The sequence below is a fragment of the Bufo bufo genome, chromosome 8 (genome assembly GCF_905171765.1).
Source record: "Bufo bufo chromosome 8, aBufBuf1.1, whole genome shotgun sequence".
NCBI lineage: Eukaryota > Metazoa > Chordata > Amphibia > Anura > Bufonidae > Bufo > Bufo bufo.
This window is the reverse complement of record NC_053396.1, coordinates 1,832,962-1,948,519: the sequence shown is the minus strand read 5'-3', so window position 1 is coordinate 1,948,519 and position 115,558 is coordinate 1,832,962. Positions and strand designations below refer to the sequence as shown.

At 50.7% G+C, this 115,558-nt stretch overlaps 2 protein-coding genes, 1 long non-coding RNA gene and 1 other non-coding gene across 7 annotated transcripts; 2 read left to right on the top strand and 2 right to left on the bottom strand.

Moving 5' to 3' along the window:
- The first annotated feature begins 6,356 nt into the window (after positions 1–6,356).
- On the top strand, positions 6,357–23,207 carry INPP5E (inositol polyphosphate-5-phosphatase E). Of its 3 annotated transcripts, none has more exons than XM_040405500.1 (11): positions 6,357–6,518; positions 8,189–8,968; positions 9,513–9,636; positions 11,295–11,392; positions 11,759–11,883; positions 12,621–12,740; positions 13,095–13,202; positions 15,634–15,795; positions 21,356–21,471; positions 21,945–22,081; positions 22,842–23,207. In XM_040405500.1, exons 2-11 carry the CDS (start codon positions 8,319–8,321, stop codon positions 22,972–22,974), a joined length of 1,773 nt encoding a protein of 590 aa, XP_040261434.1. In that variant the 5' UTR covers positions 6,357–6,518; positions 8,189–8,318; the 3' UTR covers positions 22,975–23,207. The 3 variants fall into 3 exon arrangements, with proteins under 3 accessions (XP_040261434.1, XP_040261432.1, XP_040261433.1); XM_040405498.1 differs by having other exon boundaries at positions 6,357–6,568; XM_040405499.1 differs by having other exon boundaries at positions 6,357–6,599.
- Positions 23,208–24,404: 1,197 nt separating this feature from the next.
- On the bottom strand, positions 24,405–75,212 carry LOC120977459. Of its 2 annotated transcripts, none has more exons than XR_005773903.1 (3): positions 75,151–75,212; positions 24,905–25,045; positions 24,405–24,661 (listed from the first exon to the last, which is right to left on the bottom strand). It is a non-coding gene; the product is annotated as an uncharacterized LOC120977459 (long non-coding RNA). The 2 variants fall into 2 exon arrangements; XR_005773902.1 differs by lacking the exon at positions 75,151–75,212 and adding an exon at positions 49,164–49,317.
- Positions 75,213–75,488: 276 nt separating this feature from the next.
- LOC120978297 lies at positions 75,489–75,616 on the top strand. The gene has a single exon (XR_005774056.1). It is a non-coding gene; the product is annotated as a U6atac minor spliceosomal RNA (small nuclear RNA).
- Positions 75,617–89,666: 14,050 nt separating this feature from the next.
- Positions 89,667–101,359, bottom strand: WDR5 (WD repeat domain 5). The gene is made up of 14 exons (XM_040406035.1): positions 101,230–101,359; positions 99,422–99,564; positions 99,055–99,163; positions 98,253–98,326; positions 98,045–98,134; positions 97,466–97,555; positions 97,144–97,227; positions 94,936–94,991; positions 94,600–94,646; positions 94,371–94,446; positions 94,077–94,110; positions 92,912–92,986; positions 92,746–92,833; positions 89,667–91,135 (listed from the first exon to the last, which is right to left on the bottom strand). The coding sequence occupies exons 2-14, from the start codon at positions 99,500–99,502 to the stop codon at positions 91,035–91,037; spliced, it is 1,005 nt and encodes a 334-aa protein (XP_040261969.1). The 5' UTR covers positions 99,503–99,564; positions 101,230–101,359; the 3' UTR covers positions 89,667–91,034.
- Between the last annotated feature and the right edge of the window lie 14,199 nt (positions 101,360–115,558).

Below are 115,558 nucleotides of genomic sequence, written 5' to 3'. Positions count from 1 at the left end.
TGTTCTCTGAGATAACACTGACCTGTTCCCTTCATTCTCTGGGTCAGTACGATTACAGCACTTATACAATGGGTTTCTTCAGAGAAACTCAGGAGAATTAGAAACAACCAAGAGCCCCTCCAATCGCTGTGTGGTGCAGCCATTCTGGCCCTGGGAGTGCAGCACTCCTAGGGAAAGCCACCTCAGGGGCCAAAATTGTCCATGGCATTTTATGGATTAAATGTCTGCGATCAGTGTTATCGCCAATTGCGAACATTAGCCCTTATTGTTGCTGTGTAAAACAGCAGACACCTGGTGCCTATGGCCCCCATTCTGCTCTGGACCGAGCACCAACTGTAAAGACCCAACATCCACCGTACATGTACAGCAGATGTTGGTAAGGGGTTAAAGGGTTTGACAGCTTAAAAATGTTCAAAATGCTATAAAATATTAATTCATACAGAACTGTACAGATCCCCTGCTGCTCCTATTCCAATGTGGGACTTGTCATTTACTTGTTTAAATCCCTGTGCATTGTATACTAAGAAGACCAGTGCTCAGCTCCTCCTGCTCTATAACATGCTGCCTGCAGATTACATGGTGACAGGTTCTCTTTATATATAATCTGCTCAGCTCCTCCTGCTCTATAACACACTGCCTGCAGATTACATGGTGACAGGTTCTCTGTATATATAATCTGCTCAGCTCCTCCTGCTCTATAACACTGCCTGCAGATTACATGGTGACAGGTTCTCTGTATATATAATCTGCTCAGCTCCTCCTGCTCTATAACACTCTGCCTGCAGATTACATGGTGACAGGTTCTCTTTATATATAATCTGCTCAGCTCCTCCTGCTCTATAACACTCTGCCTGCAGATTACATGGTGACAGGTTCTCTTTATATATAATCTGCTCAGCTCCTCCTGCTCTATAACACTCTGCCTGCAGATTACATGGTGACAGGTTCTCTCTATATATAATCTGCTCAGCTCCTCCTGCTCTATAACACGCCTGCAGATTACATGGAGACAGGTTCTCTTTATATATAATCTGCTCAGCTCCTCCTGCTCTATAACACGCTGCCTGCAGATTACATGGAGACAGGTTCTCTTTATATATAATCTGCTCAGCTCCTCCTGCTCTATAACACGCTGCCTGCAGATTACATGGAGACAGGTTCTCTTTATATATAATCTGCTCAGCTCCTCCTGCTCTATAACACACTGCCTGCAATATACATGGTGACAGGTTCTCTTTATATATAATCTGCTCAGCTCCTCCTGCTCTATAACACGCTGCCTGCAGATTACATGGTGACAGGTTCTCTTTATATATAATCTGCTCAGCTCCTCCTGCTCTATAACACGCTGCCTGCAGATTACACGTTGACAGGTTCTCTTTATATATAATCTGCTCAGCTCCTCCTGCTCTATAACACGCTGCCTGCAGATTACATGGTGACAGGTTCTCTTTATATATAATCTGCTCAGCTCCTCCTGCTCTATAACACGCTGCCTGCAGATTACATGGTGACAGGTTCTCTTCATATATAATCTGCTCAGCTCCTCCTGCTCTATAACACGCTGCCTGCAGATTACACGGTGACAGGTTCTCTTTATATATAATCTGCTCAGCTCCTCCTGCTCTATAACATGCTGCCTGCAGATTACATGGTGACAGGTTCTCTTTATATATAATCTGCTCAGCTCCTCCTGCTCTATAACACGCTGCCTGCAGATTACATGGTGACAGGTCCTCTTTATATATAATCTGCTCAGCTCCTCCTGCTCTATAACACGCTGCCTGCAGATTACATGGTGACAGGTTCTCTTCATATATAATCTGCTCAGCTCCTCCTGCTCTATAACACGCTGCCTGCAGATTACACGGTGACAGGTTCTCTTTATATATAATCTGCTCAGCTCCTCCTGCTCTATAACATGCTGCCTGCAGATTACATGGTGACAGGTTCTCTTTATATATAATCTGCTCAGCTCCTCCTGCTCTATAACACGCTGCCTGCAGATTACATGGTGACAGGTCCTCTTTATATATAATCTGCTCAGCTCCTCCTGCTCTATAACAGGCTGCCTGCAGATTACATGGTGACAGGTTCTCTGTATATATAATCTGCTCAGCTCCTCCTGCTCTATAACACGCTGCCTGCAGATTACATGGTGATAGGTTCTCTTTATATATAATCTGCTCAGCTCCTCCTGCTCTATAACACGCTGCCTGCAGATTACATGGTGACAGGTTCTCTTTATATATAATCTTCTCAGCTCCTCCTGCTCTATAACACGCTGCCTGCAGATTACATGGTGATAGGTTCTCTTTATATATAATCTGCTCAGCTCCTCCTGCTCTATAACACGCTGCCTGCAGATTACATGGTGACAGGTTCTCTTTATATATAATCTGCTCAGCTCCTCCTGCTCTATAACACGCTGCCTGCAGATTACATGGTGACAGGTTATCTGTATATATAATCTGCTCAGCTCCTCCTGCTCTATAACACGCTGCCTGCAGATTACATGGTGACAGGTTCTCTGTATATATAATCTGCTCAGCTCCTCCTGCTCTATAACACACTGCCTGCAGATTACACGTTGACAGGTTCTCTTATATATAATCTGCTCAGCTCCTCCTGCTCTATATCACGCTGCCTGCAGATTACATGGTGACAGGTTCTCTCTATATATAATCTGCTCAGCTCCTCCTGCTCTATAACACACTGCCTGCAGATTACACGGTGACAGGTTCTCTTTATATATAATCTGCTCAGCTCCTCCTGCTCTATAACACACTGCCTGCAGATTACATGGTGACAGGTTCTCTGTATATATAATCTGCTCAGCTCCTCCTGCTCTATAACACACTGCCTGCAGATTACATGGTGACAGGTTCTCTTTATATATAATCTGCTCAGCTACTCCTGCTCTATAACACGCCGCCTGCAGATTACATGGTGACAGGTTCTCTCTATATATAATCTGCTCAGCTCCTCCTGCTCTATAACACACTGCCTGCAGATTACACGGTGACAGGTTCTCTGTATATATAATCTGCTCAGCTCCTCCTGCTCTATAACACGCTGCCTGCAGATTACATGGTGACAGGTTCTCTATATATAATCTGCTCAGCTCCTCCTGCTCTATAACACTCTGCCTGCAGATTACACGGTGACAGGTTCTCTGTATATATAATCTGCTCAGCTCCTCCTGCTCTATAACACGCTGCCTGCAGATTACATGGTGACAGGTTCTCTTTATATATAATCTGCTCAGCTCCTCCTGCTCTATAACACGCTGCCTGCAGATTACATGGTAACAGGTTCTCTGTATATATAATCTGCTCAGCTCCTCCTGCTCTATAACACGCTGCCTGCAGATTACATGGTGACTGGTTCTCTTTATATATAATCTGCTCAGCTCCTCCTGCTCTATAACACGCTGCCTGCAGATTACATGGTGACAGGTTCTCTGTATATATAATCTGCTCAGCTCCTCCTGCTCTATAACACTCTGCCTGCAGATTACACGGTGACAGGTTCTCTGTATATATAATCTGCTCAGCTCCTCCTGCTCTATAACACGCTGCCTGCAGATTACATGGTGACAGGTTCTCTTTATATATAATCTGCTCAGCTCCTCCTGCTCTATAACACGCTGCCTGCAGATTACATGGTAACAGGTTCTCTGTATATATAATCTGCTCAGCTCCTCCTGCTCTATAACACGCTGCCTGCAGATTACATGGTGACTGGTTCTCTTTATATATAATCTGCTCAGCTCCTCCTGCTCTATAACACGCTGCCTGCAGATTACATGGTGACAGGTTCTCTGTATATATAATCTGCTCAGCTCCTCCTGCTCTATAACACACTGCCTGCAGATTACATGGTGACTGGTTCTCTATATATATAATCTGCTCAGCTCCTCCTGCTCTATAACACGCTGCCTGCAGATTACATGGTGACAGGTTCTCCCGCTTGTAGATAAGGATTTTCTTGATCTTAAAGGGCTTCTGCCGTGATCTGCCTGAAGTAAAGAACAGGTAAGTACTTACCTCTCCGATCCCACTCCGCCGTCTTGCACTGTTTACTCGGTCTCAGCGGTTCACCCAACAAGGCCTGTGATTGGCTGCAGCGGCTTCCACTATCTGAGCGGGGACCCGTGTCTGGGTTGTAAGTACTTACCTGGTCTTTCTTTTAGGCAGCAGATCCTAGGGTTGTTCGGTTCCTTTCTGAATCTGGAGCACCCCTTTAATATATGATCCCACTAGCACTGTGATGACTCCAGCCCCGGGGGTCTTCCTACAACTCCACCATCTCTATGCGGAGACTTCCTGGGGTCCGATGTCCTCCATCCTGGGGATTTCTGAAAGATGGAAAGTTCTTGCTGAGAGGCCATCAGAGATGTTTTGTAGGGCCCCGATCTCAGGAGTGGCCCCCGGGAGAGGATGTAACTGTCCGCTCTTGTGATACATTGTTCCCAATTAGGCCCCTTGGAGACGAGCGTTCCTCCCGCGGCGAGTCCGCATCGCAGCTCCCGGCCTGGCGGGATTCACATAGCGCTATATGGATTTATGATGCTATGTAACCGCGTGAGGTGAACGCATTGCACCCGCACGGAATCCGGACCCATTCACTTCTATGGGGCTGTGCACACGAGCGGTGATTTTCACGCATCACTTGTGCGTTGCGTGAAAATCGCAGCATGCTCTATATTCTGCGTTTTTCACGCAACGCAGGCCCCATAGAAGTGAATGGGGCTGCGTGAAAATCTCAAGCAAGTGCGGATGTGATGCGATTTTCACGCACGGTTGCTAAGAAGACGCGGGATGTGTGACCCGGGACCCCATATACCGCGGTTAGAAGGGAAAATAATAGCATTCTGAATCCAGAATGCAACGAGGGTTAAAAAATAATAAAACATTCCTCGCCTCATCCACTTGATCGCGCGGCCGGGATCCTCCTCTTTGTTCTTCCTGACGGACCTTCGCGGACGTCGCTGCGCGATCAGGTGGATGAGGTGAGGAATGGTTTTATTTTTTAACCCCTCCAGCCCTACTGAAGAATGCTATTATTCTCCCTTCTAACCATGGAATAATGGACACTAATAAAATCTACACAACACCGAACCCAAACCTCGGTGAAGGGGTCCGGGTCCGGGTCTGGGTACCACATTCCGTTTTTTTCTCACACACGTGCAAAACGCATTGCACTCACGTGGAAAGCAATCGCAGCCAAAACTGACTGAAATTGCGTGCCTGCTCGCACGATTTTCCCTGAACGCACCTGTATCGCATCCGGCCCTCACCCGCGACGCCCGTGTGAAGGGGGCCTTACAGTTCCGGAATGTATTGGATAGCACTGCCAGCATTAGGCCAGTGTTATCCAATACATTCCAGAACTGTAAGGGTTACATAGCATCATAAATCAATATAATGCCATGGGACCCCGGCAGCGCTGGGAGGTCAGGCCGGGGGCTGCGCTGGGAGGTCAGGCCGGGGGCTGCGCTGGGAGGTCAGGCCGGGGGCTGCGCTGGGAGGTCAGGCCGGGGGCTGCGCTGCGGACTCGCTGCGGGAGGAACGCTCGTCCGCAAGAGGCCTTAGGCTGCTTTCACACTAGCGGCGCGGACCTCCTTCCATCGAGTGAACGGCCTGTCGGATCCGTCCTGCCGCTAGTGAACGCATGCCCCGGACTGCCGCTCCGTCCACATTGACTATAATGGCGGCGGAGGCACGGCAGCGCATGGCGAGAGGCTGCCGGAATAAATGTCGGACATGTCGCCGTGCGCTGCTGCGCCTCCACCGGAACTCCGCCCCCATTATAATCAATGTGGATGGAGCGGCAGACCGGGGGCACGCGCGGCGTACACTAGCGGCACTGCGGCAGGACGGATCCGTCAGGCTGTTCACCCGATGGAAGGAGGCGCCGCAGGTCAGTGCCGCTAGTGTGAAAGGGAAAGTAGCCGGAAAGCTACATTGTTACATTTCAGAGAGTCCAAAACAAAAAAAGAACGACCAGACCCTGTAGTGACCTGTTCCTGCCACTGGAGGCCGCTGTGTGGAGTCGGCGCAGTGCTCTCCTCTCGCCACTGGAGGCCGCTGTGTGGAGTCGGCGCAGTGTTCTACTCTCGCCACTGGAGGCCGCTGTGTGGGGCCGGCTCAGTGTCATCCTCCCGCCACTGGGGGCCGCTGTGTGGAGCCGGAGTAGTGTTCTCCTTTCGCCACTGGGGCCGCTGTGTGGAGCCGGAGTAGTGTTCTCCTCCGGCCACTGGGGGCCGCTGTGTGGAACCGGAGTAGTGTTCTCCTTTCGCCACTGGGGCCGCTGTGTGGAGACAGCGCAGTGTCCTCCTCCCGCCACTGGGGGCCGCTGTGTGGAGCCGGAGTAGTGTTCTCCTCCCGCCACTGGGGGCCGCTGTGTGAAATGTCGCTCTTTCTCTGGTCTCTAAGACGCTCATTGTCCTGGTTACTAGGAGCCGGGATGAGGCGCAGTCGCCGCCGGGTCTTGGTTACCGTAGGTGCCCGGCCGTGAGTGACATATAGAGAGATATATATAAGCAGCGGACACCGGGGAGGAGGTGAGGAGACTGCGGGAGACCCTGGGGAGATGTGAATGGGAACTAAAGGAATGTTTTTATCAGTGTCTATGACGTGCGCTCTATCTGCCCGTGCGGGGCGAGCCGTTACCCCCGGCGTCTGCCTCCGAGGGGCGAGCCGTTACCCCCGGCGTCTGCCTCTGAGGGGCGAGCCGTTACCCCCGGCCTCTGAGTGGCGAGCCGTTACCCCCGGCGTCTGAGGGGCGAGCCGTTACCCCCGGCGTCTGAGGGGCGAGCCGTTACCCCCGGCCTCTGAGGGGCGAGCCGTTACCCCCGGCCTCTGAGGGGCGAGCCGTTACCCCCGGTGTCTGCCTCTGAGGGGCGAGCCGTTACCCCCGGTGTCTGCCTCTGAGGGGCGAGCCGTTACCCCCGGCCTCTGAGGGGCGAGCCGTTACCCCCGGCCTCTGAGGGGCGAGCCGTTACCCCCGGCCTCTGAGGGGCGAGCCGTTACCCCCGGTGTCTGCCTCTGAGGGGCGAGCCGTTACCCCCGGTGTCTGCCTCTGAGGGGCGAGCCGTTACCCCCGGCGTCTGCCTCTGAGGGGCGAGCCGTTACCCCCGGTGTCTGCCTCTGAGGGGCGAGCCGTTACCCCCGGTGTCTGCCTCTGAGGGGCGAGCCGTTACCCCCGGTGTCTGCCTCTGAGGGGCGAGCCGTTACCCCCGGTGTCTGCCTCTGAGGGGCGAGCCGTTACCCCCGGTGTCTGCCTCTGAGGGGCGAGCCGTTACCCCGGCGTCGGCCTCTGAGGGGCGAGCCGTTACCCCCGGCCTCTGATGGGCGAGCCGTTACCCCCGGTGTCTGCCTCTGAGGGGCGAGCCGTTACCCCAGCGTCGGCCTCTGAGGGGCGAGCCGTTACCCCCGGCGTCGGCCTCTGAGGGGCGAGCCGTTACCCCCCGGCCTCTGATGGGCGAGCCGTTACCCCCGGCCTCTGAGGGGCGAGCCGTTACCCCCGGCCTCTGAGGGGCGAGCCGTTATCCCCGGCCTCTGAGGGGCGAGGCGTTACCCCCGGCCTCTGAGGGGCGAGCCGTTACCCCCGGCCTCTGAGGGGCGAGGCGTTACCCCCGGCCTCTGAGGGGCGAGGCGTTACCCCCGGCCTCTGAGGGGCGAGGCGTTACCCCCGGCCTCTGAGGGGCGAGCCGTTACCCCCGGTGTCTGCCTCTGAGGGGCGAGCCGTTACCCCCGGTGTCTGCCTCTGAGGGGCGAGCCGTTACCCCCGGTGTCTGCCTCTGAGGGGCGAGCCGTTACCCCCGGTGTCTGCCTCTGAGGGGCGAGCCGTTACCCCCGGTGTCTGCCTCTGAGGGGCGAGCCGTTACCCCCGGCGTCTGCCTCTGAGGGGCGAGCCGTTACCCCCGGCCTCTGCCTCTGAGGGGCGAGCCGTTACCCCCGGCCTCTGAGGGGCGAGCCGTTACCCCCGGCCTCTGAGGGGCGAGCCGTTACCCCCGACCTCTGAGGGGCGAGCTGTTACCCCCGGCCTCTGCGGGGCGAGCCGTTACCCCCGGTCTCTGCCTTGCTGAGCGCTCGCTGCTTCCTCCCCTCGGGCCCTGTGTGAGGAGGAGCTGGTATCTATAGGGACCGTCGTCGTCACCTGAATTGCTGTCTCTCTGCAGATCTGCTCTATGAAGTGACAGTCGCCTCCAGTCTCGCCCTCGTCAGGATGACGCCCGGACCGGTGCTACGTGGACGGTTTCTTCCTCTGCAGTGGTTGGGATCATCCAGCAGCCATAACCTGGACCCACCATGCCCGTAAGGATGGAGCAGAAGAATTCTCACCCCTCTCGGGAGGGTGGCGGGCTGGCGGGCGATTTTAAGATCCGGGACTGGATAGAGGCGCAGGAGGTTGGCACACAGCTGCCCGACACTGCACCCGGGAAGAATCCGACAAATCATGTGACACCCAGACCCCCCGGCAGAGCGAGGCTGCGGAGACTGGACAGAGCCTTCTCCCTGGACGAGCAGACCTGGCGCCGGAGGTTTAAGACGAGCCAGGAGAGCTTAACGGACCCCAACGAAAGCGGCTCATCCAGCGGGTCCCTGCAGGAAGCCCCCGCCATCGAGGAGCCAGTGGCTGCGTCCTCAGGAGCCGCTCACCTGCAGCCCCCCATGGCATCAAGATTTCCCGAAATCACTCACCCGTCCACCAACCACCGTAAACCGCGTCTGGCGCACACAAAGCCCCTGCAGCACCTCCCCCAGCTAGAGAGCAGCGCCAGCTCGAGGACACTGAGGACGGCTAATAGGATGGAGCAGGATTACACGGATTATAAGCAGCAGCCCCTCCGGCACAGCAGCAGCCTGAGCGACACCAGACTGAACGGTGCGCTGTGTGACTCCATGAGGAGCACCTACAGCCTGCTGACACCCCTCCGCTCTAAGGATGTCCGCAACAGGTAAGTAGACCCCCCAAACTGCCCTCACTGTGCATCGGGGATCACATCCGTGTAGGGTAACGGTACTGGGGTCCCAGGGGTGCAGAGATCTCAGGCTGAATGAGACATTGTGGGTGCCTGCTGTTAACCCTGTAAGGCCTGGTTCATGGGGATGCACTATAGGGATTGGAGGTAAGTGACTTCACTTCTGGAAAAATCAGATAGGCTATAACGGAAGCCAGCAGACCCCTGGCTGTCAGTGTCTGGTTAGTGCCCCCCGGACCTACCTGCCCCTGCTGCGGGGTTCCGGCTCCCTTGGTCCACTGCTGTCTTCACTGTACTTTTGGCATGTTCCCCAGCAGCAAGTGACGCCATCTGTGCTGGAAGTTTACATGTGGGGACCGAATAGGAGTGTAGACAGCAGTGGCCCCAGGGAGCCCGAACCGAGCAAAAGGGAGCAGGTAAGTACGCCTCACTTCACAGGTCCGGCAGGGAGGGGAATCCGGACCTGGACAAGCCCTTGTTCCTAAATAGATATACATACACCCCTTGTCTGTCTGCACAGGAGTTATTTGGAGGGGAGCCTCCTGGCCAGTGGGGCGCTGCTTGGAGCTGAGGAATTGGATCGATATTTCCCAGAGAGACTGCTGAGAGTTTTCATTGCGACCTGGAATATGCAAGGAAGGAAGGTGAGACGAAGAGCGCAGCGCGAGTGTGACATGTAATATAGCCCCCAAAAAACACCCCCCTTCCTCCTGTGGCTGTAGATGGAGGTGCGCTGCAGATCCCCCTCCTCCTGCGGCTGTAGATGGAGGTGCGCTGCAGATCCCCCTCCTCCTGTGGCTGTAGATGGAGGTGTGCTGCAGATCCCCCTCCTCCTGTGTCTGTAGATTGGGGTGCGCTGCAGATCCCCCTCCTCCTGCGGCTGTAGATGGAGGTGCGCTGCAGATCCCCCCCTCCTCCTGCGGCTGTAGATTGGGGTGCGCTGCAGATCCCCCTCCTCCTGCGGCTGTAGATGGAGGTGCGCTGCAGATCCCCCTCCTCCTGCGGCTGTAGATGGAGGTGCGCTGCAGATCCCCCTCCTCCTGCGGCTGTAGATGGAGGTGCGCTGCAGATCCCCCTCCTCCTGCGGCTGTAGATGGAGGTGCGCTGCAGATCCCCCTCCTCCTGCGGCTGTAGATGGAGGTGCGCTGCAGATCCCCCTCCTCCTGCGGCTGTAGATGGAGGTGCGCTGCAGATCCCCCTCCTGCGGCTGTAGATGGAGGTGCGCTGCAGATCCCCCTCCTCCTGCGGCTGTAGATGGAGGTGCGCTGCAGATCCCCCTCCTCCTGCGGCTGTAGATGGAGGTGCGCTGCAGATCCCCCTCCTCCTGCGGCTGTAGATGGAGGTGCGCTGCAGATCCCCCTCCTCCTGCGGCTGTAGATGGAGGTGCGCTGCAGATCCCCCTCCTCCTGCGGCTGTAGATGGAGGTGCGCTGCAGATCCCCCTCCTCCTGCGGCTGTAGATGGAGGTGCGCTGCAGATCCCCCTCCTCCTGCGGCTGTAGATGGAGGTGCGCTGCAGATCCCCCTCCTCCTGCGGCTGTAGATGGAGGTGCGCTGCAGATCCCCCTCCTCCTGCGGCTGTAGATGGAGGTGCGCTGCAGATCTTCCCTCCTTTTGATAATATACTTGAAGATTATTTATAAGAAGGTTTGTGAACATTACAGGGGGCTCCCGACTGCAGAACTGCCAATAACTTATTTCATGTCCTACTAGTTTATGCAGAGCCCCCCAGAACAGACTGCTGGTGTATCCGCTTCTCTGGGTCATGTGTGAAGGACTCTCTTCTGCAGCGATGCGGTCTCCGCTCCGGCAGAACACCGTTCCCATTGCTCGCCTCTATATTTACCTGCAGTCTCCTGGGAGGCTAAAAATACTTTCTTTCCTGTGCTGTCCCCGGGGTGTCAGGCTCTTTCCGAGTCCTCCTGCACCTCGCCGCAGGCTGCTAGTACTGATGCTCCCCCCTCACCCCGTACCCGTCATGGGTTAGGAGACATCCCCAGGGGCTGCATCGAGACCTCCGATTAGAGATCGATTATACAGTGAAATCCATCGTCCGATAATACAGCGCAATATAATGGAGGCTTTCATCCCTTCGGGCAGCAGTCAGGAGGGGGCCCTGAGGAGCGCATTACATTGTGGGATGATCTCTGCAGTGATGTCAGTGTGTACGCGCCCCGGGGGCCTTCACACCGGCAGGTAGTGCGCTGCGCGGCTCTCGCCTGTCTCCCCTGTACCTGCCCGTGTGAGAGCCCTGGAGGCTGAGGGCACACAGCATGTACCCTAATAAGTGTCTCCTTTGGGCAGGAGCTCCCGGACAGCCTCGATGACTTCCTGCTGCCTTCAGATGATGATTTTGCACAAGACATGTATGTCGTCGGAGTCCAGGAGGGAAGTCCAGACCGGTCAGTGTCCAGCATCTTCTCTCCATATCAAGTGATTAGATTCCTGAAACTGAGACTACAACTCCCAGCATGCTTTATTCACTTCAATGGGAGTTCTAAGACCTGTTGAGCAAGTGTGCATGCTGGGAGTTGTAGTTTTACAGCAGCTGGAGTGGCGCTGGTAATGGAAGAAAGCAGCCATGTTTGTCCAAGCACATCAGCTTCTTTAGTCAGCGGTGCTGCCGGCCCCATGACAACACTCCCTGTCTGTAACCCTGACCTAGTGAGATGACATGGCTGCATACCTGGAATAGGTGAGATCTTGGATAGATGGGAACGTTCCCCGCTTTATGATGGAGGTGTGACGGGGATCTTGTGCTCTTACAGGCGGGAGTGGGAGATCAGACTCCAGGAGACCCTCGGACCACATTACGTGTTGCTTCACTCCAGTGCGCATGGCGTCCTCTACCTCTCAGTCTTCATTCGACGGGACCTGATCTGGTTCTGCTCCGGTAAGACCCGTTTGCCGTCATTTCCATTACTTTTCCCTATTTTTGAGAATCTAGTGTTGGGTTTTTCCTGGACGTAGACGCTGATGACCTCTCCCCAGCATCACATCGGCAGGGGCCCGACATCCCGGACCCCCTCTATATAGTGGACTGAGCCGGGAGCAGAAGGCGCTGGTGCCGATCCGTGCTGGGTGTCGGACCCCCCGCCAATCCCGATAGTGATGACCTATCAAAATCAAAGTCCTGGAAAACCCCTTTGATTCCATCCTTTTATGTTTCCTTTCCAGTAAAAAAAAAAAAAAAGGTAAATTAGAAACAAATCAAACTGTTTTATTATTAAATGAAATAGAAATTGGGTGACCTTCCCGTTAAGTGCGCTGCGGGTCCGTGATCCGGCGTATTCCCCTGTACTCGCTGTAATAATCCTGTGCCGTTCCTGTCCTCAGTCCTTCCTATTCACCATCTGTGCCCAATGCTGTGACGTCCGTGCCAGGTCATGTGACCAGAGCGGCCAATCACTGCCATACTAGAGCGGCTGTCACATCATCGCGTTTAGATAGAAAAGCGTGAAGGTTGCAGGAGAATGTGCGATGTTCTGCAGCGTCAGTCCCTTTCCTATATGACATCATTGGAACGTGTCCTTAGAACGCTTGTCGGCAGATCCATCTATTTGTAAAGTATGAAATGGCGCTTTGCTCGCTGCAGGCGGTGACCCCACATTTGTACTTTTCATTCTGCAGAGGTGGAATACGCCACGGTGACCACGCGGATCGTCTCGCAGATCAAGACCAAAGGAGCCCTGGGCGCGGCCTTCACTTTTTTTGGAACCTCCTTCCTCTTCATCACATCCCATTTCACATGTAAGAACATTCCAGTCTCGTGTATGTGAAGAGTGAGCCTTGCCATTTCAACATCTCTGCTTCTTGTCAATGAATGGGAATACTCATTATTGATGCTGAAACCCTTTGCTGACCCTGCTCACTGGGTAATGCCCGGAGAGCAGGAGGATCGCCTGCCCTGATACATTGGAACGAATCTTCATCTCTAGGAGCAGGACTAGGAAAGGGTTTCAGCCTCGGGGCCTTTCCAAGATTCTTTCAATTCATTGTCAGCAAATAAAGATCTTGATGCTGTGAGGACGATGACTAAACCCGCGGGAGGTCCGAACCTGGACCCTGTGTGTTCTGATCCCAGGATTTATATTTATTTGGCAGCCGGAGATGGGAAAGTCAGTGATCGGATCCTCGACTACAAGAAGATTGTTGAGGGTTTGGCTCTACCTCGAAATATCCCTGACACCAACCCGTACCGCTCCAGCCCCTGTGAGTACGAGCCGCCACGCCGTCTACGTCAGCTGCTCTGTTCCCCGCCGCCATATTGCTGCCATGTCCCTTTATCCATGTCCCAGCAGAGGGGCAGACTACCAGAGTCGTGCTATCCGCAGGTCCCTATTCACTATAAGGGCATCCAGTGTAAATGCATGTGGCGGTATATCTCTGGCAGAAAGCTGGCATTTATGCTGGATCCCGTGGTAGTGATTAGGGTTAGCGGTGCCCGGCGGTAGTCTGTTCCAATGCACACTACTGGACTGGAGGCAGAACCTTTAGAATCTGATGTCCTGCAACAGGATATGGCGGCATCTTGGCACGAGGGGTGTAAGAATAGTGGAGGCCAGAAGGGAGTGAATGGCGCGGTGCGCCGGTGAATTCACACTCCGCAGAGCTGTGGCTCTAGAACAGGGATGCCCAACCTGCGGCACTCCAACTGTTGCAAAACTACAACTCCCAGCATGCTTGGACAGCACGTGGCTATTATGGAATTCTGGGAGTTGTAGTTTTGCAACAGCTGGAGAGCCGCAGGTTGAGCATCCCTGCTCTAGAGGTTTCTGTGATTCTCCGTATACACACAGAACAGAGAGGTCACCCGTATGTCCATCCCACAAATTATAGAACGGGTCCTGTTCTTGTCTGTTTTGCCGTTTTTATTAATGGGATTGAGAAAAATGTGGATTGTCCAGGAAAGTGTCCGTAATCTGCAGATCTGCGGTTTGTGGACGGCAAAATGGACATGTTGTTCAGATGAATTTGCAGCAAAACTGCCACATGTGACTGCACCCAGAGGGTTAACGCAGCAATGTCCTCGTGTTCGGTCTGTTACTTAGAAGCTGATCATTTTTGTAGCGGTTGAGGATCCGAATTGTCTTAAAGATTGACCAGAAGTGATCTCCAAGTCTCTCTCCTGTGTCTTCATCTTGTCGGGTTGTCCTTCTCCCTCAGCCTCACGTCTACTTGCCACACTTCCCCCTCGGCCTCGCACCTCGTCGGTGGTCCCTTGCCCTTATACCTGCTTGGCACCCTTCTCCCGGCGGTCCTCCATCCTCGTCGGGTTGTCCTTCTCCCTCAGCCTCACGTCTACTTGCTGCCCTTTCTTCTCCTCGTCCTCATCAGTGTTTCTTCTCCTCGTCCTCATCAGTGTTCCTTCTCCTCGCGCCTCATCAGTGTTCCTTCTCCTCGTCCTCGCGCCTCATCAGTGTTCCTTCTCCTCGTCCTCGCGCCTCATCAGTGTTCCTTCTCCTCGTCCTCGCGCCTCATCAGTGTTCCTTCTCCTCGTCCTCGCGCCTCATCAGTGTTCCTTCTCCTCGTCCTCGCGCCTCATCAGTGTTCCTTCTCCTCGTCCTCGCGCCTCATCAGTGTTCCTTCTCCTCGTCCTCGCGCCTCATCAGTGTTCCTTCTCCTCGTCCTCGCGCCTCATCAGTGTTCCTTCTCCTCGTCCTCGCACCTCATCAGTGTTTCTTCTCCTCGTCCTCGCGCCTCATCAGTGTTCCTTCTCGTCCCTCATCAGTGTTCCTTCTCCTCGTCCCTCATCAGTGTTCCTTCTCCTCGTCCCTCATCAGTGTTCCTTCTCCTCGTCCTCGCGCCTCATCAGTGTTCCTTCTCCTCGTCCTCGCGCCTCATCAGTGTTTCTTCTCTTCGTCCTCGCGCCTCATCAGTGTTCCTTCTCGTCCCTCATCAGTGTTCCTTCTCCTCGTCCCTCATCAGTGTTCCTTCTCCTCGTCCCTCATCAGTGTTCCTTCTCCTCGTCCCTCATCAGTGTTCCTTCTCCTCGTCCCTCATCAGTGTTCCTTCTCCTCGTCCTCGCGCCTCATCAGTGTTCCTTCTCCTCGTCCTCGCGCCTCATCAGTGTTCCTTCTCCTCGGCCTCGCGCCTCATCAGTGTTCCTTCTCCTCGGCCTCGCGCCTCATCAGTGTTCCTTCTCGTCCCTCATCAGTGTTCCTTCTCCTCGTCCCTCATCAGTGTTCCTTCTCCTCGTCCCTCATCAGTGTTCCTTCTCCTCGTCCTCGCGCCTCATCAGTGTTCCTTCTCCTCGTCCTCGCGCCTCATCAGTGTTCCTTCTCCTCGTCCTCGCGCCTCATCAGTGTTCCTTCTCGTCCCTCATCAGTGTTCCTTCTCCTCGTCCCTCATCAGTGTTCCTTCTCCTCGTCCCTCATCAGTGTTCCTTCTCCTCGTCCCTCATCAGTGTTTCTTCTCTTCGTCCTCGCGCCTCATCAGTGTTCCTTCTCCTCGTCCTCGCGCCTCATCAGTGTTCCTTCTCCTCGGCCTCGCGCCTCATCAGTGTTCCTTCTCCTCGGCCTCGCGCCTCATCAGTGTTCCTTCTCCTCGGCCTCGCGCCTCATCAGTGTTCCTTCTCCTCGGCCTCGCGCCTCATCAGTGTTCCTTCTCCTCGGCCTCACGCCTCCTCTCTTTGCCTTTTCAGTGGATGTTACGAGCCGCTTCGATGAAGTCTTCTGGTTCGGCGACTTTAACTTCCGGTTGAACAAGGATCGCCCAGGAGTGAATTCGTTACTACAGCGTAAACTGGAGAGGGACATGTCCCACCTGCTGCAGTACGACCAGCTGATCAAAGAGATGAGTGATGGTAAGGTGACGTCAGCATTCATCTCACATCCGCTGCTAACAACATCTGACATTTGGCTGTTTCTGCCCCTCCCCCGGCGCAGGCGGGCAGCGGATTCAGGGCGTCCGCTAGCTGCTTGGGGTGGATTAGGAACCGGTGAAAGGTTTGAGAAGCGTCAATTTTGACGTAAATTTGTTTTCCCTTAGTCCTAACAGCAGCACAAGTGGGGGGGTATTCGCCCCTGTGAAGCTGGTCAGGACAGGCGGAATTTTTGCTGAATAAAATTCTGCATCATAAGTAATTAATTAATTAACTCCCCCCTCCTTATATAGGCCGCCCTACACAGGGCTAGTTGCTTTTTTAACAAGTAATCATAACAGCATAGAGGGAGGGATATTTGTGTGCTGCTGTTAGGACTAAGGGAAAACAAATTTACGTCAAAATTGACGCTTCCCTTTCGTCCTAACCAGCAGCACAAGTGGGGAAGTAGCAAGGAACCTCGCACAAATTTTGGGAGGGCTAAAGGACTACTACTAAGTAGCTGGATTATCCCACAGGAGTTAGAGAGCTGACCTATGGACGAGCAGCATTTAACACGGACCGTCCAAAGGCTGTTCCCTGTAAACGCCTATTCTCCAGGCGGTAATGGGAAATAAAGGTGTTTTGCGTGCTCCACGAGGCAGCCGCACAAATTTGCTCTAAAGGGATTAGTTTCCTTTCCGCATATGACGTAGAAACTGCCCTTGTAGAATGGGCAGATAAGAAGGATGGCGGTGGTAAGTCTTGGGACGTAAACGCCAGCTTAATAGCCTCCTTAATCCATCTGCTCAAGGTGGGTTTGGAAACCTTGAGCCCTCTGTTGTTCCCCGAATAAGAGATCAGCAGATTTTCTGATCTCCTGAACTCTTCCGTTCTATTCAAATAAATTCTGAGGACTCTTGAGATGTCCAAGGAAAGTAATCTCTCCTCCTCAGGAGTGTTAGAGGTAGGAGAAAACACCGGCAGTGTTATCGTCTGGTTGGTGTTCACAAACGAAGGAACCTTTGGTAGAAAGGTAGGCAGAAATCTTAACAGGACCTTGTCCTGCAGAAAACTTAAGTATGGTTCCGCTGCCCCCAGAGCCTGGAGCTCCCCAACCCTCTTGGCTGAGGTTATGGCAGCTCCCACTCAGGGATTGGTCTCTGGATGCTGGGCCTAAGCCTCTGAGCACCTTTAAGGAACCTCTTAATTAGGGGGTCCTGAGAAATTGGCTTACCAAGGCATGCTGACAAGGCAGCAACGTGAGCTCTCAATGTAGATGGGCTTAGACCCTTGTCTAGACCATCTTGCAGGAATTGAAGAATCTCAGAGAGAGTAGGATCTGAGGAAACTACCTCTCTATCCGTGCACCATCGCATAAATATTTTGAATATGCGGGAATATTTTTGATTCGTAGAATCCGCTCTGGAGTGAGAGATTGTTCTCAGGACCTCCACCGAAAGCCCTCTAGCTTCTAGAAGGGACCGGTCAGTCTCCAGGCTGTCAGACTGAGCCTCCTCAGATCTAGACAGGGACCTGTGTTCTGGTACACTAGGTTCTGTATTAGGGGAAGTCTCCAATAATTGCCCTGACTCATCTGCATGAGCTGGGTGAACCAAGACCTCTTCGGCCAGAATGGGATGATGGCTATCACTGAGGTTTGGTCTTGCTTGATCTTCATCAATACCCTTGGTATCATGGAAATTGGAGGGAATACATAGGCCAGCCTGAACCTCCATGTTATGGACAGAGCATCTATCGCTACCGGATTGTCCTCCTTGTACAAGGAGCAGAATTTGCTTACTTTGGCGTTCAGACGAGTTGCCATCAAATCGATCTCGGGAGTCCCCCAGCGTTGGACTATCCTGGAGAAGATGTTGTCGTTCAGGGACCATTCTCCTGGTACCGGAAGGCCCTGACTTGGACGATCTGCTACTATATTGAGATCCCCTCTGATGTGGACTGCCACTAGATGAGATAGATTGTTCTCTGCCCAAGATAAAATCAATCCCGGGATCTCGTTCCTCCCTGTCTGTTTAGATAAGCAACCACAGTCGTGTTGTCGGTCCGTACTCTCACGGCTTGACCTTGGATGAGAGGTGAGAAGTGATTGAGGGCTAACCTCACCGCCCTTAGCTCCCTCAGATTGGATGACAGGAGTCTCTCCTGAGGATTCCAGGTATTCTGAACTGTATTGTGTCCCAGATGGGCTCCCCAGCCCAGAAGGGAGGCGTCCGTGGTCAGGATCACCCAAGTAGGTTGGGTTAGAGGCATTCCATCCACTAGGTTCTTCCACCACCTGAGGGAGGAACGGACTTCTGCAGACAGGGAGTGATTCCGATCTAGGTCTCTAGGTTTGCGATTCCAAACCGCTAAGACTTCCTCTTGTAGTGGCCGAAGATGCCACAAGGCCCAAGGTACTGCCTCTGCAGACGCTGACATGTGGCCTAACATCCTCATGAGAACCCGAATAGACACCCATCTGGGGGGTAGGAGAAACTCTGCAGCTTTTATTACTTTGTCTCTCCTCTGTGGAGACAGATATAGGGTCATTAGTTGTGAATCTATCACAAACCCCAGAAACCGCCTTGTGGTAGAGGGGACCAACTCTGATTTGTCCCAATTCACGAGCCACCCCAGGTTCTGCAGAGTGTGGAGAGCTTGTTGAAGCTGGGCTTGTAAGATGTCTGCGGACGCGGCTTTTAAAAGCCAGTAGTCTAAATAAGGGACGACTTCTAAGCCGAGGAGCCTTAAGTGGGCGACCACAGGAGCCACAACCTTTGTGAAGGTGTGTGGAGCAGAGGAGATGCCAAAAGGCAACACAGCAAACTGGTAGTGCTTTACTACCTCTTTTATGCAGACAGCAACTCTGAGATATTTCCTGTGGGCCGGACAGATAGGAACATGAAGGTAAGCGTCCTTCAGATCTATCGTCACCATCACGTCTGCCGGGTTCAGGATGTTTAGGACTGAGCGAATGGTTTCCATCCGGAAACGCTTCTTTCTGATGAACCGATTTAGGTAACGCAGATCGATAATCATGCGCCAGTCTCCTGACGGCTTTGGAACAAGAAAGATGGGAGAATACACTCCCTGACCGAGCTCTCGAGGAGGAACTTCCTCTAGGGCCCCTTTGACAATGTACTGGAGTACAGAGTCTTCCAGGATCAGTTGTCTGCTGGGTGTTAGACGTCCTGTAAGGACGAACCTCTCTTGAGGCTGGGAACTGAAATCGATCCTGTAACCGGTGCTGATGACCTGCAGCACCCAAGGATCTGGGATTATTTGCTCCCAAAAATCTCTGAACAAAAATAAACGACCTCCTACTGGAGGATTCAGGCAGGGAGATTCGTGTGGAAGTGTGGGGGGTGGGGATGGGGAGGTGGTGGGCTGCCGAGAGTCATTGATCAGCCCTGCGGTTCCCGCGACCGCGACCTCTACCTCTCCTGTTATTTTCGGAACGTCTCTGGTTCCTCTCTCTTCCCTGGAATCTTCCACCTCTGCCTCTCCCACGTCCTCGAAAGGATTGCTGAGGGAGTGATTTTCCCTTCTTGTCTGCAAGATTCTCCATGAGGAGGTCTAGCTCGGAGCCGAACAACCTGCCAGGCTCGTAAGGGAGGGAGCACAAATTAAATTTTGATATGTTATCCGCCACCCAGGGCTTCAGCCATAAAGGCCGTCTGCTGGCAGCAGACAAAGCCATTGACTTGGCAGCAAGTCTTAGCTGCTGCTGAGACGCATCCGCCATGAAATCTATGCCTAAAAGGAGGGTTTTAAATTGATCCAGGATGTCATCTCTGGCGACTCCCGAATCTATGTCTGCCTGGATCTTCAGCGTACGGGCGCGAATGAAATCAGAGACCTCGGTACCGGCTATGGCCACAGAGGCAGAGGCGGACGCCGCAGTATAGTTACGCCTGAGCGAACATTCTGCGCGTCTATCCAGGGGATCCTTCAGGTTACTCCCGTCATCGGAAGGCACCAAGGTTCTTCTGGAAAGTTTGGCTATTGCCATATCCACTTTAGGTGGTGGGACCCAATCCAGGGAGTCCCCCTCCTGTAGGGGGAACATCAGTTTGAACCTCTTGGTTAGAACTGGTCCTTTCTCAGGATGTTTCCATTCGGTCGCCATTAACTTTTTAAGCGACTCGTCCACTTTGAAGGCCCTTGGCCCCCTAGCGGTGGAGTGTGGAGCTTCCCCATGCTCAACATCCTGGTCCCTTGACCTGATGGAGCGCAGTAATCTCTGTGTCTTCTCTGCCGGAAAGGAAAAGACCGACTCCTCTTCCTCAGAGGAAGAATTCTCGCCAAGCGAGATCACGTCTTCCGACATTGGAACAGGCCCAGGCGAGGCCTGCCTGGGTCTCTTGTTGGAGACCGCCCCCTTGATCTCCGCGACGGAGGTGTCGAGGAACTCTTTCATCCAAGAAAACATCTCTACGACTGTCGGCTCAGGATTGGCTGGCCTAGGGCGGCAGCCTGGACAGCGATGAAATTCGTAGGCATCCGGTAACGGGGTGCCACAACTGGAACAAGCCAGGTGCTTCTGTTTGTGGGCAGCTTTTCCCTGAGAAGGTGACGTCATCACTTTAAGAATTCTGAGCAACCTTGAGCCTTCTGATCAGAGTAGGACACTGGATCAGCCAACTGTCAAGGTCAGCTGCACACAGAAACTGAGTGCAACACTGACCCAGCCAGCAACCTGGCCTTATATAGCAGGAAGGGGAGGGCGGGGGGAGGAGGAAGCAACAGCTCCTCCTCCAGCAATGTCCAGGCACCACACTGCGGGACTAACTTATAAACATAGAAGTTCCTTGCTGGAACTTACCCACATTCCCTCCTCCCCCTTGCTCTGCAAGCATAATACAGCAATCTGAGCTGTATTCTATAGCGGCGCCGATCTAAGTGTGGACCGGAAGTGACAGTGACGCACTTCCGGTTTCGCGTCCGACACACCGGAGCTGAGACGCGATCCCAGGGCCGGCTGCAGACTACAGAGGAGGTAGAAGGAGGGCGGAAGGAGCGGAGTGGAGAGGGGACAGGGGGAAGGGAGCTCCACAGCTCCGCTTGTGCGCACTTCCCTGTCTAACTTACCGGCTACTACAGCCAGGATATCCACATACTTACGCTCCCAGCAAGGCAGGAGACGGCCGTCCTCTGCCTGAACCTATAAAAGAAAGTTTATAACATAAGGCAACATAAACATGCAGAAATTTAGCAAATTTCTCCCCAAACTAGTAAGGGAGAGACTCTGAATAGAGTCATGCCTGTCAGACCACCACACAGGACAAAATAAAAGCAACTAGCCCTGTGTAGGGCGGCCTATATAAGGGGGGGGGAGTTAATTAATTAATTAATTACTAGGGATGCAGAATTTTATTCAGCAAAAATTCCGCCTGTCCTGACCAGCTTCACAGGGGCGAATACCCCCCCACTTGTGCTGCTGGTTAGGACGAAAGGGAAGTCTGAGCGGTAAAGCGGAGAAGGTCGCCATCTGTTGTAACGTGATTACTGGGAGACCCCTGCGCACGCTCATCATCTCATTACTTCTCTTTTCATCCAGGGTCCATATTTAGAGGCTTTGAAGAAGCCGCCATTCAGTTTCTTCCCACGTACAAGTTTGACATCGGCTGTGACCAATATGACACAACGTCCAAGCAGAGAACGCCGTCCTATACGGTAAGAGGCTCCACCCTATGGGACGCCCTGCACCCCAGAGAGAACCCCTACAGGTGTCCGATGAGGGAATCATTTCAAGGAATTTATTATGATTTGATTGTTTTCACATGTGGAGAAACCTGCACTTTATGTGAACAATATGGCAGCAGGAGGAGCGGCCACCATATTACGTTACACAGCGACATAGTATTACACCATATTATATTACACGGCCACCTCGCACTTGATGCGCGATTGCTGCTCCTGTAGTAGTAGCAGAGCCGCCTCGTATACTGCGGCGCAGGCGTGAATTGTCGAGGCCGGGCGATGGGTCTGTCCCTGTCATTCAAGCAGCGGGACCAGCCCCTCACTATACAGCTCACCCATCTCTGCCTATCAATGGCCACCCAGTGAATATTACATGGGACTGCAGGGGGGTTATCTGGAATCGGGGTCCTAGTGAGCACGCGGGTCTGATGGATATATCTCTGCAGGACCGGGTGGTGTACAAGAGCCGGAATAAGGGCGATATCCGCGTCCTGAGGTACGCCTCCTGCTCGCTGGTGAAGACCTCTGACCACAGACCAGTGTGCGGCTCATTTGAAGTGAGGATCAGGCCCGGCAGAGACAAGTAAGTCACAGGCTGCTCCAGCGGGGGGCAGTCTACCTGCTCTGTGGGGGTCCTACTCCTCGAGGCAGAAGGAAGTGATTGCTCCCCCGTGTCATGTGATCACTGACAACTCAGCTGATTGGTAGAAAGGGCTCAAAAAGGTCCTACCCCAGGGGTCGGCAACCTCCGGCACGCTAGCTGTTGTGAAACTACAACTCCCAGCATGCATACTTCCTCTGCTCTTCTCAGAACTCTCACAGAAATGAATGGAGCATGCTGGGAATTGTAGTTTCACAACGGCTGGCGTGCCGCAGGTTGCCGACCCCTGTCCAACCTCATCAGGGTTGTCCTATTATGTGACCCCCAACATGTGTTTCACAGTGAGCTGGCAATCGTCGAGTTGCCCCCCCCCAATCAGTGAATTACAAGTTTTACTGAATCCTTTCTTACCAGAAATGGCGCGGCTGACATCCCGCCCTGACAGAGTCCTGCTGATACACTGTAACAAACCATGCGCCTCTGTCAGCTGGATACCATCAGGGCTGGTTTTATCATCTAGAGATAATCAAGGTTTCCATTCAGTTACATGGTGAGGGGTCAATACATGAAGTAACTCTGTCCAGACCCCCAACAACTATGAGAATGGGGTCCCGTGTGGCGAGTTACTAGTCATAACTTAGTGGGGGAGGGGCGCAGCCCGGTACCAGACTGTAGCACTGTACCGCCATGTCACCGCAGTCACCTCTCTCTGTAACCTGCTCCTTATCTTCCTCTCTTTCAGCATCCCTTTGGCCGCTGGACTGTTTGACCGCGAGTTGTATCTTCTGGGCATCAAGAGGAGGATCTCGCGAGAACTACAGAAGCGACAGGCAATTAAAAACCAAAAAAACAGCAGTGTCTGCACAGTCTCCTGACACAAGGCTGCTGCCCGCTCCCCTGGGGGCGCTGAGCGAGAATCGCTGCAGTCTGCAAGGCCTGGCGAGGGCGCTCTGCCCACTGCCATCATTCCTGGGCCTTCTGCTATTTCATGATATTGTAATATATGTAAATATAGATATTTATCAGTAAGATCAGCGGCTCCTGCTTATTGCAGTCTTAAAGGGGTCTCCGGGATCTGGCAACTGATGACTTCTCCCCTAGGACAGGCCATGAGGGGTTGGCCCATCTCATACATTGCTGGCTTATCGCCGGAGAGCCCCTTTAGTCAGAGCAAAGCGTCTACGATGAAAGGTGAAGCAATGCAGAGCTATGTGTCTCCATGGTAACAGACAAACCGGCTCGGTGCAGTCCGACTTCCATGTATGTTAGGATTGGTGGAGAAACCTGAAAATGGCCTATCTGCCAGAAAACGGTTGCAGCTGCTTCAGTAATGTCACATTTTCAGGACGCTTGCTGTAAGCGCTCATGCACACACATATTTTTTGTCCGTGTCCGTTCTGATTATTTTGTGGCCCGTATTCAGAACCATTAACTTCAATGGGGCCGCAAAAAACGGAAATGGCCGCAAAAAACGGAAATGGCCACAAAAAACTAGAATGTCCTATTATTGTCTGCATTACAAACAAGGGTAATACTGTTCTATTAGGGGCCGGCCGTTCCGTACACACGCGGCCGGTATCCGTGTTTGGTGGATCCACACTTTGTGGACTGTAAAACAACAACAACAGTCACGTGCATGAGCCCTAAGGCTAGCTTCACACTATAGAATGCAGAGAATCGGACGGACTAAAACCGCGCACAGCTTGTCCGGCTTTTTATAGTCGGTGAGGCCGGCGGGCATTCATCTGATCTCTGAACCCAAGTGTGAAACTAGTTAAGTGAATGGAAACAAGTCCTGACCTCGTCCTGCCACAACGGCTGATTGGTTTGTTACAATGTATCAGCGTAGGTAAGAGCCGTCAGGCATTTGTTACGCTGCCGTTTTCTCAGGTGACGGCCTGCACTGTTACATTAAAACGAGCCCCTCACCTGTGTCTGCAGGACAGCTCCTCAGGCTTTGGCTATAAGTAAGAATGTTTCCATTCACTGACAGCCGATCTTGATGATGGAACTGAGAGAGTATTAGAACCTTCCACGATACTTTTCTGGTGTTTCCGATATTTCTAGCTCAGTCCGGAGGTTAGAGGGGGGGGGTCCAGCGAGTCGACGGCCGGACCATCTAGAGAAACGGCAGAGCGACAAAGTCATGGGAACTAGAACATTTATTTCTAGAAATCACAAACAGGGGGTTCATTTACTCCCAGTGATGCCCCATTACCTGACCTGGGGGGCATACCTTCCATGGGCAGAATGTAGACCTCAGATCCAGAGGGGGCAGTGTCCCAATAATGACCGATTACTGATCCACCGTCTCCTGATTTGGAGGAATAAGACAGAATTGATGCTGCCCCCCCGCATGATCTGAACGGTCCAGGGAACCAAGGATCTAGATAAAGAAGCAGATCATCCACAGGAGGCCGAGGAGGAGACTGACGCTGGAGGGATGTGTGGCTCTGTTGCATAGATCCGTGTCACAGCAGTGGATCCGCACCCCCGGCAGCTCCTGCTGCTGACAGTGACGGGACGTGGCGCATCCGCTGGTCAGAAGTTTCCCCAACACCACTAGATGGAAAAGTGAGCAGAAGGTTTACTGTTACTTTAAGAGAATCTCCATTATAACGTTCAAGGCCCTAAATTATCCTCAACGAGTCTGTACTGAGAGCGTTCAGCGCCTGCACAGAGCTATGTGTCTCCATGGTTACAGACTACAAACAAACCCTGCAGTCATACTCCCTTCTGCCCCCTAATGGGAAGAGGTTGTGACTGCAGCATGAGAGCACGCAGGGTCCTGCGAGGAGCACCCACCGCTTTCCGTCTTGATACAGAATCTCTGCTTGAATCCCTTGTGTGAGTGGGAGCAGGTGCTGACCTCCGGGCTCGTGCAGCCCTGGTCTATGTATCGGGCCCCGGAGATGATGTTGCAGCTGTAGCACTGTAAGCCGTAGGCTACAAGACAAAGACATGAAATGTTATTTTCCCTCCTTTCATATGAATGAAACACGTCTGACGTCAAAGTGAGCTAAAAGATTTCATGTGGAGCGGAAAAAAAACAACACATGCATTACTGTGCGGCAGGTATGCCCAACCTGCGGCCCTCCAGCTGTTGCAAAACTACAACTCCCAACATGTCTGGACAGCCTACAGAAGGGCATGGTGAGAGTTGTAGTTTTACAACAGCTGGAGGGCCGCAGGTTGGGCATCCCTGCTGTATGGCATCTCAATGATAGAAACATATGCAAAAGAAAAAGTACCAAATCTAGCCACAAGATGGCAGCACAGCTACAGAATAACATACAGGCTAGAAGGCTGGCACATCTGCCATCTGGTGGCCATGATTAGTACTGCAACAATGTATGCTTATAATAATGCAACCCTAACCATAGGACAGTATGAGAGATTCTTTCAATGTAATGTTCCATGTGCCCTGACAGGAGAGCAGAGTGTTATATACTGAATGAATTACATAAAAAAGGCCTCGACATTCTAATACATTTTGGGAACATGTTGCCATAATTTACGTGACTAAAGGGGTTATCCAAACCCTATAATGCCCCGGGCACTCACGCAGGTTGTACTTGCATTGCTCCTTGGCACCCACGTTTCTTCTAATGCCCGCTCAGCCGACGCTGCATCTCCCTGTCATACGAATCAAAGCAACGGGCAGGGGCAGCCAAGAGCAAGGCGCAACGGGGACGAGCCTCTCTAGCATCACTTGATTTTTTTCACGATTTTTAAAATAGAAATTAGAACCTAAATTATAGGAAGCCAAAGGTTTGTGCAGTACCAGCCATGGCCACAAGATGGCGATGAAATACACACCACATTCCCATAAGCTTTATCTGCAACATCTATAACTTGTTCACAAGTCTACTTCTCCAAAATATTAGTAACTAAAAAAGCAGAGGAAATTTTACTAAAAAAAAAAACAAAAGAATGAGCTTCTCTTTGCCACTTTACCAAATTTTATGTTGGAACAAGTGGCACATCATACAGCCACTACTAGAGGGAGCTCACTACATACAGACTATACAGCCTCCACTAGAGGGAGCTCACTACATACAGATTATACAGCCACCACTAGAGGGAGCTCACTACATACAGATTATACAGCCTCCACTAGAGGGAGCTCACTGCATACAGATTATACAGCCACCACTAGGGGGAGCTCACTACATACAGATTATACAGCCACCACTAGAGGGAGCACACTACATACAGATTATACAGCCTCCACTAGAGGAAGCTCACTGCATACAGATTATACAGCCACCACTAGAGGGAGCTCACTACATACAAATTATACAGCCACCACTAGAGGGAGCTCACTACATACAGACTATACAGTCACCACTAGAGGGAGCTCACTACATACAGATTATACATCCACCACTAGAGGGAGCTCACTACATACAGATTATACAGTCACCACTAGGGGGAGCTCACTACATACAGATTATACAGCCACCACTAGAGGGAGCTCACTACATACAGATTATACAGCCACCACTAGAGGGAGCTCTCTACATACAGATTATACAGTCACCGCTAGAGGGAGCTCATTACATACAGCCACCACTAGAAGGAGCTCACTACATACAGATTATACAGCCACCACTAGAGGGAGCTCACTACATACAGATTATACAGTCACCACTAGGAGGAGCTCATTACATACAGATTATACAGCCACCACTAGAGGGAGCTCATTACATACAGATTATACAGTCACCGCTAGAGGGAGCTCTCTACATACAGATTATACAGCCACCACTAGAGGGAGCTCATTACATACAGATTATACAGCCACCACTAGAGGGAGCTTACTACATACAGATTATACAGCCACCACTAGAAGGAGCTCACTACATACAGATTATACAGCCACCACTAGAGGGAGCTCACTACATACAGATTATACAGCCACCACTAGAGGGAGCTCTCTACATACAGATTATACAGCCACCACTAGAGGGAGCTCATTACATACAGCCACCACTAGAAGGAGCTCACTACATACAGATTATACAGCCACCACTAGAGGGAGCTCACTACATACAGATTATACAGTCACCACTAGGAGGAGCTCATTACATACAGATTATACAGCCACCACTAGAGGGAGCTCATTACATACAGATTATACAGTCACCGCTAGAGGGAGCTCTCTACATACAGATTATACAGCCACCACTAGAGGGAGCTCATTACATACAGATTATACAGCCACCACTAGAGGGAGCTTACTACATACAGATTATACAGCCACCACTAGAAGGAGCTCACTACATACAGATTATACAGCCACCACTAGAGGGAGCTCACTACATACAGATTATACAGCCACCACTAGAGGGAGCTCACTACATACAGATTATACAGCCACCACTAGAGGGAGCTCACTACATACAGATTATACAGCCACCACTAGAGGGAGCTCACTACATACAGATTATACAGCCACCACTAGAGGGAGCTCACTACATACAGATTATACAGTAACAACTAGAGGGAGCTCACTACATACAGATTATACAGCCACCACTAGAGGGAGCACACTACATACAGATTATACAGCCTCCACTAGAGGGAGCTCACTGCATACAGATTATACAGCCACCACTAGAGGGAGCTCACTACATACAAATTATACAGCCACCACTAGAGGGAGCTCACTACATACAGATTATACAGCCACCACTAGAGGGAGCTCACTACATACAGACTATACAGTCACCACTAGAGGGAGCTCACTACATACAGATTATACATCCACCACTAGAGGGAGCTCACTACATACAGATTATACAGTCACCACTAGGGGGAGCTCACTACATACAGATTATACAGCCACCACTAGAGGGAGCTCACTACATACAGATTATACAGCCACCACTAGAGGGAGCTCTCTACATACAGATTATACAGTCACCGCTAGAGGGAGCTCTCTACATACAGATTATACAGCCACCACTAGAGGGAGCTCATTACATACAGCCACCACTAGAAGGAGCTCACTACATACAGATTATACAGCCACCACTAGAGGGAGCTCACTACATACAGATTATACAGTCACCACTAGGAGGAGCTCATTACATACAGATTATACAGCCACCACTAGAGGGAGCTCATTACATACAGATTATACAGTCACCGCTAGAGGGAGCTCTCTACATACAGATTATACAGCCACCACTAGAGGGAGCTCATTACATACAGCCACCACTAGAAGGAGCTCACTACATACAGATTATACAGCCACCACTAGAGGGAGCTCACTACATACAGATTATACAGCCACCACTAGAGGGAGCTCACTACATACAGATTATACAGCCACCACTAGAGGGAGCTCACTACATACAGATTATACAGCCACCACTAGAGGGAGCTCACTACATACAGATTATACAGCCACCACTAGAGGGAGCTCACTACATACAGATTATACAGTCACCACTAGAGGGAGCTCACTACATACAGTTTATACAGCCACCTCTAGAGGGAGCTCACTACATACAGATTATACAGCCACCACTAGAGGGAGCTCACTACATACAGAGTATACAGCCACCACTAGATGGAGCTCACTGCACACAGATTATACAGCCACCACTAGAGGGAGCTCACTACATACAGATTATACAGCCACCACTAGAGGGAGCTCACTACATACAGATTATACAGCCACCACTAGAGGGAGCTCACTACATACAGATTATACAGCCACCACTAGAGGGAGCTCACTACATACAGATTATACAGACACCACTAGAGGGAGCTCACTACATACAGATTATACAGACACCACTAGAGGGAGCTCACTACATACAGATTATTTCCACGGTGTCCACAATGGAAAAGAGACAGCGACATATATTGTGTTATACGTGACCGCTCCCTATTCGTAACCAACCGCTTCCTATATATGTGAAATGTGACCGCTACCTATAGATGTGATACCTGACCGCTCCCTATACATGTGATACGTGACCGCTCCCTATACATCTATAGTATCACATCTATGTCACGTATCACATCTATAGGGAGCGGTCACATGTATAGGGAGCTGTCACGTATCACATCTATATGGAGCTGTCACGTATCACATGTATATGGAGCGGTCACGTATTACATCTATAGGGAGTGGTCACGTATCACATGTATAGGAAGCAGTCTCGTATCATATCTATAGGGAGAAGTCACATATCCCATCTATAGGGAGCGGTCATGTATCACATCTATATGGAGCGGTCACGTATCACATGTATAGGGAGCGGTCACGTATATCACATCTATATGGAGTGGTCATGTATCACATGTATAGGGAGTGATCACGTATCACATGTATAGGGAGTGGTCACGTATCACATGTATAGGGAGTGGTCATGTATCACATGTATAGGGAGTGGTCATGTATCACATGTATAGGGAGCGGTCACGTATCACATCTATATGGAGCGGTCACGTATCACATGTATAGGGAGTGATCACGTATCACATGTATAGGGAGTGATCACGTATCACATGTATAGGGAGTGGTCACGTATCACATGTATAGGGAGTGATCACGTATCACATGTATAGGGAGCGGTCACGTATCACATGTATAGGGAGTGATCACGTATCACATGTATATAGAGCGGTCACGTATCACATGTATAGGGAGTGATCACGTATCACATGTATAGGGAGCGGTCACGTATCACATGTATAGGGAGTGATCACGTATCACATCTATATGGAGTGGTCATGTATCACATGTATATGGAGCGGTCACGTATCACATGTATATGGAGCGGTCACGTATCACATGTATAGGGAGTGATCATGTATCCCATGTATAGGGAGTGGTCATGTATCACATGTATAGGGAGCGGTCATGTATCACATCTATATGGAGCGGTCACGTATCACATGTATAGGGAGCGGTCACGTATATCACATCTATATGGAGCGGTCATGTATCACATGTATAGGGAGTGATCACGTATCACATGTATAGGGAGTGGTCACGTATATCACATCTATATGGAGTGGTCATGTATCCCATGTATAGGGAGTGATCACGTATATCACATCTATATGGAGTGGTCATGTATCACATGTATAGGGAGTGATCACGTATCACATGTATAGGGAGTGGTCATGTATCACATGTATAGGGAGTGGTCATGTATCACATGTATAGGGAGCGGTCACGTATCACATCTATATGGAGCGGTCACGTATCACATGTATAGGGAGTGATCACGTATCACATGTATAGGGAGTGATCACGTATCACATGTATAGGGAGTGGTCACGTATCACATGTATAGGGAGTGGTCATGTATCACATGTATAGGGAGTGATCACGTATCACATGTATAGGGAGTGATCACGTATCACATGTATATGGAGTGGTCATGTATCACATGTATATGGAGCGGTCACGTATCACATCTATATGGAGTGGTCATGTATCACATGTATAGGGAGTGATCACGTATCACATGTATAGGGAGCGGTCACGTATCACATGTATAGGGAGTGATCACGTATCACATGTATATAGAGCGGTCACGTATCACATGTATAGGGAGTGATCACGTATCACATCTATATGGAGTGGTCATGTATCACATGTATATGGAGCGGTCACGTATCACATGTATAGGGAGTGATCATGTATCCCATGTATAGGGAGTGGTCATGTATCACATGTATAGGGAGCGGTCATGTATCACATCTATATGGAGCGGTCATGTATCACATGTATAGGGAGTGGTCATGTATCACATGTATAGGGAGTGATCACGTATCACATGTATAGGGAGCGGTCATGTATCACATCTATATGGAGCGGTCACGTATCACATGTATAGGGAGCGGTCATGTATCACATGTATAGGGAGTGATCACGTATCACATGTATAGGGAGCGGTCATGTATCACATGTATAGGGAGCGGTCACGTATCACATGTATAGGGAGTGATCACGTATCACATGTATATAGAGCGGTCACGTATCACATGTATAGGGAGTGATCACGTATCACATGTATATAGAGCGGTCATGTATCACATGTATATGGAGCGGTCACGTATCACATGTATAGGGAGTGATCATGTATCCCATGTATAGGGAGTGGTCATGTATCACATGTATAGGGAGCGGTCATGTATCACATCTATATGGAGCGGTCACGTATCACATGTATAGGGAGCGGTCACGTATATCACATCTATATGGAGTGGTCATGTATCCCATGTATAGGGAGTGATCACGTATATCACATCTATATGGAGTTATCATGTATCACATGTATAGGGAGTGGTCATGTATCACATGTATAGGGAGTGATCACTTATCACATGTATATGGAGCGGTCATGTATCACATGTATAGGGAGTGGTCATGTATCACATGTATAGGGAGTGATCACGTATCACATGTATAGGGAGTGGTCATGTATCACATGTATAGGGAGTGGTCATGTATCACATGTATAGGGAGCGGTCACGTATCACATCTATATGGAGCGGTCACGTATCACATGTATAGGGAGTGATCACGTATCACATGTATAGGGAGTGATCACGTATCACATGTATAGGGAGTGGTCACGTATCACATGTATAGGGAGTGATCACGTATCACATGTATAGGGAGTGGTCATGTATCACATGTATAGGGAGTGGTCACGTATATCACATCTATATGGAGTGGTCATGTATCACATGTATAGGGAGTGATCACGTATCACATGTATAGGGAGTGGTCATGTATCACATGTATAGGGAGTGGTCATGTATCACATGTATAGGGAGCGGTCACGTATCACATCTATATGGAGCGGTCACGTATCACATGTATAGGGAGTGATCACGTATCACATGTATAGGGAGTGATCACGTATCACATGTATAGGGAGTGGTCACGTATCACATGTATAGGGAGTGATCACGTATCACATGTATAGGGAGTGATCACGTATCACATGTATAGGGAGTGATCACGTATCACATGTATATGGAGTGGTCATGTATCACATGTATAGGGAGTGATCACGTATCACATGTATAGGGAGTGATCACGTATCACATGTATATGGAGTGGTCATGTATCACATGTATAGGGAGTTATCATGTATCACATGTATATGGAGCGGTCACGTATCACATCTATATGGAGTGGTCCTGTATCACATGTATAGGGAGTGATCACGTATCACATGTATAGGGAGCGGTCACGTATCACATGTATAGGGAGTGATCACGTATCACATGTATATAGAGCGGTCACGTATCACATGTATAGGGAGTGATCACGTATCACATCTATATGGAGTGGTCACGTATCACATGTATAGGGAGTGATCACGTATCACATGTATAGGGAGTGATCACGTATCACATGTATATGGAGTGGTCACGTATCACATCTATATGGAGTGGTCATGTATCACATGTATAGGGAGTGATCACGTATCACATCTATATGGAGTGGTCATGTATCACATGTATAGGGAGTGATCACGTATCACATGTATAGGGAGCGGTCACGTATCACATGTATAGGGAGTGATCACGTATCACATGTATATAGAGCGGTCACGTATCACATGTATAGGGAGTGATCACGTATCACATCTATATGGAGTGGTCATGTATCACATGTATATGGAGCGGTCACGTATCACATGTATAGGGAGTGATCATGTATCCCATGTATAGGGAGTGGTCATGTATCACATGTATAGGGAGCGGTCATGTATCACATCTATATGGAGCGGTCACGTATCACATGTATAGGGAGCGGTCATGTATCACATGTATAGGGAGTGATCACGTATCACATGTATAGGGAGCGGTCATGTATCACATGTATAGGGAGTGGTCATGTATCACATGTATAGGGAGTGGTCATGTATCACATGTATAGGGAGTGATCACGTATCACATGTATATGGAGCGGTCATGTATCACATGTATAGGGAGCGGTCACGTATCACATGTATAGGGAGTGATCACGTATCACATGTATAGGGAGTGGTCATGTATCACATGTATAGGGAGTGGTCATGTATCACATGTATAGGGAGTTATCATGGATCACATGTATAGGGAGTGATCACGTATCACATGTATAGGGAGTGGTCATGTATCACATGTATAGGGAGTGATCACGTATCACATGTATAGGGAGTGGTCATGTATCACATGTATAGGGAGTTATCATGTATCACATGTATAGGGAGTGATCACGTATCACATGTATATGGAGCGGTCACGTATCACATGTATATGGAGCGGTCACGTATCACATGTATAGGGAGCGGTCATGTATCACATGTATAGGGAGTTATCATGTATCACATGTATAGGGAGTGATCACGTATCACATCTATATGGAGTGGTCACGTATCACATGTATAGGGAGTGATCACGTATCACATGTATAGGGAGTGATCACGTATCACATGTATAGGGAGTGATCACGTATCACATGTATATGGAGTGGTCATGTATCACATGTATATGGAGCGGTCACGTATCACATGTATATAGAGCGGTCACGTATCACATGTATAGGGAGTGATCACGTATCACATCTATATGGAGTGGTCACGTATCACATGTATAGGGAGTGATCACGTATCACATCTATATGGAGCGGTCACGTATCACATGTATAGGGAGTGATCATGTATCCCATGTATAGGGAGTGGTCATGTATCACATGTATAGGGAGCGGTCATGTATCACATCTATATGGAGTGGTCACGTATCACATGTATAGGGAGCGGTCATGTATCACATGTATATGGAGCGGTCACGTATCACATGTATAGGGAGTGATCATGTATCCCATGTATAGGGAGTGGTCATGTATCACATGTATAGGGAGCGGTCATGTATCACATCTATATGGAGCGGTCACGTATCACATGTATAGGGAGCGGTCATGTATCACATGTATAGGGAGTGATCACGTATCACATGTATAGGGAGCGGTCATGTATCACATGTATAGGGAGTGGTCATGTATCACATGTATATGGAGCGGTCATGTATCACATGTATAGGGAGTTATCATGTATCACATGTATAGGGAGCGGTCACGTATCACATGTATAGGGAGTGATCACGTATCACATGTATAGGGAGTGGTCATGTATCACATGTATAGGGAGTGGTCATGTATCACATGTATAGGGAGTTATCATGTATCACATGTATAGGGAGCGGTCACGTATCACATGTATAGGGAGTGATCACGTATCACATGTATAGGGAGTGGTCATGTATCACATGTATAGGGAGTGGTCATGTATCACATGTATAGGGAGTTATCATGTATCACATGTATAGGGAGTGATCACGTATCACATGTATAGGGAGTGGTCATGTATCACATGTATAGGGAGTGGTCACGTATCACATGTATAGGGAGTGGTCATGTATCACATGTATAGGGAGTTATCATGTATCACATGTATAGGGAGTGATCACGTATCACATGTATATGGAGCGGTCATGTATCACATCTATATGGAGCGGTCACGTATCACATGTATAGGGAGCGGTCATGTATCACATGTATAGGGAGTTATCATGTATCACATCTATATGGAGCGGTCACGTATCACATGTATAGGGAGTGATCACGTATCACATGTATATGGAGTGGTCACGTATCACATCTATATGGAGTGGTCATGTATCACATGTATAGGGAGTGATCACGTATCACATGTATAGGGAGCGGTCACGTATCACATGTATAGGGAGTGATCACGTATCACATGTATATAGAGCGGTCACGTATTACATGTATAGGGAGCGGTCACGTATCACATGTATAGGGAGTGATCACGTATCACATCTATATGGAGCGGTCACGTATCACATGTATAGGGAGTGATCATGTATCCCATGTATAGGGAGTGGTCATGTATCACATGTATAGGGAGCGGTCATGTATCACATCTATATGGAGCGGTCACGTATCACATGTATAGGGAGCGGTCATGTATCACATGTATAGGGAGTGATCACGTATCACATGTATATGGAGCGGTCACGTATCACATGTATAGGGAGCGGTCATGTATCACATGTATAGGGAGTGATCACGTATCACATGTATAGGGAGCGGTCATGTATCACATGTATAGGGAGCGGTCACGTATCACATGTATAGGGAGTGGTCATGTATCACATGTATAGGGATCGGTCATGTATCACATGTATAGGGAGCGGTCACGTATCACATGTATAGGGAGTGGTCATGTATCACATGTATAGGGAGTGGTCATGTATCACATGTATAGGGAGTGATCACGTATCACATGTATATGGAGCGGTCATGTATCACATGTATAGGGAGTGGTCATGTATCACATGTATAGGGAGCGGTCACGTATCACATGTATAGGGAGCGGTCACGTATCACATGTATAGGGAGTGATCACGTATCACATGTATAGGGAGTGGTCATGTATCACATGTATAGGGAGTGGTCATGTATCACATGTATAGGGAGCGGTCACGTATCACATGTATAGGGAGCGGTCACGTATCACATGTATAGGGAGTGATCACGTATCACATGTATAGGGAGTGGTCATGTATCACATGTATAGGGAGTGATCACGTATCACATGTATATAGAGCGGTCACGTATCACATGTATAGGGAGTGATCACGTATCACATCTATATGGAGTGGTCACGTATCACATGTATAGGGAGTGATCACGTATCACATGTATAGGGAGTGATCACGTTTCACATGTATAGGGAGTGGTCATGTATCACATGTATATGGAGCGGTCACGTATCACATCTATATGGAGCGGTCACGTATCACATGTATAGGGAGTGGTTATGTATCACATGTATAGGGAGTGATCACGTATCACATCTATATGGAGCGGTCACGTATCACATGTATAGGGAGTGATCATGTATCCCATGTATAGGGAGTGGTCATGTATCACATGTATAGGGAGCGGTCATGTATCACATGTATAGGGAGTGATCACGTATCACATGTATAGGGAGCGGTCATGTATCACATGTATAGGGAGCGGTCACGTATCACATGTATAGGGAGCGATCACGTATCACATGTATAGGGAGTGGTCATGTATCACATGTATAGGGAGTGGTCATGTATCACATGTATAGGGAGTGGTCATGTATCACATGTATAGGGAGTGATCACGTATCACATGTATATGGAGCGGTCATGTATCACATGTATAGGGAGTGGTCATGTATCACATGTATAGGGAGCGGTCACGTATCACATGTATAGGGAGTGATCACGTATCACATGTATAGGGAGTGGTCATGTATCACATGTATAGGGAGTGATCACGTATCACATGTATATGGAGCGGTCATGTATCACATGTATAGGGAGTGGTCATGTATCACATGTATAGGGAGCGGTCACGTATCACATGTATAGGGAGTGATCACGTATCACATGTATAGGGAGTGGTCATGTATCACATGTATAGGGAGTGGTCATGTATCACATGTATAGGGAGTTATCATGTATCACATGTATAGGGAGTGATCACGTATCACATGTATAGGGAGTGGTCATGTATCACATGTATAGGGAGTGGTCACGTATCACATGTATAGGGAGTGGTCATGTATCACATGTATAGGGAGTTATCATGTATCACATGTATAGGGAGTGATCACGTATCACATGTATAGGGAGTGGTCATGTATCACATGTATAGGGAGTGATCACGTATCACATCTATATGGAGCGGTCACGTATCACATCTATATGGAGCGGTCATGTATCACATGTATAGGGAGCGGTCACGTATCACATGTATAGGGAGTGATCACGTATCACATCTATATGGAGCGGTCACGTATCACATCTATATGGAGCGGTCATGTATCACATGTATAGGGAGTGATCACGTATCACATGTATAGGGAGCGGTCACGTATCACATCTATATGGAGCGGTCATGTATCACATGTATAGGGAGCGGTCACGTATCACATGTATAGGGAGTGATCACGTATCACATGTATATGGAGCGGTCACATATCACATGTATAGGGAGTGATCACGTATCACATGTATAGGGAGCGGTCATGTATCACATGTATAGGGAGCGGTCACCTATATCACATGTATAGGGAGCGGTCATGTATCACATGTATAGGGAGCGGTCACCTATATCACATGTATAGGGAGTGGTCATGTATCACATGTATAGGGAGTTATCATGTATCACATGTATAGGGAGTGATCACGTATCACATGTATAGGGAGTGGTCATGTATCACATGTATAGGGAGTGATCACGTATCACATCTATATGGAGCGGTCACGTATCACATGTATAGGGAGCGGTCACGTATCACATGTATAGGGAGTGATCACGTATCACATGTATAGGGAGTGATCACGTATCACATGTATAGGGAGCGGTCACGTATCACATGTATAGGGAGTGATCACGTATCACATCTATATGGAGCGGTCACGTATCACATGTATATGGAGCGGTCACGTATCACATGTATAGGGAGTGATCACGTATCACATGTATAGGGAGTGGTCAAGTATCACATGTATAGGGAGTGATCACGTATCACATGTATAGGGAGTGATCACGTATCACATGTATAGGGAGTGATCACGTATCCCATGTATAGGGAGCGGTCACGTATCACATGTATAGGGAGTGATCACGTATCACATGTATATGGAGCGGTCACGTATCACATGTATAGGGAGCGGTCATGTATCACATGTATATGGAGCGGTCACGTATCACATGTATAGGGAGCGGTCACGTATCACATGTATAGGGAGTTATCATGTATCACATGTATAGGGAGTGGTCACGTATCACATGTATAGGGAGTGATCACGTATCACATGTATAGGGAGCGGTCACGTATGTCACATGTATAGGGAGCGGTCACATATCACATGTATATGGAGCGGTCACGTATCACATGTATATGGAGCGGTCACGTATCACATGTATATGGAGCGGTCACGTATCACATATATAGGGAGTGGTCACATATCACATGTATAGGGAGCGGTCACGTATGTCACATGTATAGGGAGCGGTCACATATCACATGTATATGGAGCGGTCACGTATCACATGTATATGGAGCGGTCACGTATCACATGTATAGGGAGTGGTCACATATCACATGTATAGGGAGCGGTCACGTATGTCACATGTATAGGGAGCGGTCACCTATATCACATTGTGGACACGGTGGAAAGTTTACATTTTCACCTATAGATGTAACTATCACTCAAGGTCGTCACTATGTAATCGACGGCATGCAGTCATGTGACATGGTCCGGTTTTGCAACATGGTGTGAACGGCGACTAGCAGCGATTTCCCTACAATTACAGGGATTTATTGTGGATGATCCTCCGATCTGAACGGCGCAGGGGACTGTACATCAGTTACCCCATTACTCACCCGCCGCGGAGCAGAGCAGGAGGAAGAGCAGCCGCCGCGGGGGTCCCATGGGCTGCGCCGTCGGCAAAGGCTTGTGTCCGCTCACTGCTCCCGATCCTCTCATTATAAACCTTCTTATAAGGACGCCTGGATTAGGTCGCAGCGAGGAATAATCTGCACAATATCCTCCTTTCCCTCCTGCTTTCTGCTGATTTGTGGACGTTTCCTCAGATTTCTGCAGCTGCTGAGACGCCGAATAACTGGAGAACAACTCCCATCAGGCAGTACCCCTTTCCAGGACTACTCCATACCCAGCGTACTCCCCACACGTGGCGTATGCCTCAAAACTCTGCAGACGAAACATCTAAGAATTCCTGCTTCCTGGAAATTTAGGTTCACAATGGTAACAGAACCAGGGCCAACGGAGGATCCTGTGGGATTCTGGTGGGTCAGTCCAAACCTGGTCATCCATGAAGATGCATCTGGAGAGCGGTGATGTCACCTCCTGTATAATATAACTGATATCTGGAGAGCGGTGATGTCACCTCCTGTATAATATCACTGATATCAGGAGAGCGGTGATGTCACCTCCTGTATAATATAACTGATATCAGGAGAGCGGTGATGTCACCTCCTGTATAATATAACTGATATCAGGAGAGTGGTGATGTCACCTCCTGTATAATATAACTGATATCTGGAGAGCGGTGATGTCACCTCCTGTATAATATAACTGATATCAGGAGAGTGGTGATGTCACCTCCTGTATAATATAACTGATATCAGGAGAGCGGTGATGTCACCTCCTGTATAATATAACTGATATCAGGAGAGCGGTGATGTCACCTTCTGTATAATATAACTGATATCTGGAGAGCAGTGATGTCACCTCCTGTATAATATAACTGATATCAGGAGAGCGGTGATGTCACCTCCTGTATAATATAACTGATATCAGGAGAGCGGTGATGTCACCTCCTGTATAATATAACTGATATCTGGAGAGCGGTGATGTCACCTCCTGTATAATATAACTGATATCTGGAGAGCGGTGATGTCACCTCCTGTATAATATAACTGATATCTGGAGAGCAGTGATGTCACCTCCTGTATAATATAACTGATATCAGGAGAGCGGTGATGTCACCTCCTGTATAATATAACTGATATCAGGAGAGCGGTGATGTCACCTCCTGTATAATATAACTGATATCAGGAGAGCGGTGATGTCACCTCCTGTATGATATAACTGATATCTGGAGAGCAGTGATGTCACCTCCTGTATAATATAACTGATATCAGGAGAGCGGTGATGTCACCTCCTGTATAATATAACTGATATCTGGAGAGCAGTGATGTCACCTCCTGTATAATATAACTGATATCTGGAGAGCGGTGATGTCACCTCCTGTATAATATAACTGATATCTGGAGAGCGGTGATGTCACCTCCTGTATAATATAACTGATATCAGGAGAGCGGTGATGTCACCTCCTGTATAATATAACTGATATCTGGAGAGCGGTGATGTCACCTCCTGTATAATATAACTGATATCTGGAGAGCGGTGATGTCACCTCCTGTATAATATAACTGATATCAGGAGAGCGGTGATGTCACCTCCTGTATAATATAACCGATATCCGGAGAGCGGTGATGTCACCTCCTGTATGATATAACTGATATCTGGAGAGCGGTGATGTCACCTCCTGTATAATATAACTGATATCCGGAGAGCGGTGATGTCACCTCCTGTATAATATAACTGATATCTGGAGAGCGGTGATGTCACCTCCTGTATAATATAAGTGATATCCGGAGAGCGGTGATGTCACCTCCTGTATAATATAACTGACATCTGGAGAGCAGTGATGTCACCTCCTGTATAATATAACTGATATCTGGAGAGCGGTGATGTCACCTCCTGTATAATATAACTGATATCTGGAGAGCGGTGATGTCACCTCCTGTATAATATAACTGATATCTGGAGAGCGGTGATGTCACCTCCTGTATAATATAACTGATATCTGGAGAGTGGTGATGTCACCTCCTGTATAATATAACTGATATCAGGAGAGCGGTGATGTCACCTCCTGTATAAAATAACTGATATCTGGAGAGCGGTGATGTCACCTCCTGTATAATATAACTGATATCTGGAGAGCGGTGATGTCACCTCCTGTATAATATAACTGATATCTGGAGAGCGGTGATGTCACCTCCTGTATAATATAACTGATATCAGGAGAGCGGTGATGTCACCTCCTGTATAATATAACTGATATCTGCAGAGCGGTGATGTCACCTCCTGTATAATATAACTGATATCTGGAGAGCGGTGATGTCACCTCCTGTATAATATAACTGATATCTGGAGAGCGGTGATGTCACCTCCTGTATAATATAACTGATATCTGGAGAGCGGTGATGTCACCTCCTGTATAATATAACTGATATCTGGAGAGCGGTGATGTCACCTCCTGTATAATATAACTGATATCTGGAAAGCGGTGATGTCACCTGCTGTATAATATAACTGATATCTGGAGAGCGGTGATGTCACCTCCTGTATAATATAACTGATATCTGGAGAGCGGTGATGTCACCTGCTGTATAATATAACTGATATCTGGAGAGCGGTGATGTCACCTCCTGTATAATATAACTGATATCTGGAGAGCGGTGATGTCACCTCCTGTATAATATAACTGATATCTGGAGAGCGGTGATGTCACTTCCTGTATAATATAACTGATATCTGGAGAGCGGTGATGTCACCTCCTGTATAATATCACTGATATCTGGAGAGCGGTGATGTCACCTCCTGTATAATATAATTGATATCTGGAGAGTGGTGATGTCACCTCCTGTATAATATAACTGATATCTGGAGAGCGGTGATGTCACCTCCTGTATAATATAACTGATATCTGGAGAGCGGTGATGTCACCTCCTGTATAATATAAGTGATATCTGGAGAGCGGTGATGTCACCTCCTGTATAATATAACTGATATCTGAAGAGCGGTGATGTCACCTCCTGTATAATATAAGTGATATCTGGAGAGCGGTGATGTCACCTCCTGTATAATATAACTGATATCTGGAGAGCGGTGATGTCACCTCCTGTATAATATAACTGATATCTGGAGAGCGGTGATGTCACCTCCTGTATAATATAACTGATATCTGGAGAGCGGTGATGTCACCTCCTGTATAATATACCTGATATCTGGAGAGCGGTGATGTCACCTCCTGTATAATATAAGTGATATCAGGAGAGCGGTGATGTCACCTCCTGTATAATATAAGTGATATCTGGAGAGCGGTGATGTCACCTCCTGTATAATATAACTGATATCTGGAGAGCGGTGATGTCACCTCCTGTATGATATAAGTGATATCTGGAGAGCGGTGATGTCACCTCCTGTATAATATAACTGATATCTGGAGAGCGGTGATGTCACCTCCTGTATGATATAACTGATATCTGGAGAGCGGTGATGTCACCTCCTGTATAATATAACTGATATCCGGAGAGCGGTGATGTCACCTCCTGTATAATATAACTGATACCTGGAGAGCGGTGATGTCACCTCCTGTATAATATAACTGATATCTGGAGAGTGGTGATGTCACCTCCTGTATAATATAAGTGATATCAGGAGAGCGGTGATGTCACCTCCTGTATAATATAACTGATATCTGGAGAGCGGTGATGTCACCTCCTGTATAATATAAGTGATATCTAGAGAGCGGTGATGTCACCTCCTGTATAATATAACTGATATCTGGAGAGCGGTGATGTCACCTCCTGTATAATATAACTGATATCTGGAGAGCGGTGATGTCACCTCCTGTATAATATAACTGATATCTGGAGGGCGGTGATGTCACCTCCTGTATAATATAACTGATATCTGGAGAGCGGTGATGTCACCTCCTGTATAATATAACTGATATCTGGAGGGCGGTGATGTCACCTCCTGTATAATATAACTGATATCTGGAGAGCGGTGATGTCACCTCCTGTATAATATAACTGATATCTGGAGAGCGGTGATATCACCTCCTGTATAATATAACTGATATCTGGAGAGCGGTGATGTCACCTCCTGTATAATATAACTGATATCTGGAGAGCGGTGATGTCACCTCCTGTATAATATAACTGATATCTGGAGGGCGGTGATGTCACCTCCTGTATAATATAACTGATATCCGGAGAGCGGTGTTGTCACCTCCTGTGTAATATAACTGATATCTGGAGAGCGGTGATGTCACCTCCTGTATAATATAACTGATATCTGGAGAGCGGTGATGTCACCTCCTGTATAATATAACTGATATCTGGAGAGCAGTGATGTCACCTCCTGTATAATATAACTGATATCCGGAGAGCGGTGATGTCACCTCCTGTATAATATAACTGATATCTGGAGAGCGGTGATGTCACCTCCTGTATAATATAACTGATATCTGGAGAGCGGTGATGTCACCTCCTGTATAATATAACTGATATCTGGAGAGCGGTGATGTCACCTCCTGTATAATATATAACTGATATCTGGAGGGCGGTGATGTCACCTCCTGTATAATATAAGTGATATCTGGAGAGCGGTGATGTCACCTCCTGTATAATATAACTGATATCTGGAGAGCGGTGATGTCACCTCCTGTATAATATAACCGATATCTGGAGAGCGGTGATGTCACCTCCTGTATAATATAACTGATATCTGGAGAGCGGTGATGTCACCTCCTGTATAATATAACTGATATCTGGAGAGCGGTGTTGTCACCTCCTGTATAATATAACTAATATCTGGAGAGCAGTGATATCACCTCCTTTATAATATAACTGATATCTGGAGAGCGGTGATGTCACCTCCTGTATAATATAACTGATATCTGGAGAGCGGTGATGTCACCTCCTGTATAATATAACTGATATCTGGAGAGCGGTGATGTTACCTCCTGTATAATATAAGTGATATCTGGAGAGCGGTGATGTCACCTCCTGTATAATATAACTGATATCTGGAGAGCGGTGATGTCACCTCCTGTGTAATATAACTGATATCTGGAGAGCGGTGATGTCACCTCCTTTATAATATAACTGATATCTGGAGAGCGGTGATGTCACCTCCTGTATAATATAACTGATATCTGGAGAGCGGTGATGTCACCTCCTGTATAATATAACTGATTTCCGGAGAGCAGTGATGTCACCTCCTGTATAATATAACTGACATCTGGAGAGCAGTGATGTCACCTCCCGTATAATATAACTAATATCTGGAGAGCGGTGATGTCACCTCCTTTATAATATAACTGATATCTGGAGAGCGGTGATGTCACCTTCTGTATAATATAACTGATATCAGGAGAGTGGTGATGTCACCTCCTGTATAATATAACTGATATCTGGAGAGCGGTGATGTCACCTCCTGTATAGTATAACTGATATCTGGAGAGCGGTGATGTCACCTCCTGTATAATATAACTGATATCTGGAGAGCGGTGATGTCACCTCCTGTATAATATAACTGATATCTGGAGAGCGGTGATGTCACCTCCTGTATAATATAACTGATATCAGGAGAGTGGTGATGTCACCTCCTGTATAATATAACTGATATCTGGAGAGCGGTGATGTCACCTCCTGTATAGTATAACTGATATCTGGAGAGCGGTGATGTCACCTCCTGTATAATATAACTGATATCTGGAGAGCGGTGATGTCACCTCCTGTATAATATAACTGATATCTGGAGAGCGGTGATGTCACCTCCTGTATAATATAACTGATATCTGGAGAGCGGTGATGTCACCTCCTGTATAATATAACTGATATCTGGAGAGCGGTGATGTCACCTCCTGTATAATATAACTGATATCTGGAGGGCAGTGATGTCACCTCTTGTATAATATAACTGATATCTGGAGAGCGGTGATGTCACCTCCTTTATAATATAACTGATATCTGGAGAGCGGTGATGTCACCTCCTGTATAATATAACTGATATCTGGAGAGCGGTGATGTCACCTCCTGTATGATATAACTGATATCTGGAGAGCGGTGATGTCACCTGCTGTATAATATAACTGATATCTGGAGAGCGGTGATGTCACCTCCTGTATAATATAACTGATATCTGGAGAGCGGTGATGTCACCTCCTGTATAATATAACTGATATCTGGAGAGCGGTGATGTCACCTCCTGTATAATATAACTGATATCTGGAGAGCGGTGATGTCACCTCCGGTTTTCAAAAGTTTTAACAAATTATAATCTAGAGAGTGCGGCGTGCATAAGTATTCAGCCCCCCTGAGTCAGTACTTTGAAGGACCACCTTTCTCTGCAATTCCAGCTGTGAGTCCTTTGGGGGATGTCTCTACCAGCTTCGCTCATCTAGAGGATGACATTTTTGCCCATTCTTCTGTGCAGAAGAGCTTGTGTTCAGTCAGATTGGATGGAGAGCGTCTGACCAGTAATTTCCAAGTCTAGCCCCTGATTCTCAATGGGATTTATGTCTGGACTTTGGGCCATTCTAACATATGAAGATGATTTGATCTAAACCCTTCCGTTTGTAGCTCTGGCTGGATGTTGAGGGTTGTTGTCCTGCTGGAAGATGAGCCTCCGCCCCAGTCTGAAGTCTTTTGCAGCCTCTACCAGGTTTTCCTCCAGGATTGCCCTGTATTTAGCTCCATCCATCTTCCCATCACCTCTGACCAGCTTCCCTGCTGAAGAAAAGCCTCCCCCAGGATGATGCTGCCACCGCCATGTGTCACGGTGGGGATGGTGGGTTCAGGGGGATGTTCAGGGTTTTCTGCCACACATTGCGTTTTGCGTTTAGGCCAGAAAGTTCCACTTTGGTCTCATCTGACAGAGCACCTTCTTCCACATGTTTGCTCTGTCCTCTACATGGCTTGTAGAAAACTGAAGACAGGACTTCTTACGGCTGCTTTCAGAAATGGCTTTCTTCTTGCCACTCTTCCATAAAGGCCAGATTTGTGGAGGACACAACTAATAGTTGTCCTGTGGACAGATTCTCCCACCTGAGCTGTGGCTCTCTGCTGCTCCTGCACAGTGACTACCTTGCTGTATCTCTAATTAGTGCTCTCCTTTCCTGGGCTGTCAGTCTAAGTGGACGGCCATGTCTTGGAACGTTTGCATTTGTGACATACTCCTTCCAATTTTGAATAATAGATTAAACAATGCTCCGTGGGATGTTGGGATCTTAGGATATTTTTTTAATAACCTAACCCTGCTTTACACTTCTCCACTTTATCCCTGACCTGTCTGGTGTGTTCCTTGGTTTTCATGATGCTGTACGATCACTAATGTTCTCTAACAAACCTCTGAGGCCTTCACAAAGCAATTGAGAAGACATGAAATACAGGAGGACTCTATGTACTAATGGGGTGACTTCTGAAGACGAAGGTCACACTGGATTATATTTAGGGGATCAGAGTACAGGGGGCTGAATCGAAATGCACCCCACACTATCCAGATTTTTATTTAAAAAAATATTAAAACCATAGATCGTTTTCTTTTCACTTCACACATTCTGGTCCTTTGTGTTGGTCTATGTTTATGTGTATGGGCATACAGTGGCTAGAAAAACATAAAGAAAGCGCACCATAGGGTAGTATGTTCCACTTAGATATAACTGGTTGATAGAACTTAAAAATGGAGGCTCACCTTACAGAGTTGTGCTATCAATAGGAACAACTCTACTGTGGGTTTAGTAAATTCCTGCGAACACGTGCGTCCACTTGTCAGTTAGTGCTGCCGTGGTATCCAAAGATTCCGGAGAGGATGCCCAATCTTCTCCAAGGACAATATAGTAGGAATAAATCAGGATACACTTAAGGCGCAAAATACACCAGCCAGGACACTCGCATGAAGAGTAGAAATCTTCTTCTTTATTGAAACAACGGGTTTCGGGGGTACGAAAGCCCCCTTCATCAGGTTAAAAAAGACTCAATGCTCTCCCCTAAAAACCCATTGTTTTGTTATTTTATTAACATAAAAAGAAAAAAACTCAATAAAGAAGAAGATTTCTACTCTTCATGCGAGTGTCCTGACTGGTGTATTTTGCGCCTTAAGTGTATCCTGATTTATTCCTACTTGTGTTGGTCTATGACATAGAATCCCAATAAAATACATTTAAATTTATGGATGTTAGGTGAAAAAATGTGGAAAAGTCCAAGGGGTATGAATAGGCACTGTATAACTGATGAGAAGGTATGTACAGGAAGTGACATCACTGCCCTCTAGAAATAAGTTATATTATACAGGAGGTGACATCACCGCTCTCCAGATATCAGTTATATTATACAGGAAGTGACATCACTGCCCTCTAGAAATAAGTTATATTATACAGGAGGTGACATCACCGCTCTCCAGATATCAGTTATATTATACAGGAGGTGACATCACCGCTCTCCAGATATCAGTTATATTATACAGGAGGTGACATCACCGCTCTCCAGATATCAGTGATATTATACAGGAGGTGACATCACCGCTCTCCAGATATCAGTTATATTATACAGGAGGTGACATCACCGCTCTCCAGATATCAGTTATATTATACAGGAGGTGACATCACCGCTCTCCAGATATCAGTTATATTATAAAGGAGGTGACATCACCGCTCTCCAGATATCAGTTATATTATACAGGAGGTGACATCACCGCTCTCCAGATATCAGTTATATTATACAGGAGGTGACATCACCGCTCTCCTGATATCAGTTATATTATACAGGAGGTGACATCACCGCTCTCCAGATATCAGTTATATTATACAGGAGGTGACATCACCGCTCTCCAGATATCAGTTATATTATACAGGAGGTGACATCACCGCTCTCCAGATATCAGTTATATTATACAGGAGGTGACATCACCGCTCTCCAGATATCAGTTATATTATACAGGAGGTGACATCACCGCTCTCCAGATATCAGTTATATTATACAGGAGGTGACATCACCGCTCTCCAGATATCAGTTATATCATACAGGAGGTGACATCACCGCTCTCCAGATATCAGTTATATCATACAGGAGGTGACATCACCGCTCTCCAGATATCAGTTATATTATACAGGAGGTGACATCACCGCTCTCCAGATATCAGTTATATTATACAGGAGGTGACATCACCGCTCTCCAGATATCAGTTATATTATACAGGAGGTGACATCACCGCTCTCCAGATATCAGTTATATTATACAGGAGGTGACATCACCGCTCTCCTGATATCAGTTATATTATACAGGAGGTGACATCACCGCTCTGCAGATATCAGTTATATTATACAGGAGGTGACATCACCGCTCTCCAGATATCAGTTATATCATACAGGAGGTGACATCACCGCTCTCCAGATATCAGTTATATTATACAGGAGGTGACATCACCGCTCTCCAGATATCAGTTATATTATACAGGAGGTGACATCACCGCTCTCCAGATATCAGTTATATCATACAGGAGGTGACATCACCGCTCTCCAGATATCAGTTATATCATACAGGAGGTGACATCACCGCTCTCCAGATATCAGTTATATCATACAGGAGGTGACATCACCGCTCTCCAGATATCAGTTATATTATACAGGAGGTGACATCACCGCTCTCCAGATATCAGTTATATTATACAGGAGGTGACATCACCGCTCTCCAGATATCAGTTATATCATACAGGAGGTGACATCACCGCTCTCCAGATATCAGTTATATTATACAGGAGGTGACATCACCGCTCTCCAGATATCAGTTATATTATACAGGAGGTGACATCACCGCTCTCCAGATATCAGTTATATTATACAGGAGGTGACATCACCGCTCTCCAGATATCAGTTATATTATACAGGAGGTGACATCACCGCTCTCTAGATATCAGTTATATTATACAGGAGGTGACATCACCGCTCTCTAGATATCAGTTACATTATACAGGAGGTGACATCACCGCTCTCCAGATATCAGTTATATTATACAGGAGGTGACATCACCGCTCTCCAGATATCAGTTATATTATACAGGAGGTGACATCACTGCTCTCCAAATATCAGTTATATTATACAGGAGGTGACATCACCGCTCTGCAGATATCAGTTATATTATACAGGAGGTGACATCACCGCTCTCCAGATATCAGTTATATTATACAGGAGGTGATATCACCGCTCTCCAGATATCAGTTATACTATACAGGAGGTGACATCACCGCTCTCCAGGTATCAGTTATATTATACAGGAAGTGACATCACCACTTTCCAGATATCGGTTACATTATACAGGAGGTGACATCACCGCTCTCCAGATATCAGTTATATTATACAGGAAGTGACATCACCACTTTCCAGGTATCAGTTATATTATACAGGAGGTGACATCACCGCTCTCCAGGTATCAGTTATATTATACAGGAAGTGACATCACCACTTTCCAGATATACGTTATATTCTGCCCATCCTGTGGTTTCTTCACCAGCTTTGCAGACATTTTTGCCCCAGGTGGGGGCAGCAGAGGATGAAGCCGCTCTGATCTCTCCAAATCCCTCTTACCGTTCTGTGCACAAGTCTCTGCTGCTCTAAGCCAATTTTTAATCTTCTTCTCTGCCCAGTTATCCCTGCAAAGATTTGTATGAGCCTCTAATTCGTCTGAACCCAGATACAGGGCGCGTCTAATCCGCAGACAGAGCGGTGTCAGTGCCCAGAGGATGAGCGGCGCCAGGCACCACCCATTAACCCCCTCACTGTCCTGAATTCATGAGAGCTGTGATGTCACTCAGCTCTGTACTGGTGACATCACATGTATAATGTGCAGCCAGCCACAGGGCTCAGACGTCCTCAGAGTGCAGCTTTACTGATGACTGAAGGAGGCGTCCAGTCACCCACCTGTAATGAAATGTCCTGCAATTGTGCTTCCAGTCTGCAGCAGTTCCAGGATCTCTGCTTGCTTATACTTAGAGGCTTATTGCTTCTCACATCTGAGGGTTTGTTACAATAGTATCCAGTCCAAACAGTCCTTTATGAGATAAACGAGTCAGCAGCACAAGTCCCTCTCCTGGCCTGATAGTTTGTTACAATGTATCGGCCTGTAGTCCAGGATGTCAGCTCAGAGTGCTGTCTATATTGGTTTCCAGCCTCTGGATATAAACAAGTATGCTTCTGTTCACTGACAGCAAGCAGAGGTTAGGCAGAAAAAAACATCTCATCAGAAATTTGCTAAACTTTTCACTACTAGAACGTCTGATGTACATTTCTTGGCGGAGCCTGGAGCTCGGGTTCGGGCGGACTTCATTTCAGGGGAGAGGATGACTGTAGGACAGGAGAATACAATCTATTGCCCCCTGTTATCAGCCATTTCAGTGGAGAAGATGACTGTAGGACAGGAGAATACAGTCTATTGCCCCCTGTTATCAGCCATTTCAGGGGAGGGGATGACTGTAGGACAGGAGAATACAGTCTATTGCCCCCTGTTATCAGCCATTTCAGGGGAGAGGATGACTGTAGGACAGGAGAATACAGTCTATTGCCCCTGTTATCAGCCATTTCAGGGGAGAGGATGACTGTAGGACAGGAGAATACAGTCTATTGCCCCCTGTTATCATCCATTTCAGGGGAGAGGATGACTGTAGGACAAGAGAATACAGTCTATTGCCCCCTGTTATCAGCCATTTCAGAGGAGAGGACGACTGTAGGACAGGAGAATACAGTCTATTGCCCCTGTTATCAGCCATTTCAGGGGAGAGGATGACTGTAGGACAGGAGAATACAGTCTATTGCCTCCTGTTATCAGCCATTTCAGGGGAGAGGATGACTGTAGGACAGGAGAATACAGTCTATTGCCCCCTGTTATCAGACATTTCAGGGGAGAGGATGACTGTAGGACAGGAGAATACAATCTATTGCTCCCTGTTATCAGCCATTTCAGGGGAGAGGATGACTGTAGGACAGGAGAATACAGTCTATTGCCCCCTGTTATCATCCATTTCAGGGGAGAGGATGACTGTAGGACAGGAGAATACAGTCTATTGCCCCCTGTTATCAGCCATTTCAGGGGAGAGGATGACTGTAGGACAGGAGAATACAATCTATTGCCTCCTGTTATCAGCCATTTCAGTGGAGAGGATGACTGTAGGACAGGAGAATACAGTCTATTGCCCCCTGTTATCATCCATTTCAGGGGAGAGGATGACTGTAGGACAGGAGAATACAGTCTATTGCCTCCTGTTATCAGCCATTTCAGATGAGAGGATGACTGTAGGACAGGAGAATACAATCTATTGCCTCCTGTTATCAGCCATTTCAGGGGAGAGGATGACTGTAGGACAGGAGAATACAGTCTATTGCCCCCTGTTATCAGCCATTTCAGGGGAGGGGATGACTGTAGGACAGGAGAATACAGTCTATTGCCCCCTGTTATCAGCCATTTCAGGGGAGAGGATGACTGTAGGACAGGAGAATACAGTCTATTGCTCCCTGTTATCAGCCATTTCAGGGGAGAGGATGACTGTAGGACAGGAGAATACAGTCTATTGCCCCCTGTTATCAGCCATTTCAGGGGAGAGGATGACTGTAGGACAGGAGAATACAGTCTATTGCCCCCTGTTATCAGCCATTTCAGGGGAGAGGATGACTGTAGGACAGGAGAATACAGTCTATTGCCCCCTGTTATCAGCCATTTCAGAGGAGAGGATGACTGTAGGACAGGAGAATACAGTCTATTGCTCCCTGTTATCAGACATTTCAGGGGAGAGGATGACTGTAGGACAGGAGAATACAGTCTATTGCCCCCTGTTATCAGCCATTTCAGGGGAGAGGATGACTGTAGGACAGGAGAATACAGTCTATTGCCCCCTGTTATCAGCCATTTCAGGGGAGAGGATGACTGTAGGACAGGAGAATACAGTCTATTGCCCCCTGTTATCAGCCATTTCAGAGGAGAGGATGACTGTAGGACAGGAGAATACAGTCTATTGCTCCCTGTTATCAGACATTTCAGGGGAGAGGATGACTGTAGGACAGGAGAATACAGTCTATTGCTCCCTGTTATCAGCCATTTCAGGGGAGAGGATGACTGTAGGACAGGAGAATACAGTCTATTGCTCCCTGTTATCAGCCATTTCAGGGGAGAGGATGACTGTAGGACAGGAGAATACAGTCTATTGCTCCCTGTTATCAGCCATTTCAGAGGAGAGGATGACTGTAGGACAGGAGAATACAGTCTATTGCTCCCTGTTATCAGCCATTTCAGGGGAGAGGATGACTGTACGACAGGAGAATACAGTCTATTGCTCCCTGTTATCAGCCATTTCAGGGGAGAGGATGACTGTAGGACAGGAGAATACAGTCTATTGCCCCCTGTTATCAGACATTTCAGGGGAGAGGATGACTGTAGGACAGGAGAATACAGTCTATTGTCCCCTGTTATCAGCCATTTCAGGGGAGAGGATGACTGTAGGACAGGAGAATACAGTCTATTGCCCCCTGTTATCAGCCATTTCAGGGGAGAGGATGACTGTAGGACAGGAGAATACAGTCTATTGCCCCCTGTTATCAGCCATTTCAGGGGAGAGGATGACTGTAGGACAGGAGAATACAATCTATTGCTCCCTGTTATCAGCCATTTCAGGGGGGAGGATGACTGTAGGACAGGAGAATACAGTCTATTGCCCCCTGTTATCAGCCATTTCAGGGGAGAGGATGACTGTAGGACAGGAGAATACAGTCTATTGTCCCCTGTTATCAGCCATTTCAGGGGAGAGGATGACTGTAGGACAGGAGAATACAGTCTATTGCCCCCTGTTATCAGCCATTTCAGGGGAGAGGATGACTGTAGGACAGGAGAATACAGTCTATTGCACCCTGTTATCAGCCATTTCAGGGGAGAGGATGACTGTAGGACAGGAGAATACAATCTATTGCTCCCTGTTATCAGCCATTTCAGGGGAGAGGATGACTGTAGGACAGGAGAATACAGTCTATTGCCCCTGTTATCGGCCATTTCAGGGGAGAGGATGACTGTAGGACAGGAGAATACAGTCTATTACCCCCTGTTATCAGCCATTTCAGGGGAGAGGATGACTGTAGGACGGGAGAATACAGTCTATTGCCCCCTGATATCAGCCATTTCAGGGGAGAGGATGACTGTAGGACAGGAGAATACAATCTATTGCCCCCTGTTATCAGCCATTTCAGGGGGGAGGATGACTGTAGGACAGGATAATACAGTCTATTGCTCCCTGTTATCAGCTATTTCAGGGGAGAGGATGACTGTAGGACAGGAGAAAACAGTCTATTGCCCCCTGTTATCAGCCATTTCAGGGGGGAGGATGACTGTAGGACAGGAGAATACAGTCTATTGCTCCCTGTTATCAGCCATTTCAGGGGAGAGGATGACTGTAGGACAGGAGAATACAGTCTATTGCCCCCTGTTATCAGCCATTTCAGGGGAGAGGATGACTGTAGGACAGGAGAATACAGTCTATTGCTCCCTGTTATCAGCCATTTCAGGGGAGAGGATGACTGTAGGACAGGAGAATACAGTCTATTGTCCCCTGTTATCAGCCATTTCAGGGGAGAGGATGACTGTAGGACAGGAGAATACAGTCTATTGCCCCCTGTTATCAGCCATTTCAGGGGAGAGGATGGCTGTAGGACAGGAGAATACAGTCTATTGCCCCTGTTATCGGCCATTTCAGGGGAGAGGATGACTGTAGGACAGGAGAATACAGTCTATTGTCCCCTGTTATCAGCCATTTCAGGGGAGAGGATGACTGTAGGACAGGAGAATACAGTCTATTGCTCCCTGTTATCACCCATTTCAGCGGAGAGGATGACTGTAGGACAGGAGAATACGGTCTATTGCCCCTGTTATCGGCCATTTCAGGGGAGAGGATGACTGTAGGACAGGAGAATACAGTCTATTGCCCCTGTTATCGGCCATTTCAGGGGAGAGGATGACTGTAGGACAGGAGAATACAGTCTATTGCCCCCTGTTATCAGCCATTTCAGGGGAGAGGATGACTGTAGGACAGGAGAATACAGTCTATTGCCCCCTGTTATCAGCCATTTCAGGGGAGAGGATGACTGTAGGACAGGAGAATACAGTCTATTGCCCCCTGTTATCAGCCATTTCAGGGGAGAGGATGACTGTAGGACAGGAGAATACAGTCTATTGCCCCCTGTTATCAGCCATTTCAGGGGAGAGGATGACTGTAGGACAGGAGAATACAGTCTATTGCCCCCTGTTATCAGCCATTTCAGGGGAGAGGATGACTGTAGGACAGGAGAATACAGTCTATTGCCCCCTGTTATCAGCCATTTCAGGGGAGAGGATGACTGTAGGACAGAAGAATACAGTCTATTGCCCCCTGTTATCAGCCATTTCAGGGGAGAGGATGACTGTAGGACAGGAGAATACAGTCTATTGCCCCCTGTTATCAGCCATTTCAGGGGAGAGGATGACTGTAGGACAGGAGAATACAGTCTATTGCCCCCTGTTATCAGCCATTTCAGGGGAGAGGATGACTGTAGGACAGGAGAATACAGTCTATTGCCCCCTGTTATCAGCCATTTCAGGGGAGAGGATGACTGTAGGACAGGAGAATACAGTCTATTGCCCCCTGTTATCGGCCATTTCAGGGGAGAGGATGACTGTAGGACAGGAGAATACAGTCTATTGCTTCCTGTTATCGGCCATTTCAGGGGAGAGGATGACTGTAGGACAGGAGAATACAGTCTATTGCTCCCTGTTATCAGCCATTTCAGGGGAGAGGATGACTGTAGGACAGGAGAATACAGTCTATTGCCCCCCTGTTATCAGCCATTTCAGGGGAGAGGATGACTGTAGGACAGGAGAATACAGTCTATTGCCCCCTGTTATCAGCCATTTCAGGGGAGAGGATGACTGTAGGACAGGAGAATACAGTCTATTGCCCCCTGTTATCAGTCATTTCAGGGGAGAGGATGACTGTAGGACAGGAGAATACAGTCTATTGCCCCCTGTTATCAGCCATTTCAGGGGAGAGGATGACTGTAGGACAGGAGAATACAGTCTATTGCCCCCTGTTATCAGCCATTTCAGGGGAGAGGATGACTGTAGGACAGGAGAATACAGTCTATTGCTCCCTGTTATCAGCCATTTCAGGGGAGAGGATGACTGTAGGACAGGAGAATACAGTCTATTGCCCCCTGTTATCAGTCATTTCAGGGGAGAGGATGACTGTAGGACAGGAGAATACAGTCTATTGCTCCCTGTTATCAGCCATTTCAGGGGGAGGATGACTGTAGGATAGGAGAATACAGTCTATTGCCTCCTGTTATCAGCCATTTCAGAGGAGAGGATGACTGTAGGACAGGAGAATACAGTCTATTGCCCCCTGTTATCAGCCATTTCAGGGGAGAGGATGACTGTAGGACAGGAGAATACAGTCTATTGTCCCTGTTATCAGCCATTTCAGGGGAGAGGATGACTGTAGGACAGGAGAATACAGTCTATTGCCCCCTGTTATCAGCCATTTCAGGGGAGAGGATGACTGTAGGACAGGAGAATACAGTCTATTGCCCCCTGTTATCAGACATTTCAGGGGGAGGATGACTGTAGGACAGGAGAATACAGTCTATTGCCCCCTGTTATCAGCCATTTCAGGGGAGAGGATGACTGTAGGACAGGAGAATACAGTCTATTGCCCCCTGTTATCAGCCATTTCAGGGGAGAGGATGACTGTAGGACAGGAGAATACAGTCTATTGCCCCCTGTTATCAGCCATTTCAGGGGAGAGGATGACTGTAGGACAGGAGAATACAGTCTATTGCCCCCTGTTATCAGCCATTTCAGGGGAGAGGATGACTGTAGGACAGGAGAATACAGTCTATTGCCCCCTGTTATCAGCCATTTCAGGGGAGAGGATGACTGTAGGACAGGAGAATACAGTCTATTGCCCCCTGTTATCAGCCATTTCAGGGGAGAGGATGACTGTAGGACAGGAGAATACAGTCTATTGCTCCCTGTTATCGGCCATTTCAGGGGAGAGGATGACTGTAGGACAGGAGAATACAGTCTATTGCTCCCTGTTATCGGCCATTTCAGGGGAGAGGATGACTGTAGGACAGGAGAATACAGTCTATTGCTCCCTGTTATCAGCCATTTCAGGGGAGAGGATGACTGTAGGACAGGAGAATACAGTCTATTGCCCCCTGTTATCAGACATTTCAGGGGAGAGGATGACTGTAGGACAGGAGAATACAATCTATTGCCCCCTGTTATCAGCCATTTCAGGGGAGAGGATGACTGTAGGACAGAAGAATACAATCTATTGCCCCCTGTTATCAGTCATTTCAGGGGAGAGGATGACTGTAGGACAGGAGAATACAGTCTATTGCCCCCTGTTATCAGCCATTTCAGGGGAGAGGATGACTGTAGGACAGGAGAATACAGTCTATTGCTCCCTGTTATCGGCCATTTCAGGGGAGAGGATGACTGTAGGACAGGAGAATACAGTCTATTGCTCCCTGTTATCGGCCATTTCAGGGGAGAGGATGACTGTAGGACAGGAGAATACAGTCTATTGCCCCCCTGTTATCAGCCATTTCAGGGGAGAGGATGACTGTAGGACAGGAGAATACAGTCTATTGCCCCCTGTTATCAGCCATTTCAGGGGAGAAGATGACTGTAGGACAGGAGAATACAATCTATTGCCCCCTGTTATCAGTCATTTCAGGGGAGAGGATGACTGTAGGACAGGAGAATACAGTCTATTGCTCCCTGTTATCAGTCATTTCAGGGGAGAGGATGACTGTAGGACAGGAGAATACAGTCTATTGCCCCCTGTTATCAGCCATTTCAGGGGAGAGGATGACTGTAGGACAGGAGAATACAGTCTATTGCCCCCTGTTATCAGCCATTTCAGGGGAGAGGATGACTGTAGGACAGGAGAATACAGTCTATTGCTCCCTGTTATCAGCCATTTCAGGGGAGAGGATGACTGTAGGACAGGAGAATACAGTCTATTGCCCCCTGTTATCAGTCATTTCAGGGGAGAGGATGACTGTAGGACAGGAGAATACAGTCTATTGCTCCCTGTTATCAGCCATTTCAGGGGGAGGATGACTGTAGGATAGGAGAATACAGTCTATTGCCTCCTGTTATCAGCCATTTCAGAGGAGAGGATGACTGTAGGACAGGAGAATACAGTCTATTGCCCCCTGTTATCAGCCATTTCAGGGGAGAGGATGACTGTAGGACAGGAGAATACAGTCTATTGCCCCTGTTATCGGCCATTTCAGGGGAGAGGATGACTGTAGGACAGGAGAATACAGTCTATTGTCCCCTGTTATCAGCCATTTCAGGGGAGAGGATGACTGTAGGACAGGAGAATACAGTCTATTGCCCCCTGTTATCAGCCATTTCAGGGGAGAGGATGACTGTAGGACAGGAGAATACAGTCTATTGCCCCCTGTTATCAGCCATTTCAGGGGAGAGGATGACTGTAGGACAGGAGAATACAGTCTATTGCTCCCTGTTATCACCCATTTCAGCGGAGAGGATGACTGTAGGACAGGAGAATACAGTCTATTGCCCCTGTTATCGGCCATTTCAGGGGAGAGGATGACTGTAGGACAGGAGAATACAGTCTATTGCCCCTGTTATCGGCCATTTCAGGGGAGAGGATGACTGTAGGACAGGAGAATACAGTCTATTGCCCCCTGTTATCAGCCATTTCAGGGGAGAGGATGACTGTAGGACAGGAGAATACAGTCTATTGCTCCCTGTTATCAGCCATTTCAGGGGAGAGGATGACTGTAGGACAGGAGAATACAGTCTATTGCTCCCTGTTATCACCCATTTCAGCGGAGAGGATGACTGTAGGACAGGAGAATACAGTCTATTGCCCCTGTTATCGGCCATTTCAGGGGAGAGGATGACTGTAGGACAGGAGAATACAGTCTATTGCCCCTGTTATCGGCCATTTCAGGGGAGAGGATGACTGTAGGACAGGAGAATACAGTCTATTGCCCCCTGTTATCAGCCATTTCAGGGGAGAGGATGACTGTAGGACAGGAGAATACAGTCTATTGCCCCCTGTTATCAGTCATTTCAGGGGAGAGGATGACTGTAGGACAGGAGAATACAGTCTATTGCTCCCTGTTATCAGCCATTTCAGGGGGAGGATGACTGTAGGATAGGAGAATACAGTCTATTGCCTCCTGTTATCAGCCATTTCAGAGGAGAGGATGACTGTAGGACAGGAGAATACAGTCTATTGCCCCCTGTTATCAGCCATTTCAGGGGAGAGGATGACTGTAGGACAGGAGAATACAGTCTATTGCCCCTGTTATCGGCCATTTCAGGGGAGAGGATGACTGTAGGACAGGAGAATACAGTCTATTGTCCCCTGTTATCAGCCATTTCAGGGGAGAGGATGACTGTAGGACAGGAGAATACAGTCTATTGCCCCCTGTTATCAGCCATTTCAGGGGAGAGGATGACTGTAGGACAGGAGAATACAGTCTATTGCCCCCTGTTATCAGCCATTTCAGGGGAGAGGATGACTGTAGGACAGGAGAATACAGTCTATTGCTCCCTGTTATCACCCATTTCAGCGGAGAGGATGACTGTAGGACAGGAGAATACAGTCTATTGCCCCTGTTATCGGCCATTTCAGGGGAGAGGATGACTGTAGGACAGGAGAATACAGTCTATTGCCCCTGTTATCGGCCATTTCAGGGGAGAGGATGACTGTAGGACAGGAGAATACAGTCTATTGTCCCCTGTTATCAGCCATTTCAGGGGAGAGGATGACTGTAGGACAGGAGAATACAGTCTATTGCTCCCTGTTATCAGCCATTTCAGGGGAGAGGATGACTGTAGGACAGGAGAATACAGTCTATTGCCCCCTGTTATCAGTCATTTCAGGGGAGAGGATGACTGTAGGACAGGAGAATACAGTCTATTGCTCCCTGTTATCAGCCATTTCAGGGGGAGGATGACTGTAGGATAGGAGAATACAGTCTATTGCCTCCTGTTATCAGCCATTTCAGAGGAGAGGATGACTGTAGGACAGGAGAATACAGTCTATTGCCCCCTGTTATCAGCCATTTCAGGGGAGAGGATGACTGTAGGACAGGAGAATACAGTCTATTGCCCCCTGTTATCAGCCATTTCAGGGGGGAGGATGACTGTAGGACAGGAGAATACAGTCTATTGCCCCCTGTTATCAGCCATTTCAGAGGAGAGGATGACTGTAGGACAGGAGAATACAGTCTATTGCCCCCTGTTATCAGCCATTTCAGGGGAGAGGATGACTGTAGGACAGGAGAATACAGTCTATTGCCCCCTGTTATCAGCCATTTCAGGGGAGAGGATGACTGTAGGACAGGAGAATACAGTCTATTGCCCCCTGTTATCAGCCATTTCAGGGGAGAGGATGACTGTAGGACAGGAGAATACAGTCTATTGCTCCCTGTTATCAGCTATTTCAGGGGGAGGATGACTGTAGGACAGGAGAATACAGTCTATTGCCCCCTGTTATCAGCCATATCAGGGGAGAGGATGACTGTAGGACAGGAGAATACAGTCTATTGCTCCCTGTTATCAGCCATTTCAGGGGAGAGGATGACTGTAGGACAGGAGAATACTGTCTATTGCCCCCTGTTATCAGCCATTTCAGGGTAGATGATGACTGTAGGACTGGAGAATACAGTCTATTGCCTCCTGTTATCAGCCCTTTCAGGGGAGAGGATGACTGTAGGACAGGAGAATACAGTCTATTGCCCCCTGTTATCAGCCATTTCAGGGGAGAGGATGACTGTAGGACAGGAGAATACAGTCTATTGCCCCCTGTTATCAGCCATTTCAGGGGAGAGGATGACTGTAGGACAGGAGAATACTGTCTATTGCCCCCTGTTATCAGCCATTTCAGGGGAGACGATGACTGTAGGACAGGAGAATACACTCTATTGCCCCCTGTTATCAGCCATTTCAGGGGAGAGGATGACTGTAGGACAGGAGAATACAGTCTATTGCCCCCTGTTATCAGCCATTTCAGGAGAGAGGATGACTGTAGGACAGGAGAATACAGTCTATTGCCCCCTGTTATCAGCCATTTCAGGGGAGAGGATGACTGTAGGACAGGAGAATACAGTATATTGCCCCCTGTTATCAGCCATTTCAGGGGGGAGGATGACTGTAGGACAGGAGAATACAGTCTATTGCCCCCTGTTATCAGCCATTTCAGAGGAGAGGATGACTGTAGGACAGGAGAATACAGTCTATTGCCCCCTGTTATCAGCCATTTCAGGGGAGAGGATGACTGTAGACAGGAGAATACAGTCTATTGCCCCCTGTTATCAGCCATTTCAGGGGAGAGGATGACTGTAGGACAGGAGAATACAGTCTATTGCCCCCTGTTATCAGCCATTTCAGGGGAGAGGATGACTGTAGGACAGGAGAATACAGTCTATTGCCCCCTGTTATCAGCCATTTCAGGGGAGAGGATGACTGTAGGACAGGAGAATACAGTCTATTGCTCCCTGTTATCAGCCATTTCAGAGGAGAGGATGACTGTAGGACAGGAGAATACAGTCTATTGCCCCCTGTTATCAGCCATTTCAGGGGAGAGGATGACTGTAGGACAGGAGAATACAGTCTATTGCCCCCTGTTATCAGTCATTTCAGGGGAGAGGATGACTGTAGGACAGGAGAATACAGTCTATTGCCCCCTGTTATCAGCCATTTCAGGGGAGAGGATGACTGTAGGACAGGAGAATCCAGTCTATTGCTCCCTGTTATCAGACATTTCAGGGGAGAGGATGACTGTAGGACAGGAGAATACAGTCTATTGCTCCCTGTTATCAGCCATTTCAGGGGAGAGGATGACTGTAGGACAGGAGAATACAGTCTATTGCCCCCTGTTATCAGCCATTTCAGGGGAGAGGATGACTGTAGGACAGGAGAATACAGTCTATTGCCCCCTGTTATCAGCCATTTCAGGGGAGACGATGACTGTAGGACAGGAGAATACAATCTATTGCCCCCTGTTATCAGCCATTTCAGGGGAGAGGATGACTGTAGGACAGGAGAATACAGTCTATTGCTCCCTGTTATCAGCCATTTCAGAGGAGAGGATGACTGTAGGACAGGAGAATACAATCTACTGCCCCCTGTTATCAGCCATTTCAGAGGAGAGGACGACTGTAGGACAGGAGAATACAGTCTATTGCCCCCTGTTATCAGCCATTTCAGGGGAGAGGATGACTGTAGGACAGGAGAATACAGTCTATTGCCCCCTGTTATCAGCCATTGCAGGGGAGAGGATGACTGTAGGACAGGAGAATACAGTCTATTGCCTCCTGTTATCAGCCATTTCAGGGGAGAGGATGACTGTAAGGCAGGAGAATACAGTCTATTGCCCCCTGTTATCAGCCATTTCAGGGGAGAGGATAACTGTAGGACAGGAGAATACAGTCTATTGCCCCCTGTTATCAGCCATTTCAGGGGAGAGGATGACTGTAGGACAGGAGAATACAGTCTATTGCCTCCTGTTATCAGCCATTTCAGGGGAGAGGATGACTGTAGGGCAGGAGAATACAGTCTATTGCCCCCTGTTATCAGCCATTTCAGGGGGGAGGATGACTGTAGGACAGGAGGATACAGTCTATTTCCCCTGTTATCAGCCATTTCAGGGGAGAGGATGACTGTAGGACAGGAGAATACAGTCTATTGCCCCCTGTTATCAGACATTTCAGGGGAGAGGATGACTGTAGTACAGGAGAATACAGTCTATTGCTCTCTGTTATCAGCCATTTCAGGGAAGAGGATGACTGTAGGACAGGAGAATACAGTCTATTGCCCCCTGTTATCAGCCATTTCAGGGGAGAGGATGACTGTAGGACAGGAGAATACTGTCTATTGCCCCCTGTTATCAGCCATTTCAGGGGAGACGATGACTGTAGGACAGGAGAATACAATCTATTGCCCCCTGTTATCAGCCATTTCAGGGGAGAGGATGACTGTAGGACAGGAGAATACAGTCTATTGCCCCCTGTTATCAGCCATTTCAGGGGGAGGATGACTGTAGGACAGGAGAATACAGTCTATTGCCTCCTGTTATCAGCCATTTCAGGGGAGAGGATGACTGTAGGACAGGAGAATACAGTCTATTGCCCCCTGTTATCAGCCATTTCAGGAGAGAGGATGACTGTAGGACAGGAGAATACAATCTATTGCCTTCTGTTATCAGCCATTTCAGGGGAGAGGATGACTGTAGGACAGGAGAATACAATCTATTGCCTCCTGTTATCAGCCATTTCAGGGGAGAGGATGACTGTAGGACAGGAGAATACAGTCTATTGCCCCCTGTTATCAGCCATTTCAGGAGAGAGGATGACTGTAGGACAGGACAATACAGTCTATTGCCCCCTGTTATCAGCCATTTCAGGGGAGAGGATGACTGTAGGACAGGAGAATACAGTCTATTGCCCCCTGTTATCAGCCATTTCAGGGGAGAGGATGACTGTAGGACAGGAGAATACAGTCTATTGCTCCCTGTTATCAGCTATTTCAGGGGGAGGATGACTGTAGGACAGGAGAATACAGTCTATTGCCCCCTGTTATCAGCCATATCAGGGGAGAGGATGACTGTAGGACAGGAGAATACAGTCTATTGCCCCCTGTTATCAGCCATTTCAGGGGAGAGGATGACTGTAGGGCAGGAGAATACAGTCTATTGCCCCCTGTTATCAGACATTTCAGGGGAGAGGATGACTGTAGGACAGGAGAATACAGTCTATTGCTCCCTGTTATCAGCCATTTCAGAGGAGAGGATGACTGTAGGACAGGAGAATACAGTCTATTGCTCCCTGTTATCAGCCATTTCAGGGGAGACGATGACTGTAGGACAGGAGAATACAATCTATTGCCCCCTGTTATCAGCCATTTCAGGGGAGAGGATGACTGTAGGACAGGAGAATACAGTCTATTGCCCCCTGTTATCAGCCATTTCAGGAGAGAGGATGACTGTAGGACAGGAGAATACAGTCTATTGCCCCCTGTTATCAGCCATTTCAGGGGAGAGGATGACTGTAGGACAGGAGAATACAGTCTATTGCTCTCTGTTATCAGCTATTTCAGGGGGGAGGATGACTGTAGGACAGGAGAATACAGTCTATTGCTCCCTGTTATCAGCCATTTCAGAGGAGAGGATGACTGTAGGACAGGAGAATACGGTCTATTGCCCCCTGTTATCAGACATTTCAGGGGAGAGGACGACTGTAGGACAGGAGAATACAGTCTATTGCCCCCTGTTATCAGCCATTTCAGGGGAGAGGATGACTGTAGGACAGGAGAATACAGTCTATTGCCCCCTGTTATCAGCCATTTCAGGGGAGAGGATGACTGTAGGACAGGAGAATACAGTCTATTGCCCCCTGTTATCAGCCATTTCAGGGGAGAGGATGACTGTAGGACAGGAGAATACAGTCTATTGCCCCCTGTTATCAGCCATTTCAGGGGAGAGGATGACTGTAGGACAGGAGAATACAGTCTATTGCTCCCTGTTATCAGCCATTTCAGAGGAGAGGATGACTGTAGGACAGGAGAATACAATCTACTGCCCCCTGTTATCAGCCATTTCAGAGGAGAGGACGACTGTAGGACAGGAGAATACAGTCTATTGCCCCCTGTTATCAGCCATTTCAGGGGAGAGGATGACTGTAGGACAGGAGAATACAGTCTATTGCCCCCTGTTATCAGCCATTGCAGGGGAGAGGATGACTGTAGGACAGAAGAATACAGTCTATTGCCTCCTATTATCAGCCATTTCAGGGGAGAGGATGACTGTAAGGCAGGAGAATACAGTCTATTGCCCCCTGTTATCAGCCATTTCAGGGGAGAGGATAACTGTAGGACAGGAGAATACAGTCTATTGCCCCCTGTTATCAGCCATTTCAGGGGAGAGGATGACTGTAGGACAGGAGAATACAGTCTATTGCCTCCTGTTATCAGCCATTTCAGGGGAGAGGATGACTGTAGGACAGGAGAATACAGTCTATTTCCCCTGTTATCAGCCATTTCAGGGGAGAGGATGACTGTAGGACAGGAGAATACAGTCTATTGCCCCCTGTTATCAGACATTTCAGGGGAGAGGATGACTGTAGTACAGGAGAATACAGTCTATTGCTCTCTGTTATCAGCCATTTCAGGGAAGAGGATGACTGTAGGACAGGAGAATACAGTCTATTGCCCCCTGTTATCAGCCATTTCAGGGGAGAGGATGACTGTAGGACAGGAGAATACAATCTATTGCCACCTGTTATCAGCCATTTCAGGGGAGAGGATGACTGTAGGACAGGAGAATACAGTCTATTGCCCCCTGTTATCAGACATTTCAGGGGAGAGGATGACTGTAGGACAGGAGAATACAGTCTATTGCCCCCTGTTATCAGACATTTCAGGGGAGAGGATGACTGTAGGACAGGAGAATACAGTCTATTGCTCCCTGTTATCAGCCATTTCAGGGGAGAGGATGACTGTAGGACAGGAGAATACAATCTATTGCCCCCTGTTATCAGCCATTTCAGGGGAGAGGATGACTGTAGGACAGGAGAATACAGTCTATTACCCCCTGTTATCAGCCATTTCAGGGGAGAGGATGACTGTAGGACAGGAGAATACAATGTTTTGCTCTCTGTTATCAGCCATTTCAGGGGAGAGGATGACTGTAGCACAGGAGAATACAGTCTATTGCTCCCTGTTATCAGCTATTTCAGGGGGGAGGATGACTGTAGGACAGGAGAATACAATGTTTTGCTCTCTGTTATTAGCCATTTCAGGGGAGAGGATGACTGTAGCACAGGAGAATACAGTCTATTGCCCCCTGTTATCAGCCATTTCAGGAGAGAGGACGACTGTAGGACAGGAGAATACAGTCTATTGCCCCCTGTTATCAGCCATTTCAGGGGAGAGGATGACTGTAGGACAGGAGAATACAGTCTATTGCTCCCTGTTATCAGACATTTCAGGGGAGAGGATGACTGTAGGACAGGAGAATACAGTCTATTGCCCCCTGTTATCAACCATTTCAGGGGAGAGGATGACTGTAGGACAGGAGAATACAGTCTATTGCTCCCTGTTATCAGCCATTTCAGGAGAGAGGATGACTGTAGTACAGGAGAATATAGTCTATTGCCCCCTGTTATCAGACATTTCAGGGTAGAGGATGACTGTAGTACAGGAGAATACAGTCTATTGCCCCCTGTTATCAGCCATTTCAGGGGAGAGGATGACTGTAGGACAGGAGAATACAGTCTATTGCTCCCTGTTATCAGCCATTTCAGGGGAGAGGATGACTGTAGGACAGGAGAATACAGTCTATTGCTCCCTGTTATCAGACATTTCAGGGGAGAGGATGACTGTAGGACAGGAGAATACAGTCTATTGCCCCCTGTTATCAACCATTTCAGGGGAGAGGATGAATGTAGGACAGGAGAATACAGTCTATTGCCCCCTGTTATCAGCCATTTCAGAGGAGAGGATGACTGTAGGACAGGAGAATACAGTCTATTGCCCCCTGTTATCAGCCATTTCAGGGGAGAGGATGACTGTAGGACAGGAGAATACAGTCTATTGCCCCCTGTTATCAACCATTTCAGGGGTGAGGATGACTGTAGCACAGGAGAATACAGTCTATTGCTCCCTGTTATCAGCCATTTCAGGGGAGAGGATGACTGTAGGACAGGAGAATGCAGTCTATTGCCCCCTGTTATCAGCCATTTCAGGGGAGAGGATGACTGTAGGACAGGAGAATACAGTCTATTGCCCCCTGTTATCAGCCATTTCAGGGGAGAGGATGACTGTAGGACAGGAGAATACAGTCTATTGCTCTCTGTTATCAGCCATTTCAGGGGAGAGGATGACTGTAGGACAGGAGAATACAGTCTATTGCTCTCTGTTATCAGCCATTTCAGGGGAGAGGATGACTGTAGGACAGGAGAATACAGTCTATTGCCCCCTGTTATCAGCCATTTCAGGGGGGAGGATGACTGTAGGACAGGAGAATACAATCTATTGCCCCCTGTTATCAGCCATTTCAGGGGACAGGATGACTGTAGGACAGGAGAATACAGTCTATTGCCCCCTGTTATCAGCCATTTCAGGGGAGAGGATGACTGTAGGACAGGAGAATACAGTCTATTGCCCCCTGTTATCAGCCATTTCAGGGGAGAGGATGACTGTAGGACAGGAGAATACAGTCTATTGCCCTCTGTTATCAGCCATTTCAGGGGAGAGGATGACTGTAGGACAGGAGAATACAGTCTATTGCCTCCTGTTATCAGCCATTTCAGGGGAGAGGATGACTGTAGGACAGGAGAATACAATCTATTGCTCCCTGTTATCAGCCATTTCAGAGGAGAGGATGACTGTAGGACAGGAGAATACAGTCTATTGCTCCCTGTTATCAGCCATTTCAGGGAGAGGATGACTGTAGGACAGGAGAATACAGTCTATTGCTCCCTGTTATCAGCTATTTCAGGGGGGAGGTGACTGTAGGACAGGAGGAATACAATGTTTTGCCTCTCTGTTATCAGCCATTTCAGGGGAGAGGATGACTGTAGGACAGGAGAATACAGTCTATTGCCCCCCTGTTATTAGACATTTCAGGGGAGAGGATGACTGTAGGACAGGAGGAATACAGTCTATTGCCCCCCTGTTATCAGCCATTTCAGGGGAGAGGATGACTGTAGGACAGGAGAATACAATCTATTGCCCCCTGTTATCAGCCATTTCAGGGGAGAGGATGACTGTAGGACAGGAGAATACAGTCTATTGCCCCCTGTTATCAGCTATTTCAGGGGGGAGGATGACTGTAGGACAGGAGAATACAATCTATTGCCCCCTGTTATCAGCCATTTCAGGGGGGAGGATGACTGTAGGACAGGAGAATACAGTCTATTGCTCCCTGTTATCAGCCATTTCAGGGAAGAGGATGACTGTAGGACAGGAGAATACAGTCTATTGCCCCCTGTTATCAGCCATTTCAGGGGAGAGGATGACTGTAGGACAGGAGAATACAGTCTATTGCCCCCTGTTATCAGCCATTTCAGGGGAGAGGATGACTGTAGGACAGGAGAATACAATCTATTGCCCCCTGTTATCAGCCATTTCAGGGGAGACGATGACTGTAGGACAGGAGAATACAGTCTATTGCTCCCTGTTATCAGCTATTTCAGGGGGGAGGATGACTGTAGGACAGGAGAATACAATGTTTTGCTCTCTGTTATCAGCCATTTCAGGGGAGAGGATGACTGTAGGACAGGAGAATACAGTCTATTGCCCCCTGTTATCAGCCATTTCAGGGGAGAGGATGACTGTAGGACAGGAGAATACAGTCTATTGCCCCCTGTTATTAGCCATTTCAGGGGAGAGGATGACTGTAGGACAGGAGAATACAGTCTATTGCCCCCTGTTATCAGCCATTTCAGGGGAGAGGATGACTGTAGGACAGGAGAATACAGTCTATTGCTCCCTGTTATCAGCCATTTCAGGGGAGAGGATGACTGTAGGACAGGAGAATACAGTCTATTGCCCCCTGTTATCAGCCATTTCAGGGGAGAGGATGACTGTAGGACAGGAGAATACAATCTATTGCCCCCTGTTATCAGCCATTTCAGGGGAGAGGATGACTGTAGGACAGGAGAATACAATCTATTGCTCCCTGTTATCAGCCATTTCAGGGGAGAGGATGACTGTAGGACAGGAGAATACAATCTATTGCCTCCTGTTATCAGCCATTTCAGGGGAGAGGATGACTGTAGGACAGGAGAATACAGTCTATTGCCCCCTGTTATCAGCCATTTCAGGAGAGAGGATGACTGTAGGACAGGAGAATACAGTCTATTGCCCCCTGTTATCAGCCATTTCAGGGGAGAGGATGACTGTAGGACAGGAGAATACAGTCTATTGCCCCCTGTTATCAGCCATTTCAGGGGAGAGGATGACTGTAGGACAGGAGAATACAATCTATTGCCCCCTGTTATCAGCCATTTCAGGGGAGAGGATGACTGTAGGACAGGAGAATACAGTCTATTGCCCCCTGTTATCAACCATTTCAGGGGAGAGGATGACTGTAGGACAGGAGAATACAGTCTATTGCCCCCTGTTATCAGCTATTTCAGGGGGGAGGATGACTGTAGGACAGGAGAATACAATCTATTGCTCCCTGTTATCAGCCATTTCAGGGGAGAGGATGACTGTAGGACAGGAGAATACAGTCTATTGCCTCCTGTTATCAGCCATTTCAGGGGAGAGGATGACTGTAGGACAGGAGAATACAGTCTATTGCCCCCTGTTATCAGCCATTTCAGGGGAGAGGATGACTGTAGGACAGGAGAATACAGTCTATTGCCCCCTGTTATCAGCCATTTCAGGGGAGAGGATGACTGTAGGACAGGAGAATACAATCTATTGCTCCCTGTTATCAGCCATTTCAGGGGAGAGGATGACTGTAGGACAGGAGAATACAATCTATTGCCTCCTGTTATCAGCCATTTCAGGGGGGAGGATGACTGTAGGACAGGAGAATACAGTCTATTGCCCCCTGTTATCAGCCATTTCAGGAGAGAGGATGACTGTAGGACAGGAGAATACAGTCTATTGCCCCCTGTTATCAGCCATTTCAGGGGAGAGGATGACTGTAGGACAGGAGAATACAGTCTATTGCCCCCTGTTATCAGCCATTTCAGGGGAGAGGATGACTGTAGGACAGGAGAATACAATCTATTGCCCCCTGTTATCAGCCATTTCAGGGGAGAGGATGACTGTAGGACAGGAGAATACAGTCTATTGCCCCATGTTATCAGCTATTTCAGGGGGGAGGATGACTGTAGGACAGGAGAATACAATGTTTTGCTCTCTGTTATCAGCCATTTCAGGGGAGAAGATGACTGTAGGACAGGAGAATACAATCTATTGCCCCCTGTTATCAGCCATTTCAGGGGAGAGGATGACTGTAGGACAGGAGAATACAATCTATTGCTCCCTGTTATCAGCCATTTCAGGGGAGAGGATGACTGTAGGACAGGAGAATACAATCTATTGCCTCCTGTTATCAGCCATTTCAGGGGAGAGGATGACTGTAGGACAGGAGAATACAATCTATTGCCTCCTGTTATCAGCCATTTCAGGGGAGAGGATGACTGTAGGACAGGAGAATACAATCTATTGCCCCCTGTTATCAGCCATTTCAGGGGAGAGGATGACTGTAGGACAGGAGAATACAGTCTATTGCTCCCTGTTATCAGCCATTTCAGGGGAGAGGATGACTGTAGGACAGGAGAATACAGTCTATTGCCCCTGTTATCAGCCATTTCAGGGGAGAGGATGACTGTAGGACAGGAGAATACAATCTATTGCCCCCTGTTATCAGCCATTTCAGGGGAGAGGATGACTGTAGGACAGGAGAATACAGTATATTGCTCCCTGTTATCAGACATTTCAGGGGAGAGGATGACTGTAGGACAGGAGAATACAGTCTATTGCCCCCTGTTATCAGCCATTTCAGGGAGAGGATGACTGTAGGACAGGAGAATACAGTCTATTGCTCCCTGTTATCAGCCATTTCAGAGGAGAGGATGACTGTAGGACAGGAGAATACAGTCTATTGCCCCCTGTTATCAGCCATTTCAGGGGAGAGGATGACTGTAGGACAGGAGAATACAATCTACTGCCCCCTGTTATCAGCCATTTCAGGGGAGAGGATGACTGTAGGACAGGAGAATACAGTCTATTGCCCCCTGTTATCAGCCATTTCAGGGGAGAGGATGACTGTAGGACAGGAGAATACAATCTATTGCCCCCTGTTATCAGACATTTCAGGGGAGAGGATGACTGTAGGACAGGAGAATACAGTCTATTGCCCCCTGTTATCAGACATTTCAGGGGAGAGGATGACTGTAGGACAGGAGAATACAGTCTATTGCCCCCTGTTATCAGCCATTTCAGGGGAGAGGATGACTGTAGGACAGGAGAATACAGTCTATTGCTCCCTGTTATCAGCCATTTCAGGGGAGAGGATGACTGTAGGACAGGAGAATACAATCTATTGCCTCCTGTTATCAGCCATTTCAGGGGAGAGGATGACTGTAGGACAGGAGAATACAGTCTATTGCCCCCTGTTATCAGCCATTTCAGGGGAGAGGATGACTGTAGGACAGGAGAATACAGTCTATTGCTCCCTGTTATCAGCCATTTCAGGGGAGAGGATGACTGTAGGACAGGAGAATACAATCTATTGCCCCCTGTTATCAGACATTTCAGGGGAGAGGATGACTGTAGGACAGGAGAATACAGTCTATTGCCCCCTGTTATCAGCCATTTCAGGGGAGAGGATGACTGTAGGACAGGAGAATACAGTCTATTGCTCCCTGTTATCAGCCATTTCAGGGGAGATGATGACTGTAGGACAGGAGAATACAGTCTATTGCCCCCTGTTATCAGCCATTTCAGGGGGGAGGATGACTGTAGGACAGGAGAATACAGTCTATTGCCTCCTGTTATCAGCCATTTCAGGGGAGAGGATGACTGTAGGACAGGAGAATACAGTCTATTGCCCCCTGTTATCAGCCATTTCAGGGGAGAGGATGACTGTAGGACAGGAGAATACAGTCTATTGCCCCCTGTTATCAGCCATTTCAGGGGAGAGGATGACTGTAGGACAGGAGAATACAGTCTATTGCCCCCTGTTATCAGCCATTTCAGGGGAGATGATGACTGTAGGACAGGAGAATACAGTCTATTGCCCCCTGTTATCAGCCATTTCAGGGGAGAGGATGGCTGTAGGACAGGAGAATACAGTCTATTGCCCCCTGTTATCAGCCATTTCAGGGGAGAGGATGACTGTAGGACAGGAGAATACAGTCTATTGCCCTCTGTTATCAGCCATTTCAGGGGAGAGGATGACTGTAGGACAGGAGAATACAGTCTATTGCCCCCTGTTATCAGCCATTTCAGGGGAGAGGATGACTGTAAGACAGGAGAATACAGTCTATTGCTCCCTGTTATCAGCCATTTCAGGAGAGAGGATGACTGTAGGACAGGACAATACAGTCTATTGCCCCCTGTTATCAGCCATTTCAGGTGAGAGGATGACTGTAGGACAGGAGAATACAGTCTATTGCCCCCTGTTATCAGCCATTTCAGGGGAGAGGATGACTGTAGGACAGGAGAATACAGTCTATTGCCCCCTGTTATCAGCCATTTCAGGGGAGAGGATGACTGTAGGACAGGAGAATACAATCTATTGCCCCCTGTTATCAGCCATTTCAGGGGAGAGGATGACTGTAGGACAGGAGAATACAGTCTATTGCCTCCTGTTATCAGCCATTTCAGGGGAGAGGATGACTGTAGGACAGGAGAATACAGTCTATTGCCCCCTGTTATCAGCCATTTCAGAGGAGAGGATGACTGTAGGACAGGACAATACAGTCTATTGCCCCCTGTTATCAGCCATTTCAGGGGAGAGGATGACTGTAGGACAGGAGAATACAGTCTATTGCCCCCTGTTATCAGCCATTTCAGGGGAGAGGATGACTGTAGGACAGGAGAATACAGTCTATTGCCCCCTGTTATCAGCCATTTCAGGGGAGAGGATGACTGTAGGACAGGAGAATACAGTCTATTGCCCCCTGTTATCAGCAATTTCAGGGGAGAGGATGACTGTAGGACAGGAGAATACAGTCTATTGCTCCCTGTTATCAGCCATTTCAGGGGAGATGATGACTGTAGGACAGGAGAATACAGTCTATTGCCCCCTGTTATCAGTCATTTCAGGGGAGAGGATGACTGTAGGACAGGAGAATACAATCTATTGCTCCCTGTTATCAGCCATTTCAGGGGGGAGGATGACTGTAGGACAGGAGAATACAGTCTATTGCCCCCTGTTATCAGCCATTTCAGGGGAGAGGATGACTGTAGGACAGGAGAATACAGTCTATTGCCCCCTGTTATCAGCCATTTCAGGGGAGAGGATGACTGTAGGACAGGAGAATACAATCTATTACCCCTGTTATCAGCCATTTCAGGGGAGAGGATGACTGTAGGACAGGAGAATACAGTCTATTGCCTCCTGTTATCAGCCATTTAAGGGGAGAGGATGACTGTAGGACAGGAGAATACAGTCTATTGCTCTCTGTTATCAGCCATTTCAGGGGAGATGATGACTGTAGGACAGGAGAATACAATCTATTGCCCCTGTTATCAGCCATTTCAGGTGAGAGGATGACTGTAGGACAGGAGAATACAGTCTATTGCCCCCTGTTATCAGCCATTTCAGGGGAGAGGATGACTGTAGGACAGGAGAATACAGTCTATTGCCCCCTGTTATCAGCCATTTCAGGGGAGAGGATGACTGTAGGACAGGAGAATACAGTCTATTACCTCCTGTTATCAGTCATTTCAGGGGAGAGGATGACTGTAGGACAGGAGAATACAGTCTATTGCCCCCTGTTATCAGCCATTTCAGGGGAGAGGATGACTGTAGGACAGGAGAATACAGTCTATTGCCCCCTGTTATCAGCCATTTCAGGGGAGAGGATGACTGTAGGACAGGAGAATACAGTCTATTGCCCCTGTTATCAGCCATTTCAGGGGGAGAGGATGACTGTAGGACAGGAGAATACAGTCTATTGCCCCCTGTTATCAGCCATTTCAGAGGAGAGGATGACTGTAGGACTGGAGAATACAATCTATTGCTCCCTGTTATCAGCCATTTCAGGGGAGAGGATGACTGTAGGACAGGAGAATACAGTCTATTGCTCCCTGTTATCAGCCATTTCAGGGGAGAGGATGACTGTAGGACAGGAGAATATAGTCTATTGCCCCCTGCTATCAGCCATTTCAGGGGAGAGGATGACTGTAGGACAGGAGAATACAGTCTATTGCTCTCTGTTATCAGACATTTCAGGGGAGAGGATGACTGTAGGACAGGAGAATACAGTCTATTGCTCTCTGTTATCAGACATTTCAGGGGAGAGGATGACTGTAGGACAGGAGAATACAATCTATTGCCCCCTGTTATCAGACATTTCAGGGGAGACGATGACTGTAGGACAGGAGAATACAGTCTATTGCCCCCTGTTATCAGCCATTTCAGGGGAGAGGATGACTGTAGGACAGGAGAATACAGTCTATTGCCCCCTGTTATCAGCCATTTCAGGGGAGAGGATGACTGTAGGACAGGAGAATACAGTCTATTGCCCCCTGTTATCAGCCATTTCAGGGGAGAGGATGACTGTAGTACAGGAGAATACAGTCTATTGCTCCCTGTTATCAGCCATTTCAGGGGAGAGGATGACTGTAGGACAGGAGAATACAGTCTATTGCCCCCTGTTATCAGCCATTTCAGGGGAGAGGATGACTGTAGGACAGGAGAATACAGTCTATTGCCCCCTGTTATCAGCCATTTCAGGGGAGAGGATGACTGTAGGACAGGAGAATACAGTCTATTGCCTCCTGTTATCAGCCATTTCAGGGGAGAGGATGACTGTAGGACAGGAGAATACAATCTATTGCCCCCTGTTATCAGCCATTTCAGGAGAGAGGATGACTGTAGGACAGGAGAATACAGTCTATTGCTCCCTGTTATCAGCCATTTCAGGGGAGAGGATGACTGTAGGACAGGAGAATACAGTCTATTGCCCCCTGTTATCAGCCATTTCAGAGGAGAGGATGACTGTAGGACAGGAGAATACAGTCTATTGCCCCCTGTTATCAGACATTTCAGAGGAGAGGATGACTGTAGGACAGGAGAATACAGTCTATTGCCCCCTGTTATCAGCCATTTCAGAGGAGAGGATGACTGTAGGACAGGAGAATACAGTCTATTGCTCCCTGTTATCAGCCATTTCAGAGGAGAGGATGACTGTAGGACAGGAGAATACAGTCTATTGCTCCCTGTTATCAGACATTTCAGAGGAGAGGATGACTGTAGGACAGGAGAATACAGTCTATTGCTCCCTGTTATCAGCCATTTCAGAGGAGAGGATGACTGTAGGACAGGAGAATACAGTCTATTGCCCCCTGTTATCAGCCATTTCAGGGGAGAGGATGACTGTAGGACAGGAGAATACAATCTATTGCTCCCTGTTATCAGCCATTTCAGAGGAGAGGATGACTGTAGGACAGGAGAATACAGTCTATTGCCCCCTGTTATCAGCCATTTCAGGGGAGAGGATGACTGTAGGACAGGAGAATACAGTCTATTGCTCTCTGTTATCAGCCATTTCAGGGGAGAGGATGACTGTAGGACAGGAGAATACAGTCTATTGCTCCCTGTTATCAGCCATTTCAGGGGAGAGGATGACTGTAGGACAGGAGAATACAGTCTATTGCCCCCTGTTATCAGCCATTTCAGGGGAGAGGATGACTGTAGGACAGGAGAATACAATCTATTGCCCCCTGTTATCAGCCATTTCAGGGGAGAGGATGACTGTAGGACAGGAGAATACAATCTATTGCCCCCTGTTGTCAGACATTTCAGGGGAGAGGATGACTGTAGGACAGGAGAATACAGTCTATTGCTCTCTGTTATCAGACATTTCAGGGGAGAGGATGACTGTAGGACAGGAGAATACAGTCTATTGCCCCCTGTTGTCAGCCATTTCAGGGGAGAGGATGACTGTAGGACAGGAGAATACAGTCTATTGCTCTCTGTTATCAGACATTTCAGGGGAGAGGATGACTGTAGGACAGGAGAATACAATCTATTGCCCCCTGTTGTCAGACATTTCAGGGGAGAGGATGACTGTAGGACAGGAGAATACAGTCTATTGCTCTCTGTTATCAGCCTGGCTGTAGTGTTTTCTATCAGATACTAACATGAAGCGTTTCTTCCTCAGACAGTCCTAAGGCGCTCATGTGGTATTATTGCGCAGTTTTTGGGGTCACACTGCAGGGCTGATGCAGGCAGCGTTTAACCCTGATATGAATCTGTCCGAGAAAAAATGTGGGGAATTGGATCAGCACAACCTGTATGTAGGTGCACATCACTATGGCGAAATACAAATGTGATATATACAAACTCTGCAACCAGCATTCTGCCCTACCTCCATGCTGGATGAGACATTGGTGTACATTTTGGCCAAAGCGTAATAAGCCACTCACCACGTCAAGGTCGCCTCTATGGAGTGGTCCCTAACACTAGTTCCTACCTGTTTATGGGCCATGACAGCCACACAAAGTCCAGGGAATGCAGGTCAGCGTGCACGCCAAGCACACTCTGAATCTGTCCGATCCCAGATAATGACAGTGCTGGGATTTGTAGTTCTCCTGCTGAGCTGACAGGCCGTAGGGCCTCCTCTCTGGCTGCACTGCCTCTGATGGCCACTAGAGGTCGGGCCTGCTGACGTCATAGATGCCGTCATAGATGCAGTCATACCGCTGCCGTCATACCGCTGTTATTCACACGAGGGCGCACTCGGCGCAGTAATCTCCATTCTGCCAGTCACAATATGGGGAATAATTATTTTTCCTTTGGGTAATAGAAGAGACAACCCCTTAATCACGCGGCCTGTGTGTCGCATCCTGAGGTTATTACAGCGCTCTCTGAAATGACGCGCAGATAATAACGTCCGGGTAAGAGGATTATTCGAAAGCCACGCCCATGTATTTCTATTGGTCGGTTTTATGCATATGTAATTTATGCTCTTTTGGTTTAGTTTTAGCAATTTCAGCCCTTAATTAGCGCACTCTTTGGGTGCAGTCAGGGAAATAAGGATGAGAGCGATAGTCCAATGAAGATCTATCAGAGACAGGAAGCTGTGGAGTCGCCTTAATGTTACAGTTCTGGTCTCTCTGGAGCCATAAATACCTGGGACGCCTCCCATTGCTGCGTGTTGTATGAAAGGAGAGAAGGTTAGCACTCCCCTTGACAAGGATGGAAGAGGCCCTCGGCCTTCACAACACACATACGGTTAAGGCATTGCCACTTACCTCGTGGCATCTCTAACCAGTTTTTTTGGGGGCAGAGGAATACCCACAGATCTGAGGGCAGAGTACATGATAGGGGGCAGGGTCGCTGCTTTTATTTTCCAACCAGCTCCTGAAAGATGATTGTTTGCCAGGAGCTCCTGGGGGCGTCTTCTTAGAGGGGAAACCAACCTTTGTGGGAGGCTGTAGTCAAAGGTGGGTCCTCCGTGGGGTTGGGGGGGAGGCTGTATTCTGAGGTGGGTCCTCCATTGGGGGGGGGGGGGGGGGGGTCTGTAGGCAGAAGTGGGTCCTCCATTGAGGGTCTGTAGTCAGAGGTGTCTCCTCCATGGGGGGGGGGGGGGGGGGGGCTGTATTCAGAGGTGGGGTTTCCATTGGGGGGAGGTTGGGTCTGTAGTCAGAGGGTTCTCCTCCATTGAGGGTTTGTAGTCAGAGGTGGGTCCTCCATTGAGGGTCTGTAGTCAGAGGTGGGTCCTCCATTGAGGGTTTGTAGTCAGAGGTTTTTCCTCCATTGGGGGGGTCTGTAGTCAGTGGTGGGTCCACTATTGGGGGTCTGTAGTCAGAGTTGTCTCCTCCATTGGTGGGGTCAGTAGTCAGAGGTAGGTCGTCTATTGGGGGTTTGTAGTCAGAGGTAAGTCCTCTATTAGGGATCTGTAGTCAGAGGTGGGTCCTCTATTGGGGGTCTGTAGTCAGAGGTGTCTCCTCCATTGGTGGGGTCTGTAGTCAGAGGTGGGTTTTCCATTGGTGGTGGTGGTTGGGTCTGTAGTCAGAGGGGTCTCCTCCATTGAGGGTCTGTAGTCAGAGGTGGGTCCTCTATTGGGGGTCTGTAGTCAGAGGTGGGTCCTCTATTGGGGGTCTGTAGTCAGAGGGGTCTCCTCCATTGAGGGTCTGTAGTCAGAGGGGTCTCCTCCATTGAGGGTCTGTAGTCAGAGGTGGGTCCTCTATTGGGGGTCTGTAGTCAGAGGTGGGTCCTCTATTGGGGGTCTGTAGTCAGAGGTGGGTCCTCTATTGGGGGTCTGTAGTCAGAGGTGTCTCCTCCATTGGGGGGGTCTGTAGTCAGAGGTGGGTCCTCTATTGGGGGTCTGTAGTCAGAGGTGAGTTCTCCATTGGGGGGAGGGTGGTCTGTATTCCGAGGTGGGTCATCTATTGCGGGGGGGGGGGGGGGGTCTGTAGTTAGAGGTGGGTCCTCCATGGGGGGGTGGGGGGTCTGTAGGCAGAAGTGGGTCCTCCATTAGAGAATGTCTGTATTCAGTAGTGGGTTTTCCATTGGTGGTGGGGGGGGGGGGGGTTGGGTCTGTAGTCAGAGGTGGATCCTCTATTGGTGGCCTGTAATCAGAGGTGGGTCCTCCATGGGGGGGGGGGCTGTAGTCAGAGGTGGGTCCTCCATTGGGGGGAGGGTGGTCTGTAGTCAAAGGTGGGTTCTCCATTGGGGGGGGGGGGGGGGGTGCTGTAGTCAGAGGTGGGTCCTCTATTAAGTGGCTGTAGTCAGAGGTGGGTTCTCCATTGGGGGGGGGGGGCTGAAGTCAGAGGTGTCTCCTCCATTGGGAAGGGGGGGGGGGTCTGTAGTCAGAGGTGGGTCCTCTATAGGGGGGCTGTAGTCAGAGGTGTCTCCTCCATTGGGGGGGTCTGTAGTCAGAGGTGGTTCCTCTATTGGGGCGCTGTAGTCAGAGGTGTCTCCTCCATTGGGGGGGTCTGTAGTCAGAGGTGTTCCTCTATTGGGGGTCTGTAGTCAGAGGTGAGCTCTCCATTGGGGGGAGGGGGTCTGTATTCAGAGGTGTGTCCTCCATTGGGGGAAGGGTGGTCTGTATTCAGAGGTGGGTCCTCCATTGGGGGGAGGGTGATCTGTATTCCGAGGTGGGTCATCCAATGGGGGGGGGGGTCTGTAGTTAGCGTTGGGTCCTCCATTGGGGGGGGGGGGTCTGTAGGCAGAAGTGGGTCCTCCATTGGTGGGGTCTGTAGTCAGAGGTGGGTCCTCTATTGGGGGTCTGTAGTCAGAGGTGAGTTCTCCATTGGGGAAGGGTGGTCTGTATTCAGAAGTGGGTTCTCCATTGGGGGGAGGGTGGTCTGTATTCAGAGGTGGGTTCTCCATTGGGGGGAGGGTGGTCCTTATTCCGAGGTGGGTCATCCATGGGGGGGGGGGCAGGTCTGTAGCTAGCGGTGGGTCCTCCATTGGGGAATGTCTGTATTCAGAGGTGGGTTTTCCATTGGTGGTGGTGGTTGGGTCTGTAGTCAGAGGGGTCTCCTCCATTGAGGGTCTGTAGTCAGAGGTAGGTCCTCTATTGGGGGTCTGTAGTCAGAGGTGGGTCCTCTATTGGGGGTCTGTAGTCAGAGGTGGGTCCTCTATTGGGGGTCTGTAGTCAGAGGTGTCTCCTCCATTGGGGGGGTCTGTAGTCAGAGGTGGGTCCTCTATTGGGGGTCTGTAGACAGAGGTGAGTTCTCCATTGGGGGGAGGGTGGTCTGTATTCTGAGGTGGGTCATCTATTGGGGGGGGTGGGGGGTCTGTAGGCAGAAGTGGGTCCTCCATTGGGGAATGTCTGTATTCAGTGGTGGGTTTTCCATTGGTGGTGGGGGGGGGGGGGTTGGGTTTGTAGTCAGAGGGGTCTCCTCCATTGAGGGTCTGTAGTCAGAGGTGGATCCTCTATTGGTGGCCTGTAATCAGAGGTGGGTCCTCCATGGGGGGGGGGGTGTAGTCAGAGGTGGGTCCTCCATTGGGGGGAGGGTGGTCTGTAGTCAAAGGTTGGGTCTTCATGGGGGGGGGCTGTAGTCAGAGTTGGGTCCTCTATTGGGTGGCTGTAGTCAGAGGTGGGTTCTCCATTGGGGGGGGGGGCTGAAGTCAGAGGTGTCTCCTCCATTGGGGGGGTCTGTAGTCAGAGGTGGTTCCTCTATTGGGGGGCTGTAATCAGAGGTGGGTCCTCCATGGGGGGGGGGGGGGGCTGTAGTCAGAGGTAGGTCCACCATTGGGGGGAGGGTGGTCTGTAGTCAGAGGTGGGGTCTCCATGGGGGGGGGCTGTAGTCAGAGGTGGGTTCTCCATTGGGGGGGGCTGTAGTCAGAGGTGTCTCCTCCATTGGGGGGTCTGTAGTCAGAGGTGGGTCCTCTATAGGGGGGCTGTAGTCAGAGGTGTCTCCTCCATTGGGGGGGTCTGTAGTCGGAGGTGGTTCCTCTATTGGGGGGCTGTAGTCAGAGGTGTCTCCTCCATTGGGGGGGTCTGTAGTCAGAGGTGGTTCCTCTTTTGGGGGTCTGTAGTCAGAGGTGAGCTCTCCATTGGGGGAGGGGGTCTGTATTCAGAGGTGTGTCCTCCATTGGCGGAAGGGTGGTCTGTATTCAGAGGTGGGTCCTCCATTGGGGGAGGATGATCTGTATTCCGAGGTGGGTCATCCAATAGGGGGGGGGGGGGGGGGGTCTTTAGTTAGCGGTGGGTCCTCCATTGGGGGGGGTCTGTAGGCAGAAGTGGGTCCTCCATTGGTGGGGTCTGTAGTCAGAGGTGGGTCCTCTATTGGAGGTCTGTAGTCAGAGGTGAGTTCTCCATTGGGGGAAGGGTGGTCTGTATTCAGAGGTGGATTCTCCATTGGGGGGAGGGTGGTCTGTATTCAGAGGTGGGTTCTCCATTGGGGGGAGGGTGGTCTGTATTCCGAGGTGGGTCATCCATGGGGGGGGGGGGGGGCGGGTCTGTAGTTTGCAGTGGGTCCTCCATTGGGGAATGTCTGTAGTCAGAGGTGGGTTTTCCATTGGTGGTGGTGGTGGTTGGGTCTGTAGTCAGAGGGATCTCCTCCATTGAGGGTCTGTAGTCAGAGGTGGGTCCTCTATTGGGGGTCTGTAGTCAGAGGTGAGTCCTCTATTGGGGGTCTGTAGTCAGAGGTGGGTCCTCTATTGGGGGTCTGTAGTCAGAGGTGGGTCCTCTATTGGGGGTCTGTAGTCAGAGGTGGGTCCTCTATTGGGGGTCTGTAGTCAGAGGTGTCTCCTCCATTGGGGGGGGTTTGTAGTCAGAGGTGGGTCCTCTATTGGGGGTTTGTAGTCAGAGGTGCCTCCTCCATTGGTGGGGTCTGTAGTCAGAGGTGGGTCCTCTATTGGGGGTCTGTAGTCAGAGGTGGGTCCTCTATTGGGGGTCTGTAGTCAGAGGTGACTCCTCCATTGGGGAAAGGGTGGTCTGTATTCAGAGGTGGGTTCTCCATTGGGGGGAGGGTGGTCTGTATTCCGAGGTGGGTCATCCATTGGGGGGAGGGGGGTCTGTAGTTAGCGGTGGGTCCTCCATTGGGGAATGTCTGTATTCAGAGGTGGGTTTTCCATTGGTGGTGGTGGTTGGGTCTGTAGTCAGAGGGGTCTCCTCCATTGAGGGTCTGTAGTCAGAGGTGGGTCCTCTATTGGGGGGCTGTAGTCAGAGGTGTCTCCTCCATTGGGGGGGGTCTGTAGTCAGAGGTGGTTCCTATATTGGGGGGCTGTAGTCAGAGGTGTCTCCTCCATTGGGGGGGTCTGTAGTCAGAGGTGGTTCCTCTATTGCGGGGCTGTAGTCAGAGGTGTCTCCTCCATTGGGGGGGGGGGGGGGGCTGTAGTCAGAGGTGTGTCCTCCATTGGGGGAAGGGTGGTCTGTATTCAGAAGTGGGTCCTCCATTGGGGGGAGGGTGATCTGTATTCCGAGGTGGGTCATCCAATGGGGGGGGGGGGTCTGTAGTAAACGGTGGGTCCTCCATTGGGGGGGGGTGTGGTCTGTAGTTAAAGGTGGGGTCTCCATTGGGGGGGGGGGGGCTGTAGTCAGAGGTGGGTCCTCTATTGGGTGGCTGTAGTCAGAGGTGGGTTCTCCATTGGGGGGGCTGTAGTCAGAGGGGTCTCCTCCATTGGGGGGTCTGTAGTCAGAGGTGGGTCCTCTATAGGGGGGCTGTAGTCAGAGGTGTCTCTTCCATTGGGGGGGGGGTTTGTAGTCAGAGGTGGTTCCTCTATTGGGGGTCTGTAGTCAGAGGTGAGCTCTCCATTGGGGGGAGGGGGTCTGTATTCAGAGGTGGGTCCTCCATTGGGGGAGGGTGATCTGTATTCCGAGGTGGGTCATCCAAAGGGGGGGGGGGTTGGGGTCTGTAGTTAGCGGTGGGTCCTCCATGGGGGGGGGGGGGGGTCTGTAGGCAGAAGTGGGTCCTCCATTGGGGATTGTCTGTATTCAGAGGTGGGTTTTCCAATGCGGGGGAGGTTGGGTCTGTAGTCAGAGGGGTCTCCTCTATTGAGGGTCTGTAGTCAGAGGTGGGTCCTCCATTGAGGGTTTGTAGTCAGAGGTGGGTCCTCCATTGGGGGGGGGGCTGTAGTCAGAGGTGGGTCCTCTATTGGGGGTCTGTAGTTAGAGGTGTCTCCTCCATTGGGGGGGTCTGTAGTCAGAGGTGGGTCCTCTATTGGGGTCTGTAGTCAGAGGTGAGTTCTCCATTAGGGGGAGGGTGGTCTGTATTCCGAGGTGGGTCATCTATTGGGGGGGGGGGTCTGTAGTTAGCGGTGGGTCCTCCATGGGGGGGTGGGGGGTCTGTAGGCAGAAGTGGGTCCTCCATTGGGGAATGTCTGTATTCAGTGGTGGGTTTTCCATTGGTGGGGGGGGGGGGTTGGGTCTTTAGTCAGAGGGGTCTCCTCCTTTGAGGGTCTGTAGTCAGAGGTGGATCCTCTATTGGTGGCCTGTAATCAGAGGTGGGTCCTCCATGGGGAGGGGGGGGGCTGTAGTCAGAGGTGGGTCCTCCATTGTGGGGAGGATGGTCTGTAGTCAAAGGTGGGGTCTCCATTGGGGGGGGGGGGGGTGTAGTTAGAGGTGGGTCCTCTATTGGGTGGCTGTAGTCAGAGGTGGGTTCTCCATTGGGGGGGGGGGGCTGTAGTCAGAGGTGTCTCCTCCATTGGGGGGGTCTGTAGTCAGAGGTGGTTCCTCTATTGGGGGGCTGTAGTCAGAGGTGTCTCTTCCATTGTGGGGGTCTGTAGTCAGAGGTGGTTCCTCTATTGGGGGGCTGTAGTCAGTGGTGTCTCCTCCATTGGGGGGGTCTGTAGTCAGAGGTGGGTCCTCCATTGGGGGGAGGATGGTCTGTAGTCAAAGGTGGGGTCTCCATTGGGGGGGGCTGTAGTCAGAGGTGGGTCCTCTTTTGGGTGGCTGTAGTCAGAGGTGGGTTCTTCTTTGGGGGGGGCTGTAGTCAGAGGTGTCCATTGGGGGGGTCTGTAGTCAGAGGTGGGTCCTCTATTGGGGGGCTGTAGTCAGAGGTGTCTCCTCCATTGGGGGGGTCTGTAGTCAGAGGTGGTTCCTCTTTTGGGGGGCTGTAGTCAGAGGTGTCTCCTCCATTGGGGGGGTCTGTAGTCAAAGGTGTGTCCTCCATTGGGGGAAGGGTGGTCTGTACTCCGAGGTGGGTCATTCAATGGTGGGGGGGGGGTCTGTAGTAAGCGGTGGGTCCTCCATTGGGGGGGTGTTGTCTGTAGTCAAAGGTGGGGTCTCCATTGGGGGGGGGGGGCTGTAGTCAGAGGTGGGTCCTCCATTTGGGGGGTCTGTAGTCAGAGGTTGTTCCTCTATTGGGGGGCTGTAGTCAGAGGTGTCTCCTCCTTTGTGGGGGTCTGTAGTCAGAGGTGGTTCCTCTATTGGGGGGCTGTAGTCAGAGGTGTCTCCTCCATTGGGGGGGTCTGTAGTCAGAGGTGGGTCCTCCATTGGGGGGAGGATGGTCTGTAGTCAAAGGTGGGGTCTCCATTGGGGGGGGCTGTAGTCAGAGGTGGGTACTCTTTTGGGTGGCTGTAGTCAGAGGTGGGTTCTCCTTTGGGGGGGGCTGTAGTCAGAGGCGTCTTGTCCATTGGGGGGGTCTGTAGTCAGAGGTGGGTCCTCTGTAGGGGGGCTGTAGTCAGAGGTGTCTCCTCCATTGGGGGGGTCTGTAGTCAGAGGTGGTTCCTCTATTGGGGGGCTGTAGTCAGAGGAGTCTCCTCCATTGGGGGGGGTCTGTAGTCAGAGGTGGTTCCTCTATTGGGGGGCTGTAGTCAGAGGTGTCTCCTCCATTGGGGGGGTCTGTAGTCAGAGGTGTGTCTTCCATTGGGGGAAGGGTGGTCTGTACTCCGAGGTGGGTCATCCAATGGGGGGGGGGGGGTCTGTAGTAAGCGGTGGGTCCTCCATTGGTGGGGGTGTGTGGTCTGTAGTCAAAGGTGGGGTCTCCATTTAGGGGGGGGCTGTAGTCAGAGGTGGGTCCTCTATTGGGTGGCTGTAGTCAGAGGTGGGTTCTCCAATGGGGGGGGGGGGGGGCTGTAGTCAGAGGGGTCTCCTCCATTGGGGGGTCTGTAGTCAGAGGTGGGTCCTCTATAGGGGGGCTGTAGTCAGAGGTGTCTCTTCCATTGGGGGGGGGTGGGGTCTGTAGTCAGAGGTGGTTCCTGTATTGGGGGTCTGTAGTCAGAGGTGAGCGGGTCTGTATTTAGAGGTGTGTCCTCCATTGGGGGAAGGGTGGCCTGTATTCCGAGGTGGGTCATCCAAGGGGGGGGGGGGGGGGTTTGGGGTCTGTAGTTAGCGGTGGGTCCTCCATTATGGGGGGGGTCTGTAGGCAGAAGTGGGTCCTCCATTGGGGATTGTCTGTATTCAGAGGTGGGTTTTCCAATGGGGGGGAGGTTGGGTCTGTAGTCAGAGGGGTCTCCTCTATTGAGGGTCTGTAGTCAGAGGTGGGTCCTCTATTGAGGGTTTGTAGTCAGAGGTGGGTCCTCCATTGGGGGGGGGGCTGTAGTCAGAGGTGGGTCCTCCACTGGGGGGGGGGGCGTTGTATTCAGAGGTAGATTCTCCATTGGGGGGCGTCTGTATTCAGAAGTAGGTCCTCCATTGGGGGTGTCTGTAGTCAGAGGTGTCTCCTCCATTTGGGGGGGGGGGAAGGGGCTGTATTCAGAGGTGGGTCCTCCACTGGGGGAGTCTGTAGTCAGCGGTGGGTCCTCCATTGGGGGGGGGGGGGGTCTGTAGGCAGAAGTGGGTCCTCCATTGGGGATTATCTTTATTCAGAGGTGGGTTTGCCATTGGGGGGGTTTGTAGTCAGAGATGGGTCCTTCCTTGGGGGGTCTGTAGTCAGAGTTAGGTCCTCCATTGAGGAGGTGGGGGGGTCTTTAGTCAGAGGTCGGTCCGTAGTCAGAGGTAGGTTCTCCATGGGGGGTGTGTGTTCAGAAGTGGGTCCTCCATTGAGGGTCTGTAGTCAGAGGTGGGTCCTCTATTGGGGGTCTGTAGTCAGAGGTGAGTCCTCTATTGTGGGTCTGTAGTCAGAGGTGGGTCCTCTATTGGGGGTCTGTAGTCAGAGGTGGGTCCTCTATTGGGGGTCTGTAGTCAGAGGTGGGTCCTCTATTGGGGGTCTGTAGTCAGAGGTGTCTCCTCCATTGGGGGGGTTTGTAGTCAGAGGTGGGTCCTCTATTGGGGGTTTGTAGTCAGAGGTGAGTTCTCCATTGGGGAAGGGTGGTCTGTATTCAGAAGTGGGTTCTCCATTGGGGGGAGGGTGGTCCTTATTCCGAGGTGGGTCATCCATGGGGGGGGGGGGGGGGTCTGTAGTTAGCGGTGATTCCTCCATTGGGGAATGTCTGTATTCAGAGGTGTGTTTTCCATTGGTGGTGGTGGTTGGGTCTGTAGTCAGAGGGGTCTCCTCCATTGAGGGTCTGTAGTCAGAGGTGGGTCCTCTATTGGGGGTCTGTAGTCAGAGGTGGGTCCTCTATTGGGGGTCTGCAGTCAGAGGTGGGTCCTCTATTGGGGGTCTGTAGTCAGAGGTGTCTCCTTCATTGGGGGGTTCTGTAGTCAGAGGTGGGTCCTCTATTGGGGGTCTGTAGTCAGAGGTGTCTCCTCCATTGGGGGGGTCTGTAGTCAGAGGTGGGTCCTCTATTGGGGGTCTGTAGTCAGAGGTGAGTTCTCCATTGGGGGGAGGGTGGTCTGTATTCTGAGGTGGGTCATCTATTGGGGGGGGTCTGTAGTTAGCGGTGGGTCCTCCATGGGGGGGTGGGGGGTCTGTAGGCAGAAGTGGGTCCTCCATTGGGGAATGTCTGTATTCAGTGGTGGGTTTTCCATTGGTGGTGGGGGGGGGGGTTGGGTCTGTAGTCAGAGGGGTCTCCTCCATTGAGGGTCTGTAGTCAGAGGTGGATCCTCTATTGGTGGCCTGTAATCAGAGGTGGGTCCTCCATTGGGGGGAGGATGGTCTGTAGTCAAAGGTGGGGTCTCCATTGGAGGGGGGGGGGGCTGTAGTCAGAGGTGGGTCCTCTATTGGGTGGCTGTAGTCAGAGGTGGGTTCTCCATTGGGTGGGGGGGGGGCTGAAGTCAGAGGAGTCTCCTCCATTGGGGGGGTCTGTAGTCAGAGGTGGGTCCTCTATAGGGGGGCTGTAGTCAGAGGTGTCTCCTCCATTGGGGGGGTTCTGTAGTCAGAGGTGGTTCCTATATTGGGGGGCTGTAGTCAGAGGTGTCTCCTCCATTGGGGGGGTCTGTAGTCAGAGGTGGTTCCTCTATTGGGGGGCTGTAGTCAGAGGTGTCTCCTCCATTGGGGGGGGGGGGGGTAGTCAGAGGTGTGTCCTCCATTGGGGGAAGGGTGGTCTGTATTCAGAGGTGGGTCCTCCATTGGGGGGAGGGTGATCTGTATTCCGAGGTGGGTCATCCAATGGGGGGGGGGGTCTGTAGTAAGCGGTGGGTCCTCCATTGGGGGGGGGGGGGCTGTAGTTAAAGGTGGGGTCTCCATTGGGGGGGGGGGCTGTAGTCAGAGGTGGGTCCTCTATTGGGTGGCTGTAGTCAGAGGTGGGTTCTCCATTGGGGGGGCTGTAGTCAGAGGGGTCTCCTCCATTGGGGGGGGGGGGTTGTAGTCAGAGGTGGTTCCTCTATTGGGGGTCTGTAGTCAGAGGTGAGCTCTCCATTGGGGGGAGGGGGTCTGTATTCAGAGGTGGTTCCTCTATTGGGGGTCTGTAGTCAGAGGTGAGCTCTCCATTGGGGGGAGGGGGTCTGTATTCAGAGGTGGGTCCTCCATTGGGGGAGGGTGATCTGTATTCCGAGGTGGGTCATCCAAAGGGGGGGGGGTTGGGGTCTGTAGTTAGCGGTGGGTCCTCCATGGGGGGGGGGGGGGGGGGTCTGTAGGCAGAAGTGGGTCCTCCATTGGGGATTGTCTGTATTCAGAGGTGGGTTTTCCAATGGGGGGGGAGGTTGGGTCTGTAGTCAGAGGGGTCTCCTCTATTGAGGGTCTGTAGTCAGAGGTGGGTCCTCCATTGAGGGTTTGTAGTCAGAGGTGGGTCCTCCATTGGGGGGGGGGGGCTGTAGTCAGAGGTGGGTCTTCTATTGGGGGTCTGTAGTTAGAGGTGTCTCCTCCATTGGAGGGGTCTGTAGTCAGAGGTGGGTCCTCTATTGGGGTCTGTAGTCAGAGGTGAGTTCTCCATTGGGGGGAGGGTGGTCTGTATTCCGAGGTGGGTCATCTATTGGGGGGGGGGGGGTCTGTAGTTAGCGGTGGGTCCTCCATGGGGGGGTGGGGGGTCTGTAGGCAGAAGTGGGTCCTCCATTGTGGGGAGGATGGTCTGTAGTCAAAGGTGGGGTCTCCATTGGGGGGGGGGGGCTGTAGTTAGAGGTGGGTCCTCTATTGGGTGGCTGTAGTCAGAGGTGGGTTCTCCATTGGGGGGGGGGCTGTAGTCAGAGGTGTCTCCTCCATTGGGGGGGTCTGTAGTCAGAGGTGGTTCCTCTATTGGGGGGGCTGTAGTCAGTGGTGTCTCCTCCATTGGGGGGGTCTGTAGTCAGAGGTGGGTCCTCCATTGGGGGGAGGATGGTCTGTAGTCAAAGGTGGGGTCTCCATTGGGGGAGGGCTGTAGTCAGAGGTGGGTCCTCTTTTGGGTGGCTGTAGTCAGAGGTGGGTTCTCCTTTGGGGGGGGCTGTAGTCAGAGTTGTCCATTGGGGGGGTCTGTAGTCAGAGGTGGGTCCTCTATTGGGGGGCTGTAGTCAGAGGTGTCTCCTCCATTGGGGGGATCTGTAGTCAGAGGTGGTTCCTCTATTGGGGGGCTGTAGTCAGAGGTGTCTCCTCCATTGGGGGGGTCTGTAGTCAAAGGTGTGTCCTCCATTGGGGGAAGGGTGGTCTGTACTCCGAGGTGGGTCATTCAATGGTGGGGGGGGGGGGTCTGTAGTAAGCGGTGGGTCCTCCATTGGGGGGGTGTGGTCTGTAGTCAAAGGTGGGGTCTCCATTGGGGGGGGGGGCTGTAGTCAGAGGTGGGTCCTCCATTGGGGGGGTCTGTAGTCAGAGGTTGTTCCTCTATTGGGGGGCTGTAGTCAGAGGTGTCTCCTCCTTTGTGGGGGTCTGTAGTCAGAGGTGGTTCCTCTATTGGGGGGCTGTAGTCAGAGGTGTCTCCTCCATTGGGGGGGTCTGTAGTCAGAGGTGGGTCCTCCATTGGGGGGAGGATGGTCTGTAGTCAAAGGTGGGGTCTCCATTGGGGGGGGGCTGTAGTCAGAGGTGGGTCCTCTTTTGGGTGGCTGTAGTCAGAGGTGGGTTCTCCTTTGGGGGGGGCTGTAGTCAGAGGCGTCTTGTCCATTGGGGGGGTCTGTAGTCAGAGGTGGGTCCTCTGTAGGGGGCTGTAGTCAGAGGTGTCTCCTCCATTGGGGGGGTCTGTAGTCAGAGGTGGTTCCTCTATTGGGGGGCTGTAGTCAGAGGAGTCTCCTCCATTGGGGGGGGTCTGTAGTCAGAGGTGGTTCCTCTATTGGGGGGCTGTAGTCAGAGGTGTCTCCTCCATTGGGGGGGTCTGTAGTCAGAGGTGTGTCTTCCATTGGGGGAAGGGTGGTCTGTACTCCGAGGTGGGTCATCCAATGGGGGGGGGGGGGGCTGTAGTAAGCGGTGGGTCCTCCATTGGTGGGGGTGTGTGGTCTGTAGTCAAAGGTGGGGTCTCCATTTAGGGGGGGGGCTGTAGTCAGAGGTGGGTCCTCTATTGGGTGGCTGTAGTCAGAGGTGGGTTCTCCATTGGGGGGGGGGGCTGTAGTCAGAGGGGTCTCCTCCATTGGGGGGTCTGTAGTCAGAGGTGGGTCCTCCATTGGGGGGAGGATGGTCTGTAGTCAAAGGTGGGGTCTCCATTGGGGGGGGCTGTAGTCAGAGGTGGGTCCTCTTTTGGGTGGCTGTAGTCAGAGGTGGGTTCTCCTTTGGGGGGGGGCTGTAGTCAGAGGCGTCTTGTCCATTGGGGGGGTCTGTAGTCAGAGGTGGGTCCTCTGTAGGGGGCTGTAGTCAGAGGTGTCTCCTCCATTGGGGAGGTCTGTAGTCAGAGGTGGTTCCTCTATTGGGGGGCTGTAGTCAGAGGAGTCTCCTCCATTGGGGGGGGTCTGTAGTCAGAGGTGGTTCCTCTATTGGGGGGCTGTAGTCAGAGGTGTCTCCTCCATTGGGGGGGTCTGTAGTCAGAGGTGTGTCTTCCATTGGGGGAAGGGTGGTCTGTACTCCGAGGTGGGTCATCCAATGGGGGGGGGGGGGGGGGGGTCTGTAGTAAGCGGTGGGTCCTCCATTGGTGGGGGTGTGTGGTCTGTAGTCAAAGGTGGGGTCTCCATTTAGGGGGGGGGGGCTGTAGTCAGAGGTGGGTCCTCTATTGGGTGGCTGTAGTCAGAGGTGGGTTCTCCATTGGGGGGGGGGGGGGCTGTAGTCAGAGGGGTCTCCTCCATTGGGGGGTCTGTAGTCAGAGGTGGGTCCTCTATAGGGGGGCTGTAGTCAGAGGTGTCTCTTCCATTGGGGGGGGGGGGTCTGTAGTCAGAGGTGGTTCCTGTATTGGGGGTCTGTAGTCAGAGGTGAGCGGGTCTGTATTTAGAGGTGTGTCCTCCATTGGGGGAAGGGTGGCCTGTATTCCGAGGTGGGTCATCCAAGGGGGGGGGGGGGGGTTTGGGGTCTGTAGTTAGCGGTGGGTCCTCCATTGGGGGGGGGGGGGGGGTCTGTAGGCAGAAGTGGGTCCTCCATTGGGGATTGTCTGTATTCAGAGGTGGGTTTTCCAATGGGGGGGAGGTTGGGTCTGTAGTCAGAGGGGTCTCCTCTATTGAGGGTCTGTAGTCAGAGGTGGGTCCTCTATTGAGGGTTTGTAGTCAGAGGTGGGTCCTCCATTGGGGGGGGGGGGGGCTGTAGTCAGAGGTGGGTCCTCCACTGGGGGGGGGGGCGTTGTATTCAGAGGTAGATTCTCCATTGGGGGGCGTCTGTATTCAGAAGTAGGTCCTCCATTGGGGGTGTCTGTAGTCAGAGGTGTCTCCTCCATTTGGGGGGGGGGGGGAGGGGCTGTATTCAGAGGTGGGTCCTCCACTGGGGGAGTCTGTAGTCAGCGGTGGGTCCTCCATTGGGGGGGGGGGGTCTGTAGGCAGAAGTGGGTCCTCCATTGGGGATTATCTTTATTCAGAGGTGGGTTTGCCATTGGGGGAGTTTGTAGTCAGAGATGGGTCCTTCCTTGGGGGGTCTGTAGTCAGAGTTAGGTCCTCCATTGAGGAGGTGGGGGGGTCTTTAGTCAGAGGTCGGTCCGTAGTCAGAGGTAGGTTCTCCATGGGGGGTGTGTGTTCAGAAGTGGGTCCTCCATTGAGGAGGTCTGTAGTCAGAGGTTGATCCCTCAATGGGGGGGGGGGTGGCATGTGTAATGAGAAAGTCTCCAGGTGGGTAGATAGTTGCCCTGTGGTAGGTTGGCACGGGCTGGCGCACATCTCCAGTGTTGTGGCAGTGGGGTGACAGCAGGAGCGACTGATGGCAGAGTCAGAAGCTCAGTGGTAACCTGCATCATGTGAATTCACACCTCCTCCGCTCCGCGGGCACAGGCGCCCCTCCTCCGCTCCGCGGGCACAGGCGCCCCTCCTCCGCTCCGCGGGCACAGGCGCCCCTCCTCCGCTCCGCGGGCACAGGCGCCCCTCCTCCGCTCCGCGGGCACAGGCGCCCCTCCTCCGCTCCGCGGGCACAGGCGCCCCTCCTCCGCTCGGCGGGCTACAGCGTTATCCAGCATTTTAAGGCTATGTGTAGATAATTCTGCCACTTGCTACCCGACCACAGCAGAGCAACTACAACTCCCACCATGCTCTCCCTGAGCGCAGAGCACATGGAGGCTGACACAAATGAGTAGCGGCGGATAGACACGAGGACACAGCGGCACGCGTTCACGTAGAAACCCACCTCTTTATTCCAGCTTATGGTTCTGTATGAAGTCAGAAAAAAAAAAAATTGACAAAAATATATATAAAAAAAAAATTCTGCAGTAATCCAGACGGACGCCATAAGCAGAACAATACTACGGAGCCCGAAATACAAAAACCGCGCTCGCCATTTACACGGAAACCTTTACAACTGGATGCAATGGCCGCCCGTCATCAGGAGAGGAGCTGCAGGGATGGAGGCAGAGCGGGCGCAGGTTAAAGGGCCGGCGTCCAGTCTGCTGTAAGCACAGCCTCCGCACATTGCTGCTTACTGTCAGTGAATGGAAAACATTCCCAGTTGCCTGCTGGCCCCATCACGCAGCTGAAGGAGTGGGAACAGCGTAGTCAGCAGGCACCAGGGAGTCCAGGACTGACATGTGTGCGGCTGTTGCGGGTACACTGATACGCTGTAACAAACCCTCAGCTGTGTGAGCAGGAAGAGATCACCCAGAAACCAAGAACGTTTCCATTCAATGACAGCAAGCATCTCAGAAATGGTGAGGAGATGAAACACAAAGTTAGTTAAAATCCCGCAATGAATAAACTTTATTTACAAACGACTGGACGACAACTTTTAACCTCTTCCGGGCCGGTGTTGACTGTTGTTGCAGTCAGGGGTGGGGGCAGGGCCTGGGTGAGGAGCGCAGGGATGGGGCAGCAGTTTTTTTGGCGGTCAATCCTACAGAACACAGGTAAACACGGAACTATATGACCAGCGGGGGCGGGGTGGCGAGGAGAAATCTGCGCTAACCCTCGTTTTGGTCTGAAATGAAACAATCAGAAAACAGATTTAACGTTACGGCGTAAACTGAGGCGGAAACCGGCGAAAGGCGCACAGCCTCAATGTCTGCAGAGCGGAGGTGACCTCCCCACCAAATCCGAGGGGCGACGACAGAGCCCCAATACAGCCCTCCAGCTAGTGCTGCATCACGTCTTATACTCCACTCACATCCAAAGCGGAGCTCAGGCCTCGGCCCCTGCCGTATCAGGGCCTAATAACGTAGTGTTTGCACCAGGCGCGGTCCGGCAACAGGAGGTCGGTCTGTGACTACAGCAGAACTGTGAGCGCAGCTCTGGCTGTGACTGGAGTCTAAAACATGAAATCAAGGGAAGTTGACAGAGCCCCCGGGTGTGACACATAGATGTAAACTACTGATATTGGGGGGCCGGGGGGTCACCCCGCTCACTGTTCTCCACCATCTCTGATGAGACCAAGGGACAAACGAGGACCGGACAGGAGCGGCGACATCCTGCCGAACAGAGAGCAAGAAAGAAAATACATCTGAGGCTGCGAGATCGTCTTCACATAAAGAAGTAAAACCTTCTCCCTCCAGACGGAGCCCCCCGAGGACACAGTCCAATGACAGCGGCTGCGGGGGCTTAGCAGTCGCTCTTCCACAGTTTGATGGTCTTGTCGTTCTCCAGCGCGGCCGAGGCGATGATGTTCTCTGTGGGGTGACAGGCAGTGGAGATGACGACATCTGCAAGAGGGAGGAGGAGACGTCAGGACCAGAGAGCGCGCCGACTGCCCGCACCACGTCTGACCCCAGGAGCTCGCACTCTACTCCTGCCCATACTCCTCCCCCCACCACGTCTGACCCCAGGAGCTCACACTCTACTCCTGCCCATAACACAGTATTACTCCTCCCCCATCATGTCTGACCCCAGGAGCTCGCACTCTACTCCTGCCCATAACACAGTATTACTCCTCCCCCATCATGTCTGACCCCAGGAGCTCGCACTCTACTCCTGCCCATACTCCTCCCCCCACCACGTCTGACCCCAGGAGCTCACACTCTACTCCTGCCCATAACACAGTATTACTCCACCCCCATCACGTCTGACCCCAGGAGCTCACACTCTACTCCTGCCCATACTCCTCCCCCCACCACGTCTGACCCCAGGAGCTCACACTCTACTCCTGCCCATAACACAGTATTACTCCTCCCCCATCATGTCTGACCCCAGGAGCTCGCACTATACTCCTGCCCATAACACAGTATTACTCCTCCCCCATCATGTCTGACCCCAGGAGCTCGCACTCTACTCCTGCCCATAACACAGTATTACTCCTCCCCCATCATGTCTGACCCCAGGAGCTCGCACTCTACTCCTGCCCATACTCCTCCCCCCACCACGTCTGACCCCAGGAGCTCACACTCTACTCCTGCCCATAACACAGTATTACTCCTCCCCCATCACGTCTGACCCCAGGAGCTCACACTCTACTCCTGCCCATAACACAGTATTACTCCTCCCCCATCACGTCTGACCCCAGGAGCTCACACTCTACTCCTGCCCATAACACAGTATTACTCCTCCCCCCATCATGTCTGACCCCAGGAGCTCACACTCTACTCCTGCCCATAACACAGTATTACTCCTCCCCCACCATGTCTGACCCCAGGAGCTCGCACTCTACTCCTGCCCATAACACAGTATTACTCCTCCCCCACCATGTCTGACCCCAGGAGCTCGCACTCTACTCCTGCCCATAACACAGTATTACTCCTCCCCCACCATGTCTGACCCCAGGAGCTCACACTCTACTCCTGCCCATAACACAGTATTACTCCTCCTCCATCATGTCTGACCCCAGGAGCTCACACTCTACTCCTGCCCATAACACAGTATTACTCCTCCCCCACCATGTCTGACCCCAGGAGCTCACACTCTACTCCTGCCCATAACACAGTATTACTCCTCCTCCATCATGTCTGACCCCAGGAGCTCACACTCTACTCCTGCCCATAACACAGTATTACTCCTCCCCCACCATGTCTGACCCCAGGAGCTCACACTCTACTCCTGCCCATAACACAGTATTACTCCTCCCCCATCATGTCTGACCCCAGGAGCTCACACTCTACTCCTGCCCATAACACAGTATTACTCCTCCTCCATCATGTCTGACCCCAGGAGCTCACACTCTACTCCTGCCCATAACACAGTATTACTCCTCCCCCATCATGTCTGACCCCAGGAGCTCACACTCTACTCCTGCCCGATGATGCCTCTGCCTATAACACAGAGTATTACTCGCTGCTCTTCCTCTGAACATGGCCGCCATCCGTGGCCCCTGCCCGCTCACCTGTGTGGCCCTGTAGCTTCTGCACGATCTCCTTGGTCTGGAGGTTCCAGATGTAGACCAGATTATCCTCTGACCCCGACACGATCCACTGCAACAGAGACAACGCAAAGTTACAAGAGGAATGTGAGCCGACAGGCCGTCAGGGGTTAACGGGCATGGCACACACCTTGCCGCCGGTTACGGAGAAATTGGCGAATATGCAGTACTTCTCGTTCTTGTGACACGTGTAGGTTTTCAGGCACTGGAAGTAATAAAGACGTTGGTGAAAGCGATCCAGATGAGCAGAGACGGGGGGGAGACGGGGGGGGGGGACTAGGAATCAGGGCAGCAGTACTACTACCACCCCCATTGTCTGGGGCAGACTGCTGGTGCTACTGCTCTTCACCCTCAGCCATGCCTGCGACTTCTTCCAGCACGGAGGTCGCGCTCACCGCGGTTTTAGGGTCCATTCAGAAGTCCGTAACGTGTTTTGCGGATCCACAAAACACGGACACAGCATTGTGCGAACCGCACATCGCCGGCACTAATAGAATATGCCTATTCTTGTCCGCAATTGCGGACAAGAGTAGGACATACAAATAGTGAAAAATGGTGGCTCACTGAGGACGTGATCACAGAATTGGTGCTGCTAACCCGCAAGAGGGACACCCACCCTCTGGTCAAAAAGCAGTAGTTATAGAATAGATAAGGGTGAGCACTCAACAAATGGCACTTGGAAATTAAAAGTTTAATTAAACACTAAAATATTAAAATACAATAAAATAATATAAAATAATATACTGTTAGATGAAGGATAAAACGGTATAGACAATTTCATATATAAACAATTTCATATAAACAGTTGACATGTGTTCATTTATGCGAATTATGAACACATGTCAACTGTTTATATGAAATTGTTTATATATGAAATTGTCTATACCGTTTTATCCTTCATCTAACAGTATATTATTTTATATTATTTTATTGTATTTTAATATTTTAGTGTTTAATTAAACTTTTAATTTCCAAGTGCCATTTGTTGAGTGCTCACCCTTATCTATTCTAAGAGTAGGACATGTTCTATTTTTTTCGGGAACGGAAATGCAGATCCTCATTTCCGGAGCCGGGCCGCACGATTTAAAATGAATGGGTCTGCAATTCCGATCCGCAAAATACGGAACGAAATTGCGGACGTGTGAATGGACCCTTACTGTCATTTTCTGACCGTGTGGTCCGCACACGGAGTGAGCGCCGCAGGCACGATGAGCAGGATGACCCCCGGGGGAAGGGGCGATAACGGCTCCAGGGACAGTATGGAGCTACACAAGACCGCGCACCGGAGAACCTACCTTCCCTTTACTGTAGTCCCATAACTTCAGCGTGCTAAAAGGGAACAGCAAAACACAGGGGGTCAGAGCGGAAAAACATGGCGGCCACAACAGTCCTGCAAGTCACGTGACAAGGCTTGGAGCTGAGAGTTTGTTACAGTGCATCAGTGCAGACAATCCTCTGAGAGCCACACACACCGCAGCACGAGTCTCCAGGTAAATGCACTGTAACAAACCCTCAGCTGTTTGTTAATTCCTGTCAAGTCTTACAGACGCAGCAGCCGAACGAGCGCTTTATTACGACTCTGCACTTACTTGTCTAAAGTCGCAGCTAGAATGTATTTGCCGTTCGGAGAAAACTTCACAAAAGACACGGGCGGGTTGTCATCATCTGAGGACAGAAGATGCAGACGGTGACGGCGGTGCACTACATCACACAGACTCCCAGCTGCTCCTCAGATCTCCAGTGTTACCAGGAGGCCGAGGAGCAACGGAAGGAACGGTCAGGGGTCTCCACAGGAACGTCCGCTTTCACTAAACTTACCGATCAGCGTTTTCAAGCACTGGCCCGAGGCGGTGTCCCAGATCCGGCTGAACGACAGAGAGACAAGTCAATTAGAAATGCAGAATCGGGCGGCAGATTACTGGACGCTGCGGGAAGCGACCGGCGCTGCCGATCTCACTCAATGAAAACTGGATGATCCAATATGGCAGCACCAGCACTCCTCTCATAAGGATCATATGTCTACCCAGCAATGATTGGGGTTGTAGTACTACATTACCAGGCATGTGTGTGGTGCAGGACAGTGACCTGTATCATATGTCTACCCAGCAATGATTGGGGTTGTAGTAGGCAGCCCTCTTCGGAGCCGATACTCACCACAGGCCGTCGTAACTACTGGAGACAATGAGGGAACCGTCACGATTAAAATGCACCTGGGAAGGTAAAAGAAAGAAAGGCGACATATGCTGATTATTACCTGCGGATCCCAGCGGACCGCCCAACCCCCCCCCGGAGAGGAGGAAACCTGATACCTGCCGAAATAACCACAAACCTTCAGAGAGGCGCCCTCATTACCCGACAACTACTGCTCCAATTATCACTGCCGGCCTGGGAAATAAATTGTGAGCTCCAGGAGGCGGGGATGATGGGAGTGATACACTGTGTATAAGGGAGCTTACAGTGTGGGAGGAGCGGGATGATGGGAGTGATACACTGTGTATAAGGGAGCGGGATGATGGGAGTGATACACTGTGTATAAGGGAGCTTACAGTGTGAACTGCTGGAGGAGCGGGATGATGGGAGTAATACACTGTGTATAAGGGAGCTTACAGTGTGAACTGCTGGAGGAGCGGGATGATGGGAGTGATACACTGTGTATAAGGGAGCGGGATGATGGGAGTGATACACCGTGTATAAGGGAGCGGGATGATGGGAGTGATACACTGTGTATAAGGGAGCTTACATTGTGATCTGCTGGAGGAGCGGGATGATGGGAGTGATACACCGTGTATAAGGGAGCGGGATGATGGGAGTGATACACTGTGTATAAGGGAGCTTACATTGTGATCTGCTGGAGGAGCGGGATGATGGGAGTGATACACCGTGTATAAGGGAGCTTACATTGTGAACTGCTGGAGGAGCGGGATGATGGGAGTGATACACTGTGTATAAGGGAGCTTACATTGTGAACTGCTGGAGGAGCAGGATGATGGGAGTGATACACCGTGTATAAGGGAGCTTACAGTGTGAACTGCAGGAGGAGCGGGATGATGGGAGTGATACACTGTGTATAAGGGAGCTTACAGTGTGGGAGTGATACACTGTGTATAAGGGAGCTTACAGTGTGAACTGCTGGAGGAGCGGGATGATGGGAGTGATACACCGTGTATAAGGGAGCTTACATTGTGAACTGCTGGAGGAGCGGGATGATGGGAGTGATACACTGTGTATAAGGGAGCTTACATTGTGAACTGCTGGAGGAGCGGGATGATGGGAGTGATACACTGTGTATAAGGGAGCTTACAGTGTGAACTGCTGGAGGAGCGGGATGATGGGAGTGATACACTGTGTATAAGGGAGCGGGATGATGGGAGTGATACACCGTGTATAAGGGAGCGGGATGATGGGAGTGATACACTGTGTATAAGGGAGCTTACATTGTGATCTGCTGGAGGAGCGGGATGATGGGAGTGATACACCGTGTATAAGGGAGCGGGATGATGGGAGTGATACACCGTGTGTAAGGGAGCTTACATTGTGATCTGCTGGAGGAGCGGGATGATGGGAGTGATACACCGTGTATAAGGGAGCTTACAGTGTGAACTGCTGGAGGAGCGGGATGATGGGAGTGATACACTGTGTATAAGGGAGCGGGATGATGGGAGTGATACACTATGTATAAGGGAGCTTACAGTGTGAACTGCGGGATGATGGGAGTGATACACCGTGTATAAGGGAGCTTACAGTGTGAACTGCTGGAGGAGCGGGATGATGGGAGTGATACACCGTGTATAAGGGAGCTTACATTGTGAACTGCTGGATGATGGGAGTGATACACCGTGTATAAGGGAGCTTACAGTGTGAACTGCTGGAGGAGCGGGATGATGGGAGTGATACACTGTGTATAAGGGAGCTTACATTGTGAACTGCTGGAGGAGCAGGATGATGGGAGTGATACACTGTGTATAAGGGAGCTTACAGTGTGGGAGGAGCGGGATGATGGGAGTGATACACTGTATAATAGGTGGATTAGATTTAGAGCTCCTGGGGTCAGGGATGATGGGAGTGATATATCGTGTACAGGGGCTTTCATCCTGTATATTCTCTACCACAAGCTGCTAGAAATACATTGGTTGGGATATTACGGCTGAGAATTAAAGGGGGCGTCTGACGGGTGCGGGTCCCATCTCCAGAACAGGGCCCTTCTGAGTATAGCTGGGAGCGGACGAGGGGTCCTGATCTTTAAACAGAAGTAGGGCCCGCACCTCCTGGAGTCTATGGCCTTGTGCAGATGAGACATCCCCTTTAAAGGCAGGTTTAACCCCCTAGAAACCAGAGAGAAGGCGACCACAGATAAGCTCTTACTGCGGACACGGGGTCGGAGTGCGCAGGCAACGTCTTCAGACACTTCCCGGTCTTTACGTCCCATATCCTGACACTTTCATCAAACTGGAGAAAGAGAACGATCACATGATCAGACAAGATGATGTGGCTCGGGGGTCTCCCAGCACACGCAGAACTACAAGTCCCAGCAGGCGCCAAGTTCACCGACAGCCGGACAGACCTGGATCTGAACTCTCCTCAGCCAGACACAGGCATCCGATCTGCCGAGACCAGAACAACTTTTCCATCAGACAATCATCTGAACATTGACTGGGGGTGCACCACAACCCATCGCTGCACTTACCGATCCCGACACAATGAGGTTGGACTGGGGGTTAAAATTGCAGCAGAACACGTAGTTACTGTGACCCTTCAGCGTCTTCAAACATTTCCCCTACAATGAGAAGAAGGTGAATTAGCGGGAGCGGCGCTGGATGCTTCCTGTACGCAGGCCTCGTGCTGAGTGATGTATCACTGATTGGCGGGGGTCCCAGCTGTCGGACCTCCACCGATCTGATAGAAAAATCAGAGCGACACCATGTGAACGGACCCCAACAGGCGCTCAACCAAGCGCATCGCCCGGGAAGAGGAGACCTTATTTTGGGTGGAATTCGAGGGGACGTGACCCCCTTATCTTGCACATGAGCCCCGGTGACAGGTCCACTAGACGGGAGAACCCCCCAGCAGGACGTCATGGCGGATGTTCTGGTGGTCACCCAGCTTTCCCTCAAACGACCAAGCAGAAAATCTCTGTAACCCTTTATATGGTGGATTTGTTTTTTTCCCGAGGAGGTTCAGGCAGAACTCCCCTTTAACAGATACGAGTGCAGTGTTCCACTAAGGGACCCCCGAGGAGGAGGAGGAGGAGGAGGAAGGCACCCACCGAGCTCACGTCCCAGATCTTCAGAGTTTTGTCGTCTGAGGCGGAGACCAGGAGATTGGAGTCGGAGGACCAGGCGACATCTGATATTCCCTGCAAGAGTCAGACAGATGCATCAGACGGAATGACGGCGTCCCCGAGGACGGGCCCCTGTAATCAGCAGTGTGACAGGGGTCCGAGCAGGTCCCCGGATGTGGAGGACGTCTCTTACCAGCTTGTGCCCGGATATCGTCTTCTCAAACTTGCCGTCGTACGCCCCCCAGATCTTTATCAGTTTATCAGCCGCTTAAAGGGGGGAAAAGAGACAACGTTAGAGACGGCGTGACGCCTCATCTGCTTTCACCAGGAGGCTCGTAAAGGGAGTCTGTCAGCAGCTTTAACCATTCTGAACTGCTGACAGTACTAGAAAGGGGCCAGAGAAAGCAGAGCAAACATGGCTCCTGTGGAGATCGTATCAGGAGCAGTGGGAGGATGACGTTTTATTCTGCTCAAAGTGCTCGTCTTTGATATTCATGTCTGACGCTCAGGATAAGCTATCAATATCCTGCTTTCGGGGTCTGACACCTCAGATGTTACCGTGCAGCTCCGGCCACTGCACAATACATGGAGCTATATGGTTGTGGGGTGTCAGACCCCGAAAACAGCATATTGATAGCTCATCCTGAGTATAGGCCGCCACTATCAAAATCCCAGACAACTGCTTTAAGTGCCAAATGGGCGGAGCTTCACTGGGACATACCCTCTACATGGAGCTGCTTCACAGCCCCTCCCCTCTGAGCTGCAGCGTCCAATCAGAAGACAGCACATCTGTCCCTTAGAGGAGGGGCTGGGAAGCAGCTCAATGACAGGCACTTCACAGTGAAGCTCCGCCTCCTGGGCACTTGCAGAATAAAGCTTCCTATTCACACCACTCCTGCTAAGACCCACAATGAGGCCCCTTCACTTCTCCCTGTGAGAACAAGGTCCCTGCTGCAATGAGGACCAGTGGAGCCCGATCCCTGCCCCATCCTTACACGAGCTGGCCAGCCACTCCCCGTTGGGGCTGAACTTCACGGAGGACACGGCCTTGGTGTGCCCAGCCAGGGTGAACTTGAGGGTGTAATTCGGCTTCACAGGAGCGGGCTGAGGAAGAGAAGACTCCAGTCATGACGTGGGATCAAAGGGCGGATGTAATCTGCAGCCACACGGACGCTCCGGTCTAAGTACACACCGCACCTCCCCACTCAGGCCGCACGGCCATCACTCACGTCTGTACAAAAACCGACAAACAAGATGGCGGCAGAGCCGTTCACACATTCTCACATGCATAGATGGACCTCGCACCCATCGTGTCCACATTCACCACACAGAACATGTCCCCCCGAGGCAGGGCCCGCTGACCTTGCTCTGGTTGCTGGAGGATGACGGGGTGGACTGCGTCTTCGAGGCTTCGGTCTCCGGCTTCTTCTCCTCTGTGGCCATGACGGATTCCCCGGACACAAGTCACGCGCTGCAGGCGACGTCTGCTCCCTCTGTGCAGGCTGCTGCAGATACAGAAGCGCAGGAGGCCGTCAGCATCTCGTACGTGTCCCACTCCGATGGTGGAGAGGCCGCGGCACCTGGAGGAACCGTGCACTCCTCTTTACACGGGAGCTAGGACACGACTAGAAGATTGGAGCTGTGAGGTCACTATTCTGATGGAAACAGCCAGCTTGTGGACAGATTAGCGGAGCTCCTACTGCAGGGGCCGTTCTCACATCAGTCCAGCAGAGGCCAGTGCAGACACTGAACAAGCAGGGGGTACAGGGAGAGTACAGGACTGAGTGCCGCTCTGCAGTAGAATATCCTGGGGAGGGAACAGCGGGGGGGGGGCACAGCGGAACAGGGGGGGGGACAAGGCACAGCGCCGCGCGGAACGGGGGGGGGGGGGACAAGGCACAGCGGAACAGTGGGGGGGGAGGGCAAGGCACAGCGCCGCGCGGAACGGGGGGGGGGGGGGGGGGTGGCCAGGCACAGCGCCGCACGGAACGGGGGGGGCCAGGCACAGCGCTGCGCGGAATGGGGGGGGGGGGGCCAGGCACAGGGCCCGAACGGGGGGGGGGGGGGTCAGGCACAGCGCCGCGGATAACGGGGGGGGGGGCAGGCACAGCGCGTAACGGGGGGGGGGGCAGGCACAGCGCCGCGCGGAACGGGGGGGCAGGCACAGCGCCGCGCGGAACGGGGGGGGGGGCCAGGCGCTGCGCAGAACGGGGGAGGGGGGGGGCCGGGCGCTGCGCGGAACAGGGGGGGGGGCCAGGCACAGCGCGGAACGGGGGGGGGGGCGGGGCCAGGCACAGCGCGGAACGGGGGGGGCAGGCACAGCGCTGCGCGGAACGGGGGGGGCAGGCGCTGCGCGGAACGGGGGGGGGGGGGCCAGGCGCTGCGCGGAACGGGGGGGGGGGGCCAGGCGCTGCGCGGAACGGGGGGGGGGGGGGGCCAGGCGCTGCGCGGAACGGGGGGGGGGGGGCCAGGCGCTGCGCGGAACGGGGGGGGGGGGGGCCAGGCGCTGCGCGGAACGGGGGGGGGGGGCCAGGCGCTGCGCGGAACAGGGGGGGGGGGCCAGGCACAGGGCCACGCGGAACAGGGGGGGGGGGGCCAGGCACAGCGCCGCGCGGAACAGGGGGGGGGGCCAGGCACAGCGCCGCGCGGAACAGGGGGGGGGGCAGGCACAGCGCCGCGCGGAACAGGGGGGGGGGGCAGGCACAGCGCCGCGCGGAACAGGGGGGGGGGGGCAGGCACAGCGCCGCGCGGAACAGGGGGGGGGGGCAGGCACAGCGCCGCGCGGAACAGGGGGGGGGGCAGGCACAGCGCCGCGCGGAACAGGGGGGGGGGCAGGCACAGCGCCGCGCGGAACAGGGGGGGGGGCAGGCACAGCGCCGCGCGGAACAGGGGGGGGGGGGCAGGCACAGTGCCGCGCGGAACAGGGGGGGGGGGGCAGCCACAGCGCCACTGGGGGCACACACAGCGTCACACTGACGATTTGGGGGCTAAAGGGGAGCAGCAGTGACCAGCCTCAAATATATATGTGAGCCGCTGGAAACATAAAGCATTTAAAGGGGCAGGCCGCGTTTACACCGGATTGTATGGGAATAGCCCCGGTATGTAGCGCTATACCCGAGGACACACCCTGGTACTCCTCTCCGTTCTCACGCTCCGGACTCCCCGGTTACCTGCTCCTCGGGCCTTGCTCTCAGCTCATTGAAGCCACACACACGGGAAGCGAGAAGGCTGCGCGCCAGGCCGGGCAACAGAGCAACAGACGCGCACGCGCAGTAAGCTAGTCTCCAGCCACAAAGCGCAGGCGTGAAATCTGCCGTACCGCTCGTATGCGCAGGCGCAGAACTCAGGAAGGAGAAGGGCTCATGCGCAGACGGATGACGCGGAGACAGAAAATGTAAAGTGCGCATGCTTCCAGGTCTGGCGGGGAATAGTGGGAGGGTTTACAGGTTCTGCGCATGCGATAAGAACAATCAGCGGACGGTTTGGAGCTGTGCATGGCTAGTGTGAAATATGGGATAAGCTTCCTGGAGGACACGAACCCTTCGTAAAGTCCATCTCTTAGCAACCAATCACAGTGCAGTTTTCATTTCTGAACCTGATCTGAAATATAAAAGCTGTGCTGTGATTGGTTGCTTTTGGTAAGAAGGGCAGAATGATGATGTGTAAGGTCCTGACAGAAAAAGTCAGCACAGCATTGATGGCCGCCTGTATGAGGTGTCTCCTGTGACTGCTCACCTCCAAATATACAAGTGGAGAAAGATTAGTCCACCCCTCAGACAGGACACCCCTCAGACAGTCCACCCTTCGGACAGGTCACCCCTCAGACGTTCCTCTCCTCAGATAGTCTACCCCTCAGACGTTCCTCTCCTCAGACAGTCTACCCCTCAGACAGGTCACCCCTCAGACAGGACACCCCTCAGACAGTCCACCCTTCGGACAGGTCACCCCTCAGACGTTCCTCTCCTCAGATAGTCTACCCCTCAGACGTTCCTCTCCTCAGACAGTCTACCCCTCAGACGTTCCTCTCCTCAGACAGTCTGCCCCTCAGACGTTCCTCTCCTCAGACAGTCCGCCCCTCAGACAGGTCACCCCTCAGACAGTCCCCCTCTCAGACAGGTCACCCCTCAGACAGGTCACCCCTCAGACAGTCCGCCTCTCAGACAGGTCACCCCTCAGACAGGTCACCCCTCAGACAGTCCACCCCTCAGACGTTCCTCTCCTCAGATAGTCTACCCCTCAGACGTTCCTCTCCTCAGACAGTCTACCCCTCAGACGTTCCTCTCCTCAGACAGTCCGCCTCTCAGACAGGTCACCCCTCAGACAGTCCGCCTCTCAGACAGGTCACTCCTCAGACGTTCCTCTCCTCAGACAGTCCGCCTCTCAGACAGGTCACTCCTCAGACAGGTCACTCCTCAGACAGGTCACCCCTCAGACAGTCCGCCTCTCAGACAGGTCACTCCTCAGACGTTCCTCTCCTCAGACAGTCCGCCTCTCAGACAGGTCACTCCTCAGACAGGTCACTCCTCAGACAGGTCACCCCTCAGACAGTCCCCCTCTCAGACAGGTCACCCCTCAGACAGGTCACCCCTCAGACAGTCCGCCTCTCAGACAGGTCACCCCTCAGACAGGTCACCCCTCAGACAGTCCGCCTCTCAGACAGGTCACCCCTCAGATAGTCCGCCTCTCAGACAGGTCACCCCTCAGACAGTCCGCCTCTCAGACAGGTCACTCCTCAGACGTTCCTCTCCTCAGACAGTCCGCCTCTCAGACAGGTCACTCCTCAGACAGGTCACTCCTCAGACAGTCCACCCCTCAGACGTTCCTCTCCTCAGACAGTCTACCCCTCAGACGTTCCTCTCCTCAGACAGTCCGCCCCTCAGACGTTCCTCTCCTCAGACAGTCCGCCCCTCAGACAGGTCACCCCTCAGACAGGACACCCCTCAGACAGTCCACCCTTCGGACAGGTCACCCCTCAGACGTTCCTCTCCTCAGACAGTCTACCCCTCAGACGTTCCTCTCCTCAGACAGTCCGCCCCTCAGACGTTCCTCTCCTCAGACAGTCCGCCCCTCAGACGTTCCTCTCCTCAGATAGTCCGCCCCTCAGACGTTCCTCTCCTCAGACAGTCTACCCCTCAGACGTTCCTCTCCTCAGACAGTCTACCCCTCAGACGTTCCTCTCCTCAGACAGTCCGCCTCTCAGACAGGTCACTCCTCAGACAGTCCACCCCTCAGACAGTCCCCCTCTCAGACAGGTCACCCCTCAGACAGTCCGCCTCTCAGACAGGTCACCCCTCAGACAGTCCGCCTCTCAGACAGGTCACTCCTCAGACAGTCCGCCTCTCAGACAGTCCCCCTCAGACAAGTCACTCCTCAGACAGTCCACCCCTCAGACGTACCTCTCCTCAGACAGGTCACCCCTCAGACAGGTTACCCCTCAGACGTACCTCTCCTCAGACAGTCCACCCCTCAGACGTACCTCTCCTCAGACAGTCCACCCCTCAGACGTACCTCTCCTCAGACAGTCCACCCCTTGGACAGGTCACCCCTCAGACAGTCCACCCCTCGGACAGGTCACCCCTCAGACGTTCCTCCCCTCAGACAGTCTACCCCTCAGATGTTCCTCTCCTCAGACAGTCCACCCCTCGGACAGGTCACCCCTCAGATGTTCCTCTCCTCAGACAGTCCACCCCTTGGACAGGTCACCCCTCAGATGTTCCTCTCCTCAGACAGTCCGCCCCTCAGGCAGTTCACTCACAAAGTCCAACACCCTGTCACCTTGGACAGTAGACGGATTCCTTATAGTTTTGCACCTCAGTCGCCTTTCTACGTCTTCATTCTTCGCTCTATTTGTTTCATTATTCTTGAGGTAAAAGTTATCCCATGACTAATGTAAAAATGAAAATCAGACATCATATGGTCCATGATAATACTGTATATCAAGCTGACAGCTCAAGGGGCGTGTCCTTTATGCTTTAGCTCAGGGGGCGTGTCCATGCTCTCCCTATCACAGCTCAGGAGGCAGTAGAAGGATGAAACTGAGCATGTGCGGCCATCTCAGTGAGCAGGTCAAAGAAATGCGGAAAAAAACAAGCAGCAGGTGGCGCTGTACAGGTACATTTTATTGAATATAATGGTTATGCTAAATGTTTAATTTCATGCAATTACTAAAGTATTCAGATCCAGATGCTGGTTTGGAAACTGTAGAATATTTTTCGTGGGACAACCCCTTTAATAAGGAGAATGACGAGCCTTCTTCGTTTTATCTTAACCTCTCACCGCTCCTGACGCCTCTTTTAATAGCTTCATGCATTCCCCATGTAATAACAATTCTGGATCCTGTATTCTTATCGCTTCACGTTCTGCCGTTCCTTTATTGTTTTATAAATGAATTACTAGCAGTCTGCAGTAAGGGTACAGAGGGGGTGTGTCCCTGCACAGACTCACTCTATCCAATCAGCGCTGCCATTGTAAGACTGTGCAGGGACACACCCCCAACTGGTTACCACCCCTCTGTACCCTTACTGCAGACTGCTAGCAAATCGGTGGAGAAGGGAGTTGCACTGTTACCATAGTGCTGTCATCGGGGCCGTGTGGGGAGAAAGGGGTTAAAGAGAGCTGACTGCAGCGTACTCCTGGGGCTGACGAGCTGCTGCCCACCGACAGAAAGGGAAGAGAGAAGTCGCCAGATAATATGACACTGGAGAGCAGCATTACTCCAGGTCACTCTTATTTCGTGGGATGACCCCTTGAAGGATATCTGAACACCTTGCTTATTTGTATGCAGAAAATCCACATGAAATCCGGACCAAAACGGCATGAAAACCACACAGAAATTCACACTATTGCAGTGTCTGGTGCGGATTTTCTGTCTGTGTTGACAACCACATTGACGGCTATGGAATTGTGCAAACAATTGACATGCTGCGGATTGGACACGAGGTTTGGCAAATCTCATTCACTTTGCTGGTAGTGCGTGAAAATCCCTGCAGAAAAAACGTGTGTAATCTGCAACGTGTGCAGGCAGCATAAAGGGGTATTCAGTCATGAGCAGGTTAAAGGGGTTCTCCTGACATTTACTATTGACCGATCGCTGTACTCCGCTATTAGATAGCCGAGCGCTGTACTCCGCTATTAGATAGCCGAGCGCTGTACTCCACTATTAGATAGCCGAGCTCTGTACTCCCCTATTAGATAGCCGAGCGCTGTACTCCGCTATTAGATAGCCGAGCGCTGTACTCCACTATTAGATAGCCGAGCGCTGTACTCCACTATTAGATAGCCGAGCGCTGTACTCCGCTATTAGATAGCCGAGCGCTGTACTCCCCTATTAGATAGCCGAGCGCTGTACTCCCCTATTAGATAGCCGAGCGCTGTACTCTCCTATTAGATAGCTGAGCGCTGTACTCCACTATTAGATAGCCGAGCGCTGTACTCCCCTATTAGATAGCCGAGCGCTGTACTCCTCTATTAGATAGCCGAGCGCTGTACTCCCCTATTAGATAGCCGAGCTCTGTACTCCGCTATTAGATAGCCGAGCGCTGTACTCCCCTATTAGATAGCCGAGCGCTGTACTCCCCTATTAGATAGCCGAGCTCTGTACTCCGCTATTAGATAGCCGAGCGCTGTACTCCCCTATTAGATAGCCGAGCGCTGTACTCCCCTATTAGATAGCCGAGCGCTGTACTCCACTATTAGATAGCCGAGCGCTGTACTCCCCTATTAGATAGCCGAGCGCTGTACTCTCCTATTAGATAGCCGAGCGCTGTACTCCACTATTAGATAGCCGAGCGCTGTACTCCCCTATTAGATAGCCGAGCGCTGTACTCCCCTATTAGATAGCCGAGCGCTGTACTCCCCTATTAGATAGCCGGGCGCTGTACTCCACTATTAGATAGCCGAGCGCTGTACTCCGCTATTAGATAGCCGAGCGCTGTACTCCCCTATTAGATAGCCGAGCGCTGTACTCCCCTATTAGATAGCCGAGCGCTGTACTCCCCTATTAGATAGCCGAGCTCTGTACTCCACTATTAGATAGCCGAGCGCTGTACTCCCCTATTAGATAGCCGAGCGCTGTACTCCCCTATTAGATAGCCGAGCGCTGTACTCCACTATTAGATAGCCGAGCGCTGTACTCCCCTATTAGATAGCTGAGCGCTGTACTCCCCTATTAGATAGCCGAGCGCTGTACTCCCCTATTAGATAGCCGAGCGCTGTACTCCACTATTAGATAGCCGAGCGCTGTACTCCGCTATTAGATAGCCGAGCGCTGTACTCCGCTATTAGATAGCCGAGCGCTGTACTCCACTATTAGATAGCCGAGCTCTGTACTCCCCTATTAGATAGCCGAGCGCTGTACTCCCCTATTAGATAGCCGAGCGCTGTACTCCCCTATTAGATAGCCGAGCGCTGTACTCCCCTATTAGATAGCCGAGCGCTGTACTCCACTATTAGATAGCCGAGCGCTGTACTCCGCTATTAGATAGCCGGGCTCTGTACTCCCTATTAGATAGCCGAGCGCTGTACTCCTCTATTAGATAGCCGAGCGCTGTACTCCCCTATTAGATAGCCGAGCTCTGTACTCCACTATTAGATAGCCGAGCGCTGTACTCCCCTATTAGATAGCCGAGCGCTGTACTCCCCTATTAGATAGCCGAGCGCTGTACTCCCCTATTAGATAGCCGAGCGCTGTACTCCACTATTAGATAGCCGAGCGCTGTACTCCCCTATTAGATAGCCGAGCGCTGTTACTCTCCTATTAGATAGCCGAGCGCTGTACTCCACTATTAGATAGCCGAGCGCTGTAATCCCCTATTAGATAGCCCGAGCGCTGTACTCCACTATTAGATAGCCGAGCGCTGTACTCCGCTATTAGATAGCCGAGCGCTGTACTCCCCTATTAGATAGCCGAGCGCTGTACTCCCCTATTAGATAGCCGAGCGCTGTACTCCCCTATTAGATAGCCGAGCTCTGTACTCCCCTATTAGATAGCGCGAGCGCTGTACTCCCCTATTAGATAGCCGAGCGCTGTACTCCCCTATTAGATAGCCGAGCGCTGTACTCCACTATTAGATAGCTGAGCGCTGTACTCCCCTATTAGATAGCTGAGCGCTGTACTCCCCTATTAGATAGCCGAGCGCTGTACTCCCCTATTAGATAGCCGAGCGCTGTACTCCACTATTAGATAGCCGAGCGCTGTACTCCGCTATTAGATAGCCGAGCGCTGTACTCCGCTATTAGATAGCCGAGCGCTGTACTCCACTATTAGATAGCCGAGCTCTGTACTCCCCTATTAGATAGCCGAGCGCTGTACTCCCCTATTAGATAGCCGAGCGCTGTACTCCCCTATTAGATAGCCGAGCGCTGTACTCCCCTATTAGATAGCCGAGCGCTGTACTCCACTATTAGATAGCCGAGCGCTGTACTCCGCTATTAGATAGCCGGGCTCTGTACTCCCCTATTAGATAGCCGAGCGCTGTACTCCTCTATTAGATAGCCGAGCGCTGTACTCCCCTATTAGATAGCCGAGCTCTGTACTCCACTATTAGATAGCCGAGCGCTGTACTCCCCTATTAGATAGCCGAGCGCTGTACTCCCCTATTAGATAGCCGAGCGCTGTACTCCCCTATTAGATAGCCGAGCGCTGTACTCCACTATTAGATAGCCGGGCGCTGTACTCCACTATTAGATAGCCGAGCGCTGTACTCCACTATTAGATAGCCGAGCGCTGTACTCCACTATTAGATAGCCGAGCGCTGTACTCCACTATTAGATAGCCGAGCGCTGTACTCCACTATTAGATAGCCGGGCGCTGTACTCCCCTATTAGATAGCCGAGCGCTGTACTCCCCTATTAGATAGCCGAGCGCTGTACTCCTCTATTAGATAGCCGAGCGCTGTACTCCCCTATTAGATAGCCGAGCGCTGTACTCCACTATTAGATAGCCGAGCGCTGTACTCCCCTATTAGATAGCCGAGCGCTGTACTCCCCTATTAGATAGCCGAGCGCTGTACTCCCCTATTAGATAGCCGAGCGCTGTACTCCACTATTAGATAGCCCGAGCGCTGTACTCCCCTATTAGATAGCTGAGCGCTGTACTCCCCTATTAGATAGCCGAGCGCTGTACTCCACTATTAGATAGCCGAGCGCTGTACTCCCCTATTAGATAGCGGGCGCTGTACTCCACTATTAGATAGCCGAGCGCTGTACTCCACTATTAGATAGCAGAGCGCTGTACTCCACTATTAGATAGCCGAGCTCTGTACTCCCCTATTAGATAGCCGAGCGCTGTACTCCCCTATTAGATAGCCGAGCGCTGTACTCCCTATTAGATAGCCGAGCGCTGTACTCCCCTATTAGATAGCGAGCCGCTGTACTCCACTATTAGATAGCCGAGCGCTGTTACTCCCTATTAGATAGCCGAGCGCTGTACTCCACTATTAGATAGCTGAGCGCTGTACTCCCCTATTAGATAGCTGAGCGCTGTACTCCCCTATTAGATAGCTGAGCGCTGTACTCCCCTTTTAGATAGCTGAGCGCTGTACTCCACTATTAGATAGCCGAGCGCTGTACTCCACTATTAGATAGCCGAGCGCTGTACTCCCCTATTAGATAGCCGAGCGCTGTACTCCACTATTAGATAGCCGAGCGCTGTACTCCCCTATTAGATAGCCGAGCGCTGTACTCCCCCTATTAGATAGCCGAGCGCTGTACTCCCCTATTAGATAGCTGAGCGCTGTACTCCGCTATTAGATAGCCGAGCGCTGTACTCCCCTATTAGATAGCCGAGCGCTGTACTCCCCTATTAGATAGCTGAGCGCTGTACTCCGCTATTAGATAGCCGAGCTCTGTACTCCCCTATTAGATAGCCGAGCGCTGTACTCCCCTATTAGATAGCTGAGCGCTGTACTCCACTATTAGATAGCCGAGCGCTGTACTCCACTATTAGATAGCCGAGCGCTGTACTCCCCTATTAGATAGCCGGGCGCTGTACTCCACTATTAGATAGCCGAGCGCTGTACTCCACTATTAGATAGCTGAGCGCTGTACTCCACTATTAGATAGCCGAGCTCCTGTTACTCCCCTATTAGATAGCCGAGCGCTGTACTCCCCTATTAGATAGGCCGAGCGCTTGTACTCCCTATTAGATAGCCGAGCGCTGTACTCCCTATTAGATAGCCGAGCGCTGTACTCCACTATTAGATAGCCGAGCGCTAGTACTCCCCTATTAGACTAGCCGAAGCGCTGTACTCCACTATTAGATAGCTGAGCGCTGTACTCCCCTATTAGATAGCTGAGCGCTGTACTCCCCTATTAGATAGCTGAGCGCTGTACTCCCCTTTTAGATAGCTGAGCGCTGTACTCCACTATTAGATAGCCGAGCGCTGTACTCCACTATTAGATAGCCGAGCGCTGTACTCCCCTATTAGATAGCCGAGCGCTGTACTCCACTATTAGATAGCCGAGCGCTGTACTCCGCTATTAGATAGCCGAGCGCTGTACTCCCCTATTAGATAGCCGAGCGCTGTACTCCCCTATTAGATAGCTGAGCGCTGTACTCCGCTATTAGATAGCCGAGCGCTGTACTCCGCTATTAGATAGCCGAGCGCTGTACTCCGCTATTAGATAGCTGAGCGCTGTACTCCCCTATTAGATAGCCGAGCTCTGTACTCCACTATTAGATAGCCGAGCGCTGTACTCCACTATTAGATAGCCGAGCGCTGTACTCCCCTATTAGATAGCCGAGCGCTGTACTCCTCTATTAGATAGCCGAGCTCTGTACTCCCCTATTAGATAGCCGAGCGCTGTACTCCCCTATTAGATAGCCGAGCGCTGTACTCCCCTATTAGATAGCCGAGCTCTGTACTCCCCTATTAGATAGCCGAGCGCTGTACTCCCCTATTAGATAGCCGAGCGCTGTACTCCCCTATTAGATAGCCGAGCGCTGTACTCCCCTATTAGATAGCCGAGCTCTGTACTCCCCTATTAGATAGCCGAGCGCTGTACTCCGCTATTAGATAGCCGAGCGCTGTACTCCCCTATTAGATAGCCGAGCGCTGTACTCCCCTTTAGATAGCCGAGCTCTGTACTCCCCTATTAGATAGCCGAGCGCTGTACTCCCCTATTAGATAGCCGAGCGCTGTACTCCACTATTAGATAGCCGAGCTCTGTACTCCCCTATTAGATAGCCGAGCGCTGTACTCCCCTATTAGATAGCCGAGCGCTGTACTCCCCTATTAGATAGCCGAGCGCTGTACTCCCCTATTAGATAGCCGAGCGCTGTACTCCCCTATTAGATAGCCGAGCGCTGTACTCCCCTATTAGATAGCCGAGCGCTGTACTCCCCTATTAGATAGCCGAGCGCTGTACTCCATTATTAGATAGCCGAGCGCTGTACTCCGCTATTAGATAGCCGAGCGCTGTACTCCCCTATTAGATAGCCGAGCGCTGTACTCCACTATTAGATAGCCGAGCGCTGTACTCCACTATTAGATAGCCGAGCGCTGTACTCCACTATTAGATAGCCGAGCGCTGTACTCCCCTATTAGATAGCCGAGCGCTGTACTCCCCTATTAGATAGCCGAGCGCTGTACTCCGCTATTAGATAGCCGAGCTCTGTACTCCCCTATTAGATAGCCGAGCGCTGTACTCCACTATTAGATAGCCGAGCGCTGTACTCCCCTATTAGATAGCCGAGCGCTGTACTCCGCTATTAGATAGCCGAGCGCTGTACTCCGCTATTAGATAGCCGAGCGCTGTACTCCGCTATTAGATAGCCGAGCGCTGTACTCCACTATTAGATAGCCGAGCGCTGTACTCCCCTATTAGATAGCCGAGCTCTGTACTCCCCTATTAGATAGCCGAGCGCTGTACTCCCCTATTAGATAGCTGAGCGCTGTACTCCCCTATTAGATAGCCGAGCGCTGTACTCCCCTATTAGATAGCCGAGCGCTGTACTCCACTATTAGATAGCCGAGCGCTGTACTCCACTATTAGATAGCCGAGCGCTGTACTCTGCTATTAGATAGCCGAGCGCTGTACTCCGCTATTAGATAGCCGAGCGCTGTACTCCCCTATTAGATAGCCGAGCGCTGTACTCCGCTATTAGATAGCCGAGCGCTGTACTCCCCTATTAGATAGCCGAGCGCTGTACTCCACTATTAGATAGCCGAGCGCTGTACTCCACTATTAGATAGCCGAGCGCTGTACTCCACTATTAGATAGCCGAGCGCTGTACTCCACTATTAGATAGCCGAGCGCTGTACTCCACTATTAGATAGCCGAGCGCTGTACTCCACTATTAGATAGCCGAGCGCTGTACTCCACTATTAGATAGCCGAGCGCTGTACTCCACTATTAGATAGCCGAGCGCTGTACTCCCCTATTAGATAGCCGGGCGCTGTACTCCCCTATTAGATAGCCGAGCCCTGTACTCCACTATTAGATAGCCGAGCGCTGTACTCCACTATTAGATAGCCGAGCGCTGTACTCCACTATTAGATAGCCGAGCGCTGTACTCCCCTATTAGATAGCCGAGCGCTGTACTCCCCTATTAGATAGCCGAGCGCTGTACTCCCCTATTAGATACCCGAGCGCTGTACTCCCCTTAGATACCCGAGCGCTGTACTCCGCTATTAGATACCCGAGCGCTGTACTCCCCTATTAGATAGCCGAGCGCTGTACTCCCCTATTAGATAGCCGAGCGCTGTACTCCCCTATTAGATAGCCGAGCGCTGTACTCCACTATTAGATAGCCGGGCGCTGTACTCCACTATTAGATAGCTGAGCGCTGTACTCCGCTATTAGATAGCCGAGCGCTGTACTCCGCTATTAGATAGCCGAGCGCTGTACTCCACTATTAGATAGCCGAGCGCTGTACTCCACTATTAGATAGCCGAGCGCTGTTCCCCTATTAGATAGCCGGGCGCTGTACTCCACTATTAGATAGCCGAGCGCTGTACTCCACTATTAGATAGCCGAGCGCTGTACTCCCCTATTAGATAGCCGAGCGCTGTACTCCGCTATTAGATAGCCGAGCGCTGTACTCCCCTATTAGATAGCTGAGCGCTGTACTCTCCTATTAGATAGCCGAGCGCTGTACTCCACTATTAGATAGCCGAGCGCTGTACTCCCCTATTAGATAGCCGAGCTCTGTACTCCCCTATTAGATAGCCGAGCTCTGTACTCCCCTATTAGATAGCCGAGCGCTGTACTCCCCTATTAGATAGCCGGGCGCTGTACTCCCCTATTAGATAGCCGAGCTCTGTACTTCCCCTATTTAGATAGCCGGGCGCTGTACTCCCCTATTAGATAGCCGAGCGCTGTACTCCACTATAGATAGCCGGGCGCTGTACTCCTCTATTAGAAAGCCGAGCGGCTGAACTCCGCTATTAGATAGCCGAGCGCTGTCTCCCCCTATTAGATAGCCGAGCTCTGTTACTCCCCTATTAGATAGCCGAGCGCTGTAAAAACTCCGCTATTTAGATAGCCGAGCGCTGAACTCCGCTATTAGATAGCTGAGGCGCTGTACTCCCCTATTAATAGCCGATCGCTGTACCCTCTATAGAAAGCCGAGCGCTGTACTCCCCCTATTAGATAGCCGAGCGCTGTACTCCACTATAGATAGCCGAGCGCCTGTACACCCTATTAGATAGCCGAGCCTGTACTCTCTCTATTAGATAGCCGAGCGCTGTACTCCGCTATTAGATAGCCGAGCGCTGTACTCCACTATTAGATAGCCGGGCGCTGTCTCCACTATTAGATACCTAGCGCTGTACTCCCCTATTAGATAGCCGGGCGCTGTACTCCACTATTAGATAGCTGAGCGCTGTACTCCCCTATTAGATAGCTGAGCGCTGTACTCCACTATTAGATAGCTGAGCGCTGTACTCCCTATTAGATAGCTGAGCGCTGTACTCCACCTATTAGATAGCCGAAGCGCTGTACTCCACTATTAGATAGCCGAGCGCTGTACTCCACTATTAGATAGCTGAGCGCTGTACTCACTATTAGATAGCCGAGCGCTGTACTCCCCTATTAGATAGCCGAGCGCTGTACTCCCTATTAGATAGCCGAGCGCTGTACTCCACTATTAGATAGCCGGAGCGCTGTACTCCACTATTAGATTGCAGAGCGCTGTATCCCCTATTGGATAGCCGGGCGCTGTACTCCCCTATTAGTTAGCCGAGCGCTGTACTCCACTATTAGATAGCCGGCGCTGTACTCCACTATTAGATAGCTGAGCGCTGTACTCCCCTATTAGATAGCCGAGCGCTGTACTCCACTATTAGATAGCCGAGCGCTGTACTCCCCTATTAGATAGCCGAGCGCTGTACTCCTCTATTAGATAGCCGAGCGCTGTACTCCCTATTAGATAGCCGAGCGCTGTACTCCCCTATTAGATAGCCGAGCGCTGTACTCCACTATTAGATAGCCGAGCGCTGTACTCCACTATTAGATAGCTGAGCGCTGTACTCCGCTATTAGATAGCCGAGCGCTGTACTCCCCTATTAGATAGCCGAGCGCTGTACTCCACTATTAGATAGCCGAGCGCTGTACTCCGCTATTAGATAGCCGAGCGCTGTACTCCACTATTAGATAGCCGAGCGCTGTACTCCGCTATTAGATAGCCGAGCGCTGTACTCCGCTATTAGATAGCCGAGCGCTGTACTCCGCTATTAGATAGCCGAGCTCTGTACTCCACTATTAGATAGCCGAGCGCTGTACTCCACTATTAGATAGCCGAGCGGTATCAGCGCCGTACTGGATCATCTCGGAGACGTTCTACACCTTCATTGTAGTCACCTGTGGTAAATTCAGCTGATTGGACATGATGTGGAAGGACACAGCCCTGTCTATATAAGATCTCACAGCAGACAATGCATCGGAGCAAGAACCAAGCCCTGAGTAGAGAACTGCCTGTAGAGCTCGGAGACAGGATTGTGTGGAGGCTTAGATCTGGAGAAGGGACAAAAGATCTTATTCGAGAGTAAAGGGGACAAAAGACTTATTCGAGAGTAAAGGGGTTGAAGACTTATGTCCTGAGTAAAGGGGCCGAAGACTTATGTCCCGAGTAAAGGGGCTGAAGACTTATGTCCAGAGTAATGGGGCCGAAGACTTATGTCCTGAGTAATGGGGCCGAAGACTTATGTCCGGAGTAAAGGGGCTGAAGACTTATGTCCGGAGTAAAGGGGCTGAAGACTTATGCCCCGCAGTAAAGGGGCCGAAGACTTATGTCCTGAGTAAAGGGGCCGAAGACTTATGTCCGGAGTAAAGGGGCTGAAGACTTATGCCCGAGTAAAGGGGCCGAAGACTTATGCCCGCAGTAAAGGGGCCGAAGACTTATGTCCTGAGTAAAGGGGCCGAAGACTTATGTCCCGAGTAAAGGGGCTGAAGACTTATGTCCCGAGTAAAGGGGCTGAAGACTTATGTCCTGAGTAAAGGGGCTGAAGACTTATGTCCTGAGTAAAGGGGCTGAAGACTTATGTCCTGAGTAAAGGGGCTGAAGACTTATGTCCTGAGTAAAGGGGCTGAAGACTGATGTCCTGAGTAAAGGGGCGAAGACTTATGTCCTGAGTAAAGGGGCGAAGACTTATGTCCCGAGTAAAGGGGCTGAAGACTTATGTCCCGAGTAAAGGGGCTGAAGACTTATGTCCTGAGTAAAGGGGCTGAAGACTTATGTCCTGAGTAAAGGGGCTGAAGACTTATGTCCTGAGTAAAGGGGCTGAAGACTTATGTCCTGAGTAAAGGGGCTGAAGACTTATGTCCTGAGTAAAGGGGCTGAAGACTTATGTCCTGAGTAAAGGGGCTGAAGACTTATGCCCCGCAGTAAAGGGGCTGAAGACTTATGTCCTGAGTAAAGGGGCTGAAAACTTATGTCCTGAGTAAAGGGGCTGAAGACTTAAGTCAATGCAAGAATTTAGTTTTTCCTTTTCAGTAAAGTAGCAAATATTTCAAATGCTCTGTGTATCATCAGATACAGATCTCACTCTATCTTCCATCCAGCGTCCCAACATAATGCCCCCCCCCTCTGTATCCTGCACAGAGACATACTGTAGCTGCCTTCACCTGCGTTGGCTATGTGTTCAGAACCTTCCAAATGCATTAAAGGGGTAGTTCAGGATATTACTATTGATGGTTTATCTTTAACATATGTCATCCATAGCTAATCAGCGGGAGTCCGTCACCCCGCACCCCCATTAGTCAGCTGTTTCAGGGCACCTCTGGCACGGAAGTGGAGCTGATAACTGCAGAGCTGCTCCCATTGGAGTGAATGTGAGCAGTGCTGCAGGTATCAACGGCACCCTCTACGAGTGGATGGAGCTACTGCTGAACGGTGGATCGGGAGGGATATGGGGTGTCAGACCCCCCCTCTGTCAGATCAAAAATCCTGGAATACACATACCAAACTATAACTTTATGTCATTAGTAAATGCATGGAGCATGCTCACAAGCTGAGCCCACCCCATACGCAGCGGGTGCAGGCTGGTAATACAGATAACA

Excerpts from the sequence above, each read along its gene's own strand:
- WDR5 (XM_040406035.1), bottom strand. The coding sequence starts at position 99,502 with ATGGCCACAGAGGAGAAGAAGCCGGAGACCGAAGCCTCGAAGACGCAG. Across the intron at positions 98,135-98,252 it reads CGATATCCGGGCACAAGCTG|GGAATATCAGATGTCGCCTG; the intron begins GTAAGAGACGTC and ends TGACTCTTGCAG. Across the intron at positions 92,834-92,911 it reads TCTCCGTAACCGGCGGCAAG|TGGATCGTGTCGGGGTCAGA; the intron begins GTGTGTGCCATG and ends TCTCTGTTGCAG.
- INPP5E (XM_040405500.1), top strand. The coding sequence starts at position 8,319 with ATGCCCGTAAGGATGGAGCAGAAGAATTCTCACCCCTCTCGGGAGGGT. Across the intron at positions 11,393-11,758 it reads CAGGAGGGAAGTCCAGACCG|GCGGGAGTGGGAGATCAGAC; the intron begins GTCAGTGTCCAG and ends GTGCTCTTACAG. Across the intron at positions 15,796-21,355 it reads GATCAAAGAGATGAGTGATG|GGTCCATATTTAGAGGCTTT; the intron begins GTAAGGTGACGT and ends CTTTTCATCCAG.